We start from the raw sequence: 144,179 nt of genomic DNA, 5'->3' as shown, positions 1-144,179 counted from the left end.
ACTAGTGGCTTCTCTTGAGAAAAATAGCAAATGGTGGGTAAACAGATTACTATTGGGCAATTGATAGAACTTCAAATAATTATGACGATATCCAAGCAATGATCATTACATAGGCATCACGTCCAAGATTAGTAGACCGACTCTTGCCTGCATCTACTACTATTACTCCACACATCGACCGCTATCCAGCATGCATCTAGTGTATTAAGTTCATGGAAAAACAGAGTAATGCAATAAGAACGATGACATGATGTAGACAAGATCTGTTTATCTATATGGCGGTAGATATAGATCTTGTCTTTTATCCTTAGTAGCAACGATACGTACGTGTTGTTTCCCTTTCTGTCACTGCGATCGAGCATCGTAAGATCGAACCCACTACCAGGCACCTCTTCCCATTGCAAGATAAATAGATCAAGTTGGACAAACAAAACCCAAATATCGGAGAAGAAATACAAGGCTATAAGATATCATGCATATAAGAGATCAAAGAAACTCAAATAACTTTTATGGATATAACAAGATATGACTGATCATAAACTCGAAGTTCATCAGATCCCAACAAACACACCGCAAAAGAGTTACATCATATGGATCTCCAATAGACCATTGTATTGAGAATTCAGTGAGAGAGAGAGAAAGCCATCTAGCTACTAACTACGGACCCGAAGGTCTACAAGGAACTAGTCACGCATCATCGGAGAGGCACCAATGGAAGTGGTGAACCCCTCCGTGATGGTGTCTAGATTGGATCTTGTTGTTCTGGACTCTACGGCAGCTAGATGAATATTTCGTTGACACTTTTAGGGTTTCTGAAATATTGTGGTATTTATAGAGCCAAGAGGCGGTCCGGGGGGCACCAGAGGTGGGCACAACTCACCAGGGCATGCTAGGGCCTCCTGGCGGGCCCTGGTGGGTTGTCCCCTCCTCGGGACTCCCCCCAGGTGCAACCGGGGCCCATTTGCTTCCTTTTGGCCCATAAAAATCATCGTGAAGTTTCATGGAATTTGGACTCCGTTTGATATTGATTTCCTGCGATGTAAAAAACATGGAAAAAACAGGAACTGGCACTTGGCACTATGTCAATAGATTAGTACCAAAAAATGACTATAAAATGATTATAAAACATCCAAGATTGATAATAAAATAGCATGGAACAATCAAACATTATAGATACGTTGGAGATGTATCAGCATCCCCAAGCTTAACTCCTACTCGTCCTCGAGTAGGTAAGTGATAAAAACAGAATTTTTGATGTGGAGTGTTGTTCATCAAGTCATATCATATTCTTTTCTTTATAGCATGGACATTTGGACTTTTATGTGATTCAAAGCAATAGTCTAGTTTTGACATAATAATTTAGATACTTAAGCATATCAACAAGCAACCATGTCTTTCAAAATATCAATGCTAAAACAAGTTATCCCTAGCCCATCATGCTCAAACATTGATCCATTCATGAAACACACTCGAATATTAACTACACCCAATACTTGAGCACGATCATATTGCCTCCTAGTTGGTGCTTTTTATGAGAAAATATGGAGGCTCAAATTTCAAAATAAAAATTGCATAAAGTAGAAGAAAGGCCCTTCGCAGAGGGAAGTAGGGATTTGTAGAGGTGCCACAGCTCAAAGCAAAAGATTAGAGATAAAAAAACATTTTGGGAGGTGTATCCATCCCACCAACGAAAATGACTTAGAGTTCCCAACACTTTCCATGCTAGATATGCCATAGGCAGTTCCCAAACAGAAAATAAAGTTTATTCCTTTTTCCACCATTCCTTCACTTTCCATATCTAGCTGTATCCATGGGTGCCCTCCATACCAACACTTTCCAAGGAATTTATTATTTGACAACATAAAGTAAATTCATTTGTTTTTGCATTTCGGGACTGGGCATCCCTAATACCTTTGCCTTACTCTCATGCAATGACAAGTGAGTAAATACTCATCTTGAGAATAACACATTAGCATGGAAAATATTAGCCACCCGTTATCATTCCGCGAGCGAAACAAACACACAAAAGAGAAGTTTATTTTGAAAATTAGAGATGGCACATGCAAATTTGCTTAGAACAGCAAAATAATACCGCATATAGATAGATATAGTGGACTCATGTGGCAAAACTGGTTTAAAGGATTTTGGATGCACAAGCAGAGATCATACTTGGTGCAAAATCAAGCCTAGCAAAAGATTGGGAAGTGAGCAACCAAGAAACGAATAATCTCATAAGCAAGCATTAAGCATAATTAACAACGAATAATGCACCATAAGTAGGATATAATTTTTATTGCATGATTATTGACTTTTGTGCATGCATAGGGAATCACAAACCTTAACAGCAATATTCCTACTAGAGCACAATTACTCATCAACATAACTAACATATCACATCATCATATCTCAAAACTATTACTAAGAATCAAGTTTATTTTGTCCAATAGTCTTCATGGCATTTTATTTTAGTTTATCCTTCTTGGATATCTATCACTTTGGGACTAATTTTCATGTGTTGCTTTTCCTAAGCTCAAACAAATATAAGTGAAGATCATGAGCATAACAAAGTTTCTTTCTCTTAAAATAATTTAAGTGAAGCAAGAGAGAATTTCTTCAAAATTTTACCTACTCTCAAATAAATTTAACTGAAGCACAAGAGCATTTATTCAAAAATAACAAAGCACACCGTGCTCAAAGAGATATAAGTGAAGCACTAGAGCAAGTCCTAGCTCATAAAAGATTTAAGTGAAGCATAGAGAGCAATTCTAACAAGTCATGATATAATTTTGGCTCTCTCAAATAGGTGTGTCCAGCAAGGATTGATGACTTAAAACACAAAATAAAACAAGCAAAGACACATATCATACAAGACGCTCCAAGCAAAACATATATCATATGACGAATAAAAATATAGTCTCGAGTAAAATACCGATAGTTGTTGGAAGAAAGCGGGGATGCCACTCGGGGGCATCCCCAAGCTTAGTTGGTTGCTCATTCTTGGATAATAGCTTGGGATGCCGGTGCATCCCCAAGATTAGGCTCTTACATCCTTCCTTCATCCATCGTAAGATAACCCAAACCTTGAAAACTTCAATCACACAAAACTCAACAATGCCTTCGTGAGATCCGTTAGTATAAGAATAATAAATCACTACTATAAGTGATGTATAAAACAAATTCATATTTTGTTTTTGTATTATATCTACTATATTCCAACTTTTCTATGGCAAAAACTCATCAAAGAAAACCATATATCCATCAAAATAAGCACACAACACACAGAAAACAGAATCTGTCAAAACAGAACAGTTTGTAGAATCTTCTGTAAATCAAAAAACTCTGAAAACTTAAGACGACCTGAGAAATTTGTATATTGATCTATTGCAATTGGAATGGTTATTTTATCGCTCTCTGGTAAAAAAATGAAACTAATTTTGCGAGCGTAGAAGTTTCTGTTTTTCAGCAAGATCAAACAACTATCACCCAAGAAGATCCTAAAGGCTTTACTTGGCACAAACACTAATTAAAACATAAAAAACATGATCATAACAGTAACATAATTGTGCTAACACTCAAGAACAGAAAGCAAAAGGCAAAGATAAATTTTATTCATTCGGTTGCCTCCCAACAAGCGCTATAGTTTCACGCCCCTAGCTAGGCATAAGATTTCAACGATGCTCACACAAAAGATAATGGAACATTTACATTTATGCCCCTAATTTGCGCCCACTCTCATATTTTCCCCTAATTTCAAAGCCTGCTCAAATTTGCCCCTTCGTCGTTAGGTGCACTTACACAAATGCCATTCTGTGCCGTTACCGTCCGGCCAAAGCCGGTCAAAGGGCTTTGACCGTCCTAAAAAAATAGCAAAAAATTCTAAAATATCTGAAAATTTGTGGGATCAAAGATACTAAGGTTCGCAAGGTGCATGCAATTTTTCGTGCTGTTTGGACATTCCAGGAGCTCGTGTTAAAGGAAAAATAATAAATATGTTAGTATGTGAACAGTAAATTCAAAAAAACAACAAGAAAATTCAAAACAAATATGAATTTTGTTGGCATCAAAGAGGCTCGGGTCTGCAAGCTGCGCTGCGTGCAAATTTTTGTTGTGTTTGGACATTGGAGGGGCTTGTGGAGAAAAAAATAAAATTTGGCCCGGGGAAAAACTTGGAAAAAAATTACTATTTTCTTTTTTCCTGCTAGAGCTCCTAGCATGTCATTTGATCACAAAAACTTGCAAGCACCTTGTGCTCCAAGCCTCTTTGATGCCAAAAAATTTCATATTTTTTTAATGTTCTTGCTATTTTATTTCAAATTTACTGATCACAAGTGTGCAGATTAACTGTTTTTCCTCACCACGAGCTCCTAGAATGTCCAAATAGCATGAAAATTTGCACACACCTTGCACACATGAGTATCTTCGATCTCACAAAATTTTAGATTTTTTGGATTTTTTTGCTAATTTTTAGCTCGGTCAAAGTTGTTTGACCGGACGGTAATGACATAGAAGGGCATTTCTGTAAGGGCACCTAACGGCGGAGGGGCAAATTTGAGCAGGCTTTCAAATTAGGGGTATATCTGATTACATGGTTCGAGTTAGGGACAGAAATGCAAATGGCCCAAAGATAATAATTGAAACACAAAGAGAGTATCATGAAACATGTGACAAACACACTTAAGTCTAACATACTTCCTATGCAAAGGAATTTTATAGGAAAACAAATTTTCAAGACAACAAATATCTAGCATATGCAAAGGAGAGGAATAAAACATTGAAAATCTCAACATAACGAGAGGTAATTTAGTAACATGAAAATTTCCACAACCATATTTTCCTATCTCATAATAATTATGTGTAGGATCATAATCAAATTCAAAAATATAATTATCAAATAAACTTTCTCTTCTTGATCCACATGCATGCAAAGTTGACGCTCTTCCAAAATAGTGGGATCATCATAAAATAAAGTCATGACCTCTCCAAGCCCACTTTTATCAAAAATATCATAAGATTGAACACTATCCAAATATATGGGATTATTTTTACTTAAAGTTGACGCTCTTCCAAACCCACTTTCAATAATATTGCAAACATATTCATCATGAGGCTTAAATAAACTTTCAAGATCATAAGAATCATTATCACCCCAATCATGATCATTGCAACAAGTAGTGGAGATAGCAAAATTAGCATCCCCAAGCTTGGGGTTTTGCATATTAATTGCACAATTGACATTAATAGAATTTATAGTACAATCATTGCAATCATGCTTTTCATTCAAGGAGCTACCATGAATCACTTCATAAATTTCTTCATCACAATTTTCAGATTCACGAATCTCAAGCAAAACGTCATAAAGATAATCTAGTGCACTCAGCTCACTAGCAATTGGTTCATCATGATTGAATCTTTTAAAAGGATTATAAAGTGGATGAGGATCCATATCAAGAGATTTTTAGCAAGAGAAGATGCAAGCAAATAGAAGACACATGGCACACAAGCAAAGAAGAAATCTGATGAGAAAACAGCAAACGAAAAAGAGGGCGAATAAAACGACAAATTTTTGTGAAGTGGGGGAGAGGAAAACCAGAGGCAAATGAAAATAATGTAAATTGTGAGGAGATGAGATGATTGTGTTTTTATGTTTTATTAGTGTTGTACCAAGTAAAGCCTTTAGGATCTTCTTGGGTGATAGTTGTTTGATCTTGCTGAAAAAACAGAAACTTTTACGCTCATGAAATTAATTTTCATCTTTTACGAGAGAGAGATAAAATATCCATTATACTTTAAGTAGATCAATATACAAATTTCTCAGGTCATCCTAATTTTTCAAAAAATTTGGAGTTACATAAGTATTTGAAATAGTCAGATTGCTACAGACTGTTCTGTTTTGACAGATTCTGTTTTCTTTGTGTTGTGTGCTTATTTTGATGGCTCTATGGTTTTCTTTGATGAGTTTTTGCCATAGAAAAGCTGGAATACAGTAGATATAATACTAAAACAAAATATGAGTTTGTTTTATACAACATTTATAGTAGTGGTTTATTATTCTTATACTAACGGATCTCATGAAGGTTTTGTTGAGTTTTGTGTGATTGAAGTTTTCAAGTTTTGGGTTATCTTACGATGGATGAAGGAAGGATGGAAGAGCCTAAGCTTGGGGATGCCCCGGCATCCCAAGCTATTATCGAAAAATGAGCAACCAACTAAGCTTAGGAATGCCCCCGGGTGGCATCCCTGCTTTCTTCCAACAATTATCGGTATTTTACTCAAGACTATATTTTTATTCGTCACATGATATGTGTTTTACTTGGAGCATCTTGTATGATATGATTCTTTGCTTGTTTTATTTTGTGTTTTAAGTCATCAATCCTTGCTGGAGACACCTATTTGAGAGAGCCAAAATTATGTCATGACTTGCTAGAATTGCTCTCTATGCTTCACTTAAATCTTTTATGAGCAATGGACTTTCTCTAGTGCTTCACGTATATCTTTTTGAGCATGGTGTGCTTAGTATGTTTGAAGAAATGTTCTCCTGATTCACTTATATTTATTTGAGTGTTAGTAAAATTTTGAAGAAATTCTCTCTTGCTTTACTTAGATTATTTTGAGAGAAGGAAATCTTGTGCTCATGATCTTCACTTATATTTGTTGGAGCTTGTCAAAAGTAACACATGAAAATTAGTCCCAAAGTGATAGATATCCAATAAGGATAAAGAAAAGAAAATTTCATGAAGATCATTGGACAAAATAAACTTGATTCTTAGTAATAGTTTTGAGATATGATGATGTGATATGTGAGTTATGTTGATGAGTAATTATGCTCTAGTAGGAATATTGGTGTTAAGGTTTGTGATTCCCGAAGCATGCACGTGTAGTCTCTCATTATGCTATGATGTTGGAGCATGATTTATTTTTGATTGTCTTCCTTATGAGTGGCGGTCGGGGATGAGCTGGTGTTTTCCTACCAATCTATCCCCCTAGAGGCATCCATAGTAGTACTTTGCTTCAAGGGCTAATAAACTTTTGCAATAAGTATATGAGTTCTTTATGACTAATGTGAGTCCATGGATTATATGCACTCTTACCTTTTCGCAATTTGCTAGCCTCTATGGTACCATGCATTGCCCTTTCTCACATTCGGACGTGGTTCGAACTTCGCAGGTGCATCCAAACCCCGTGATATGATACGCTCTATCACACATAAGCCTCATTATATCTTCCTCAAAATAGCCACCATACCTACCTATTATGGCTTTTCCATGGCCATTCCGAGATATATTGCCATGAAACTTCCATCGTTTTCGTTTGATGACTTGAGCATTTACTGTCATATTGCTTTGCATGATCATATAGCTAACATAGTGTTTGTGGCTCAGCCACCGTTCATCATTTTTCATACGTGTTACGCTAGATCATCGCCAAAGGAATTTATATAGAGTCATATTCTTTCATAGGTATCGAGTTGTAATTTTTATTTCTTTTGAGTTATAAGTAAAAAGAAGTGTTATGATCATCATTATTCATTTTTAGAGCAGTGCCCCAGTAAGGAAAGGATGATGGAGACTATGATTCCCCACAAGTCGGGATGAGACTCCGGACAATGAGAGAAAAAGAAAAAGGAAAAGAAAGGAAAAGAGAGAAAAAATAAAAAACAAAGAGATAAGGGGCATTTCTAGTATCCTTTACGACACTTGTGCTTCAAAGTAGCACCATGTTTTTCATATGGAGAGTCTCCTATGTTGTCACTTTCATATACTAGTGGGAATTTTTCATTATAGGATTAGATGCACACCCACGTAGTTTTCATATTTAGCTCTCATACACTTATAGCTCTTACTGCATTCGTTGCATGGCAATCCCTACTCCTCACGTTGATATCAATTGATGGGCATCTCCATAGCCCGTTCGTTAGCCGCATCGATGTGAGACTTTCTTACTTTTTTGTCTTCTCTATATTTACCCCTATCATCATACTCTATTCCACCCATAGTGCTATATCCATGGCTTGCACTCATGTATTGCGTAAGAGTTGAAAAGGCTAAAGCGCGTTCAAAAGTATGAACCAATTGCTCGGCTTGTCATCGGGGTTGTGCATGATAAATACTTTGTGTTAGGAAGACAGAGCATGACAAGACTATATGATTCTGTAGGGATAACTTATTTTAGCATTGATATTGTGAAAGACATGGTTGCTTGTTGATATGCTTGAGTATCTAAATTATTATGTCAACACTAGACTATTTCCTTGAATCACATAAAAGTCCAATTCTCCATGCTATAAAGAAAAGAATATGATATGACATGTTAAACAACACTCCACATCAAAAATTCTGTTTTTATCACTTACCTACTCGACGACGAGTAGGAGTTAAGCTTGGGGATGCTGATACGTCTCCAACGTATCTATAATTTTTTATTGTTTCATGCTGTTATATTATCAATCTTGGATGTTTTATAATCATTTTATAGTCATTTCATATCATTTTTTGGTACTAACCTATTGACATAGTGCCAAGTGCCAGTTCCTGTTTTTTCTGTGTTTTTTACATCACAGAAAATGAATATCAGACGGAGTCCAAATGCCATGAAACTATATGGAGATTTGTTATGGACTAGAAGGAACAAGTTGGGCCATGGTAGCACCCGAGGGGAGTCCCGAGGAGGGGCCAACCCACCAGGGCACGCCAGGAGACCCAGGCGCGCCCTGGTGGGTTGTGCCCACCTCGGGTGCCCCCCGGACCGCCTATTTGCTCTATAAATACCCAAATATTCCCAAAACCCTATGGGAGTCGATGAAATATACATCCAGCCACCGGCCGCCGCAGAGTCCAGAACCACCAGATCCAATCTAGACACCATCTCGGATGGGGTTCACCACCTCCATTGGTGCCTCTTCGATGATGCGTGAGTAGTTCTTTGTAGACCTTCGGGTCCGTAGTTAGTAGCTAGATGGCTTCATCTCTCTCTCTCTTGATTCTCAATACAATGGTCTCTTGGAGATCCATATGATGTAACTCTTTTTGCAGTGTGTTTGTTGGGATCTGATGAACTTTGAGTTTATGATCAGTCATATCTTTTTATATCCATGAAAGTTATTTGCGTTTCTTTGATCTCTTATATGCACGATCTCTTATAGCCTCGTATTTCTTCTATGATATTTGGGTTTTGTTTGGCCAACTTGATCTATTTATCTTGCAATGGGAAGAGGTGCCTGAGGGAGTCCTGGATTAGGGGGTCTCCGGACAGCCGGACTATCTCCATTGGCCGGACTGTTAGACTATGAAGATACAAGATTGAAGACTTCGTCTCGTGTCCGGATGGGACTCTACTTGGTGTGGAAGGCAAGCTAGGCAATACGTATATGGATATCTCCTCCTTTGTAACCGACCTTGTGTAACCCTAACCCTCTCCGGTGTCTCTATAAACCAAATGGTTTTAGTCCGTAGGACAACAATCACAACATACAATCATACCATAGGCTAGCTTCTAGGGTTTAGCCTCTTTGATCTCGTGGTAGATCTACTCTTGTAACACCCATATCTTCAATATTAATCAAGCGGGACATAGGGTTTTACCTCCATCAAGAGGGCCCGAACCTGGGTAAAACTTCGTGTCCCTTGCCTCCTGTTACAATCTGGCCTAGACGCACAGTTCGGGACCCCCTACCTGAGATCCACCGGTTTTGACACCGACATTGGTGCTTTCATTGAGAGTTCCTCTGTGTCATCGCCGTCAGGCTTGATGGCTCCTACTATCATCGATAGCGATGCGGTTCAGGGTGAGACTTTTCTCCCCGGACAGATCTTCGTATTCGGCGGCTTTGCACTACAGGCTAATTCGCTGGGCCATCTGGAGCAGATTGAAAGCTATGCCCCTGGCCATTAGGTCAGATTTGGAAGTTTGAATTACACGGCCAACATCCGTGGGGACTTGATCTTCGACGGATTCGAGCCACAGCCGGGTGCGCCGCACTGTCGCGATGGGTATGACCTAGCACTGCCACCGGACGGTACCCCAGAGGCCGCGCCCGCATCAGCTCCGACCCTTAGCTCGGAGCCAGCTACGCCAATCGAGGACGGGTGGCTAGACACCGCCTCAGGGGCTGCAGTCTCGACGGCGATCGAGCCAAACACCAGCATAATCCTCTATGCAGCCCGTGACTCCAAGGTGCCGGACTCTCTTCCGGACCCCGAACCATCCACTCCCCTGCCAATCGAATCCAATTGGGCGCCGATCATGGAATTCACCGCCGCGATATCTTTCAGCACTCGCCCTTCGGCGACATTCTGAATTCACTAAGGTCTCTCTCTTTGTCAGGAGAGCCCTGGCCGGATTATGGCCAACAGGATTGGGATGCGGACGACGAATAAATTCGACGCCCACCCACCACCCACTTTGTAGCCATTGTCGATGATTTAACCGACATGCTCGACTTCGACTCCGAAGACATCGACGGTATGGACGACGATGTAGGAGAAGAACATGAACCAACACCTATAGGGCACTGGAAAGCCACCTCGTCGTATGACATATACATGGTGGATACACCCAATGAAGGCAACGACGACGAGATAGCGGAGGATGACCACTCCAAGAAGCAACCCAAGCGCCAACGTCAGCGACGCTGCTCTAAGTCCCGCCAAAGCAAAAGTGGTGATACCGGCACAGGAGATAATAACACTCCGAATAGCGCCGAAGACAACAACAATCCCCTCCAGCAAGATTTAGAGCAGGAGGATGAAGGAGCCAACTCTCCTGAGAGAGCGGTTGGCGGAGAGGAGGAGGATGACAATTACATGCCCCCTCCGAAGATGAGGCAAGCCTCGGTGATGATGAATTCGCCGTATCAGAGGATCCCGTCGAACAAGAGCGCTTCAAGCGCGGGCTTATGGCCACGGCAAATAGCCTGAAGAAAAAGCAGCAGCAGCTTCAAGCTGATCAAGATCTGCTAGCTGACAAATGGACTGAAGTCCTCGCGGCCGAGGAATATAAACTCGAGCGTCCCTCCAAGAGTTACCCAAGGCGCGGGTTACTACCCCGACTGGAGGAAGAAGCGTATGATACGGCTGATCGGCCACCTCGTGGCCGCGATAGAGAGGCATTCCAGCCAAAAGCTCAGCCTCCACCCCAACGCCATCCAAATAAAAAGGCATGGTGAGATACGCCAGACTTGCGAGACATATTGGAGGACAAAGCAAAGCATTCAAGATCGATCTACAGATCACGAGGGCGCACCACTCTACAAGATGGTAAACATCACGCGGAATACAGTAAAAGCAAATCCGGCCGGGACGAACACAGCGGGCAAGACCCATACGAGTTGCGTCACGATATAGCCCAATACAGAGGCGCTGCACACCCCTTATGCTTCACAGACGAAGTAATGGAACATCAATTCCCAGAAGGTTTCAAACCTGTAAATATTGAATCATACGACGGCACAATAGATCCCGCAGTATGGATTGAGGACTTCCTCCTCCACATCCACATGGCCCGCGGTGATGACTTACATGCCATCAAGTACCTCCCACTAAAACTCAAAGGACCAGCGCGGCATTGGCTTAATAGCTTGCCAGCGGACTCCATTAGCTGTTGGGAAGATCTGGAAGCCGCATTCCCCGACAACTTTCAGGGCACTTATGTGCGACCACCAGATGCCGATGACTTGAGCCACATAATTCAGCAGCCAGAAGAGTTGGCCAGGCAATTCTGGACTCGGTTCCTCACAAAGAAAAATCAAATCGTCGACTGTTCGGATGCGGAGGCCTTAGCGGCTTTCAAGCACAACATCCGAGACGAGTGGCTAGCCCGGCACCTTGGTCAGGAAAAGCCGAAATCTATGGCAGCTCTCACGACGCTCATGACCCTCTTTTGTGCGGGAGAAGATAGTTGGTTGGCTCGCAGTAATAACATATCAAAGAACCATGGTACCTCAGATACCAAGGACGGCAATAGCAGGTCACATCGCAACAAGCATAAGCGCCGCATTAACAGCAAAAGTACTGAGGATACGGCAGTCAACTCCGGATTCAAAGGCTCTAAACCCAGTCAGCGGACAAAGCCATTCAAACAAAGTACGCCGGGTCTGTCCAGCTTGGACCGTATACTCGATCGCTCGTGTCAAATACACGGCACCCCAGACAAGCCATCCAATCACACCAATAGGGATTGTTGGGTGTTCAAGCAGGCCGGCAAGTTAATTGCCGAAAACAAGGACAAGGGGCTGCATAGCGATGACGAGGAAGAACCCCGACAGCCGCACACTAGAGGACAGAAGAGGTTTCCCCCGCAAGTGCGGACGGTGAACATGATATACGCAACCCACATCCCCAAGAGGGAGCGGAAGCGTGCGCTCAGGGACGTATATGCGTTGGAGCCAGTCGCCCCAAAGTTCAACCCTTGGTCCTCCTATCCGATCACCTTCAATCGCAGGAACCACCCCACTAGTATCCATCAGGGCGGATTCGCCGCACTAGTCCTAGAACCCAATCATCGACGGATTTCACCTCACTCGAGTCCTCATGGATGGCGGCAGCAGCCTGAACCTGCTTTATCAGGACACAGTGCGCAAAATGGGTATAGACCCCTCAAGGATCAAACCCACAAAAACGACCTTTAAAGGCGTCATTCCAGGCGTAGAGGCCCACTGCACAAGCTCAATTACACTGGAAGTGGTCTTCGGATCCCCGGATAACTTCCAAAGCGAAGAGTTAATCTTCGATATAGTCCCGTTCCGCAGTGGTTATCACGCGCTGCTCGGACAAACCGCATTCGCTAGATTCAATGTGGTACCACATTATGCATACCTCAAGCTCAAGATGCCAGGACCTCACGGAGTTATTACAGTCAATGGAAACACAGAGCGCTCTCTCCGAACAGAGGAGCACACCGCAGCCCTTGCAGCAGAAGCGCAAAGCAGCCTCTCAAGGCAATCTACCAGTTCGGCGTTTCAAAGCCCGGACACCTTCAAGCGTGCTCGGGGCAATCGGCAGAGAGACCACCTGGCGCGATCTGAGCTCGTGTAGCAATACGGCGGCCACCCCAATCCCAGCCCAATGGCGTTATTCGTGTCGCGCGTACATAATTACGCATTAAAAATACCATGGGCACAGGTGGGGAGGGGGGCACAACTGCGGCACACCCAAAACGCGACCTAAACCGCACTAGGGGCTTCCCGTTTGGTTATTTTTCTTTTTCTTTCAGGACTTTAATCTCTGGAAACACTATCCGGCAGCTCTATTGTCGAACACATGATACAGCAACCAAGGAGGCAGACAACTATGTTATACAACGGAATTCCCAGGTTGATTACAGATTTCATATCATTCCTCAGCTCGCCCTTGGAAGGGACATAGTCCTACTCTTTTTCTTATTGCACTATCTGTATCACTCTGCTTTAATGCAATTTTTTAATATATAATGCATGACATTACGACTATTATTGCATTATATATATATATATATATCTACGTGTTCATTAATGACGCCTTGCAACAGTACACTCTGGTACGGCCAATGCACCAGGGGCTCACGTACCCACAATATGGTGTGAAAAGTCCGAACACTTTCACAAGTGCGGCACCCCAAACTTATAGCATTATATGCATCAGCTCCGAATCATGTCTTTGGTCAAATGTTGGGTTTGCCCGGCTCCTGTGTTTTGGTACCTTACGTTCTCCTCTATCGGCTAAGGTAGCGCTAGGAGAACTACTGCGATTGTGCCCCGGTTCTGCCGGGCCAAGCACCTCAGTAGAGAAAGCTAAAACTGACTTTCATGATAAGGCGAGAGACTGGTCGCTGTTCGGCGAGGTTTTTCGAGTCCCTAAAGACTTATGCCGCTTAGGGCGAGGGGCCGGCTCCGTCCGGCTTACAAGCGTGTATCGCGCCCCGAATTCGGCCTTCCGAATACCAGGGGCTTCGCCGAAATTTGAAATTATAGAATTCTATGGCTAAGTGAGAGTGATAAAGCATTATTAGTCCGGTTGCCTTGTTCGTTGTGCTGAGCACCTCCCTCGAAGGACCCAAACATGGGAACAAGAGTGCCCAGGTTTATCCTGAACTCCCTAGCACTAGTGGCATGGGGGCAGAAGCCGATGATTAGCCATCTCTCAGATTGGATAAACAGCCAAACAGAAGGTAATATTTTAAATTCTAACAAGCGTTGCATAGCGAACATAATACAAGTTTTCATACATACAGGACAACACGAGCAAGTCTCATTCAAATATTACATTTTGCAAACACTCATCCGCGATAAGACGGGAACCCGGTAGAACACCCTCGTAGTACATCTTGGGGTGGCGGTGCTCCTTGCCCTCCGGTGGCCCCTCCTTGATCAGCTTCACGGCGTCTAGCTTGACCCACTGCATTTTTACACGGGCGAAAGCCCGACGTGCACCTTCTATGCAGACGGATCGCTTGACGACCTCTAGCCGAGGGCAGGCATCCACAAGCCGCCTCACCAGGCTGAAGAAGCTATTCGTAAGGGCGTCACCAGGCCACAACTAGACTATGAAGCCCTTCATGGCCTAATCGGCCGCCTTATGTAGCTCGGCCATCTGCTTCAGCTGGTCGCTCATTGGCACCGGATGTTCGGCCTCAGCATACTGAGACCAGAACAGCTTCTCCGTTGAGCTTCCGTCCTCGGCCTGGTAGAATAGTGCGGCATCGGACACACTGCGGGGCAAATCTGTGAATGCTCCTGAAGAGCTCCGGATTCGGGTAAGTAATCGGTAATTCACCTTTACATGCTTGCTTTGCATATAGAAAGCCTTACCCGCCGCTATCTTCTTCATCGCGTCGATCTCCTGAAGGGCCTTCTGGGCCTCGGCCTTGGCACTCTTCGCGCTCTCACGGGCCGCGGCAAGCTCAGACTCTCGCGTCTTCAAGTCAAGCTCCAACGCCTCGTGCTTCGTCATGAGAGCCTGGAGCTCTTGCTGCACCTCGCCCACCCGAGCCTCGTGCCTCTCTCGCTTGGTGCGCTCCTTGGCCGATGTATCTTCGGCCTTGGTCAGCGCTTGCTTCAGGGTCGCCACCTCGGTCGTGGCCCTGGCAAAACATACAATAATCCTATCATTTTGCAATCGTGTCCTTTTTTATATACATATATCTATAGACGGGGTATTACTTACCTTCGTTCTCCTCGAGCTGCCTCTTGACAAGGCCGAGCTCTTTTTTGGACCCATCGAGGTCCTGCTTCAGTACGGCGACCTCCGCAGTTAGTGCGGCGGACGCCAGCAGAGAAGCCTACATATGCATATTGACATACTTATATTAGACTCATGCGATATTATTTGATCCTCTGTTCGGCTTTTCTTTGCGAACACCGAACAAAGCATCAGGGGCTACTGTCTATGTGGTAATACTTCTACTACATTTTAAAACACTTACCTCAAAGCCTGTTAGAAGGCTAGTACAGGCTTCAGTCAATACGCTCTTGATGGACTGAACCTTCTGGATCACCGCACTCATGATAGTGCGGTGCTCCTCCTCGATGGAAGCGCTGCGAAGTGCTTCCAACATATTGTCCGGCGCCTCTGGATGGACAGAGGTCACCGGCACAGGTGTCTCACCCCTCTTAGAAGGAGACAGCCTGCCCGAGCCCGGAACCGCTGGAGGTTTCGGCGCGGTGTTCGGCTGAGGGCCGAACTCGGAGCTCTCAGGGGCCCCGTCCCCTATGCTCCCGGAGTCTGGAAGGTTGCCCTGAGGCGCCTCCGGGACTGTCTCTCCTCGATCCGGTGCCTCTTGAGACAACACCTCGGCGGCGTCGGCAGGATGAGGGGAGGTGGCAGTCGAGACTGGATCGCTATCCATGTCCGACGAACCCAGGGAGCCGTCCGATGATACCTCGATGTTGGCTCATGGCGGCCTGCGTAATTATGTTTGGCGATTAGGGAAAGCAATGCAACAAAGGAATCCTATGGGTTACTTTGGTATCCGAATACTTACGATCTCCCCTGGGGCTTGGCCCTGGGCAACCACTCGTCTTCACTTTCATCGACGGCGGTGGAGCTGTCCAGAAGGAGAGTCCTTCCCTTCTTGGACCCTCCGGCCTCCCCAGTTGGGGCGGCCTTCCTTTTCTTGTCTCCCCCAGTCGGTGGGGGAGCCTCTTCTTCCCTTCCTCGTCTTCGGGGGCAGAGTGCGCCGCAGAGTCATCGGATGGTGAGTCCGACAACGCCTGGCGTCGGTAACTCTTTCGAGCTCCCTTGGCCTTCTTGGTCTTCTCCAGCACCTTATAAGGGGTCGGAGTCAACATCTTCGCCAGAAGGGCGTCTGCAGGGCCTTCGGGCAAGGGAGCTGGACAGTCGATTTGTCCGGCCATCTTCTTTCAGTCCTGTTAACGACATGGGAGATTAGATCCCTCATAGAGTCAATCTATATAGAAAACAAGTATCCTGTAAAAGGCAAAACAGCTTACCGCACTAGCTTGGCGCTTTGCGCTGAATCCGCGATCCTCGGTAATGGGGGGAGGGACCGTGGCGCCCTTGAACAGCACCCTCTAGGCATCTTCATGAGTCGTGTCGAAGAGCCTGTTCAGAGTTCGATGCTGCGCCGGGTTGAACTCCCACAAGGTGAACTCCCGTTGTTGGCACGGGAGTATCCTGCGGATGAGCATAACCTGGACTATGTTGACGAGCTTGAGCTTCTTGTCCACCATGTTTTGAATACATGTCTGGAGTCCGGTCAGCTCTTTTGAATTACCCCAGGACAGGCCCTTCTCTTTCCAAGAGGTGAGCCGCATGGGGATGCCAGATCGGAACTCGGGGGCCGCTACCCATGTGGGGTCGCGTGGCTCGGTGATATAGAACCACCCCGATTGCCACCCCTTTATGGTATCCACGAAGGAGCCCTCGAGCCATGTGATGTTGGGCATCTTGCCCACCATGGCGCCTCCGCACTCCGCCTAGCGGCCGCTCACTACCTTCGGCTTGACATTGAAGGTCTTCAGCCATAAGCCGAAGTGGGGCTTGATGCGGAGGAAGGCCTCGCACACGACGATAAACGCCGAGATGTTGAGGATGAAGTTCGGGGCCAGATCGTGGAAATCTAGGCCGTAATAAAACATGAGCCCCCGGACGAAGGGATGGAGAGGGAATCCCAGTCCGCGGAGGAAATGGGTGAGGAATACCACCCTCTCATGGGGCTTGGGGTGGGGATGAGCTGTCCCTCATCTGGGAGCCGGTGCGTGATGTCGTCGGGCAGGTATCTGGCTCTCCTCAGTTTCTTGACGTCTCCCTCCATGATGGAGGAGACCATCCACTTGCCTCCCGCTCCGGACATGTTGGAGAAGGTTGAGATGGAAGTGAGAGCTTGGACGTTCGAGCTCGAGTGTGCGGGAGCGGATGAGCAGAGGAGGAAGAAGGCGTGGATAGAAAGGTGAATCCTTATCCCTTTATATGGGCGGACAAAATTAAGTGTCCCCACTTGCCTGGTAAAACTCGCTTATCCCCCAAGCGCCGCAATTGATGGCGCGGTTGGGTTACCCACGCCCATATTGATGAGAATCCTGTAATAAGGGGACACGATCTCTGCTTTGGCAAGACGTGTCGAAAAACTGCCTCGCGTTATGTGCGGGGCTGGTTAAAAGAAACGGTTCGAATAATCACCGGGCCATGACGTAACATCATGTTGCCGAAACAAGCTAGCAAATTAGATCTGCGAAAACATTATTCTCTCTACGGTGGAATGTGGAACTTATTTTGCAGGGTCGGACACTATCCTCGTATTCAAATTCTTCTGTGACGTATTCGGAGAAGGAACCCGCCTTGCAATGCCGAAGACAACTGCGCGCCGGACTTATCGTCATTGAAGCCTAGTTCAGGGGCTACTGAGGGAGTCCTGGATTAGGGGGTCTCCGGACAGCCGGACTATCTCCATTGGCCGGACTATTAGACTATGACGATACAAGATTGAAGACTTCGTCTCGTGTCCGAATGGGACTCTACTTGGCGTGGAAGGCAAGCTAGGCAATACGTATATGGATATCTCCTCCTTTGTAACCGACCTTGTGTAACCCTAACCCTCTCCGGTGTCTATATAAACCGAAGGGTTTTATTCCGTAGGACAACAATCACAACATACAATCATACCATAGGCTAGCTTCTAGGGTTTAGCCTCTCTGATCTCGTGGTAGATCTACTCTTGTAACACCCATATCTTCAATATTAATCAAGCAGGACGTAGGGTTTTACCTCCATCAAGAGGGCCCGAACCTGGGTAAAAATTCGTGTCCCTTGCCTCATGTTACCATCCGGCCTAGACGCACAGTTTGGGACCCCCTACCCGAGATCCGCCGGTTTTGATACCGACAGTGCCCGGTAGTGGGTTCGATCTTATGGTGCTTGATCCCAGTGACAGAAAAGGGAACCGACACGTATGTATCATTGCTACTGAGGATAAAAAGACGGGATCTATATCTATGCAATAGATAAACGGATCTAGTCTACATCATGTCATCGTTTTTATTTCATTACTCCATTTTTCCATGAACTTAATACACTTGATGCATTCTGGATAGCGGTCGATGTGTGGAGTAATAGTAGTAGATGCAGGCAAGAGTCGGTCTACTAATCTTGGACGTGATGCATATGTAATGATCATTGCCTGGACGTGATGCCTAGGCAATTTTTATTTTGAAATATGAGCCTCCATCTTTTCTCATAAAAAGCACCAACTAGGAGGCAATATGATCGTGCTCAAGTATTGGGTGTAGTTAATATTCGAGTGTGTTTCATGAATGGATCAATGTTTGTGCATGATGGGCTAGGGATAACTTGTTCTAGCATTGATATTTTGAAAGACATGGTTGCTTGTTGATATGCTTGAGTATCTAAATTATTATGTCAAAAGTAGACTATTGCTTTGAATCACATAAAAGTCCAAATGTCCATGCTATGAAGGAAAGAATATGATATGACTTGATGAACAACACTCCACATCAAAAATTCTATTTTTATCACGTACCTACTCGAGGACAAGTAGGAGATAAGCTTAGGGATGCTGATACATCTCCAACGTATCTATAATGTTTGATTGTTTCATGCTGTTTTATTATCAATCTAGGATGTTTTATAATCATTTTATAGTCATTTTATATCATTTTTTGGTACTAATCTATTGACATAGTGCCAAGTGCCAGTTCCTATTTTTTCATGTTTTTTACATCGCAGGAAATCAATATCAAATGGAGTCCAAATTCCATGAAACTTCACGATGATTTTTTATGGGCCAAAAGGAAGTAGATGGGCCCCGGTTGCACCTGGGGGGAGTCCCGAGGAGGGGACAACCCACCAGGGCGCGCCAGGAGGCCCTAGCGCGCCCTAGTGGGTTGTGCCCACCTCGGGTGCTGATACGTCTCCGTCGTATCTATAATTTTTGATTGTTCCATGCCAATATTCTACAACTTTCATATACTTTTGGCAACTTTTTATACTATTTTTGGGACTAACATATTGATGCAGTGCCTAGTGCCAGTTCCTGTTTGTTGCATGTTTTTTGTTTCGCAGAATATCCATATCAAATGGAGTCCAAATGGGATAAAAACTGACGGAGATTTTTTTGGAATATATATGATTTTCGGGAAGAAAAATCCACGCGAGACGATGCCCGAGGGGGCCATGAGGAAGGGGGCGCGCCCCTGACCCTTGTGGCCACCCCGTAAGGCGGTTGATGCCCTTCTTTCACCGCAAGAAAGCTAATATCCGGATAGAGACCATGTTAAAATTTCATCCCAATCGGAGTTAGGGATCTCCGAGAATATAAGAAACGGTGAAAGGGCAGAATCTGAGAACACAGAAACAGAGAGAGACAGAGAGACAAATCCAATCTCGGAGGGGCTCTCGCCCCTCAAACGCCATGGAGGCCAAGGACCAGAGGGGAAACCCTTCTCCCATCTAGGGAGGAGGTCAAGGAAGAAGAATACGAAGGGGCCCCCTCTCCCCTTCTCTTCCGGTGGCACCGGAACGCCGTCGTGGCCATCATCATCACCGCAATCTTCACCAACAACTTCACCGCCATCATCACCAACTCTTCCCCCCTCTATGCAGCGGTGTAACCTCTCTCTTACCCACTGTAATCTCTACTTAAACATGGTGCTCAATGCTATATATTATTTCCCAATGATGTATGGCTATCCTATGATGTTTGAGTAGATCCGTTTTGTCCTATGGGCTATTTGATGATCAAGATTGCTTGAGTTGCATGTTTTATTATTGGTGTTGTCCTATGGTGCTCTCCGTGTCGCGCAAGCGTGAGGGATCCCCGCTGTAGGGTGTTGCAATACGTTCATGATTCGCTTATAGTGGGTTGCGTGAGTGACTGAAACACAAAATCGAGTAAGGGGGTTGTTGTGTATGGGATAAAGAGGACTTGAAGCTTTAATGCTATGGTTGGGTTTTACCTTAATGATCTTTAGTAGTTGCAGATGCTTGCTAGAGTTCCAATCATAAGTGCATATGATCCAAGTAGAGAAAGTATGTTAGCTTATGCCTCTCCCTCATATAAAATTGCAATAATGATTACCGGTCTAGTTATCGATTGCCTAGGGACAAATAACTTTCTCGTAACAACAATCTCTCTACTGAAAATAACTTAGTTGTGTCTTTATCTAAACAACCCCTACTTTTTATTTACGCTCTCTTTATTATCTTGCAAACCTATCCAACAACACCTACAAAGTACTACTAGTTTCATACCTGTTCTAGGTAAAGCGAACGTAAAGCGTGCGTAGAGTCGTATCGGTGGTTGATAGAACTTGAGGGAATATTTGTTCTACCTTTAGCTCCTCGTTGGGTTCGACACTCCTACTTATCGAAAACTGTTGCGATCCCCTATACTTGTGGGTTTTCAAGACCATTTTCTGGCGCCGTTGCCGGGGAGCAATAGCGTGGGGTGAATATTCTCGTGTGTGCTTGTTTGCTTTATCACTAAGTAATTTTTATTTGCTGTTCTTAGTTGTTCTTTATCTTTAGTTATGGATATAGAACACGAAATAGCAAAAAAATAGGTGTACTTTCTGCTCATGGAGATGGGGAACCTCCTAAAACCCTTGATGTTGGTTATGTGAAAGATATTATGTACTACTTTAATAATCCTAAGAAAACCCCCTTCAATTATGTAATGGGAGTAACATTGGATCAACGTGAATACTTTAGGGATTACCGCTTGACACAAAAGGGAAACTATTATGGGATCAAATTCACATATTGAATTGGTATGCTAGGAAACTATGCTTGAGATATGATTATACTTGTTGCTCTAGGATGAAGGCTCCACACCTTCCCTTTTTATGCGAATTTAATGATAATAAAACCTTATCTTCTTATGCTAATGGTATACGTGATTACTATGATGTGGAACAAATAGAATAATTTGTTGCTTTTATGGGTGCTTATGAAATTGAATCTATGTTTAAAGAGTTTGAAGATTTTGATGATTCGGTTTATAGACCTGAAAATTTAGCTATCCTGAAATATTGTTATGAGAATTATGAATACAATTACGAAATTAATGCGCTTATTAAGAAAGTCTCCGTTGTCCAAGAAGAGACTAATATTTTGCAGGAATCTATGGAAGAAGAATTTGATGAAACTGTGAGCTCATTGGATGAAAAAGATGAGGAAGAGAGTGAAGAACAAAAGGAGGAAGAGCGGATTGATCACCCGTGCCCACCTTCTAATGAGAGTAACTCTTCAACTCATACATTGTTTAATTCCCCTTCATGCTTACCGAAGGATGAATGCTATGATAATTACTATGATCCCGTTGGTTATTTTGAAATGTCCCTTTTTGATGATGCTTGATATGCTTATGGCCAAGATGCCAATATGAATTATGCTGATGGAGATGAACTTGCTATAGTTCCTTATGTTAAACATGAAATTTTTGCTATTGCACCCACGCATGATAGTCCTATTATCTTTTTGAATTCTCCCAATTACACTATATCGGAGAAGTTTACCCTTATTAAGGATTATATTGATGGGTTGCGTTTTACTATTACACATGATGATTTTGATAGATATAATATTCATGTGCTTGCTTCTCCTACTTGCAATTATTATGAGAGAGGAACTATATCTCCACCTCTCTATGTTTCTAATACAACAAAATTGCAAGAAACTGTTTATACGATACATTGGCCTTTACTATGTGTGCATGAATTGTTCTTTTATGACATGCCGATGCATAGGAAGAGAGTTAGACTTCGTTGTTACATGATATATGTTACTTTGTGCTCACTACTAAATGCCAAATCATTATTAATTAAAATTGGCTTTGATATACCTTGGGATCCGGGTGGATTCACTACTTGAGCACTATATGCCTAGCTTAATGGCTTTAAAGAAAGCGCTGCCAGGGAGACAACCCGGAAGTTTTAGAGAGTCATTTATTTCTGTTGAGTGCTTTCATATAGTTTAAAAACAACAAAAATAAAGAGGGGAACCCAAAACTTTTTCAAAAAGGAAAGTGAAATTGAGAAAGACAAGCATTGTTGAAGTGGGAGAGCTCCTTGAACTTTGTTCATGCTCACTGAAACTTTGTGAATATTTATTACAGAAACTTTTCAAAAAAAAAAATTATCCCCTTGTAAAATTCCTTTGTATTATAAAAATAATGTGCCAAGGTTTGCCTTTAGGATGTTTACTTTGCTTGTTGGTTTGTACGGTGCAGGACAGAAACTTTGGCTGTAGTGCGCGATTTTACATTTTTAGATGGAACGTCAAATGGTTCTGATTCTTTCTGCACTGTATTTATATGCAAATTTTTTATTTTTACTAATTTTTGCAGAATTTTTCAAGTATCATAAGTATGGTGAATGTTCAGATTATTACAGACTGTTCTGTTTTAGACAGATTCTGTTTTTGATGCATAATTTGCTTGTTTTGATGAAACTAACAATTTATGTCAGTGGATTAAGCCATGAAAAAGTTATACTACAGTAGACATAATGAAAAAACAAAATATGAATTGGTTTGCAACAGTACTTAGAGTAGTGATTTGCTTTATTATACTAACGGATCTTACCGAGTTTTCTGTTGAAGTTTTGTGTGGACGAAGTGTTCGATGATCGAGAAGGTCTCGATGTGAGAAGAAGGAAGAGAGGCAAGAGCTCAAGCTTGGGGATGTCCGAGAAACCCCAAGTAAATATTCAAGGAGACTCAAGCGTCTAATCTTGGGGATTCCCCGGAAGGCATCCCCTCTTTCTTCAACAAATATCAGTATGTTTTCAGATTCGTTTCATTCATGCGATATGTGCAATCTTGGAGCGTCTTTTGCATTTAGTTTTCATTTTTCTTTTATGCACCATGCTGGTATGAGATTCCTGGTTGATTTATAGAATGCTCTATGCACTTCACTTATATCTTTTGAGTATGGCTTTATAGAATGCTTCATGTGCTTCACTTATATCATTTGAAGTTTGGATTGCCTGTTTCTCTTTACATAGACAACCGCCATTTGTAGAATGCTCTTTTGCTTAACTTATATTTGTTAGAGCGTGGGCATATCTTTTGTAGAAAGAATTAAACTCTCTTGCTTCACTTATATCTATTTAGAGAGATGACAGGAACTGGTCATTCACATGGTTAGTCATAAAATCCTACATAAAACTTGTAGATCACTGAATATGATATGTTTGATTCCTTGCAATAGTTTTGCGATATAAAGATGGTGATATTAGAGTCATGATAGTGGGTAGTTGTGGATTAGTAGAAATACTTGTGTTGAGGTTTGTGATTCCCGTAGCATGCACGTATGGTGAACCGTTATGTAACGAAGTCGGAGCATGAGGTATTTATTGATTGTCTTCCTTATGAGTGGCAGTCGGGGACGAGCGATGGTCTTTTCCTACCAATCTATCCCCCTAGGAGCATGCTTGTAGTACTTTGTTTCGATAGCTAATAGACTTTTGCAATAAGTATGTGAGTTCTTTATGACTAATGTTGAGTCCATGGATTATACACACTCTCACCCTTCCACCATTGCTAGCCTCTCTAGTATCGTGCAACTTTCGCCGGTACCTTAAACCCACCATATACCTTCCTCAAAACAGCAACCATACCTACCTATCATGGCATTTCCATAGCCATTCCGAGATATATTGCCATGCAACTTCCATCATCATCATATACATGACTTGAGCTTTCATTGTCATATTGCTTTGCATGATCGTAAGATAGCTAGCATGATGTTTTCATGGCTTGTCCGTTTTTTGATGTCATTGCTACGCTAGATCATTGCACATCCCGGTACACCGCCGGAGGCATTCATATAGAGTCATATCTTTGTTCTAGTATCGAGTTGTAATATTGAGTTGTAAGTAAATAAAAGTGTGATGATCATCATTATTAGAGCATTGCCCCAGTGAGGAAAGGATGATGGAGACTATGATTCCCCCACAAGTCGGGATGAGACTCCGGACGAAAAAAAAGAGAAAGTCCAAAAAAAAGAGAAGGCCCCCAAAAAGAGAAAATAAAAAAATGAGAGAAAAAGAGAGAAGGGGCAATGTTACTATCCTTTTACCACACTTGTGCTTCAGAGTAGCACCATGTTCTTCATATAGAGAGTATCTTGAGTTATCACTTTCATATACTAGTGGGAATTTTCATTATAGAACTTGGCTTGTATATTTCGATGATGGGCTTCCTCAAATGCCTGAGGTCTTCATGAGCAAGCAAGTTGGATGCACACCCACTTAGTTTCCAGTTTGAGCTTTCATACACTTATAGCTCTAGTGCATCCGTTGCATGGCAATCCCTACTCACTCACATTGATATCTATTGATGGGCATCTCCATAGCCCGTTGATACGCCTAGTTGATGTGATACTATCTTCTCCTTTTTGTCTTCTCCACCATCATATTCTATTCCACCTATAGTGCTATGTCCATGGCTCATGCTCATGTATTGCCTGAAAGTTGAAAAGGTTTGAGAACGTCAAAAGTATGAAACAATTGCTTGGCTTGTCATCGGGGTTGTGCATGATGTGAATATTTTGTGTGGTGACAATGGAGCATAGCCAGACTATATGATTTTGTAGGATAACTTTCTTTGGCCATGTTATTTTGAAAAGACATGATTGCTTTATTAGTGGTCTTGAAGTGTTATTGTTTTTATGTCAAATGATAGACTATTGCTTTGAATCACTCGTGTCTTAATATTCATGCCATGATTAGATATGTGATAAAGATTATGCTAGGTAGCATTCCACATCAAAAATTATCTTTTTTATCATTTACCTACTAGGACGAGCAGGAATTAAGCTTGGGGATGCTAATACATCTCCGTCGTATCTATAATTTTTGATTGTCCCATGCCAATATTCTACAACTTTCATATACTTTTGGCAACTTTTTATACTCTTTTTGGGACTAACATATTAATCCAGTGCCTAGTGCCAGTTCCTGTTTGTTGCATGTTTTTTGTTTCGCAGAATATCCATATCAAATGGAGTCCAAATGGGATAAAAACTGACAGAGATTTTTTTTGGAATATATGATTTTTGGGAAGAAAAATCCATGCGAGACGATGCCCGAGGGGGGCCACGAGGCAGGGGGGCGCGCCCTTGACCCTCGTGGCCACCTCGTAAGGCGGTTGATGCCCTTCTTTCGCTTCAAGAAATCTAATATCCGGATAGAGATCGTGTTAAAATTTCAGCCCAATCGAAGTTACAGATCTCCGGGAATATAAGAAATGGTGAAAGCGCAGAATATGAGAACGCAGAAACAGAGAGAGACAGAGAGATAGATCCAATCTCGGAGGGGCTCTCGCCCCTCCCACGCCATGGAGGCCAAGGACCAGAGGGGAAACCCTTCTCCCATCTAGGGAGGAGGTCAAGGAAGAAGAAGAAGATGAAGGGTCCCCCTCTCCCCTTCTCTTCCGGTGGCACCGGAACGCCGCCGTGGCCATCATCATCACCGCAATCTTCACCAACAACTTCACCGCCATGATCACCAACTCTTCCCCCCTCTATGCAGCGGTGTAACCTCTCTATTACCCGTTGTAATCTCTACTTAAACATGGTGCTCAATGCTATATATTATTTCCCAATGATGTATGGCTATCCTATGATGTTTGAGTAGATCCGTTTTGTCCTATGGGCTATTTGATGATCAAGATTGTTTGAGTTTCATGTTTTATTATTGGTGTTGTCCTATGGTGCTCTCTGTGTCGCGCAAGCGTGAGGGATCCCCGCTGTGGGGTGTTGCAATATGTTCATGATTCGCTTATAGTGGGTTGCGTGGGTGACTGAAACACAAACCTGAGTAAGGGGTTGTTGCGTATGGGATAAAGAGGACTTGATGCTTTAATGCTATGGTTGGGTTTTACCTTAATGATCTTTAGTAGTTGCGGATGCTTGCTAGAGTTCCAATCATAAGTGCATATGATCCAAGTAGAGAAAGTATGTTAGCTTATGCCTCTCCCTCATATAAAATTGCAATAATAATTACTAGTCTACTTATCGATTGCCTGGGGACAAATAACTTTCTCGTAATAACAATCTCTCTACTAAAACTAACTTAGTTGTGTCTTTATCTAAACAGCCCCTACTTTTTATTTACGCTCTCTTTATTATCTTGCAAACCTATCCAACAACACCTACAGAGTACTACTAGTTTCATACTTGTTCTAGGTAAAGCGAACGTCAAGCGTGCGTAGAGTTCTATCGGTGGTCGATAGAACTTGAGGGAATATTTGTTCTACTTTTAGCTCCTCATTGGGTTCGACACTCCTACTTATCGAAAACTGTTGCAATCCCCTGTACTTGTGGGTTATCAGGTGCCCCTTGGACCGCCTCTTTTCTCTATAAATACCACAATATTCTAGAAACCCTAAAAGCATTGACGAAATATTCATCCAGCCACCGCAGAGTCCAGAACCACAAGATCCAATCTAGACACCATCATGGAGGGGTTCACCACTTCCATTGGTGCCTCTCCGATGATGCATGAGTAGTTCCTTGTAGACCTTTGGGTCCGTAGTTAGTAGCTAGATGGCTTTCTCTCTCTCTCTCGCTGAATTATCAATACAATGGTCTCTTGGAGATCCATATGATGTAACTCTTTTACGGTGTGTTTGTTGGGATCTGATGAACTTTGAGTTTATGATTAGTCATATATTTTTATATCCATAAAAGTTATTTGAGTTTCTTTGATATCTTATATGCATGATATCTTATAGCCTTGTATTTCTTCTCCGATATTTGGGTTTTGTTTGGCCAACTTGATCTATTTATCTTGCAATGGGAAGAGGTGCCCGGTAGTGGGTTCGATCTTACAATGCTCGATCCCAGTGACAGAAAGGGAAACGACACGTACGTATCGTTGCTACTAAGGATAAAATACAAGATCTATATCTACCGCCATATAGATAAACGGATCTTGTCTACATCATGTCATCGTTCTTATTGCATTACTCCGTTTTTCCATGAACTTAATACACTAGATGCATGCTGGATAGCGGCTGATGTGTGGAGTAATAGTAGTAGATGCAGGCAGGAGTTGGTCTACTAATCTTGGACGTGATGCCTATGTAATGATCATTGCCTGGATATCATCTTAATTATTTGAGGTTCTATCAATTGCCCAACAGTAATTTGTTTACCCACCGTTTGCTATCTTTTCTCGAGAGAAGCCACTTGTGAAACCTACGGCCGCCGGGTCTTCTTCCTCATATATTTGCTTGCGATCCACTTTTCCTTTGCATTTTCATTCAGATCTATTAAACCAAAATTACAAAAATACTTTGCTGCAATTTATTTTATTTGCGATCTATTATTTCAATCTACTACAATTTTCTGGCATCATTACCTGAAAGGGATTGACACCTCCTTTAACACGTCTGGTTGCGAGGTGTTGTTATTTGTGTGTAGGTGCTGTTTACATTGTGTTGCTTGGTTCTCCTACTGGTTCGATAACCTTGGTTTCTTCACTAAAGGAAATACCTACCGTCGCTGTGCTGCATCATCCCTTCCTCTTTGGGGAAATACCGACATAGTCCTAGTAGACAGGAGCTTTTCTGGCGCTATAACCAGAGAGCAATCAAATACATACTCAAAATGTAGGGATGATGCGACACAACGACGGTAGGTATTTCCCTTAGTGATGAGATCAAGGTTATCGAACCAGTAGGAGAGAACCAAGCAACACAACGTAAACAACACCTGCACACAAATAACAAATACTCGTAACCCGACGTGTTAAAGGGGTTGTCAATCCCTTTCGTGTAACGGCGCCAAAAATTGGCAAAAGGACGGGATAAAGTTGTAATAGATTGGATAAATAGATCGCAAATAAAATAAAGTGCAGCATGTTATTTTTGTATTTTTGGTTTAATAGATCTGAAAATAAACGCAAATAAAAGTAGATCACAAAGGCAAATATAATAAAGAAGAGACCCGGGGGCCGTAGATTTCACTAGTGGCTTCTCTCGAGAAAAATAGCAAATGGTGGGTAAACGAATTACTGTTGGGCAATTGATAAAACTTCAAATAATCATGATGATATCCAGGCAATGATCATTATATAGGCATCACATCCAAGATTAGTAGACCGACTCCTGCCTGCATCTACTACTATTACTCCACACATCGACCGATATCCAGCATGCAACTAGTGTATTAAGTTCATGGAGAAACAGAGTAATGCAATAAAAAACGATGACATGATGTAGACAAGATCTATTTATGTAGAAATAGACCCCATCTTGTTATTAGTGACCCGATCCCAATGGATCGAATTCTATGTGCTTAAGTGTCATCCCTGGATCGCTATGCTGACGCACACAGTACTCAAGGATTTATAACGGAGTTCAATCACACAGTTATTACATCGAGGTCCTCATAAAGAGTATTTATCACATAAATACGGCTGAAGGCCAACTAAATAAAATAACTGCGGAAGCTTCGAAGATAAATGAGTCCATCCAACTCCACGGCAAAACTGAGTGCATGATAATGACCTATCGCACCTTAATCCTCGTCTGAAAATTCTGCAACATGAGACGTTGCAGCCGTGTAGGTCAGCACATGGAGTATGCTGGCAATATCACACTATAGAGCAATGATGTATAATAACTATCACTACATGCATATTTGGCTGGTGGAGGCTCTAAGTTTAATTTTGCATAAAGCTAATTTTTCCCTACAGCAAAGGAATGCATTTTATTTACTACCAAGTTTATGCCATTATTGAGAAGGTTCCTCCAACTCAATCCCAAATTACCAAGTATAAATATTAGCCCAACAATTTCATTAGACAGAATGATGAGATCAACAAATAATTCACTTCTAGATACTCAAGTTGTCCATAACCGGGCACACGGTTAATCATGATTAGTTTGTACAGTCTAAAGAGGTTTGCGCACTTTTCCCCACAAGACTCGACCACCTCCATGATCGGAAGATCGAGACACAGTCTTTCTGAAGCATTAACTCTTTACTCTGGGTAGACCGGCACACCTACTTTCCCCTACATCTGCTAGTCTACCACTGAAAGAGGTCACACAACTTACTCAACTATGCCAGAGCCCATAATGGCTTGTGGCTGCACACGGAAGTTTCTAGGCATGAATAGTTATATGATCCCTTTGAACCTGGGTGGCATTCCATAGGATGATCACACGGGTACTCCGGGATCTCCTAGGACAACATTGGATTCTCCAGGTGCCCGCAACCACTCCACCCAGATGTGTATTAAAGTTGGCACCTTAAGGTACCCTTAATTATTATCTCTCACAACTTGCATGATTCTCACATACCAATCCCCGTCTACGAGCATGGCTAAGCAATATGAGCATAATGTATATTCCCGGGGTCATCAAAGGTAATAGGTTCCTACCTCATGAATTACATAGCAATAACCACATGTTCCCAATCCTACTCATGCAATCTTTGAGGGTGAAACTAATGCATAATAAAACTGGGTTTAATAGAGTATGATCAAAGTGTAACTTGCCTTGCTGACGATCGGTAAACCCTAGATACTCGTAGTAGCAAGCTTCGCACTCCAGAAAATCTATCGTAGACAGACAATAGCATACATAAGCACTCAAGCATGAAGATGCAAAGAAAACCGAAGAAAAAGATTCGGAAAACTCAAAAATAAGCGAATAACACTTTTAAACAGAAAACAATTTCTAATAGTACCTAAACTATGTGGATTATGTCTTAACAGAAGGTTTAGGTAAAGAGCTTCGATTTGCAAAAACAATCAACCAAATCGGAATTACGAAACTCAAGTTATGATCAAAAGAAGTTCAAATTCAAATCTGTTTGAATTCAATTTTAAACTGTCAAAAATACTATTAAGTTGGTTATCAGAATTTGGCGTTGGTCTCATTGAATTTGTACAAACAAGTAAAAAGTTGTGATAGATTGAAAAGTAGGGACTAATATGTAAGAAAAGTAATTGCATCTAGGTCCGTGGTTATGAAACAGAAACTAATCGGACGAATGTTCGCTATAGAAACTAAACGATGAAAACCATTCGCTCCAGAGGCTTAAACAACGAATGTTCTCTAAATAACTAAAAAACAAATCGGGTTTTAAAAGAAAAACAAAAAACCCGAAAGAAAACCGGGCAGTTCAGCGGTGGTTTTTACCGACGGCTTTCGGCGGTTCGACGTCGGCGGGCGGATCTCCCGCGGCGGCGAGGCAGGGCGAGGCGACTCCGGCGGCGGAGGTTCGAGCGAGAGGCGACTCCGGTCATCGGCGGTGGCGGCAGCTACGCGGGGCAGCGGCGACGGTTGCGGCTCGAGGCGGCAGCGGCTAAAGCGGCGGCGATGTGCGGCGGCGGCTGCTTCGGCTACTACTGCTGCTGCTGGCTTTGGGGAGGAGAGAGGGGTCGGGGGCGACAAGATTTAAGGAGGGGAGAGACAGCCTCGGGTGGCGTGGAGGGGGCGGGGCGAGGCGGCGGCGGGGGGGTGGCTGACTCGGGCATGGCGGCGATGACGTGCTCGCTCGGGACAGAGTCACGAGCTCGGGGACGAGCGGCGGTGCGCTGGGCTGGGCCATGGCCTAGCTGTCTAGCTGGGCCAGCCCAGTTCGGCGAAGGAAGTTTTATTTAAAAAACATTTTCCAGAAATAAGAAAAACACGAAAACTATAATAAATAGAATTTTAAAAATTCCAGAAAAATTCAAATAATTCCCTCTAAATATATGGGCTTAGGTGAACATTTTTCTGGACCTAAATGCAAAATTTTGAAAACAATTTTTGTTACTAATAAACTCTGTAATAAAAATAAATAATCCCCTCTTTCTTCCAACGATCATCGGTATTTTACTCGAAGCTATATTTTTATTCGTCACATACTATGTGTTTTGCTTGGAGCGTCTTGCATGATATGAGTCTTTGCTTGTTTTATTTTGTGTTCTAAGTCTTGATTTCTTGCTGTACACATCTATTTCAGAGAGCCAAAATTATGTCATGACTTGTTAGAATTGCTCTCTATGCTTCACTTAAATTTTTTATGAGCTATGGACTTGCTCTAGTGCTTCACTTATATCTTTTTGAGCACGGTGTGCTTTAGTGTTTTTGAAGAAATGCTCTCTTGCTTCACTTAGATTTATTTGGGAGTTAGTAAAATTTTCAAGAAATTCTCTCTTGCTTCACTTAAATTAATTTGAGAGAAAGAAAAATTATGCTCATGATCTTCACATATATTTGTTTGAGCTTTTCAAAAGCAACACATGGAAATTAGTCCCAAAGTGATAGATATCTAAGAAGGATATAATAAAAACTTTCATGAAGATCATTGGAAAAAATAAACTTGATTCCTAGTAATAGTTTTGAGATATGATGATGTGATATGTGAGTTATGTTGATGAGTAATTATGCTTCAGTAAGAATATTGGTGTTATGGTTTCTGATTCCCTATGTAAGCATGAAAGTCAATAATTATGCAATGAAATTATATCCTACTTGTGGTGCATTATCCGGTGTTAATTATGCTTAATGCTCGCTTATGAGATTATTCATTTCTTGGTTGGTTGCTTCTCAAGCTTTTGCTAGCCTTCATTTTGCACTAAGTATGATCTCTACTTGTGCATCCAAAAACTTTAAACCACTTTTGCCACATGAGTCCACTATATCTACCTATATGCGGTATTCTTTTGCCGTTCTAAGCAAATTTGTATTTGCCATCTCTAATTTTCAAAATAAACTTCTCTTTTGTGTGTTTGTTTCGCTCGCGGAGCAGTGAGGGGTGGCTAATATTTTCCATGCTAGATGTATTATTCTCATGATGAGTGTTTATTCACTTGTCATTGCACAATAGTAAGGCAAAGGTATTAGGGATGCCTACTCCCGAAATGAAAAATGAATTTACTTTATGTTGTCAAATAATAAATTCCTTGGGAAGTGTTGGTATGGAGGGCAATCGTGGATACGACTAGCCATGGAAAGTGAAAGTATGGTTGAAAAAGGAATAAACTTTATTTTCTGTTTGGGAACCGTCTATGATATATCTAGCATGGAAAGTGTTGGAAACTCTAAGTTGTTTTCGTTGGTGGGAAGGATACACCTCCTAAAATGTTTTTATCTCTAAGTTTTTCGCTTTGAGCTCTGGCACCTCTACAAATCCCTACTTACCTGTGCGAATGACCTTCTTTTACTTTGTGCAATTTTTATTTTTGAATTTGAGTCTCCATCTTCTCTTACAAAAAGCACCAACTAGGAGGCAATATGATCATACTTGAGTATTGGGTGTAGTTAATATGCGAGTGTGTTTCATGAATGAATCAATAATTGAGCATGATGGTCTAGGGATAGCTTATTTTAGCGTTGATATGTTGAAAGACATGGTTGCTTGTTGATATGCTTGAGTATTTAAGTTATTATGTCAAAACTAGACTATTTCTTTGAACAATATAAAAGTCCAAATGTCCATGCTATAAAGAAAAGAATATGATATGACATGTTAGGCAGCATCCACATCAAAAATTCTATTTTTATCACTTACCTACTCAAGGATGAGTAGGAGTTAATCTTGGGGATGTCGATACGTCTCCAACGTATCTATAATTTTTGATTGTTCCATGCTGTTATATTATCAATCTTGGATGTTTTATAATCATTTTATATCATTTTTTGGTACTAACCTATTGACATAGTGCCAAGTGCCAGTTGCTGTTTTGGGCATGTTTTTTACATCATAGAAATCAATACCAAACGGAGTACAAATGACGCGAAACTTTATGGAGATTTTTTATGGACCAGAAGACATCTAATGGGCCAAGACTGCGCCTGGGGGTGCTCCGAGGAGAGCACAACCCACCAGGGCGCGCCAGGTGACCCAGGCGCGCCCTGGTGGGTTGTGCCCACCCCGGGTGCCCCTGGACCGCCTCTTTGCTCCACAAATACCCCAATATTCCAGAAAACCCAGGGGAGTCGACGAAAATCAATTCCAGCCGCCACAGAGTCCAGAACCACCAGATCCAATCAAGACACCATCACAGATGGGGTTCACCACCTCCATTGGTGCCTCTCCGATGATGCGTTAGTAATTCTTTGTAGACCTTCGGGTCCGTAGTTAGTAGCTAGATGGCTTCCTCTCTCTCGTTTGATTCTCAGTACAATGGTCTCTTGGAGGTCCATATGATGTAACTCTTTTTGCGGTGTGTTTGGTGGGATCGGATGAACTTTGAGTTTATGATCAGATCTATCTTTTTATATCCATGAAAATATTTGAGTTTCTTTGATCGCTTTTATGCATGATTTCTTATAGCCTCGTATTTCTTCTCCGATATTTGTGTTTTGTTTGGCGAACTTGATATATTTATCTTGCAATGGGAAGAGGTGCTTTGTAGTGGGTTCGATCTTACGGTGCTTGATCCCAGTGAAAGAAGGGGTACCGACACGTATGTATCATTGATACTGAGGATAAAAATACGGGATCTATATAGATCTTGTCTACATCATGTCATCGTTCTTATTGCATTACTCCGTTCTCCATGAACTTAATACACTAGATGCATGCTGGATAGTGGTCGATGTGTGGAGTAATAGTAGTAGATGCAGGCAAGAGTCGGTCTACTAATCTTGGACGTGATGCCTATGTAATGATCATTGTCTAGATATCGTCACGAGTATTTAAAGTTCTATCAATTGCCCAATAGTAATTTGTTTACCCACCGTGTGCTATTTTTCTCGAGAGAAGCCACTAGTGAAACCTACGGCCCTCGGGTCTCTTTCTCTTATTATTTGCCTTTGCGATCTATTTTCCTTTGCTTTTATTTTCAGATCTACTAAACCAAAAATACAAAAATACCTTCCCACAATTTATTTTATTTAGCATTTGATCTATCAATATTTACAACTCTCTCACGTCCGTTTGCCCATCTTGGGGCGCCGCTACCCGAAAGGGGTTGATAACCCCTTTTACACGTCGGGTTGCGAGTAGTTGTTATTTGTGTGCAGGTGTTGTTTATGTTGTGTTGCTTGGTTCTCCTACTGGTTCGATAACCTTGGTTTCATATCTGAGGGAAATACCTACCGCCACTATGCTACATCATCCCTTCCTCTTTGGGGAAATACCGACGTAGGTTCAAGCGACATCACACTACTCCCCCGAAATCAATACAATCAAAGCAGAACGTAGGGTATTATCTATTCAAGAGAGCCCGAACCTGGGTAAATGCTCGTGTCTCTATTACCATTGCACCAGGGCTACTTGTTCGGGACCCTCCACCTGAGATCTACTGGATTTGACTCCATCATTGGTGGCCAATACACGTCCCTCTGAGTAGTCATAGTAGTTTGATGGCTCTTCCGATAGATGGCCAGGTCAGATCCGGCATGAATATACTGCCAGGACAACTCTTTGTCTGCGACAGCATCACCCTCTTCATTGGTTCGACTGGACACCTCAACCAGATCGAAAACTACACTCCAGGATGAATTGTCAGATTCGATAACCTGGAATATGCTTTAGATTACCACGGTGAACTTGTCTATTCGAACTGGGTGTCAGACCAGGTCGAGGAGCATGACAGCAAGTCTGTCCAAAGTCCAAACCCTGGAGTCAGTCCTAGTGCTGGAAAATGGCGAAACCCATGTGGTAAATAATAGAATGGATTTTCTTTGTAGTTCTCAGTAAACAAATATGACCAATGTGTCTTGGAAGAGAAGAAAACATTGTACTCAAACATTTCATTAACACCCACAAGTACCTCCAGGTCATGAATCTCAAATACTTCTCTCGACCATTATTCTTTGGAACTTCAATCTTTGGTGACAGGGTTATGCCAAAATTTTCTAGGTGCAATGGGGTTCCGTTGTGGCTTAATTTTTTGCACCATGGATCAAAATAGTTGTCTCTTTTGAGCTCAGCGATCAATATTCTCATTTACCACATACACACCTCTTTGGAGAAGGTCGATCATTTACCACTCAATATCCAAATTGATGATGGAGTCTCATTTATGAGAATTATCTCAACATATAGCAACATGACATGAAATCAACGAGAAGCTAGGGCTCCATGATTTGGCATAACCTCAATCACTTCAAATATTCGTTCCTCCAAATAACTCTATCAATCAGTATCATCAAGACAATCAAATTATATACTATGGAGTTGAAGAGCTTGAGTGCTAGTTCTCTTCAAAAATTCTGAGCTCCTAAGTTTCTTTTTAGAGGGTTTTTATTCCTTTTCAGAGCAAAATCACGCTTCACAACAAGGCCTACATCTAGACAAGATATGAAGTAAATGTATGCATGGGTACATGATATCACACGACAATATTAGCAAGTTCCAACATACCAAGTTCAGACCTTAGTTGGCAGAACCGTGCTTCGTCCAATGGCTTGGTGAAAATGTCAGCAAGTTGCATATCTGTTCCAAAATGAGTTATCTCAATATCCCTTTTTTTGCACATGATCCTGAATGAAGTGATGATGAATGTCAATGTGCTTGGTGCGAGGGTGTTGAGCGGGGTTGTTCGTGATCTTGATTTCACTTTCATTGTCACATAGAAGAGGCTCCTTCTTATATGTAATTCCATAGTCCTTCAAGGTTTGCCTACCCATAGCAATTGTGTTGCACAACTTTTGGAGGCAATGTATTCAGCTTCGACGGTCGAGAGGGAGACACAATTTTGCCTCTTTGAAGACCAACTTACCAAGGACCATCCAAGAAATTGACAAGGACCAGAGGTTGACTTCTGATCCACCTTGTCTCCGACCCAATCTGCATGCAAGTACCCAACGAGATCAAACTTGGCATCCTTAGGGTACCATAGACCCAACGTTGGGGTTGTGAACAAGGCACCGAAGTGTATGCTTAACCACCAAATGATGACTTTCCTTAGGGGAAGCTCGATATCCTGCACATATGCCTACACTTAACATGATATTCAATCTACATGCACAAACATAAAGCAAAGAACCAATCATAGAGCGGTAATATGTGTCAAAGGGTGAACCATTTCCGAAGGCATTAATAAAAACTTTGGTTTCCATGTGTGTCTTGCAAGGCTTGGCATTGGTCATTCCAAACTTCTCAAGAATGTCCTTGGTGTACTTGGCTTGAGATAGGAAAATCCCTCTTGACATTGTTGAATTTGAAATCCGTGGAAGAACTTCGAATTCGCATTGAGTGACATCTCAAAATTCTTGGTCATGGAGGCTGCAGACTTCTTTGCAAATTGTTGTCCTGCAAGTGCATGGGGCTGTTGTAGCACTTTCGTGAAAGTAAAGTGTCGAACCCGCATGGAGCAGATAGGAAGGCACCACAAACCTCGCAACTATGTTGTCACTTCATGCAGCAAGGTACGCACCCAAATCGGAGTTTGGAAATACTCTACTCTATAATTTGTTAGGGAAACTGGATAAAAAGGTAATAATCTAAACTACTAACAAGAAGGTAAAAGTAGGAATTAAGTGACATTAAGTTAGTAGGGACGACACTTGAGCAGTAAGGCGTTCTCGAGGTGTCCTAGTGTGAGGAATTAGTTGTGAGGCCAACGCATCTATGTGGTAGCTTGAGAGGGGTTGAGCGGAATCGAGAGACGCAACGCAAGACAAGGGTTTAGACAGCTTCGGGCCCCGGGAAACATCATCCGGTAATAACCCTACGTGCTGTTTGAGGCTATCTCTCATTATGATCATGAGGAAGTCGCCGTAAACCGGCTCTCCCAGTTAACCCTAACCCTTTAAGATTGTTTTTTCTTACTTGTCCCTCTTTTGGGAGCCCTGCCCCTCCTTATATATGTTGAAGGGGCAGGTTACATGTAGAGTCCAACTCGGACTTAAGACTTAACTATTATGACTTCTCTTCTTAGGCTTCTTAATATCTTGGGCTTCATAACGTCTCCGGCTTCATAACTCCTGGCAACCCAGTTACCACTGCCTGCCGGGAGTTAACTGGTGCCGGTTTAAGATGGTCTACCGGGAGTTAACTGGTGCCGGTTTAAGATGGTCTGCCGGTTTAAGAATGTTTGCTGAGTTATCATCTGACTTAACTCCTGTCTTAATTGTCAGCCGTTTTAACAACCTGCCGGTTTACCGTCTGACTTAACATCAACTGGTTTACCACCTGCCTTAACACCTGCCGGTTTACCACCTGCTTTAACACCCACCGGTTTACTAAGTCCCAACCGGGTTATAACTCCGACCGGATCATACCGCGGGGTATATCCCCGACATTAGCCCCCAGTTTAATTTGGATTTATCCATGTTAAACTGATCCTGATCATCCTTAAGTCCTTGTCACTTCCTTCTTCTAGAAGATCCGGGTCAATAGGCCAGCTTCATAATCATTTTGCTGACATTGGTTTGTCACGGATACATATTGTGAAGAATAACTCCTTTGACTCATCTCCCAATGCTTAACAAAAATATTGGTCTTTGAAATACTCATCTGATCTTCAACCAGTTTAAGAATGTAGAACTTTGCCGGTTTAAGACTTAAACTTGCTGGTTTATCATTGCCGATTTACAACTTAAACTTGCCGGTTTATCATTGGCGGTTTACAAATATTGATGGCACCGGGTCATAATTGTAGTTAACATCAAGCTTGAAAATATACCTCTTATATGCCTATCACTTGTAGCCCCCAAGTCTTAAGAAGGTAGCATAGCAACAGCTTAAGACTTGCTTCAATATGAATGTCACAAGCTTGAAGAAATCCAGGTTGTTCATCTCAATCACCAGTCAGAACTGAGTATTCCACGTATGTATCCCCCAAGTGCCGGGTTGTCATGCTTGCAGCAACCTGGGACTTGAAATTGCCTTATGCTTATAAAAACTTCAACCAGTGTAGCCCCCAAGGGTCGGGTCATTGTGCAATAATGAGCAGGGACTTTATAGATATGATCATGTAGACTTGAACAACAACGTGTAGCCCCCAAGGGCCGGCTCAGTAAGATAATATTGAGCTGGGACTTTATATATACTTCATTAAGAATAACATTATACGATGTAACCCCCATCATGGGGCTTGAACCCATGTCCACAAGGTTGAGAGCTTTGTGTTTTACCAACTGAACAGCGGATCCTTCAATAACAGATGAAAATTTGTGTACCTTGAATTGTTGACAGGAGCAATTGGTAGCCCCCAAGGGCCGGCTCATTACGATGTGATGAGTCGGGTCTTCAATAAGTGAGCAAACAATGACTTTGCATTAGCCCCCAAGTGTCATGGTGCATGCTTGCAGCGACATGAGACTTGTGTATTTGATGTAATCCCAACTTGAATAATGTAGCCCCCAAGTGACGGGTCGTAAGCCTGCAGCGATTCGGGAGTATTCCTTCAATTGTAGAATAAATCATATCCATTGATAATATAATAGACATTGCGCTAAAGCGACTTTGAAAAACTTAATCATAATACTGGTTATTGATAACCATAATAAAATCGAGCCGCGTTGGCTATTAAAGATTTTGAATAATATAACCTTGTTTTGACAACCGATTCCTGCCAGATAAACCGGTATATCCGTGCTCATATGATACATGTTATGATGATGTAATGATGATGCAATGTATGATGCAATATATGATGATGTATGTGTATGATCAAGAGGGTTTAAGCTATGGTTTGAATACGACCAAAGCCCCCAAGTACTCATAATTGTGGCATTGCGCCGATCAAAAGGTGTAGCTATGGTTCGAATACGACCAAGCCCCCAAGGTATTTCCCTAGTGCCCTTATGCCTATCAAGAGGTGCAGCTATGGTTCGAACCCATAGCCCCCAAGTGATTTCCCTGGTGGCCTTATGCCTATTAAGAGGTGTAGCTATGGTTCGGATACGACCAATCCCCCAAGTGATTTCCCTAGTGCCCTTATGCTGATCAAGAGGGTATAAGCTATGGTTCGGATACGACCAGAGCCCCCACGCGATTTCCCTGGTGGCTTTAAGCCTATCAAGAGACGTGACTATGATTTGAACATAGCCCCCAAGTGATATTGTGAGCTGCGCTCATGGGATACCCATGTTTGAGCTGTGCTGTGCAGCAGACTCTCTTTGGCCCCTTATGATAATATTGGCTTGATAGCCGGATTATCGAAGTAACCAGAGCTGTGCTCTTATGATAATATTGGCTTGATAGCCGGATCAAGAGGGTAGTAACACTATGTTCTCTTTGGTGAATACACCTATGTTTGAACAGGAAGCCCCCAAATGATATTGTGAGCTGTGCTTAAGGGGTACCTATGTTTGAGCTGTGCTTTTGCAACAGACTCTCTTTGGTCCCTTTAATTTTTCCTGAAAACTCGAACTTGCGAGATATTATTCTTTTTGAACCGGAAATTCTTAAACCAGATACTGAGAGCTTCAAAGCTTTGTGGGAGATAGCTTTCCCTTGAACCAGATTTAAAACCGGAATCCTTCTTTTTAAGCCGGAAATTTTTTGACAGCCTTTAAATTTGCACCAATATGGCGGTTTAGGGTCCTGCATTAGATAACCTTGCAAGCCGGAGTAATTGCTCTTTTAAAGAAAGCAATATATAATATAAAAATATACTGGATGGATTTCACCTGATATATTAGGTCAGAAATTATCCACCGCGGGGTTGATCATCACCACGGTGAAGCTGAAATCAATCACGGGCGGGTCGACCGTGGGAGAAGACAGATGCATCGGCCGCAATATTATAAACCGGTGCGGACGGGCGAGTCAATCGCATTCACAATCCCAGCGAGTTGATGTAGATTAAGCTGCATGGGCGGCGGTTTGTGCACACTTGTTCAACGGCAAGCTGGTGCGGTCACCGATGCATGATGGTGCTAACACATACTCCATAAGCACGGCATGGACAAACGCTAGTGCAAAATTAATGCTGACGCACGCCCTTTTTGCGACACCTTTGTAAGGAATAATGGTCCTGTGAAAAGAAAATATCATAGACCAGAGTAATTGTTCTCAAACAATTTAATATATATTGATAAAATATATAGAAAAGACAGTACCTAGTGATTTGTCAGACAAACGCGGGCACCGACATTGGATGATATAATCGAACGAAAAGAGTTCTCAGATATACTGTTAATTTTGTCCAATCTTTTAAATCGCCGGACACGTCTGACAACCTCATAGAATAGTATTCTGCACCATGGTCTTCCTGTAGTCAAAATACAGACTAGCAGTTAGAGTACTAGTACTGCCTCTGATCTTTTTCTTGGCGTTTATGCTTATCCCGCATACCACAACAAAAATCAGATTGCCTTATTCCTCTTTGCATGCACACAGGTTTCTCTATCCCGTCCCTCTCTCTGTGGATGTGCATGCACCTGCATGCGTTTCTCCTTCTCTCTCTCCCTCTTTTTTTGTGCACACCCGTACAAGTTTTGTCTGAGCAAGCAGCTTGAGAGCCTTTTGTTTTGTTGGGTAGCTTTAGGTGCGTACTTGCTTCTTCATTATTTTAATATTGCATGCTCCTCCTTTGTTCCGATTGCACCAAGTCGCTACTTATGGAATCCTTCTTAGTCTTTGGCTTCTGAAGCTCACAATGGTATCCAGCAGCTGCAGTCGTTGTAATGGAAATGAGGGAGGCTCGCTATGACCCGGGCGGGGCCGCGGGCGGCGAGGCCAGCGCAGCGGTGGCTCGGAAGCAGAGCGACGAAAGCAGGACCACAGGCAGCAAGGCGAGTGCAGCTGCGGCTTGGTATGGAAACGACATCTTGAGGCGGCACAACCGGTTTGAGGGTGGAATTGCGGCTGCAAAAAACGCTCCAGCGAGGTGAAACTGCGGCCATTGGAAGCAAGGTTGAGCTCGGACGACGACAGCTGTAGCAGGCAAACCAGCGGGCGGCTCACGACCGAAGATGAGGCGAGGCCCAAGGCTGTGGCTGAAGCAGACTGCAGCGTTGGTCTTGATCCGGCAAGGCGGTTTGGGGCGAGCGGCGACTCGTGTGATTTGCATCTTGCAACAGACCCAGGCCGGCCTGGCGCAGCGATGGTGGTGATTTGAGGCGGCCAAGGGTCGCGGCGGTTTGAAGACGGCGACTCAAGACCACGGTACGGGTCACGCAGGACGAAGTGAGGCCCCGGCGACGGCTCGGAGATGGGCTGCTCGAGGCCACTCCGGCAGGGGCAGTTCGCGGCAACAGGGAGGTTCACAGCGGCAACTTGAAATCGACCGACAGGGCGACTCTCCGCGGACGGGCGAGGCCATGCGCTTCCAGACCGCGGGCGCTCGCGACAGACACAAGGCGACTTGTAAACGGACGGCCGCTCGAGGCGTGGTGACAAGTGGAACTCGGTGTTGAAAACAGGGCGACCCGGCGGCCACGCGCCACGGCAGCTCGACGTGAGGTGAGGTTTCAACAGAGGAGCGAGTGCCGCGGGGTCAAAGCTGAGGCGGCTTGAAGCGGAGGCCTGCGAGGCAGGGCCGACTTGCGGCCGGGTTAACCCAGCGCGGCGGCTCGCGGTGAGTCTGCGGACGCGACTCAGAGGCATTGAGGCGGCTCGGCGGTTTGAAAGTGATTCGAAGACGAGAGACACGGCAGGAGCAGCGTGTCGAGGCAATTTACAGCAACAGCGGAGATGGCTCTCGTGGCGAGGCGCAACGGCTTCGTGATGGTCGCGAAGGCAAGCCTGCAGTAAAGACCGGTGGGCGGTCCAACGACGGCCGCGGGGCTGCCTACTGGCGATTTGTAGAGGAGGCCCGAGGCCGCGGTGTTGAGGGCGCAGATGTAGAACCGGTGCGGGCGCGCCAAGACGCGCCGAGACCGGCCGGTTCAACAATCAAGCATGTCGGTTTGATGGAGGCAGAAGGTGATCCGGCGGCATGGCGGTTCAAAAATGCAGCGGCGGCAACGTCAGGACCCAGGCCGGCAATCGAAAGCACGGCGGCTCGGATGCAGCCTCGGGCGTGACAGCAGTGACCCGGCGTGACGAGACGATGGAGGTGGAAGCCGCAGAGGTCCGGGGCGGCCCGGCACCGGTCCGATGGCGGCTTTGAAGTGGAAGAAAAGGCGCAAGGCCGGCTTGAGGATGAAGAAGCAGCCCGCGGCAACAGAGGTTGAGGGGCAGGACTCGGCGGTTAATAGCTCAACACGGTGGCCGACGTTCCGGCGAACGTGTAGTGAGGACAGGCCACGAGCAGGCGGAGGCGAAACAGCTGGTCTTTGATGGACGAGTCCGGGTCGTGGCCTCGAGGCGCGGACGGCGGTGGAGTCTGGATCGTTTACCTTATCTGTTTCCGGGTCGTGGCCTCCGGGCGTCCTTTTCTTATACGCTGAGTAACCCGGCTTAGACCAGTTTATTCTGCTATGTATAGCAACCCTTTGCCACCAGTAATACACCTCGTGGCATCTGATGGTAAAAAACAAAAGGCCGGATTAATACTCTGTACTAATGCCTCCATACGTCATACTGGATGATTTGTTTTTGGTCTCCCCGGAAAGAAATCAATGACGGTCAAATCTGGAGTTGTTGCCGAAGAATCAAACAGCAGCATTACAGTTGACGTTTCCCCACGTGTTCCAGTTTGGAATTGAAGCAGCTACAGTGCCGGTACACAGGACGACACGTATGTGCCCACGCCGATATAGTAACACCTGACCTCAGTTGATATCCTTGCGATCTTGTAGGGCGCGCCGCTCCCCTGTACCGCCTTAGATTTGGACGGCTGTATGTTTAGCAGCACCGACAAACCGGATTAACTCGGATTTAGACTCCACATGCCGTACCCCTAACGATTTTGGCGATTTTTTGGGGCGGCGGCTGCACGCGATGCAACCCTAATCTCATTGACTTAAACCTCATACTGCTCACTCCATCACAATTTTGATCAGAAGCAACGAATTTGCCAGTCTCTCCCAAAGTTATCCAATGCCGGTTTATCCCGCGGGATTGTTTGGTCTTGGCTTTTCTTCATCCGACCAAATTGCGAGCTTCTCAATCCCTGAAAGAGATCCCTCCAAGAACTCAACACCACCGCGTGCGAGCCCCACGGTGGGCGCCAACTGTTGTAGAATTGTCACGACAGATGTCCTAGTGTGAGAACTTAGTCGTGAGGCCAACGCATCTATGTGGTAGCTTGAGAGGGGTTGAGTGGAATCGAGAGACGCAATGCAAGACAAGGGTTTAGACAGCTTCAGGCCCCGCGAAACATCATCCGGTAACAACCCTACGTGCCGTTTGAGGCTATCTTTCATTATGATCATGAGGAAGTCGCCGTAAACCGGCTCTCCCAGTTAACCCTAACCCTTTAAGATTGTTTATTCTTACTTGTCCCTCTTTGGGGAGCCCTGCCCCTCCTTATATATGTTGAAGGGGCGGGTTACATGTAGAATCCAACTCGGACTTAAGACTTAACTATTATGACTTCTCTTCTTGGGCTTCTTAACATCTTGGGCTTCATAACGTCTCGGGCTTCATAACTCCTGGCAACCCAGTTACCACTGCCTGCTGGGAGTTAACTGGTGCCGGTTTAAGATGGTCTGCCGGGAGTTAACTGGTGCCGGTTTAAGATGGTCTGCCGGTTTAAGAATGTCTGCTGAGTTATCATCTGACTTAACTCCTGTCTTAACTGTCAGCCGGTTTAACAACCTGCCGGTTTACCGTCTGACTTAATATCAACCGGTTTACCACCTGCCTTAACACCTGCTGGTTTACCACCTGCTTTAACACCCACCGGTTTACTAAGTCCCAACCGGGTTATAACTCCGGCCGGATCATACCGCGGGGTATATCCCTGACACGAGGGTTCCGGGATCACTACCACATATATGAACTATCGTATCCTCTAGTCACCGGTCAAATGCATAAGTGGGCGGAGCCGGGTACATAACACGCTCTATTTGAGGTAGACTTTGTGCCACACACACCACCATTACGGTTGCAACTCATGATAATTTAGGGTTTACCCCATGGACGCGACCTCTCTAAGGGTTCTCTGTAACTCCCCTATCAATTGTGATGGTCAGGAATTAAGGCTTTTTACTGTCACCTTGAATTGCCCCAACGCCACAACCCTTCACAACGACAGTAATATACATACGACAACAAGGCACCAATGTGAGTGAGCACTCCTCTCAACATTCATGAAGGCTACTAACTCGAATCATGAATATGTAATGTTGGATCATACTAAGAATCATATAGGGTTCAACCATATCCCCAAGAAATAGTGCAATTACTTAGGTTAATGGTACAGATAGACGTGAGGGTCAAGTTACAAGCCGACAACAAGCCAATGAAGGGAGGAGGCATGGTGGTGATGATGGTGATGGCGGCGCTGACGATCACTACTGCAGGATGGTCCAAACGCGATAGTACAATCAGAGACCCTTCGACGAAACTATGTGTGATGCATTAATCACAAACGGTGATGTAAGAAACCATAAAAAAGATACAAAATGTTTGCGATGGTGGAGACATCAAACACGATTCAGATTATAGTTGCATGTGTGATGCGTGACATATGGTTGATCCATACGAACTGTTTGCTATGAGCCAGAACAACATAAATGGGCAGCCATATCAAGGTGTGTGCGATATACGACACACAATTCACTCGGATGAACTGTTTGCGATGATCGAGATGAATACAAACGATTCGGCATAACAAGATGTGTGTGATACCCGATAAACAGGTCGGTAATCGGAATTGTGTGCGATCATTATAGACAACGCATACAATTTTTTTTAATTGTGTGCTCGACAGGGCAGACAATTCAAGAAACCAACCTGTGGGCGATAATGTAAAATATCTCTGTTGAATATGTATAGCTATTCGTCTGTGATTATATTGACAAGGGAAATAGAGATAACGAATTAATATGAGTGAACGACAACAGAGATATATACAATCTGCTTAATTTAGTCCTTGTTGTTGTTGTTGTTGGATGGCCCCGCGACATCGTCTTGGCGAGGACGCTTCTTGCCACTGACCATTGGCTTTTCATCGCCGCCACTGTCGTCATTTTCATTGCTGTCGTCATCCTCCTCCTCCTCCTCGTTCGACCATTCCTCATCCTCATCATCATCGTCCTCTTCTTCGTCTGCCGATGGCTGCTCGTCTGTCTGGTTGTCATCTGACGACTCAGGAGGCAGCATCCCTTCCATGATCCGGATAAAATTGAGGTCTAGGCTCGACACCGGACTCATGGAAGACGAGCGGGATGATTCCGATGTTGACCTATCATCGAGCGCCAGACTGCTGGTGGAACTATCGTCCTCACTGTCGCTCGACATGGCTGCGGTACGTATACAAACCGCGAGAAAGCGAGATTGCAGAGTGTGTGCAAGTGTGTAGCGCGGACGGCCGGGACGATGAAGATGGTGGACATTGAAGCGGGGTATACAGAGAAGAGGAATGTCAATTGAAGCGGGGGATTGATGGATTATCTAACCGCCTTGGCAGGCTGTTAGAATACAGATATAATCAACCGCAATTATTAGTACCAAGTCGCTCCAAATTCCCAAAGTTGCGCAGTCCTCAATGTGATAATTACGCACACGCGTTGGAGCGTCCAAATTGTTGGGGAACGTTGCATGGAAAGCAAAAAAAAATCTACGCACACGCAAGATCTATCCATGGAGATGCATAGCAATGAGAGGGGAGAGTATGTCTATGTACCCTCATAGACCATTTAGCAGAAGCGTTTATTAACACGGTTGATGTAGTCAAACACCTTCGCGATCCAACCGATTAGGTACCGAACGTACGACACCTCCACGTTCAGCACACGTTCATCTCGATGACGTCCTCGCCTTCTTGATCCAGAAAGATGGGCGAAGTAGTAGATGAGTTCCGGCAGCACGACGGTGTGGTGATGGTGATGGTGAACTTGTTCCCGCAGGGCTCCGCCGTGCACTGCGGAAAAACTGGACGAAGGACGAAACTGTGGAGAGGGGCGCCACACACGGCTAAGAGATTGTCTTGGTCTTGTGTGGTGCCCCCTCCCTCATATATATAGGTGGGGGAGGGGAGGCAGCTAGGAGGCTCCCCAAGGGTGGCCGGTCGGCCCCCTTGGGCTCCTTCCCTCTAGCGCCCCCTTCCTTGTTTGCCTGCGGGGGGAAGGCAGGAGGAGGTGGCACCCCTTTCCTTCCTCCTAGGTGAAGGGAAGGAAAGAGGGGCTAGCCCTCCCCCTTTCCATCCCTAGGGCTGACGGCCAAGGGAAGGGGCGCATCATCCCCTTGTGGGCTGGTGTGTTCCCCCCTCTTGGCCCATAAGGCCCACTAACCTCCCGGGGCTTCCCGGAACCCCTTTCAGTGATCCGATGACTACTTGATACATCCCGAAACCTTTCCAGTGACCAAATAGCATCATCCTATATATCAATCTTTACCTTGAAAAATATGAAGGATGTCCTAAAGCAATTTAACTTGAATCGAGGACACTTCTACCAATTCTAGAACTTGTTCCTTTCTGAACCAAGCATCAACCACGTATAGTAGTGAAGCAACAGTCCCCATTTCTCTGAAAATCCAATCATGGTGCCACTCACACAAAACACACTAAATCAAAAAATCATGTTAAATTTAAACCAGAACACACGACAAACCTGATTGGGGAGGGGAAGAAGGATTCGGGCAGGTCACCTAAGCAAGGAGGGTCACGAGCGCCAAAATCCCACATGACGTAGTGTGGTGGAGAACAACCTCATCGGGAAATTCGTGGATACCAAACAATTTAGAAATGATGCCTGAAATGGAAACGTTGCACAAGGCACCCAAGAATCTAAAGCACTTTCAAATTTGAAACAATGTAATATAGATAACATGAAGATGAGTATGTACACATGGTGCTCACTTGAACTGCCGATGCTAATTCTTAAATTTATAAACTAGGAACATTGACTGGGAGCCTTCACATCACTTGAAAACAATTGCTTGAACTACCTAAATAGGAAATTTAAGACGAGAACACAAAAGAGTTGCTAGTAGATGCATATGCAAAAAAAACTTTGTACTAATTCTATGCGCCTATGTTTGACTGATCATATGTGCCTATGTGGTACCGTGATGACAACATAGTTGCCACTTCTGACTCTAGAGATCATTAAAGATGGGTTGAAGCAATATTTCAACTAAAATATTTCATACTAAATGCGGCAACCATAGCCAATATAACTCTTTTTGTGGCAGTCAATTTTCCTATGCAGTTCCTATATTTACCAATCATCATGCTGAAGGAAATATGCCCTAGAGGCAATAATAAAGTTGTTATTTTATATTTCCTTATTCATGTTAAACGTTTATTATTCATGCTATAATTGTAATGATTGGAAACTTAAATACATGTGTGAATACACAAACAAATATCATGTACCTAGTAAGCCTCTACTAGACTAGCTCGTTGAACAAAGATGGTTAAGGTTTCCTAACCATAGACATGTGTTGTCATTTGATAATGGGATTACATCATTAGGAGAATGATGTGATGGACAAGACTCATCCGTTAGCTTAGCATATTGATTGTTCAGTTTATTGCTATTGCTTTCTTGATGTCAAATACATATTCCTTCGACTATGAGATTATGCAACTCCTGGATACCGGAGGAATACCCTGTGTGCTATCAAACATCACAACGTAACTGGGTGATCATAAAGATGCTCTACAGGTATCTCCCAAGGTGTTTGTTGAGTTGGCATAGATCGAGATTAGGATTTGTCACTCCGAGTATCGGAGAGGTATCTCTAGGCCCTCTCGGTAATACGCATCATGAGAAGCCTTGCAAGCAAAATGACTAAGGAGTTAGTTACAGGATGATGTATTACGTAACGAGTAAAGAGACTTACTGGTAACGAGATTGAACTAGGTTTGAAGATACCGACGATCGAATCTCGGGCAAGTAACATATCGATGGACAAAGGGAATTACGTATGTTGTCATAAGGTTCAACCTTTAAAGATCTTCGTAGAATATTGAGGAACCAATGTGGGCATCCAGGTTCTGCTATTGTTTATTGATCGGAGAGGTGTCTCGTTCATGTCTACATAGTTCTCGAGCCCGTAGGGTCCGCACGCTTAACGTTTGTTGACGATATAGTGTTATATGAGTTATATGGATTTGGTGACTGAACGTTGTTCAGAGTCCCGGATGAGATCATGGACATGATGAGGAGCTTCGGAATGGTCCGGAGGTAAAGATTGATATATAGGACGATGATATTGATGCGGCTTGAACTACGTTGGTATTTCCCCAAAGAGGAAGGGATGATGCAGCACAGCTACGGTAGGTATTTCCCTTAGTGATGATACCAAGGTTATCGAATCAGTAGGAGAACCAAGCAACACTATGTAAATGGTACCTACACACAAAGAACAAATACTTGCAACCCAACGCATAAGAGGGGTTGTCAATCCCTCCCGGGTAAAAAGATAGATAAATTTGTAGTAGATTGGCTAAATAGATCTCAGGGAAACGCTAAACAATATAAATAGTAAGAAATTGCAGCAAGGTATTTTTCATTTTTTGGATTAATGGATCTGAAAATAAAAGCAAATAAAATAGATATCGAAGGCAAATATGATAAAGAAGAGACCCGGGGGCCGTAGATTTCACTAGTGGCTTCTCTCGAGAAAAATAGCATACGGTGGGCGAACAAATTACTGTTGGGAATTGATAGAGCTTCAAATAAATATGAAGATATCCAGGCAATTATCATTATGTAGGCATCACGTCCAAGATTGGTAGACCGACCCCTGCCTGCATCTACTACTATTACTCCACACATCGACCGCTATCCAGCATGCATCTAGTGTATTAAGTTCATGGAGAAACAGAGTAATGCAATAAGAACAATGAAATGATGTAGACAAGATCTATTCATGTAGGAATAGACCCCATCTTGTTATCCTTAATAGCAACGACACATACGTGTCATTTCCCCTTCTGTCACTGGGATTGAGCACCGTAAGACCGAATCCATCACAAAGCACCTCTTCCCATGGCAAGAAAAATCGATCTAGTCGGCCTAACTAAACCAAAGATTTGAAGAAGAAATACGAGGCTATAAATAATCATGCATATAAGAGATCAAACTTAAATAACTTTCATGGATAAAATAGATCTGATCATAAACTCAAAGTTCATCAGACCCCAACAAACACACTGCAAAAATAATTACATCAAATAGATCTCCAAGAGACCATTGTATTGAGAATCAAAAGAGAGAGAGGAAGCCATCTAGCTACTAACTACGGACCCGCAGGTCTACAATGAACTACTCACGCATTATCGGAGAGGCACCAATGAGGATGATGAACCCCTCCGTGATGGTGTCTAGATTGGATCTGTGGTTTCTGGAACTTGCAGCGGCTAGAATTGTGTTTCGTCAACTCCCCTAGAGTTTTTGGATTTTCGGGGTATTTATAGAGTAAAGAGGCGGTGCGGGAGGCGACCAAGGTGGGCACAACCCACCAGGGTGCGCTTGGGCCCCCAGGCGCGCCCAGGTGGGTTGTGCTCCCCTCGGAGCCCCCCTCTGGTACTTCCTTGGCCCAACTTGTGTCTTTTGATCCAAAAAAATCTCCAAAAAGTTTCGGCGCGTTTGGACTCTGTTTGGTATTGATTTCCTGCGAAGTAAAAAACAAGTAAAAAACAGCAACTGGCACTAGGCACTATGTCAATAGGTTAGTCCCAAAAAATGATATAAAGTTGCTATAAAATGATTGTAAAACATCCAAGAATGATAATATAACAACATGGAACAATAAAAAATTATAGATACAATGGAGACGTATCAGCATCCCCAAGCTTAATTCATGCTCGTCCTCGAGTAGGTAAATGATAAAAACAGATTTTTTGATGTGGAATGCTGCCTATCATGTTCATCACATATTCTATTCCTCTGTAGCATGGAAATTTGGACTTTTATATGATTCAAAGCAATAGTCTATTTTTGACATGAAGATTTCAATACTCAAGCATATCAAAAAGCAACCATATCTTTCAAAATATCAACACTAAAGCAAGTTGTCCCTAGCCCATTATGCTCAATCATTGATCCATTCGTGAAACACACTCGCATATTAGCTACATCCAATGCTCAAGTACACTCATAGTGCCCCTTAGTTGGTGCTTTATAAGAGAGGATGGGGACTCAAATAAAAAATGCATAAAGTAAATAGAAAGGCCCTTCACAGAGGGAAGTATGGATTTGTAGAGGTGCCAGAGCTCAAAAGCGAAAGAATAGATATAAAACATTTTGGGTGGCATGCCTTTCCTGTCAACGAAAACGATCGAGTAGTTCCCAGTACTTTCCATGCTAGATATATCATAGGCGGTTCCCAAGTAGAAAATAAAGTTTATTCCTTTTTCCACCATACTTTCACATTCCACGGCTAACCGAATCCATGGGTACCGACCATACCAACACTTTCCAAGGAATTTATTATTTGACAACACAAAGTAAATTCATTTTTCATTTTGGGACTGGGCATCCCTAATACCTTTGCCGTACTCACGTGCAATGACAAGTGAATAAACACTCATCTTGAGAATAACACTTCTAGCATGGAAAAATATCAGGCACCCCCTACCATATCAGGCACACAAAAATGAAATTAATTTCGAAGATTAGAGATGGCACATACAAATTTGCTTAGAACGACAAAAGAATACGGCATATAGGTAGGTATAGTGGACTCATATGGCAAAACTAGTTTAAGGATTTTGGATGCAGAAGTAGTAATCCCACTAAGTACAAGTGAAGGCTAGCAAAAGATTGAGAAGCATCCAACCAAGAAACGAAAAAACTCATAAGCGGGCATTAAGCATAACTAACACCGAATAATGCACCACAAGTAGGATGTAATTTCATTGCATAACCATTGACTTTTTTGCTTGCATAGGGAATCACAAACCTTAACATCAACATTCTTACTAAACCATAATTACTCACCAACATGACTCACATATCACCGTCATCATATCACAAAACTATTACAAAGAATCGAGTTTATTTTGTCCAATGATCTTCATGAAAGTTTTTATTATATCCCTCTTGAATATATATCACTTTGGGACTAATTTCATATGTTGCTTTTGATAGCTCAAACAAATCTAAGTGAAGAACATGAGCATAAAAAAATTCTTCTCTCAAAATAATATAAGTGATGCATGAGAGAATTTCTTAAAAATTTACTAACTCTCAAATAAATCTAAGTGAAGCATGACGACATTTCTTCAAAAATAATAAAGCACTCCATGCTCAAAAAGATATAAGTGAAGCACTAGAGCAATTCCATAGGTCAAAAAGATTTAAGTGAAGCGCATAGAGCAATTCTAGAAAATCATAGCATAATTTTGGCTCTCTCAAATAGGTGTGTTAAGCAAGGATACTTGACTTAAACTAAAAATCAAAACAAGCAAAGACTCATATAATACAAGATGTGATGTCTACTACGCAACTTTATTCTTGTAGACACGTGTTGGGCCTCCAAGCGCAGAGTTTTGTAGGATAGTAGCAATTTTCCCTCAAGTAGATGACCTAAGGTTTATCAATCCATGAGAGGTGTAGGATGAAGATTCTATCTCTCAAGCGACCCTGCAACCAAATACAAGAAATCTCTTGTGTCCCCAACACACCCAATACAATGGCAAATTGTATAGGTGCACTAGTTCGGCGAAGAGATGGTGATAAAAGTGTAATATGGATGGTAGAAATATATTTTTATAATCTGAATAAATAAAAATAGTAAGGTAGCAAATAGTAAACGGGCACAAAAACGGTGTTTCAATGCTTAAAAACAAGGCCTAGGGTCCGTACTTTCACTAGTGCAATCTCCCAACAGTGCTAACATAGTTGGATCATATGATTATCCCTCAAAGTGCAACAAAGAATCACTCCCGAGTTCCTAATAGCGGAGAACAAAGATAGAAATTGTTTTTAGGGTACTAAACCACCTCAAAGCTATTCTTTCCGTTCGATCTATTCAAGAGTTCATACTAAAATAACACAAAGCTATTGTTTCCGTTCGATCTATCCTAGAGTTCGTACTAGAATAACACCAAAGCAAATTCATATTCATAATACTCAATCCACACAAAGAACTATAAAGAGACCCCAAAGTTTCCGTCGGAGAAAAGATAATAAAAACATGCGTCAACCCCTATGCATAGATTACCCCAATATCACCGCAGGAATCCGCGAGTTGAATGACATAACATATATCAAGTGAATCAATAAGATACCCCAATTGTCACCTCAAGTATTCATACTGCAAGACATATATCATGTGTTCTCATCTCTGAATATTCAATCCGACAAGACAAAACTTCAAAGGGTAAAGATTCAATTCATCACAACAAAAGTATAGAGGGGAGAAACATCATATGATCCGACTATATCAACAAAGCCCATGATATAGATCATGAGAGAGAGAGATTAATCACATAGCTACTGGTACAAACCCTCATCCCCGAGGGTGTACTACTCCTCCTCATCGTGGTGGCTGCCGGGATGATGAAGATGGCCGCCGGAGATGATTCCCCCCTCTGGCAGGGTGCCGGAACGGGTCTAGTTTGGTTTTCGGTGGCTACGGAGCCCTGCAGCGGTGGAACTTCTGATCTAGGTTAACCCCAAAGGGTTTTGGAATATTGCGAATTTATAGTGCAAAGAAGGGGTACGGGAGGCCACCGAGGTGGGCACAACCCACCTGGGCGCGCGAGGGGCCCCTGGCGTGCCCTGGTGGGTTGTGCCCCCTCGGGGCACCCCCAGGTGCAGCTCTGTCCCACTGGGGTTCCTTTTGGACCAAAAAAATCTCCGTAAAGTTTTGCGGTGTTTGGACTCCGTTTGATATTGATTTCCTGCGATGTAAAAACAAGCAAAAAACTGCAACTAGCACTGGGCACTGGGTCAATAGGTTAGTCACAAAAATGATATAAAGTTGCTATAAAATGATTGTAAAATACCCAAGAATGATAATATAATAGCATGAGTACTTGATAAATTATAGATACATTGGAGACGTATCAGCATCCCCAAGATTCCTACTCGTCCTCGAGTAGGTAAATGATAAAAGAAATAATTTGTGAAGTGTGAATGCTAGCAAAGTGCATAAGTTTGATCAATGATCATTTCAATCACTTTTTCTAGCATCATAACAACAATTCTTTCTTATGAAACTTCTCATGTTATAGTAGCAACCAATTCACATGTTAAGGTTCAAACAATGAATTCTCTTGAAACTCAACAACCTTTGTTCTTAGTCACCAAGCAATTGCAATTCAACTTATTCAATGGAGTTTAAGTAAGAGCTCCACATACTCAACCATCATATAGTCTTCTATTATTGCTAACACTCACCTTGTACACATGAGCAAAACGTTTCAACCGGACACATAGAAAGATATGGGCTTATAATTTCGCCTCCCATCATATTCACCTCAAGGGTGATGTCAACAATAATAACTACTTCTACCCATATTCAACTGGACATATGTGCCTAGATCTTTCCTCACCACATGATGCAAGCCAAAAGAGAAAAACAAAAATGAATAGATAGAACAACTTTGCTCTTTGCATAAAAGTAAATACTGAAAAGTAAAAGATAGGCCCTTCGCAAAGGGAAGTAGGGATTTTGTAGAGGTGCCAGAGCTCAAAGCGAAAATTGAGAGATAAAAACATTTTGAGAGGCATACTTTTCCCACCAACAAAAAAGACTTAGAGCTCCCAACACTTTCCATGCTAGATATATCATATGCGGTTCCCAAACAGAAAATAAAGTTTATTCCTTTTTCCACCATACTTTCACTTTCCATGGCTAACTGTATCCACGGGTGCCCTCCATACCAACACCTTCCAAGGAATTTATTATTTGACAACATAAAGTAAATTCATTTTTCATTTCAGGACTGGGCATCCCTAATACATTTGCCTTAATCTTGTGCAATGACAAGTGAATAAACACTCATCATGAGAATAACACATCTAGCATGGAAAATATTGGCCACCCCTCACCGTTTCACGAGCGGTACGAGCACACCAAAGAGAAATTTATTTTGAAAATTAGAGATGGCACATAAAAATTTGCTTAGAACGACAAAAGAATACCGCATATAGGTAGGTATGGTGGATTCTTGAAAATAAGATTTGGGTTTAAGGGTTTTTGGATGCACAAGTAGTATCTCTACTTGGTGCGGAATTTTTGGCTAGCAAAGATGGGGGGCAAGCACCACATGTTGAAGGATCTATGACAATATAACTTCTATGTGAATATGAACAAACATAAATCATTACGTTTCCTTCCTTGTCCAAGGTCAACAATTTTGGCATATAATATTTTTACGGGGGCTCACAATCACAAAAGATTTCCATGATAGTGTATTTGCATGTGAAAGTTCTCTTCCTTATACTAATTATTGTGAATTGCTTGTATGACCAATATTGTGATTGTCAAGCCTCAAAAGATTTCACTTTCTAAACCCAATGTGAAGTTACCACTAGGCATGATATGATTTCAACTTCATGACATTCAATTTATTCAACAATTTACTCGTAGGATATAAGTGAAGCACAAGAGTAAATGACATAGAAAAGAGCTTCGTTGACGGGATGTGAATGCCGCTTACTTAGCCTCTCTGGCAACTATTTGAGGACTCTATTTTATTTAAAAACTTTCAGATCTAAGTACTTTATTAAAACATCAAGCAAAACGAAATAAAATGACATTCCAACAATAGCACAACTCATGTGAAGAAGCAAAAACTTAGGCTCAACCGATACTAACCGATAATTGTTGAAGAAGAAAGGTGGGATGCCTACCGGGGCATCCCCAAGCTTAGATGCTTGAGATTTCTTTAAATATTATATTGGGGTGCCTTGGTCCTCCCCAAGATTGAGATTTTGTGTCTCCTTAATTCCTCTCATATCGTGGTTTTCCTAAATCTCAAAAACTTCATCCACACAAAACTCAACAAGAACTCGTGAGATAAGTTAGTATAAACCAATGCAAAAACCTTATCATCCTCTAATGTAGAAAATCACTAAAATTATCATTCAAAATTTCATACTAAATTCCTCTGCATATTTAATACTCCTATCCTCAAATAGGATCATTAAAGAAGCAAACATATGCAAACAATGCAACCATAACAGCAATCTGCCAAAACAGTACATTCTGTAAACAATACAAGAGAATCAATACTTTCCTAACTCCAAATGTTATGAAACTTTAACACACTGAAGAAAATTTATCAGAGATCATTTTGCAAAAAGTTTCAACATTTTATCACATTCTGACTTTTCTAGGGAATTTTTGTAACAGCGGTAAACTTTCTGTTTTCAAACAGCAACATGTAGACTTGTAAAATAAGCATGGCAAAGGCTATCATTGCCAATTTTATTGAAATAAAAGATGAAAAACATTATTACAAATAACAGCAAGAAAATCCTAACAAAATAATATGATGCTCCAAGCAAAACACACATCATGTGACGAATGAAAACGTAGCTCCAAGTGAGGTTACCAATAATGTTGGAGACGAAAGAGGGGATGCCTTCCGGGGCATCCCCAAGCTTCTAGTTCATGGTGAGTGGGAACCTACTATTAAAATTAATATTAAATATTATGAATGATATGCTTTATGTGATTTGGTGCTAGTGTTTCCACGATTCCAAAAACTTTGTGTGATGTGCTAGGTTTCCGTGAATTTGGTGATTGTTCTTTAAATTTGCATCTTGCGGATTCCAACATTAAGAAACCTATGGGAAGGATTAATGATGTTCTTATTATTGCAAATAGGAATTATGTGCCCATAGGTTTCATTGTTCTTGATATAGATTGCAATCCTACATGTCCTATTATTCTTGGTATACCTTTCCTTAGAACGATTGGTGCAATTATTGATATGAAAGAAGGAATATTATATTCCAATTTCTATTAAGGAAAGGCATGGAACACTTTCCTAGGAAGAAAATTAAATTGCCTTATGAATCTATTATGATATCCACTTATAGATTGCATACCAAAGATGGCAATACTTAGATCTATTCTTGTTTTTATGCCTAGCTAGGGGCGTTAAACGATTGCGCTTGTTGGGAGGCAACTCAATTTTATTTTTGTTCTTTGCTTTTTGCTCCTGTTTAGCAATAAATAATTTATCTAGCCTCTGATATGATTGTGTTTTTTATGTTTTAATTACTGTTTGTGCCAAGTAAAGCTTTTAGGATCTTCTTGGGTGATTATTGTTTGATCTTGCTGATAAAAATAGAAAGTATGCGCTCACGAAAATAATTTTCATTTTTTACTAGAGAGCGATAAAATAGCAATTCCAACTTAAGTAGATCATTATACAAATTGTCCTGGTCGTCCTAATTTTACAGAATTTTTGGAGTTACAGAAGTATTCGAAACATCCAGATTTCTATAGACTATTCTGTTTTTGATAGATTCTGTTTTTCGTGTGTTGTTTGCTTATTTTGATGAATCTATGAGTAGTATCGTGGGGTATGCACCATAGAGAAGTTGGAATACAATAGGTTTAACGCCAATATAAATAAATAATGAGTTCATTACAGTACCTTAAAGTGGTGGTTTATTTTCTTATACTAACGGAGCTCATGAGATTTTCTGTTGAAGTTTTTTGTTGTGAAGTTTTCAAATTTTTGGGTAAAGATTTGATGAATTTTGGAATAAGGAGTGGCAATAGCCTAAGCTTGGGGATGCCCAAGGCACCCCAAGGTAAAAATTCAAGGACAACCAAAAGCCTAAGCTTGGGGATGCCCCGGAAGGCATCCCCTCTTTCGTCTTCGTCTATCGTAACTTTACTTGAGGCTATATTTTTATTCACCACAAGATATGTGTTTTGCTTGGAGCGTCTTGTATGATTTGAGTCTTTGCTTTTTATTTTACCACAATCATCCTTGCTGTACACTCCTTTTGGTAGAGACATGCATGAATCAAAATTTATTAGAATACTCTATATGCTTCACTTATATCTTTTGAGCTATACAATTTTGCTCTAGTGCTTCACTTATATCTTTTTAGAGCACGGTGGTGGTTTTATTTTATAGAAATTATTGATCTCTAATGCTTCACTTATATTATTTTGAGAGTCTTTTAGAACAGCATGGTAATTTGCTTTGTCTATAAAACTAGTCCTAATATGATGGGTATCCAAGATGGGTATAATAAAAACTTTCATATAAAGTGCGTTGAATACTATGAGAAGTTTGATGCTTGATGATTGTTTTGAGACATTAGGATGGTGATATTAGAGTCATGCTAGTAAATTAATTGTGAATTTTAGAAATACTTGTGTTGAGGTTTGCAAGTCCCATAGCATGCACGTATGATAACCGTTGTGTAACAAATTTGAAGCATGATGTATTTCTTTGATTGTCTACCTTATGAGTGGTGGTCGGGGACGAGCGCTGGTCTTTTCCTACCAATTTATCCCCCTAGGAGCATGCGCGCAGTGCTTGGTTTTTGATGACTTGTATATTTTTGCAATAAGTATGTGAGTTCTTTATGACTACTGTCGAGTCCATGGATTATACTCACTCTCACCCTTCCACCGTTGCTAGCCTCTCTAGTACCGCGCAACTTTCGTCGGTACCATAAACCCACCATTTACCTTCCTCAAAACAGCCACCATACCTACCTATTATGGAATTTCCATAGCCATTCCGAGATATATTGCCATGCAACCTTCCACCGTTCCGTTTATTATAACACGCTCCATCATTGTCATATTGCCTTGCATGATCATGTAGTTGACATCGTATTTGTGGCAAAGCCACCATTCATAATTTTTTCATACATGTCACTCTTGATTCATTGCACATCACGGTACACCGCCGGAGGCACGCATATAAAGTCATATTTTTTTCTAAGTATCGAGTTGTAATATTTGAGTTGTGAATAAATATAAGTGTGATGATCATCATTATTGGAGCATTGTCCCATGTGAGGAAACAAAAAAAAAGAGAAAAAGAGGCCAAAGAAGCCAAACAAAAAAGAGAAAAATAGAGAAGGGGCAATGCTACTATCCTTTTTTACACACTTGTGCTTCAAAGTAGCACCTTGATCTTTATGATACAGAGTCTCTTATTTTGTCACTTTCATATACTAGTGGGAAATTTTCATTATAGAACTTGGCTTGTATATACCAACGATGGGCTTCCTCAAATGCCCTAGGTCCTTGCTACGTCTCGAGCTAGCGTTGGTTTTCCCCGAAGAGGAGGGGGTGATGCAGCACAGTAGCGTAAGTATTTCCCTCAGTTTTTGAGAACCAAGGTATCAATCCAGTAGGAGGTCACGCGCAAGTCCCTCGTACCTGCACAAAACGGTAGCAACTCGCAACCAACGCTTAGGGGTTGTCAATCCCTTCACGGTCACTTACGAGAGTGAGATCTGATAGAGATAATATTTTTGGTATTTTTGGTATAAAGATGCAAAGTGAAAAGTAAAAGCAAAACAAGTAAAATAAAGTAATGGAGATTGATATGATGAGAATAGACCCGGGGGCCATAGGTTTCACTAGTGGCTTCTCTCAAGAGCATAGATATTATACGATGGGTGAACAAATTACTATTGAGCAATTGATAGAATTGAGCATAGTTATGAGGTTATCTAGGTATGATCATGTATATAGGCATCACGTCCATGACAAGTAGACCGACTCCTGCCTGCATCTACTACTATTACTCCACTCATCGACCGCTATCCAGCATGCATCTAGAGTATTAAGTTAAAAACAGAGTAACGCCTTAAGCAAGATGACATGATGTAGAGGAATAAATTCATGCAATATGATAAATACCCCATCTTGTTATCCTCGATGGAAACAATACAATACGTGCCTTGTAACTCTTTCTGTCACTGAGTAAGGACACCACAAGATTGAACCCAAAGCTAAGCACTTCTCCCATTGCAAGAACTACCAATCTAGTTGGCCAAACCAAACGGATAATTCGAAGAGACTTGCAAAGATAACTCAATCATACATAAAAGAATTCAGAGAAGATTCAAATATTATTCATAGATAAGTTGGATCATAAACCCACAATTCATTGGTCTCAACAAACACACCGCAAAAAGAAGATTACATCGAATAGATCTCCACGAGAGAGGGGAGAACATTGTATTGAGATCCAAAAAGAGAGAAGAAGCCATCTAGCTACTAGCTATGGACCCGAAGGTCTGAAGTAAACTACTCACACTTCATCGGAAGGGCTATGGTGTTGATGTAGAAGCCCTCCGTGATGGATGCCCTCTCCGGCGGAGCTCCGGAACAGGCCCTAAGATGGGATCTCGTGGATACAGGAAGTTGCGGCGGTGGAATTAGGTTTTTGGCTCTGTCTTTGGTCTATTGGGGGTACGTAGGTATATATAGGAGGAAGGAGCACGTCGGTGGAGCTCCGAGGGGCCCACGAGGCAGGGGGGCGCGCCCAGGGGGGGCGCCCTCCACCCTCGTGACCTCCCCGGAAACTTCTTGGAGTAGGGTCCAAGTCTCTTGGATCACATTCGGTGAGAAGATCACGTTCCCGAAGGTTTCATTCCGTTTGGACTCCGTTTTATATTCTATTTCCTCGAAATACTGAAATAGGCAAAAAAACAGCAATTCTGGGTTGGGCCTCCGGTTAATAGGTTAGTCCCAAAAATAATATAAAAGTGGAAAATAAAGCCCAATATAGTCCAAAACGGTAGATAAAGTAGCATGGAGCAATCAAAAATTATAGATACGTTGGAGACGTATCAGGCATCCCCAAGCTTAATTCCTGCTCGTCCTCGAGTAGGTAAATGATAAAAAGAGAATTTTTGATGCGGAGTGATACTTTGGCATAATTTCAATGTAAATCTTCTTAATCATGGTATGAATATTCAGATCCGAAAGGTTCAAGACAAAAGTTCATATTGACATAAAAATGATAATACTTCAAGCATACTAATCAAACAATTATGTCATCTCAAAATAACATGGCCAAAGGAAGTTCATCCCTAAAAAATCATATAGTTAGGCTATGCTTCATTTTCGTCACACAAAGATGTTCCCAACTTCTATACCCCCGATGACAAGCCAAGCAATTGTTTCATACTCAAATAATCTCAAACTTTTTCAACCTTCACGCAATACATGAGCGCGAGCCATGGACATAGCACTATGGGTGGTATAGAATATGATGATGGGGATTGTGTGGAGAAGACAAAAAAAGGAGAAAGTCTCACATCAACGAGGCTAATCAATGAGCTATGGAGATGCCCATCAATTGATGTTAATGCAAGGAGTAGGGATTGCCATGCAACGGATGCACTAGAGCTAAGAATGCTCAACAAAAGAAAACTAGTGGGTGTGCATCCAACTTGCTTGCTCATGAAGACCTAGGGCATTTTGAGGAAGCCCATGGTTGGAATATACAAGCCAAGTTCTATAATGAAAAATTCCCACTAGTATGAACAAGACAACTTATGAGACTCACTATATGAAATCATGGTGCTACTTTGAAGCACAATATATGAGACTCACTACATGAAGAACAAGGTGCTACTTTGAAGCACAAGTGTGGAAAAAGAGATAGTAGCATTGCCCTTTTTATTTTCTCTCTTTTTTTGGGGCCTTTCTTTTTTCTTTTTGGCCTTTCTCTCTTTTTTTTTTCTTTTTTTGATTGGGCAATGCTCTAACAATGATGATCATCACACTTCTATTGATTACAACATAATGATTACAACTCGATACTAGAACAAGATATGACTCTATATGAATGCCTCCGGCGGTGTACCGGGATGGTGCAATGAATCAAGAGTGACATGTATGAAAAATAATGCATGGTGGCTTTGCCACAAATACGATGTCAACTACAAGATCATGCAATGGCAATATGACAAAAGTAAAGCATGTCATGATGATGATGATGATGATGATGATGATGGAAGTTGCATGGCAATATATCTCCGAATGGCTATGGAAATGCCATGATAGGTAGGTATGGTGGCTGTTTTGAGGAAGATATAGAGAGGTTTATGTGTGAAAGAGAGTTTCATATCACGGGGTTTGGATGCACCGGCGAAGTTTGCACCAACTCTCAATGTGAGAAAGGGCAATGCACGGTACCGAAGAAGCTAGCAAATGGCGGAAAGGTAAAAGTGCGTATAATCCATGGACTCAAATTAGTCAAAAGAACTCATATACTTATTGCAAAAATTTAGAATTCATCAAAAATCAAGTACTACGCGCATGCTCCTAGGGGGATAGATTGGTAGGAAAAGACCATCGCTCGTCCCCGACCGCCACTCATAAGGATGCACAAGCCAGGTACACTTCATGCTTCAAATTTGTTACACAACTTTAACCATACGTGCATGCTACGGGACTTGCTAACTTCAACACAAGTATTTCTCAAATTCACAACTACTCAACTAGCACGACTATGATATTATCACCTCCATATCTCAAAACAATTATCAAGCATCAAACTTATCTTAGTATTCAACCCACTAAAAAGAAAGTTTCACATATCTTGAATACCAAGTATATTAACATTAAGCAAATTACCATGCTATTAACGACTCTCAAAATAATCTAAGTGAAGCATGAGAGATCAAGTTTCTTTAAAACAAACCACCACCGTGCTCTAAAAGATCTAAGTGAAGCACTAGAGCAAAAATTATCACGCTCAAAAAGATATAAGTGAAGCACATAGAGTAAACTATCAAGCTCAAAAGATATAAGTGAAGCACATAGAGTATTCTAACAAATTTCAATTCATACATGGCTCTCTCAAAAGGTGTGTATAGAAAGGATGATTTTGGTAGACTAACAAGCAAAGACACAAATAATACAAGACGCTCCAAGCAAAACACATATCATGTGGTGAATAAAAATATAGCTCCAAGTAAATTACCGATGGAAGTGGACAAAAGAGGGGATGCCTTCCGGGGCATCCCCAAGCGTTGACTTTTTTGTGTCCTTGGATTATCTTGGGGGTGCCATGGGCATCCCCAAGCTTAGGCTCTTGCCACTCCTTGTTCCATAATCCATCAAAAGAATTCACCCAAAACTTGAAAACTTCACAACACAAAACTCAATAGAAATCTCGTGAGCTCCGTTAGAGAAAGAAAACAAAAGACTACTTTAAGGTACTGTAGTGAACTTGTTCTTTATTTGTATTGGTGTTGAACCTACTGTATTCCAACTTCTCTATGGCTTATAAACTATTTTACTAGCCATAGATTCATCAAAATAAGCAAACAACACACGCAAAACAGAATCTGTCAAAAACAGAACAGTCTGTAGTAATCTGTTACTAACGCAAACTTCTAGAACCCAAAAAATTCTACCAAAATTAGAAGACCTGGGAAATTTGTTAATTGATCAGAAGCAATTGGAATCACTATTTTATCACGTTATGGTGATTTTTGACAATTCGGGCACTAAGCGCAAAGATTCTGGAAATTACAGCAAGATCAAATAACTATCTTCCAAGAAGATCTAATAGGTTTAACTTGGCACAAAGACTAATTAAAAGATAGAACCACATCTAAACAGAATCTAGATGGATTATTTATTCCTAAACAGAACCAAAACAAAAAACACAAAATAAAATTGGGTTGCCTCCCAACAAGCGCTATCGTTTAACGCCCCTAGCTAGGCATAAAAGCAAGGATGGATCTAGGTATTGCCATCTTTGGTAGGCAATTCTTCAATGAGGCATCCACCTCCTTTAGAATTTTCTTTCTTTCTAGTGATTATCAAACTTTTAGGCATAATATCGAAAAATTCATTCGTGGCAAATGGTTCCTTAATGATTGTAAAAAGATCGGGGTGAATACTTATAGATTTAATATCCGCATTTTCCTTACTAGATGATTCACCCTTATTTTTAGGAACATACATAAACTTGGAAATTTTAGTGGGAGGACTAGGAGTACTTTTTACGGAAGAAAAAGCAGTTCCCAAGTTGGTAATGATACCCTCAAGTTTATCGATTCGAGTAGAGTCTAGATTTATTTTTTCATTAACCATGGGTTCCTTCTCCTTAATATTTTTCAAAGTCATTCCTACCTTAGATCCATATTGAGTAATATGATTATGAATCTTTTTATCTAGATTTTCAATGGATTCAATGGTAGCAACTTTGTTTTCAATAATTTCAAGCCTTTGCATAACATGCTTCAAGGTTAACACAGTTCCATTAACCAAAAGGGGAGGTGAGCCAAATAAATCTATTAAAACATTATAGGAATCAAAAGTATGGCTACCCAAAAAATTCCCTCCGGTAATGGTATCAAGGATATATCTATACCAAGGATTAGCACCTACATAAAAATTGCGAAGAAGGACTGAAGTAGATTGCTTCCTGGTAGATCTATTTTGAGCATTGCAAATTCTATACCAAGCATCTTTTAGATTTTCTCCCTCCCTTTGTTTAAAATTTAGCACTTCATTCTCGGGAGATAACGGAGAAGATAAGGAATTTGACATAGTGACAGGTAAGCAAACTAACACACGAGCAAACAAAAGGCAAAGGGAAAAAGAGGAGGAGATTGGGAAAGAGAGGGCGAATAAAACGGCAAGGGTGAAGTGGGGGAGAGGAAAACGAGAGGCAAATGGCAAATAATGTAATGCGAGAGATAGAGATTGTGATGGGTACTTGGTATGTTGACTTTTGCATAGGCTTCCCCGGCAACGGCGCCAGAAATGGCTCGTTGACAGGAGAGTAAATCTTGACTTGACTTGGCGTAGGCCTCCCCGGCAACGGCGCCAGAAATGGCTCGTTGATGGGAGAGTAAATCTTGACTTGACTTGGCGTAGGCCTCCCCGGCAACGGCGCCAGAAATGGCTCGTTGACGGGAGAGTAAATCTTGACTTGACTTGGCGTAGGCCTCCCCGGCAACGGCGCCAGAAATCCTTCTTGCTACGTCTCGAGCTAGCGTTGGTTTTCCTCGAAGAGGAGGGGGTGATGCAGCACAGTAGTGTAAGTATTTCCCTCAGTTTTTGAGAACCAAGGTATCAATCCAGTAGGAGGTCACACGCAAGTCCCTCGTACCTGCACAAAACGGTAGCAACTCGCAACCAACGCTTAGGGGTTGTCAATCCCTTCACGGTCACTTACGAGAGTGAGATCTGATAGAGATAATATTTTTGGTATTTTTGGTATAAAGATGCAAAGTGAAAAGTAAAAGCAAAACAAGTAAAATAAAGTAATGGAGATTGATATGATGAGAATAGACCCGGGGGCCATAGGTTTCACTAGTGGTTTCTCTCAAGAGCATAGATATTCTACGGTGGGTGAACAAATTACTGTTGAGCAATTGATAGAATTGAGCATAGTTATGAGGTTATCTAGGTATGATCATGTATATAGGCATCACGTCCGTGACAAGTAGACCGACTCCTGCCTGCATCTACTACTATTACTCCACTCATCGACCGCTATCCATCATGCATCTAGAGTATTAAGTTAAAAACAGAGTAACGCCTTAAGCAAGATGACATGATGTAGAGGAATAAATTCATGCAATATGATAAATACCCCATCTTGTTATCCTCGATGGCAACAATACAATACGTGCCTTGCAACTCTTTCTGTCACTGAGTAAGGACACCACAAGATTGAACCCAAAGCTAAGCACTTCACCCATTGCAAGAACTACCAATCTAGTTGGCCAAACCAAACGGATAATTCGAAGAGACTTGCAAAGATAACTCAATCATACATAAAAGAATTCAGAGAAGATTCAAATATTATTCATAGATAAGTTGGATCATAAACCCACAATTCATCGGTCTCAACAAACACACCGCAAAAAGAAGATTACATCGAATAGATCTCCACGAGAGAGGGGAGAACATTGTATTGAGATCCAAAAAGAGAGAACAAGCCATCTAGCTACTAGCTATGGACCCAAAGGTCTGAAGTAAACTACTCACACTTCATCGGAAGGGCTATGGTGTTGATGTAGAAGCCCTCCATGATGGATGCCCTCTCCGGCGGAGCTCTGGAACAGGCCCCAAGATGGGATCTCGTGGATACAGGAAGTTGCGGCGGTGGAATTAGGTTTTTGGCTCCGTCTTTGGTCTATTGGGGGTACGTAGGTATATATAGGAGGAAGGAGCACGTCGGTGGAGCTTCGAGGGGCCCACGAGGCAGGGGGGCGCGCCCAGGGGGGGCGCCCTCCACCCTCGTGACCTCCCCGGAAACTTCTTGGAGTAGGGTCCAAGTCTCCTGGATCACGTTCGGTGAGAAGATCACGTTCCCGAAGGTTTCATTACGTTTGGACTCCGTTTGATATTCTGTTTCCTCGAAATACTGAAATAGGCAAAAAACAGCAATTCTGGGCTGGGCCTCCGGTTAATAGGTTAGTCCCAAAAATAATATAAAAGTGGAAAATAAAGCCCAATATAGTCCAAAACAGTAGATAAAGTAGCATGGAGCAATCAAAAATTATAGATACATTGGAGACATATCAGTCCTCGTGAGCAAGCAAGTTGGATGCACACCCACTTAGTTTCTTTTCTTGAGCTTTCATACATTTATAGCTCTAGTGCATCCGATGGCAATCCCTACTCACTCAGATTGATATCTATTGATGGGCATCTCCATAGCCCATTTATACACCTAGTTGATGTGAGACCATCTTCCTCCTTTTTGTCTTCTCCACAACCACCACTCAATTCCACCTATAGTGCTATGTCCATGGCTCACGCTCATGTATTGCATGAAAGTTGAAAAAGTTTAAGAATAGCGAAGTATGAAACAATTGCTTGGCTTGTCATCGGGGTTGTGCATGATTTGAATATTTTGTGTGACGAAGATGGAGCATAACCAAACTATATGATTTTGTAGGGATGAACTTTCTTTGGCCATGTTATTTTGAGAAGACATAATTACTTTGTTAGTATGCTTGAAGTATTATTATTTTTATGTCAACATTAAACTTTTGTCTTGAATCTTTCGGATCTGAACATTCATGCCACAATAAATAAAATTACATTGATAAATATGTTAGGTAGCATTCCACATCAAAAATTCTGTTTTTTATCATTTACCTACTCAAGGACGAGCAGGAATTAAGCTTGGGGATGCTTGATACGTCTCCAACGTATCTATAATTTTTTATTGTTCCATGCTATTATATTATCTGTTTTGGATGTTTAATGGGCTTTAATATGCTCTTTGATATTACTTTTGGGACTAACCTATTAATTGAAGGCCCAGTGCCAGTTTCTGTTTTTTTTGCCTATTTTAGGGTTTCCCAGAAAAGGAATACCAAACGGAATCCAAACGGAATGAAACCTTCGCGATGATCTTTCTTGGACCAAAAGCAAACCAGGAGACTTGGAGTGGATGTTTGGAACTCCGTGAGCCAGCCACGTGGCAGGAGGGCGCGCCTAGGGGGGTAGGCGCGCCCCCACCCTCGTGGGCCCCATGTAGCTCCACCGACGTACTTCTTTCGCCTATATATACTCTTATACCCTAGATCGATCGCGGGGAGCCACGAAACCACTTTTCCACCGCCGCAACCTTCTGTACCTATGAGATCCCATCTTGGGGCCTTTTCCGGCGATCTGCCTGAGGGGGAATCGATCTCGGAGGGCTTCTACATCAACACCATAGCCTCTCCGATGAAGCGTGAGTAGTTTACCACAGACCCATCGGGTCCATAGTTATTAGCTAGATGGCTTCTTCTCTCTCTTTGATTCTCAATACAAAGTTCTCCTCCATGTTCTTGGAGATCTATTTGATGTAATACTCTTTTGCGGTGTGTTTGTCGAGATCTGGTGAATTGTGGGTTTATGAACAAGATTATCTATGAATATTATTTGGTTCTTCTTCGAATTCGTATATGCATGATTTGATATCTTTGCAAGTCTCCTCGAATTATCGGTTTAGTTTGGCCTACTAGATTGATCTTTCTTGCAATGGGAGAAGTGCTTAGCTTTGGGTTCAATCTTGCAGTGTCCTTTCCTAGTGACAGTAGGGGCAGCAAGGCACGTATTGTATTGTTGCCATCGAGGATACAAAGATGGGGTTTATATCATATTGTTTGAGTTTATCCCTCTACATCATGTCATCTTGCTTAAAGCGTCACTCTGTTCTTATGAACTTAATACTCTAGATGCATGCTGGATAGCGGTCGATGTGTGGAGTAATAGTAGTAGATGCAGAATCGTTTCGATCTACTTGACATGGACATGATGCCTATATTCATAATCATTGCCTAGATATTCTCATAACTATGCGCTTTTCTATCAATTGCTCGGCAGTAATTTGTTCACCCACTGTAATACATGCTATCTTGAGAGAAGTGATGACCCACAAGTATAGGGGATCTATCGTAGCCTTTTCGATTAGTAAGAGTGTCGAACCCAATGAGGAGCAGAAGGAAATGATAAGCAGTTTTCAGTAAGGTATTCTCTGCAAGCACTGAAATTATCGGTAACAGATAGTTTTGTGATAAGGTAATTTGTAACGAGTAGCAAGTAGTAAAAGTAAATAAGGTGCAACAAGATGGCCCAATCCTTTTTGTAGAAAAGGGCAAGCCTGGACAAACTCTTATATGAAGGAAAGCGCTCCCGGGGATACATGGGAGTTATCATCAAGCTAGTTTTCATAATGTTCATGTGATTTGCGTTCGGTACTTTGATAATTTGATATGTGGGTGGACCGGTGCTTGGGTACTGTCCTTACTTGGATAAGCATCCCACTTATGATTAACCCCCATTGCAAGCATCCGCAACTACAATAGAAGTATTAAGGTAAACCTAACCATAGCATGAAACATATGGATCCAAATCAGCCCCTTACGAAGCAACACATAAACTAGGGTTTAAGCTTCTGTCACTCTAGCAACCCATCATCTACTTATTACTTCCCAATGCCTCCCTCTAGGCCCAAACAATGGTGAAGTGTCATGTAGTCGACGTTCACATGACATCACTAGAGAGATGAGAACATACATCTCATCAAAATATCGAACGAATACCAAATTCACATGACTACTTATAGCAAGACTTCTCCCATGTCCTCAGGAACAAACGTAACTACTCACAAAGCATATTCATGTTCATAATCAGAGGGGTATTAATGTGCATAATGGATCTGAACATATGATCTTCCACCAAGTAAACCAACTAGCATCAACTACAAGGAGTAATCAACACTACTAGCAACCCACATGTACCAATCTAAGGTTTGGATACAAAGATTGGATACAATAGATGAACTAGGGTTTGAGATGAGATGGTGCTGGTGAAGATGTTGATGGAGATTGACCCCCTCCCGGTGAGAGGACCGTTGGTGATGACGATGGTGATGATTTCCCCTTTCGGAGGGAAGTTTCCCCGGCAGAACAGCTCTGCCGGAGCCTTAGATTGGTTCCGCCAAGGTTCCGCCTTGTGGCGGCGGAGTTTCATCCTGTGAGCTTGATTATGAGTTTTTCTCGGACGAAAGACCTCATATAGCAGAAGATGGGCATCAGAGGGCCACCAGGGGGCCCACGAGGCAGGGGGGCGCGCCTAGGGGGGTAGGGCGTGCCCCCACCCTCGTGGACGGTGGGTGGCCCCCCTCTGGTACTTCTTTCGCCCAATATATTTTTATATATTCTGAAACGTGTTTCAGTGAAGTTTCAGGACTTTTGTAGATGTGCAGATTAGGTCTCTAATATTTTCTCCTTTTCCAACCCAGAATTCCAGCTGCCGGCATTCTCCCTCTTCATGTAAACCTTGTAAAATAAGAGAGAATAGGCATAAGTATTGTGACATAATGTGTAATAACAGCCCATAATGCAATAAATATCGATATAAAAGCATGATGCAAAATGGACGTATCAACTCCCCCAAGCTTAGACCTCGCTTGTCCTCAAGCGAAAGCCGAAATCAAAAAATATGTCCACATGTTTGGAGATAGAGGTGTAGATAAAAATAAAATAAGGACATGAGGGCATCATGATCATTCTTAGAACAACAATATATATATATATATATTGGCATGTGATCTCTTATGCTAAAGTAACAATTCAATCATAATTTCAAGTATGGATCATAAACTTCATTGAGAACCAACAAACTGTAATCTCAATCATTGAGGCAATTGCAATTTATCATAACATAGGAAAGAGTCAATATAAGAGCTTTTCAGCAAGTCCACATATTGTAAGGGCATATTTATCCCTAAGGTGTTTTGGTGATTGATGACAATGCATTTGCGGACTAATCATGTGTCTCGAGTATTTCAGATATTTCATGACTAGGCACGAGACGTTTAGGAGCCCCTCGAAGATTATTGAAGACGGCGTTTTTCTATGTTCCTTTTTCGGTGGATTTGAGTCGTAGGAAAGCCGTACTATTAAGAGGGGGTCTGCTTTGGAAAGGTTTGGGTGGAATCGTCACGTACACGTTTATTCCTCTTTGCACCGCCTTTCCTTTAGCACCTTGGAGCATCCTTCGTTTCTTCTTCTTTGTGCAAAAAGAAGTCTTCCTATCTATTGTTGTTCTGAGGCTTGTGGTAGTTCTGCTCTTCGGAGCGGTAGTACCGCAGGCCACTGCGGTAGTACCACATGCCTTTGCGGTAGTACCGCAGGTGGTCACGGTAGTACCACTCCTCGGGAGCCGTAGTACCGTGAACCCTGGTCCGTCACAGCACCATTAGCGGAAGTAGGAGCGGATGTAATTTTTTTACATCCGCTCCCCACGCGGTAGTACCACGTGCCTTCAGCGGTAGTACCATGTCAGACTTTTTGCACTATTTGGTATTCAGTGGAACTAGCCACAGACGATTTTCTGTCCATGGTCTTCCCAGGCTGGTCCAACCCTGCCTTGCGGTAGTACCGCAAGGGTGTGTGGTAGTACCGCTTGGCAGGCGCGGTAGTACCGCTTATCGCGGGCTGGTTAAGTGGATAACGGTTGGATTTCTCTCTCCACTATATAAGGGGTGTCTTCTTCTCCGTGTTGACCACCTCTTCCAACCCTAAGCTCCATTGTTGCTTCAAGCTCCATTTTCGCCCGATCTCTCTCCCTAGCCAATCAAAGTTGTTGATTTTCTAGGGATTGGTTGAGAAGGCCTCGATCTACACTTCCACCAAGAGAAATTCGATTCCCCCCACTAATCCCTTGAGGATCTTGTTACTCTTGGGTGTTTGAGCACCCTAGATGGTTGAGGTCAACGCGGAGCGATATTCCATTGTGGTGAAGCTTTGTGGTGTTGTTGGGAGCCTCCGATTAAGTTGTGGAGTTTGCCCCAACCTTGTTTTTAAAGGTCCGGTCGCCGCCTCCAAGGGCACCAATAGTGGAATCATGGCATCTCGCATTGTGTGAGGGCGTGAGGAGAATACGGTGGCCCTAGTGGCTTCTTGGGGAGCATTGTGCTTCCACACCGCTCCAATAGAGACGTACTTCCCCTCAAAGGAAGGAACTTTGGTAACACATCCTCGTCTCCACCGGCTCCACTCTTGGTTATCTCGTACCTTTACTTGTGCAAGCTTATTTGTGTTATTTCCCTTGCTTGCTTGTGTGCTTGTCGTTGTTACATCATATAGGTTGCTCACATAGTTGCATGTCTAGACAACCTACTTTGATGCAAAGTTTAATTTGGTAAAGAAAAGTTAAAAATTGTTAGTTGCCTATTCACCCCCTCTAGTCAACTATATCGATCCTTTCAATTGGTATCAGAGCCTCGTCTCTTTACTAAGGACTTTGCCGTCCAAAGAGTATGGTTGACACCGTAGACGGTGTGGAGGAGCACTCCGCTGTGAATCCTATCTCGTCTACGGGCAATGGGGAAACCTCGGTCTCTCGTGAGGAATTCAATGTAGCCTTGGAGACATTGAAAACCTCCATGATGACCGAGGTTGAAAGCATGTTTACTAAATTCATTGAAGGGCTTAAACTATCCACCGCACCGTTTCAAGTGGGTGATCCCACTGACAAGGTGACGGATGCTAACTCCGACAAGGGGGAAGCTAGTAGTGAAAAGCCTCCTTCTTCTAATGGTAAAAATGGCACGACATCTTTGACCATGTGGAACCACCACTTGTTTATGGTGGACCAATTCCTTCCACTCATTTGAATCATGGCGGCCCTCCCCCTAAGATTGTGAAAAACGAGGACTTTGATTCTTGGGTCTATCGGTTTAAGCGTCATTTAAATCATGTGAATACTAATCTTTGGAGAATCATTGAAGAAGGTTTCTATCCACATGACCGAAGCAACTTCACTCCAAGAGAAGCCACGGATAATCAATTCAATGAGAATGCTCTCTTCATCATCCAAGATGCAATTCCACCCGAAGATCTTCCTCACCTCCGGCCCTACGCCATAGCCAAAGATGCATGACACCAAGTTGTTTCTCTCTACCGAGGAAGCGCAAGCATTCAATGCTCCAACTATGAAGTGGTGCAAGATGAAGCCGATGAGTTTGCTATGAAGGAAGATGAAGAACCTCGTGAGCTTTATCGAAGAGTAACCAAGCTCGCGGTTTCACTCCGAGATCATGGGAGCAAGGACACGGATGACAATTGGATCAAGCACAAATTCCTCAAGGCAATGATGCATTACCACAAGGCTATGTCCTTCGTCATTCGTCAAAGGCCGGACTTCCACACCTTGTCCTCAAGTGAAGTGTTGGATGAGTTTGTGGCTATGAGCATCTTGGACAAGACCGCCGACAATGCGGTGCTTCGCTCTCAAAGGGCAAAGAAGCCCAACCTTGCATTGAAGGCCAAGGTTTGTGTTGAAGAAGAAGAAGAGGAAGAAGAGGAAAGCAACCCCGAAGATACAAAGTATGCCTATCATGAACACATGGCACTTGCTTCAAGGAAATTTTGGAGCAAGAAAAACTCAAGGCCAAACTTCAACAAGAACATCTCAAGTGGCACGAAGAGCAAGCAACGTGTGAGGACTTGCTATAATTGTGGCAATGTGAGCCATTTTGTTGCGGAGTGTCCGTATGAGAAGAGGGAAGACAATGGTGGCAAGCTCATCCGAAAGGACAAAGCCAAGTCTTTCCCAAACAAGAGCAACTTCACCAAGAAGACCCCTGACAAGGCGTTGGTGGTTCAAGAAAAGTACCATGAGGATGATGATGATGATGATGGTGGTGAGTCCGTTGCCATGGCCTCCGTTGCCATTGCAACAACTCCACAAGTGTCTCTCTTCTACTCACCCAATGAGAACATCACCACCAAGTGCCTCATGGCTAAAGCCACCAACAAGGTAACCCCCAAAATCAAAACTACCATTATTAATAATCCTTCCTTGACGGATTGCATTGATGAATATGAGGGATCTAGTGTGGAGGAAAATGAGTTTGAGTCCTTTATGGGTAAACTCAAGGGTAAATCCAAGAAGCATTTCGTTGCTCTCTTGGAACAACTTGGTGAAGCCAATGACATGATCGAGGCTCACGAAGATACTATCTCCAAGATGGAGGGGGATAGTCGTGACTATGCCTATGAGATTTTGGATCTTTCCAATGCTCTTGAGGAAGAGCGTGGTCTTCGCTTGGCTCTTGAGGAGTCACACAATGTTGATCACGCTAAATTAAAGAAAGATTTTGATCATGCTCTTCTTGTTTCCCGTGTGCTAAACTCCGAGAAGGCCAAGCTTGGGGTTTGCTAGACTCAAAGAGGAGTTTGACCTACTTGACAAGGCTCACAAGGTCTTGAAGGGTGCCCATGCTAGCCTCAAAGAGTCTCATGATCAACTTCAAGTAAAGCTAACCAAGGAGAGAGCCACTTTTCCTTGTATGATGTTAATTGATAATGCAAATGCTACTAACCCATGTTGTGAGCATGTGCATCTTGTTGAGGAGAAAGCTAAGTTAAAGGAGCAACTTGACAAAGGTCTTGTGTCTTGCATACAAGGCGAGAAGAACCTCAACGACCTTTGACCAACCAAAAGGGAGTTGTGGCCAAGGAAGGGATTGGGTACGTGCCCAAGTCCAAGAACAAGAAGAAGAATGACAAGGCCAAACGACCTCCTCCTCTCAAGCAAACCTTTGTGAAGGATGGATAGGGTGCTACTAAGGAGAAGGAGAAGAACACCGTGAGGGGTAGTGATGCAAAGAAGGGCAACGCTTCCCTTCCTAACAAAGCCGACGACTTTAACCCTTCTTATGTGTTGTGCCATGCTAGAGATGGGCATGTTTATGCCAAATTTGTTGGTTCTCCTTATGAGTGCATTGAATGGTCTATTTGGGTTCCTAAGACCCTTGTTACTAACATCAAAGGACCCATTACAAAATGGGTAACTAAAAGCAAGCATTGATCTCTTGTAGGTGTTTGCTTATGGTGGGGGCTCATGGTTGCTCGATAGTGGAGCTACTAATCATATGACCAGAAGCAAGGACTTGGTGGTGGACGCGCAAAAGATTCCATCCATGCCCACCAACGTCGAGTGGGGTGATGCCTCATCCTCTAAGGTATTGGGACTCGGCAAGGTTGTAATTTCTCATGATCTTACGATCGAGAAGGTCATGCTTGTTGAGTCCCTTGCATACAATTTACTTTCCGTTCATCAACTAGCACTCATGGGTTTTGCCACCTTCTTTGATGTTGATACCATGGCCATCTTGTGGCGCAAGACTCTTAAAGTAGCCTTTGTTGGGCATGTCGAAAACGGTCTCTATGTGATCATCTTTTCGGAGCGACTCACTAAGACCGCGACATGCCTAATGGCTAAACTTGACGTGGGATGGCTTTGGCATCGCCGTATGGCCCATGTCAATATGAGATCTTTGCAAAGTCTTATCAAGGGGGACCATGTCCGTGGACTAACAAATGTTAGTTTTGTCGATCATGCTTGCAGTGCTTGTATCGAAGGAAAGCTACATGAAAAGGCTCACCCTCCCACGACTATCATTTTCTCGAAGAGGCCTTTGGAGCTACTTCACATGGATCTCTTTTGGCCTCCATCTTTTGATAGTATTGGGGGTAGGAAGTATTGCTTGGTGATTGTGGATGATTATTCAAGATACACTTGGGTATATTTCTTCAAGAGGAAGAGTGAGACCCAACAAACTGTCATCGACTTTGCAAATGAGGCTCAACGTCAACACAATGCAAAGATCTTGACAATAAGAAGTGACAATGACACCGAGTTCAAGAACTACACCTTGGATGAGTTTCTTAGTGATGAGGGATCAAGCATCAATATTCCACACCATACACCCCTCAACAAAATGGTGTAGCGGAGAGGAAGAACCGGGCGTTGATGGATGCGGCAAGGACCATGATGGCGGAGTTCAAGTCTCCATACAACTTTTGGGACGAAGCCATCAACACCGCGTGTCATGCATCAAATCGGCTCTACCTCCGCAAAGGCTTGAACAACACTCCATATGAGATACTCACCGGGAACAAGCCCAACCTCAAGTACTTCCGGGTGTTCGGGTGTAAGTGTTTCATTCTCAAGAAAGGTGTCCGTTTGTCTAAATTTGAGGCTATCGCTCATGAGGGCATATTTGTTGGTTATGCTACAAACTCCCATGCTTACCGTGTCCTCAATAAGTCCACGGGACTTATTGAGGAGACATGTAACGTGGAGTTTGATGAGAATAACGGCTCCCAAGTGGAGCAAAGTGGCACTTGTGATGTAGGTGATGAAATTCATCCCCAAGCCATAAGAAGAATGGGTGTTGGTTTTATCCTACCCATTGAGGAACCCCTTGTGGCCGAAGGAGAAGGACAATGCTCCACTCTTGTGGAGCCATCAGCAACCCAAGGCCCACATGCTTCTGAAGAACAAAGTGAAGGCCCTCAACCTCAAGAACAAGACCAAGGGCAAGGTCAATCTCAAGATGGTGTTGTAACATCAAGTGATGCCCAAGGTCAAGTTCTCTCCTCCGAGCAAGTTCAAGATCAAGAGCTTCTTAGAGATCAAGAACAAGCTCAAGACGGCACTCAAGATGATCAAGTGACCACTCCTCGTCTCACCCCCGAGGAGGAATTGGAGCATCGTGCCACCAAGATTGCTTCCAAGCTCTCCACCAATGATCATCTCATGATAAATGTGCTTGGAAGGTTAAGAAAGGGGGTAAGCACTCGTAGACAATTAGCAAACTATTGTGAACATCACACGTTTGTCTCTTGTGTTGAACCCCAAAAGGTCTATGAGGCGCTCGAAGATCCGGATTGGCTCAATGCCATGCATGAAGAACTCAACAACTTCGAGCGCAGCAAGGTGTGGAGATTGGTGCCAAGGCCAACGGGGAACCACAATGTCATAGGAACCAAGTGGATATTCAAGAACAAGCAAGATGCTCATGGGATTATCATTCACAACAAGGCTCGGCTGGTAGCACAAGGCTACTCCCAAGTCGAGGGTATCGACTACAGTGAAACCTTTGCCCCCGTTGCTCGTATTGAATCCATTCGCATGTTGATTGCATATGCTTCTCATCATAACTTTAAGTTACAACAAATGGATGTGAAGAGTGCTTTTCTTAATGGTCCCATTAATGAGTTGGTTTATGTCAAGCAACCCCCCCCCGGGTTCGAGGATCCCTACTTTCCCGATCATGTGTATCAACTCGATAAGGCGCTCTATGGCCTTAAACAAGCCCCACGTGCGTGGTATGACCACCTTACCGAGTTGTTACAAGACTGTGGTTTTGAAGTTGGGCTAATCGACCCCACTCTTTTTACTAAGAAGGTCAAAGGGGAGTTGTTTGTGTGCCAATTATATGTTGATGATATTATCTTTGGTTCCCCTAACAAAGCTTTCAATGAGGAATTTGCCGCTCTCATGACCTCAAAGTTCAAGATGTCTTCCATGGGAGAGTTGAAGTTCTTTCTCGGGTTCGAAGTGAAGCAAAGAAGAGAAGGAACCTTCATCAACCAAGCCAAATACACTCAATACATGCTCAAGAGATTCAAGCTAAGTGATGTCAAGCCGGCGTCCACTCCTATGCCCGTCAAATGCCAACTTGACATAGATCCCAATGGTAAAGCGGTGGATCAAAAGGTATATCGCTCCATGATTGGCTCTTTGCTTTACCTTTGTGCATCTAGACCGGATATCATGTTGAGTGTGGGAATTTGTGCATGTTTTCAAGCCGCACCTAAGGAAAGTCACTTCGTGGCGGTCAAGCGAATCTTTCGATATTTGGCTCATACCCCAAACTTTGTCCTATGGTACCCAAGAGGAGCAAACTTCAAGCTTGTAGGTTATTCGGACTCGGATTGGGCGGGAGACAAATTGGATAGGAAGTCCACTTCCGGAGGGTGCCAATTTCTCGGTTGCTCTTTGGTGAGTTGGCCTTCCAAGAAACAAAGTTGTGTGTCTCTCTCGTCCACCGAAGCGGAGTATGTGGCGGCCGGTAGTTGTTGTGCACAACTCTTATGGATGAGGCAAACTTTAAAGGATTACGGTGTCATTTGTGACAAAGTGCCTCTTTGGTGTGACAATGAAAGTGCAATCAAGCTTTCTCTCAACCCGGTGCAACACTTCAAGATGAAGCATATTGAGATCCGGTATCACTTCATCCGGGATCATTAGGCGAGGAGAGATCGAGCTCAACTATGTCAACACTCTTGATAACCTTGCAGACATCTTCACGAAGCCCTTGGATGAAGCAAGATTTCGCGAGTTAAGGCATGAGCTAAATATCATTGATTCGAGCAATGTTGCTTGAACCCGTGCACACCCCACCATACTCAACTTGTTATCTTGTTTAGGTGTAAGCATGGACATAGGGGGAGTGTTGTTATCTCAATGAACTCTCCCTCCCCCATTATGCATAGATTGATAAACTCTTTCACATTAGCCATTTTGATGGCACTTGTGCTTCAAAGACGAGTTTTGGTCATGGGCCCAAGGATAATTCTTTGCGGTGCCATACCAATTGACTCAAACATAGGTGGCTCCGTCCACCACCCTCTCCTTGGAGAGGTTCTCATGGTTGGTCCTTGTTGTCTCTTGCCTTTCTTTCTTTCTCCATGCTGAGCGTGTTCTTGCGGGTTCTCGTTCGCTTGTCATTTTTCTCTCATTGCCCCTTTCTTTTTGTTTGAAACTTTCATCGTTTTGAGCTCATGGTACTACCGCGGCCTGCTATGGTACTACCGCTTGTGGAGTGCGCGGTACTTCCGCACCCAGCGCGGCAGTAATTTTTTAGTGCCGCCTGGGGAGCGGTACTACCGCTTTGGTGCGGCTCTTCCGCCCGAGCGGTACTACTGCGATGAGATGCGGTACTGCCACGCTGCCGAGGGCGCGTGGGGTTAAGACCCGGGCGGGGGGAGTTCCACCTCCCCCATACCCATTCGTCTTTCTCTTCCCCACCGCCCCTCTCTCTCCTGCTCAAGGACGGCGCCGGAGAGCCTCGCCGAATCTCCGTCCCCGGCTGCTCTCCTCGGATTCCGACCGGTGGGATCGTTCCCCACCAGTTCCTCTTGCCATGGATCAAGATCTCTCCCCAAATCCCTCTCTCTATTGTTCGTGCTTTCACTTTTAGGTTTTGGGGAGATGCATGTTGATTCTTGAGATTTTAGGCCAAATCTTTGCAAGAGTAGGTTGTAGGAGAGTAGTGATGCATAGAAAGTGTACTTGATATGTTGTCCCGTGGTAGTTTTGATCAACTGTAGTACCGCCTCGTTATTTCGGTTGTTCTCAGATTCATCTGTTCAGATCTGATGCCGTGCGGTACTACCGCCTAGCAGGTGCGGTACTACCGCTCGTACGGTACTACCGCTCCTCAAGCACGGTACTACCGCACGGGCCGCGGTACTAAAGCTCTACTGCCTCTCCGAGCCCCGGTACTACCGTGCCACCGCGCGGTACTACCGTGACTAGGAGCGGCACTAATTATTTAGTACCGCGCGACCAGGCCGTACTACCGCTGCTGCCAAACCTTCTTCATGGCAATTACCATATGCATTCTCTACTGGTTTCTTGTGCTTTGCTGTGGTCTTTGTTTTGACCCATCTCGCTTCTCGTGGGTGTTTGTGTTTTGTGTGTGTCTCAGGTGGTGGCTCCGGTGTCCCTGCTCATCGTTCCAATCCAAGCCGAGACACGGGCTCCAAGCGTCCGTGCAACCAAGAGGATGTTCCAGAGGGCTCCAATGCCCCCAAGCGCAATGTCAAGACCACTGCTAGCAAGGTCAAGGAGCCAACAAGGGACATGGATGAGATACCTCTTGTTGAGTTTGTCTCTCTCAGGAAGATCAACCCCTATGCGCATCCTCATGCAAACTTCAGACGGAATGAACTGTTTTGGCCCAAGTAGCAGAATCTCATTTACTTGGATGTGATCAAGGCCAAGCAGAATCTGTATGTGGATGTGCATTGGATCGACGTGCATCACATGAGGGAGGATAAGCATCGTCACTACTTTGGTGAGGCCTTGGACCTTATTGAGCAGTTTTCCATTAAGGATGTGATCTCTTTTCATCTGGACTATGATCCCGAGCTGGTGGCCCAGTTCTTTGCCTCGGTCCACTTCCACTCTGGGGAGGATCGGAGGATGACCTGGATGACCAATGAACACCAGTTGACTGCTACTTGGAAGGAGTTCATGGATTTTCTCAGAGTGCCTGATGAGGGGCTCCACACACCTGTTGGTGTTCGCCCTCATGCCAACTCCGAGTCAGCAAGCAAGGACAAGCTTATGCCATTCTACGTTGAGAAGAAGCTGGCCAGTGGGAAGTCGACGTGGGTGCTCAACTCGTTTCTTGACATCATGCACCGGATCTTCCGCCACTCCCTCTTTCCTCGCATTGGGGACAAGGACAAGGTGCATGCCTTTCTTGTGGACATGTTGCTCATTTGTGAGGAGGCCTGAGTTTCTCAGACTCAACCACTTGATGTCTCACATATCATGTGGTGTGAGCTTCGGTTCGCGGTATTCACCCGCAAGGTACCCATTTATGGTCCATATTTGTTCCTCCTGATCTCGAAGACTTGGGAGAAGATCTATCCCATTGAGGAGTTTCTGGCCCCTTACTCGATCCGTCATGACTCCATCAGACTCCGCATCAAGCCCCAGTGGGCTAACACTACTACTCGTGCCGAGGCTGAGGCTGCTAAGAGGGCAGCTGATGAGGAGGATATTGAGGAGGAGAGTGCGGCTGAGGACAACTCTGCGGGATATGCACCTCCTTCCACTGAGCCCTCATGGGCGAAGAAGCTGAAGGCCAATATGAAGGCCTTGTTCTGCATGCAGGCCAAGGGGCAGTATCGGACTCATGTGGCCTCCAAGGAGAGTCGTCGCCGCGACAAGAAGATCATGAGGGTGTTTGGAGAGGATGTTTCTGGCGGCTCTAAGGAGCACATCACTCCAGAGGCTGAATGGATGGCAAAACAAGGCTACAGGTGGACTGATTCTGAGGAGGAGCACATTCCCGCTGCCGAGTCTGACGAGGAGCGTGCGAGTGACTACTCCGCTTGAGCCACCACTTGTGTTGTAGGTGTCCTCTCTGTCTTTTTGGCGTCTTGATGCCAAAGGGGGAGAGAGTGTAGGGATTTGCCGTGTCGTGTCATGTTTGCTTCGTTTGTGTTTTGTTGAACCGTGTTTGCTTTGGTTTGGTTTGAGTTTATTTGAGCGTGTGAGACTTATCTATCATATGGTGTAAGACATATGCACTCTATCTATCATGCTACTTAGTTCTTGCTTATGATATATTGTGCTACTTAGTTCTTGCTCTTATGTACTATCATGCTTAGTGTTAGCATTGTTATTGGAAGATATGCCATGTCTATAAAATATAGGGGGAGTGTTGATCCTAGTATGTGTGCCGTGCAGTCCAAAGCACTCATCTAACTAGCACACATCTAGGGGGAGCCCGTCTATATTTTAGAGATGTATGGTTTGCTCATGTTCTATTCTTTCTCCCTTGTGCAAATCCCGTATTGTCATCAATCCACCAAAAAGGGGGAGATTGTAAGGGCATATTTATCCCTAAGGTGTTTTGGTGATTGACGACAATGCATTTGCGGACTAATCGTGTGTCTCGAGTATTTTAGATATTTTAGGACTAGGCACGAGACGGTTAGGAGCCCCTCAAAGATTATTGAAGGCGGTGTTTTTCTACATTCCTTTTTCGGTGGATTTGAGTCGTAGGAAAGCCGTACTATTAAGAGGGGGTCCGCTTTGGAAAGGTTTGGGTGGAATCGTCACGTACACGTTTACTCCTCTTTGCACCGCCTTTCCTTTAGCACCTTGGAGCATCCTTCATTTCTTCTTGTTTGTGCAAAAAGAAGTCTTCCTATTTGTTGTTGTTCTGAGGCTTGCAGTTGTACTGCTCTTCAGCGCGGTAGTACCGCAGGCCACTGCGGTAGTACCGCATGCCTTTGCGGTAGTACCGCTCCTCGGGAGCCGTAGTACCATGAGCCCTGGTCCGGCACAGCACCAGTAGCGGAAGCAGAAGCGGATGTAATTTTTTACATCCGCTCCCCACGCGGTAGTACCACGTGCCTTCAGCGGTAGTACCGTCTAGGACTTTTGCACTATTTGGTATTCAGCGGAACTAGCCACGGACGTTTTTCTATCCACGGCCTTCCCAGGCTGGTCCAACCCTGCCTTGCGGTAGTACCCCAAGGGTGTGCGGTAGTACCGTAAGGCCTTGCGGTAGTACCGCTTGGCAGGCGCGGTAGTACCGCTTATCGCGGGCTGGTTAAGTGGATAATGGTTGGATTTCTCTCTCCACTATATAAGGGGTGTCTTCTTCTCCGTGTTGATCACCTCTTCCAACCCTAAGCTCCATTGTTGCTCCAAGCTCCATTTTCGCCCGATCTCTCTCCCTAGCCAATCAAACTTGTTGATTTTCTAGGGATTGGTTGAGAAGGCCTCGATCTACACTTCCACCAAGAGAAATTCGATTCGCCCACTAATCCCTTGCGGATCTTGTTACTCTTGGGTGTTTGAGCACCCTAGACAGTTGAGGTCACCGCGGAGCCATATTCCATTGTGGTGAAGCTTCGTGGTGTTGTTGGGAGCCTCCGATTAAGTTGTGGGGTTTGCCCCAACCTTGTTTGTAAAGGTCCGGTCGCCGCCTCCAAGGGCACCATTAGTGGAATCACGGCATCTTGCATTGTGTGAGGGCGTGAGGATAATACGGTGGCCCTAGTGGCTTCTTGGGGAGCATTGTGCCTCCACACCGCTCCAACGGAGACGTACTTCCCCTCAAAGGAAGGAACTTCGGTAACACATCCTCGTCTCCACCGGCTCCACTCTTGGTTATCTCGTACCTTTACTTGTGCAAGCTTATTTGTGTTATTTCCCTTGCTTGCTTGTGTGCTTGTCGTTGTTACATCATATAGGTTGCTCACATAGTTGCATGTCTAGACAACCTACTTTGATGCAAAGTTTAATTTGGTAAAGAAAAGTTAAAAATTGTTAGTTGCCTATTCACCCCCCTCTAGTCAACTATATAGATCCTTTCACATACTCAACCATCTTTTAGTCTTTCGTAATTGCTAACACTCACGCGATATTTATGGTTATGAAGTTTTAATCATACACAGAGAAAGATAGGGGCTTATAGTTTTTCCTCCCAACTTTTTACCTCAAGGGTAATGTCAACAATAATAGTTCATGAAAACTAACATCCAATTGCTATATGTATCTGGATCTTTCCAACACTTTGTGCTTGCCAAAGGATAAAATGTAAAAAGGAAAGGTGAATATCACCATGACTCTTTGCATGAAGTATAAGACAAGAAAGAAGATAGGCCCTTCGCAGAGGGAAGCAAAGGTTGCCATGCACTTTTATGGTTGGATGCACGAAATCTTAATGCAAAAGAACGTCACTTTATATTGCCACTTGTGATGTGGACCTTTATTATGTAGTCCGTCGCTTTTATTTCTTCCACATCACAAGATCGTATAAAGCTTATTTTCTCCACACTAATAAGTCATACATATTTAGAGGGCAATTTTTATTGCTTGCACCGATGACAACTTACTTGAAGGATCTTACTCAATCCATAGGTAGGTATGGTGGACTCTCATGGCAAAAACAGGTTTAGGGATATTTGGATGCACAAGTAGTATCTCTACTTGGTGCAAAGAAATTGGCTAGCATGAGAGGGAAAGGCAAGTTCAACATGTTGGATGATCCATGACAATATAATTTATCTCAGATGTAAGAAAACATAACCCATTACGTTGTCTTCCTTGTCCAACATCAACTCTTTAGCATATCATACTTTAATGAGTGCTCACAATTATAAAAGATGTCCAAGATAGTATATTTATATGTAAACCTCTCTTTCTTTATTACTCCCTATTAATTGCAACGATGACCAAAACTGTGTTTGTCAACTCTCAATAATTTTTATTCATCATACTCTTTATATGTGAGCTCATTACTCTCCATAAGATCCATATGATCTCTTTATTTCTTTTTATTTCTTCTCTTTTATTTTATCCCCTCAAGATCATAGCAAAATAATCAAGCCCTTGACTCAACACTAATCTTTATTATATATAGCTCACGGACTCGATTACATAGCAAGATCATAAAGCAAAACTCACAACTAGATCATACTAAAACTTTATTCTACTAGATCAAGATATTACCAAAAGGATCGAACTAAGAAAAATGGTAAAGATAAAAGTGATGGTGATACGATACCGGGGCACTCCCCCAAGGTTGGCAGTTGCCAAGGGGAGTGCCCATACCCGATGCTCAGTTCTTCTTTGTTGGTGAAGAAGGTGATGGTGTTGTTGTTGGCGTAGGCTTCTTCCTTAATTTGCGCTCGAGGATAGAATTTTGATCCCTCAGGTCATCGATCTCCTGCTCCAGGCTTAGTATCTTTTTGCATAATTCCTGTTTGTTTTCTTGCAAGAGGCGAAAAGGGATAAACTCGATCTTAGGTTTCTTTACTCTATGCGAGAGGCTTGACTTTTTGAACTCCACATGCATGTCCCCAGGTTGAGGTAATGGGACTTCATCTTCATCTGAGCTCATCTCCTCCTTTCCCTTAGGTTCATAGTCCTCTTCCTCTTCTTCCGTAGTCCAACCACAATGCTCCACATCCCCATAGACCTTAGGATCTGCAAGGTAATCAGCCACATAGCTTTCTCCTTCCGAATCCTGGGATGACATGTTGCTCAAATCTGTAGCAGGACAGCTCGAAACAAAGCTAAGAGATATTTGCGCGATACAGTGGTCAAAACCTTCGGGAGATTATATAATGATTTTTTACCGACTAAAAGAAGTATTGTGCAAGAAAACGGAGTCCGAAGAGCACACGAGGTGCCCACGAGACAGGGGGCACGCCCAGGAGGGTAGGGCGCGCCCTCCACCCTCGTGGAAGCCTCGTGTCCTTTCCGGTCTACTTCTTATTTTCCCATTTTCTTAAATATTTCAAAACGGAGAAAAATTGCCATTAGAACTGTTTTGGAGTCGGTTTACTTACCGTACCACGTACCTATTCCTTTTCGGATTCTGAAACGTTCTGGAAAGTGTCCCTTATGTATTCCTCCAGGGTTACAGTTTCAATAATATTAGTTCCAACATTTATGGGATTACCTGAGATATAATGTTTGATTCTTTGACCGTTCACCACCATCGGATTTGTGCCTTCGAAGTTGTTGATTTTTATGGCATTGGAACGGTACACCTCCTCGATAACGTAAGGACCTTCCCATTTAGAGAGAAGTTTGCCTGCAAAAAATCCTAAACGAGAGTTGTATAATAATACATAATCACCTACATTAAACTCACGTTTTTGTATCCTTTTATCATGCCATCTTTTAAATTTTTCTTTAAATAGTTTGGCATTGTCATAAGCCTGGGTTCCCCATTCATCAAGTGAGCTAATGTCAAAAAGCCTCTTCTCACCGGCAAGTTTGAAATCATTATTGAGCTCTTTAATGGCCCAATATGCCTTATGTTCTAATTCGAGAGGTAAGTGACATGCTTTTCCATAAACCATTTTATACGGAGACATGCCCATAGGATTTTTGTATGCAGTTCTATAAGCCCATAATGCATCATCAAGTTTCTTGGACCAATTCTTTCTAGATCTATTAATAGTATTTTGCAAAATTAATTTAAGCTCTCTATTGCTAAGTTCTACTTGACCACTAGACTGTGGGTGATAAGGAGATGCAATTCTATGATTAACATCATACTTAGCAAGCATTTTACGGAAGACACCATGAATAAAATGTGAACCACCATCAGTCATTAAGTATCTAGGGACTCCAAACCTCGGAAAAATAACTTCTTTAAGCATCTTAATAGAGGTGTTATGATCGGCACTACTAGTTGGAATAGCTTCTACCCACTTAGTAACGTAATCAACAGCAACTAAAATATGTGTATACCCATTAGAGGAAGGGAAAAGTCCCATATAATCAAAGCCCCAGACATCAAATGGTTCAATAACAAGTGAATAATTCACAGGCATTTCTTGACGTCTACTAATATTACCAATTATTTGACATTCATCACAAGATAAGACAAACTTACGGGCATCCTTGAAGAGAGTAGGCCAATAAAAACCGGATTGCAATACCTTATGTGTAGTTCTATCTCCAACATGGTGTCCTCCATAAGCTTCGGAGTGACACTTGCGTAGGATTTGTTCCTGTTCATGCTCAGGTACACAACGTCTAATAACACCATCTACTCCTTCTTTATAAAGGTGTGGGTCATCCCAGAAGTAATGTCTTAAATCATAGAAAAACTTTTTCTTTTGCTGGTATGTGAAACTAGGTGGTATAAATTTAGCAACAATGTAATTAGCATAATCAACATACCATGCAACAGTACGAGAAGCATTTATGACAGCTAATTGTTCATTAGGAAAGCTATCATCAATAGGTAGTGGGTCATCAGGAACATTCTCTAACCTAGACAAGTTGTCTGCAACGGGATTCTCAGCTCCCTTTCTATCAATAATATGCAAATCAAATTCTTGTAGCAGGAGAACCCATCTAATAAGTCTAGGTTTAGCATCTTTCTTTTCCATAAGATATTTAATAGAAGCATGATCAGTGTGAATAGTTACTTTAGAATCAACAATATAAGGTCTGAACTTATCACAAGCAAATACAACTGCTAAGAATTCTTTTTCAGTAGTAGCATAATTTCTTTGGGCATTGTCTAGAGTTTTACTAGCATATTTGAATAACATTCAATTTTTTGATCAACTCTTTGTCCTAGAACAGCCCCTACAACATAATCACTAACATCACACATAATTTCAAAGGGTAAATTCCAATCAGGTGGCTGAACAATAGGTGCACAAATCAGGGCTTTCTTAAGTATTTCAAATGCTTCTACACAATCATCATCAAAGACAAAAGGAATATCTTTTTGTAATAGGTTAGTCAGAGGCCGAGAAATTTTTGACAAGTCCTTAATGAACCTCCTATAAAAACCGGCATGACCAAGGAAACTTCTTATACCTTTGTTGTCCTTGGGACACGACATCTTTTCAATAGAATCCACTTTAGCTTTGTCAACTTCAATACCTCGTTCAGAAATTTTATGCCCCAAGACAATACCTTCATTAACCATAAAGTGGCACTTCTCCCAATTCAAGACAAGGTTAGTTTCTTCACATCTCTTCAAAACTCGATCAAGGTTTCTCAAGCAATCATCAAAAGAGGATCCATAAATAGAGAAATCATCCATGAAAACTTCACAAATCCTTTCACAAAAGTTAGAGAATATAGTCATCACGCATCTTTGAAAGGTAGCAGGTGCATTACATAAACCAAAAGGCATACGTCTATCAGCAAAGGTATCGAAAGGGCAAGTAAAAGTAGTCTTTTCTTGATCATTAGCTGACACAGGTATTTGAGAGAAACCAGAGTATCCATCTAGAAAGCAAAAATGTGTGTGTTTGGATAATCTTTCTAGCATTTGATCAATGAAAGGCAAAGGGTAATGATCTTTTTTAGTAGCTTTATTTAATTTGCGGAAATCAATTACCATCCTATAACCTGTAATAATTCTTTGCGGAATCAATTCATCTTTATCATTAGGAACGACAGTAATACCTCCTTTCTTAGGGACACAATGGACATGACTTACCCATTGACTATCAGCAATGGGATAAATTATACCTGCTTCAAGGATCTTTAATATTTCCTTTCTTACCACTTCTTTCATCTTAGGATTTAGCCGTCGTTGGTGACCAATAACTGGTTTGGTGTCTTTCTCCAAATTTATTTTGTGTTGACATAGAGTGGGACTAATGCCCTTAAGATCATCAAGAATATATCCAATAGCAGCACGGTGCTTCTTCAGAGTTCTCAATAATCTCTCTTTTTCATGCTCTGAAAGGTTAGCACTAATAATAACATGATATATCTTCTTTTCATCAAGATAAACATATTTAAGAGTATCATGCAATGGTTTAAGCTCAAACATGGGATCACCCTTTGGTGGAGGAAGATCCCCTAGGATTTCAATAGGCAATTTGTGTTTCAAAATAGGTCCTTGTTTAAAGAATAATTCATCTATTTCCCTTCTTTCATTCATAAACATATCATTTTCATGGTCTAGCAAATATTGTTCTAAAGGATCAGTAGGAGGCACGACAATAGAAGCAAGACTAATAATTTCATCTTTACTAGGCAATTCTTTATCATGGGGTTATCTACTAAATTTAGCAAAATTAAACTCATGAAACATATCCCCTAAACCAACAGAAACAATATCCTAGTTGCAGTCTATCCTAGCATTAACAGTATTCAAGAAGGGTCTACCAAATATAATGGGACAAAAGTCATCTTGTGGGGAACCAAGAACAAGAAAATCAGCAGGATATTTAACTTTCCCACACAAGACTTCAACATCTCTAACAATCCCAACTGGTGAAATAGTATCTCTATTGGCAAGCTTAATTGTAACATCAATCTCTTCTATCTCAGCAGGTGCAATATCATGCATAATTTCTTTGTATAAGGAATGCGGTATTGCGCTTGCACTAGAACCCATATCACATAAGCCATGATAACAATGATATCCTATTTTAACGGAAATAATAGGCATGCCTACAACAGGTCTATGTTTATTTTTAACATCAGGTCTAGCAATTCTAGTAGCTTCATCGCAGAAGTAAATAACATGCCCATCAATATTATCGGCCAAGAGATATTTAACCATAGCAATTTTAGGTTCAACTTTAATCTGCTCAGGGGGTTTAGGTGTCTTAATATTACTTTTGTTAACCACAGTTGAAGCTTTAGCATGATCCTTTATTCTAACAGTGAAAGGTGGTTTCTCAATATAAGCAGTAGGAACAACAGGATCATCATAAGTGATAGTCTTTTCTTCAACTTTAATAGGAGCAACGACTTTTACTTCAATGGGAGGATTATATTTAAACCACTTCTCCTTAGGGAGATCAACATGAGTAGCAAAGGATTCACAGAAAGAAGCTACTATCTCAGAGTCAAGTCCATATTTAGTGCTAAATTCACGGAAAGCATCGGTATCCATAAAAGATTTAACACAATCAAACTTAGGTGTTATACCCGACTCCTTAGCTTCATCGAGGTCCCAATCTTCAGAGTTTCATTAATTTCTTTCCAATAAATCACATTTGAATTCAATAGTCTTCATCATAAAAGATCCAGTACAAGAAGTATCGAGCATGGAGTGATTACTGAGAGAAAGCCGAGCATAATTTTTTTGAATAATCATTTCTCTTGAGAGCTCATGATTGCGGCATGAATATAACATTGACTTAAGCCTCCCCCAATCTTGAGTGATGCTTTCTCCTTCGTGAGGCCAAAAATTATATATATAATTACGATCACGATGAACAAGATGCATAGGATGAAACTTCTGATGAAATTCCAATTTCAATCGCTTATAGTCCCATGATCCCATATCATCACATAGCCCATACCATGTCAATGCCTCTCCCTTCAAAGATAAAGGGAATACCTTCTTCTTGATAACATCCTCGGGCATACCCGCAAGCTTAAATAATCCACAAACTTCATCCACATAGATTAAGTGTAAATCGGGATGCAATGTTCCATCTCCTGCAAAAGGATTAGCTAGCAGCTTCTGTCGTGGAGTTGACACGGCAGATGTCCTAGAGCAAGGACTTAGTCGTAGGGCCATCGCACTAGGAAGCTTAAAGGGGTTGATCGGGACAAAGGACACACGAGAGAGTTTTTATACTAGTTCGGCCCCTTACGATGAAGGTAAAAGCCTACGTCTAGTTGGGATTGATATTGCTGAGGTTTCGATCTCCAAGAGGCTCAAATCGCTGGCTTGGTTATCGACTTGGTTGTTTCTTGCCCTAAACCGCCACCGGGTCGTCCCCTTATATACACGGGTTGATGCCTGGTGGCCTACAGAGTCCCGGTGGCTCATAATCGTGTCTGGCTCGGTGACCTTCTTTACATGCCTTTCTGTACAAGTATTTCCTTACATACAGTGGTTTATTGTATCAGGCCTTAAACCGACCCCAGGCCTTTGGGCCTTCTATAAGACTTAATAAACTACAATCTTTGAATGTTTACTGGGCTTCTTGCGTAACCCGCCATTGAAGCTGACCCGACCCCTCCTGGGCAGGTCTCAACTGATAGTAATATCCCCAACATTAGGCCCCAGGTTGACTTTGAACTTTGTTCTTTGTCAATCTTCCATACTTAGCCAAAAAATCAATCTTCTGAAATTTCCTTGTAACCCGCCATGACATCATCTCTGGATTTTTTGGAAAACCACCACCATGTCATCTTTTAACGGATCTTTATCTTTAATGCCTTTCCGAAAATCGAGGTGCCTAGGTAGCTGGATAACCATGTTTTGGTCTCCTCGTTTCTCGTGCCCACCTATCGGTCTTTTCCTTATAAATAGTCATGACCTAGGTCTTTTCTATTCTCCCCCTTCGGTCGTCTTCTTCCTCTCGCTGCTTCTCTATCGCTCGAGCTCTGCCGTCGCCGCCGCAGATCTTGTCTTCATCGACTCAGGCCACCGCAACCTGATTCGACCTGAAGAAAACACAACGAACCTCCGCTGCAACTCTGCATCTGTAAGTATCTTTCTTCCTCGACATCAGATCCGCATTAGGACCTTCAAGTTCCTTGGTGTTCTTCACTGTTCGTCATGAACTCTTCATAGATTTCATCACCATCGCCATTTCTTGATATTTGGATAGTATAAAACCGATGCGGTAGTTATTTCGCACCCACTTCAAATGCAAATAAATTCCTTTTCTTGTTCAGAGGCTTTGTTTAGAACTAACGAACTCGCCTGTATTAGATATTTAGGTCTAGAATATTTTTCTTGTCACAACAACCATTTGATCCAAAATAATAATGATAGCTTGGTGAAACTTGTTTATGCTAACACTTAGCTGTGGTTGCTCTCTGAGAAAGTCCATAGTCATGGCGGCTTATCTCTTCGGCTTCCTTTTCCTTATATGTTATTAGCCCTTAGTTAAGCCGCCATTGCTTGTTTTACATCTTCCACTTTTGACTGTTAACCTGACCGTAAACTGAATCGGCACGTTATTTCTTTTTCAGTTCCTTGCACGTCATGCCGTCAAAGACACCCACTGTCTATAACTGGGTCCCCTCATCCATAACTGAGGAACGGTTAAAAGAGTTCTTCATCATTGGGTTTCTGCCTTCAAAAAATGTCATGTCTTATCGTGCTCCTGACCCGGAGGAAGAACGCCCCAACCCAAAAGACAGAGAAGTGATTGTTTTCACTGACCATATGAACCGTGGTTTCTCACCGCCCGGTTCAAAATTCTTCAGAGAGGTTCTTCATTTTTTCAAACTCCATCCTCAGGACGTCAGACCCAATTCTATTTCCAACATTTGTAACTTCCAAGTACTCTGTGAGGTGTATCTTCAGCAAGAGCCGACCGTAGAGCTGTTTAGAGAGTATTTTTATCTGAACCGGCAAAATGAATGCACCAACGGTCCCAGCTTAGAACTCGGAGGCATCTCGATTCAGCGCCGTCAGGGTGTTGTCTTCCCTCTCATCGTCTTACCAAGTCATCCAAAGGACTGGAACCAAACTTGGTTTTATTGTCAGGATATCTCTCTAGCAAATGAGAAACCGCTGCCGGGTTACCGCCCCGGTCGTCTTGACTCCAAGTTCTCCCTTCTGGATAAACTCACCGTAGCTGAACGCAAGAGGCTGCTTCTATCCATCAGAAGATCAATGCCTTGTTGGGGAACGGTTTAACTGGAGTAGATCTGACCCGCTGCTGGATCTCATGGCGGGTTATTCCATTAAGCCGTTGATCAAAACTGATGTATGAATATGGTGGAGGCCCGGACGACTCTCTTCGTCACAGCCCAGTTGAACTCACCGAAGAAGGCATTGTTTCAATGTCAAACCTTTTGGTGAACAGGAAATATGAAGACCGCAACATTGTTGGGTTAAACCCCTTCTGCAAGCTTAACTCGGTACCAGAAGTAAGCATATTCTGATCTCTTTTCCTTTGTATTTTTCCCAGATATACTGCTTTAGCACTGATCTTTCTTCTTGTCTTTGCAGGCCAATTCTGACTTTTGGAAGGTGAAATATGACCATGAGGCTGCCAAGAAGGCGAAAGCCGCCGCTATGAACACCAAGAAGACAACCCGGAAATTGAAGAAGAAGAAGAAGAAGAAAACCACGGTTGAAGATTTAATGAAGCTTGATGACTCATCTGACTCGGAGGTAGCCCTTGATTCCCTTGGCCAATTTTTTAACAATCTTATTGACACTGATCCTTACCAGGATGACACTGGGGCCAGTCAGGCTGGGGAAGCAGAGGTAACTATCATTTCCTCCGACTCAGAGCCCTTACCAAGACACAAAGTTTGATGAGTGATCCGTAAAGTAAGGTTTTCTAACCCCTTAGCTCACTTGGATCCCAACTTTCATTTGAAAAAGCAGCAACATGAAAACCGCCGTGAAGCTGAGATTGAAGATGAACCGGCTGTCGACCTTCAACAGACCCCTCGGAAATGCCCGAACGAGGTTTACTTTTACTGTCCTTAACTTGTTTTAATGAATCCTGCTCATTGTATTCCGTTTAACTCCTCTTTTACCTTTTCAGGAGGTGTCTCGTTCTTCAGGAGACTCATCACAAACACAATTCCCGGCTTTCAAGACTGCCCCTGGGTAAACTGAAATCCTCTTTTCTTCCGGGTTGATCAATTGTATCTTGATGCTGACTGTCCTGTAATATATATTTTTTCTTTAGCGGCCAGGCTAGATCCAAGAAGGCGAAGGTAACAAAGCCGGCGGAAGACCCGCCAGTACTAACATCTGAACCGGCTAGGCCGCCTTCTCCATTAACTGCCGCCCAGAAGACCCGCCTATTATCCATGAAGCAAATCCTTCGGAGCCGTCTCTTGACAAAGCCACTATGAATCCTTCCACAGTTGGACCGTCAAGCTCAACTGACCCGCCGTCTCCACGTGTTCAAGATGTTCAAATTACTGGGAGCCATTTTGTTGAGCCGGGGAACCCAATGGTGTTGGCTCGGTGCACAGCTAAGCAAGAAGCATTGGAGAGGCAGAAGGTTCGCTTTGAAGTTGCCAACTACGACCGTCTTAATGCTAGTGACATCTTATCCGGCTATCTCAGTCATGTACACTCTAGTCGTGAGTCTGAGATCGAGATGGTCAAGCAGCTTTAGTTGAAATATGAGGTACATTGTTTCCGGTTTACCAATAGTCCCCAAGGACCGGTTTATTTTGATCATTAATGAATCGGTACTTCAGAATTTAAAACCATCTGCAAAGTACTTAACATTCCGGTTTACCCTTGATAAACTTGCTGAACTGCGTACATTAGCCCCAAAGTGCCAAGTGATGTTACTTTGTAAAGGACTTGGGACTTCAAACATGTTGGTAGAGTCATAAAAATTTGATTTGGCATACATTAGCCCCCAAGTGCCAGGTGCTGTTACTTTGTAAAGTACTTGGGACTTGAATCTTGAATTTGGATACTGGAATTTAAAACCAAGTCTTGACTTATCTAAATGTTTCACAGAATGCATTGTCTGAACTAAACTCTCAACTGACTGACGCAAAAACCCGGCTAGCGAGTTAGGAGTCAGAAATCAAGGCTTCCACCTCCAAACTGCACATAAGCCTTTCTGAAACGGAGAATTTGAAGACTAGCTTTGCTGCCAAAGAGAAAACTTGGGAAAATGAGAAAACACTTCTAACCCGGCGTGCTGAAACAGCCGAAACAACTCTGAAAGAAATATCAACCGAGCTGAACGGTTTGAAGGGCCGGGTGTCTCAAATGGTCGCTGCTATCTTTGGTAAGCTGCCTTGTTTGGACCTTTCGTGTATTTTATGCCAAACCGGAGTATAATCCGCCCACTGACTCTGTTAAATATATGCAGGTCCGTGAAGCAAAAATTTGAGCCAAGACCCGTTGATTAAACTGAAAGTCGTGTACACCTTGGTTGAACAATTGTACATTGGTGCACAACAGGCTCTGGCCGCTATCTCTCCTGCAAACCAAGGACCCAACCGGCTTAGCGATGTCCTGAAGAAGCTGTCCATCCTTCCGGCGAGATTCCAAGAAGTAAAACGCTCCTGCATGTGAGCCGGAGCTTTGACCCGGCGGAGGTGGCAAGAGGTTACCCTACTGTGAAGGAGGACGGGTCTCTGTTTGATCAGGATGATTTCATAGTGTGTGTATGCGAAGTCCAGCCTCAAGCAACTAGTCTTGGAGAGGACACCAATGTGGACAAGTACCAGCCGGGTTTGGATAATGAAAATAAGAAGATGGCCACTCCTTCATATAAAGTAGCATATCTGATCCCACCTGTGAGAGAAGATACCTTTGCTCCGGAGATTGACCCGGTCGGCCTGATTGACGACGAGGCCGAATTTGTCGCCATGAACGACTTTGATTGGTCAAAATCCAACTTCCAGCAAACAGAAGGTGGTGAACCGGCGAGGGAGGGACATTGATCATATTCCTAGGCTTATAAAGCCTTGTAATAACTTTAGTTAAAACACTGCATGTCTGCTTATGCCATCATGCATAAAGGATCTCTTATGTGAATCTATGTTTCAGATGTCAATGTATGCATCGTTTAATGTTTGTCTCCGCAATGGTTGAACTCTGTTCCTGTGAACACAAGGAAAAGACTGGCAAGGCGGTTTAGAACCAACTAGGCTTAAACACCTAATGTACCACCCATAAATTTACCTCAATAAGGAAAAGAGAAACAAATGCAAATAAAGGATAAGGTTTAATACTAACTCTTGAGTTAACGCAGCAGGTAAGCGCGTATAAGTAAAAAACCATACCTTGTCCTTGTTGATCCTTAGATCGCCGGTTTTAAATAACCCGGGTGATGAATTGATAATTCAATATGTATGAAAAGTTAATACTCCTTGAATACTCAGTGATCATCATATCTTGGTAGTTCGTACCTTTGCATCTTTGAACCACTGGCTTGAATAACCCGGGCGGTTGTGTTGTCCAATAATTGAGCCGGCGAAGAAAACCAGGCTATCTTATTTGTAATATTGAAACAACAAAAAGCTCAAAGGCAAGCAACAGATAATAAACATAATTTTAACTATGTATCCAAAAATTTGGGGGTTTATGATTCGAATACGATCAGTAAACCGGACCAAAGGGGTTAAGCTAAGGTTCGAATACGACCATATAGCCCCCAGTGGCTTTGGCGTTGCGCCGATCAAGAGGGTACCGACATCTATGTTCTCTTTGGTTCGAATACGACCTATGTTTGAAGAGGAAGCCCCCAAATGACCTTGAGAGGTTTTTAACGACCCTGATTCGAATACGTTCCAAGTCGGACTCAAAAGGGGTTAAGCTATGATTCAGATACAATCAAGAAGCCCCCAGGTGAGTTTGGCCTTGAGCCGATCAAAAGGGTTACGACAGCTATGTTCTCTTTGGTTCGAATACGACCTATGTTTGAACAGGAAGCCCCCAAGTGACCATAAGATTTACAGCTAGATTCGGATACGATCATGAGCTGGACTAAAAAGGTTAAACTTGATTCAAATATGATCAGCTCCTTAATAGTCATTTGTGAATAAAAAATAATAAAGATTCATAGTCTTTGAAAAGAAAAAGAGACCGATGGTCTTACTTTATTGCTTATCATTGTATATACAATGTGAACGTATGTACATGATGAGAGCCGGTAGCTCAGGTGTAGTATGGCCGAAGTTGAGCGATGTTCCACAGCCGGCGGGTCTCTTCCTCCGACTTACGTGAGTCTTTGTGCTCTCGAACGTCAATGAGGTAATATGACCCGTTGTTTAAGTTCTTACTGACCACAAAGGGCCCTTCCCAAGGTGGGGATAACTTGTGTGCGTCTGACAGATCCTGGACGAGCCGGAGCACCAAGTCGCCTTCCTGAAAAGTCCTGGACTTAACCCGGCAGCTGTGATAATGACGCAGGTCCTGTTGATAAATTGCTGACCGCGCCGCCGCTAAGTCTCTTTCTTCGTCTAATAAGTCAAGCGCATCATGTCTTGCTTTTTCATTGTTAGCTTCAACCTAAGCCGCCACACGGGGCGAGTCATGACGGATGTCACTAGGCAACACTGCTTCTTCTCCATAAACCATGAAGAAGGGTGTGTAACCCGTAGACCTGTTGGGCATAGTGTTGATGCTCCATAACACTGAGGGTAACTCCTCTACCCAACAACCCGGCGTTCGCTGTAAAGGAACCATAAGCCGGGGTTTTAAGCCCTTCAGAATTTCCTGATTGGCTCTCTCCGCTTGACCATTGGATTGAGGATGAGCTACAGAAGAAACATCAAGCCGGATGTGCTCTCGCTGACAAAATTCTTCCATAGCCCCTTGGGATAGATTTGTGTCATTGTCTGTGATAATACTGTGTGGAAAACCGAAACGGAAGATTACTTTTTTCATGAACTGAACCGTCGTGGTTGCATCACACTTACTCATAGGCTCCGCCTCAACCCATTTGGTGAACTTATCAACAGCCACCAAGAGATGCGTCTTTTTATCCTTAGACCTTTTGAAAGGTCCCACCATGTCAAGGCCCCAGACTGCAAACGACCAAGTGATTGGAATCATCCGGAGCTCTTGAGCCAGCACATGCGCTCGTCATGCAAATTTCTGACATCCATCACATCTACTGACCAGATCTTCTGCATCAGCGTGAGCCGTTAACCAGTAAAAACCATGACGAAACGCCTTGGCCACTAAAGATTTTGACCCGACGTGATGACCACAATCGCCTTCATGGATTTCACAAAGGATTTCTTGACCTTCTTCAGGGGAAACACACCGCTGAAACGCTCCGGAAACACTGCGATGGAATAACTCTCCATCCGAAATCGTCATGGACTTAGACCACCGGGTTATCTGTCGAGCCAGGGTCTCATCCGCTGGCAACTCTCCCCGGGTCATGTAAGCCAAGAATGGCACCGTCCAACCTGGGATGACGTGAAGAGCCGCCACCAACTGCGCCTCCGGGTCAGGAACAGCTAAATCTTCTTCTGTGGGAAACTTGACAGAGGGGTTATGCAAAACATCTAAAAAGGTGTTGGGTGGTACCGGCTTACGTTGAGACCCCAGCCAGCTCAAAGCATCAGCTGCTTCATTTTTCCGACGGTCAATGTGTTCCACCTGATAACCCTTAAAATATCCTGCAACAACATCGACCTCTCGGTGATAAGCCGCCATGAGAGGGTCTTTGGAATCCCACTTGCTAGACACCTATTGAGCCACTAGATCTGAATCACCAAGACATCTGACCCGACTCAAGCTCATCTCCTTTGCCACTCGAAGACCATGGAGCAACGCCTCATACTCTGCTGCGTTGGTAGTGCATGGAAACATCAACCGCAACACATAACAAAATTTATCACCTCGTGGGGAAGTTAATACAACTCCAGCCCCTGAGCCTTCCAATTTCCTGGACCCATCAAAATGAATAGTCCAATATGTGTTGTCCGGCTTTTCTTCTGGCATCTGCATCTCTATCCAGTCATTGATGAAGTCAACCAGGGCTTGAGACTTAATCGCAGTACGTGGAACATACTTTAGCCCATGAGACCCAAGCTCAATTGCCCACTTGGCAACTCGCCCTGTAGCTTCTCTGTTTTGAATAATGTCTCCCAAAGGAGCAGAGCTAACCACAGTGATTGGATGTCCCTGAAAGTAATGCTTAAGTGTCACACCCTAGCTGGTTCATGCATTAGAGTGTTGCATCATGTCTAGTTTTACAGAAACTTGAAATGGGGATGACAGAACCCCCAGCACCCCCCTGGAAACAACTAGGGTTTACTAAAATTATTTTCAATGAACCCAAAATGCCCTTCACAAAATGTTCATCATTTCTGGATTGGGTTAAAACCCCTGGCAAAAATGGTGCACTCTTTTCCAGGACATTCTGGATTTTTTGAATTAAATCATAAGTATTTGAATTTGGGCATTTAAATGCTATAAAATATTTTAAATGCCCAAATAATTCTGGATTTAAGTGAGGGCTGTCAGGAATAATCCCAACAGAGCCCACAATTATTTTCAGGATTTTAGTAAGTGCCTAAGTATTTTTAATAAAGCCCTAAAGTTACAGAAAAATAGAAAAAGAAAACAAAACAGAAATAAAAGAGGAGCAGGAAACTTACCTGGCCGCAGCCCACCTGGCCGGCCCAGCACTGTGCTGGCCCGTGCCAGCCAGCTGCTTCTCCCTCGCCAGGCAGGCATAGAGGTGACGCCGGCGAGCACGAGCTCGCCACGGCATCAACTGCTTGCCGCACGCGAGGCCAAGACACCTGGGCGAGCCTGTGGACATCTCGTTCGCCCCCTGCCTCTCTCCCTCGCTCCCCCGAAGCCATGGCCGATGCAGCCGCCGTCGTCTTGCCGCCGTAGCCGCAGCCACCGTCGTCCCCGTGTCACCCCACCGTGCCCACGAGCTCCGCAACATCTCCCTCGACCTCCTCAGCGAGCCACGAGGTCTCGGACACGCTGCAACGCCGCCACCGCTGCCGTTCCCCTCGTCGGTCACCGGAGATCGTCGCTGACGATTCGCCGCCTCCCAAGCATCCCCGAGCCCGCATCGACGCCCGCTGCACTCGCCATGAGCTTCTCTCTCTTCTCCCCCTAGCCACGTCGCTCGAGCTGCCCTCTAACCCCGTTGGCCATCACGGCCGAGAGCTCGGCTCCGCCGGCCATGTCGTCGACGTGGCCACAGGCACATAAGCTCGATTCCGAGCGCGTCACCACACTCACCACGTTCCCATGAGCCTAACGCACCACTCCCCACGCCTCGCCGTGCCCCGTAGCTTCGGGTTCATCCTCGCCCGAACTCCGGCGATCGCCAAGGTCGTCGCCGGTGTCGTTCCCGGCCTCCCCGAGCTCCACTTTCTCCACCAAACGACGCGGCTCGCTCCCCGCATCACGCAGCTGCTCTCTGCCGTCAATTTGGTCGCCGGAGACACAAACCCGAGCCCCTCCGTCGCGTCTGTCGTCGCCGGCGTCAAGCCGCCAGCGAGTTGACCACGTCTGACCCGTGTGGGCCCAAGTTGACTCCCCCTGAGCCTATGACAGGTGGGGCCGGCCTGCTAATTAGTTTAGGATTAGTGCTAACTAATTTTAGTTAGTTTAGGTCACTGACATGTGGGCCCAGGCCCCACTTACAGTTAGTTAGTATTAACTTAATCTTGTTAGTTAGCTGAGACACTGACAGACAGGGCCCACCAGTCAGGTTTGACTGGCCGTGGCGCCTTTGACTCGCTGACGTTACAGTGACGCAGTGCTAACGCAATTATTCATTTTCTGGATTTATTTTTATATAGGAAATTCCAGAAAATAGCCAAAACTTCTAAAAATCATAGAAAATCAACCATAGCTCCAAATCAAACAAATTATATATGAAAATGATCAGAAAAATTCAATCTATCCATCTGTAATGGTTACATGCATGACAAACCACTTTAACCTTGTTGTTTAGGTGAAACAAGCTAATACACTTATTATGCATAAGAACTTTAACCTTCATTTGAATCTTTGATTCAAATGGACCCATTTCAACTTGTTTCACATTGCATTAGGCAGGACACATCATTTTGCCATGTCATAGCATGCATCATATTGTTGCATATTGTCATGTGTTGATTATGTGTTGTGTGTCCTTCGTGGTAGGTTCTGCCTCCGAGGATATCTCCGAGTATCCAACTGAAGGGCAGTACCCTACTACCACTCCATCAGGCAAGCAACCCCATTGATCATATCGATACAATCCCATGTTCTCGCCTCTGCTATCATTTACTGCATTAAGACAACAACGTTTCAAACTGTTGTGTGCTGCGGTAGTTGAACCCTTATCCTCTGCACGACCTGTCATTGCCACAGTAACTAGATTAAACCCACTAGCATGTGTAGGAGTTGATTGAGCCATGTTTGTGTTTCCTACCTTGCTATGCCTGCTATGCTTAGAGTTGTGTCAGGTCTAGTTCATCTGGGTGATGGGCTAGAGTGAAATGATTCTGACGGTAATGTGAGTGGTGCGTTGAACATGATTTGGTAAAGGTATCGATGAGAGGCCATGTAGGAGTACATGGTGGGTTGTTTCATTGAGGCCGTTCATAAGAACTGAGATCTGTATGCGTGATTTAAGATTCAGCTACTACCACACATTGGGCCCTGAAATATGACCCCGCTCGACTTACTAACCCCTCTCGTCCTCTGTCCAGGAGTTGCAACTAGTTTCTGGTGTTTGTAGGTTATGTGTTGGCGGCCGTGGGTAGCGTTGACCCTAGGGGTGGGCTATGATGCGGTAGATACACCGTGGCACGGTGTACCGAGTCGCCCGTTTGGTGTCTCAGGAACCCTGCACACATCGTTTGGGGCCCTTGAGGACACCCCGACCGGATCTCCTTGCGGATGGAACCTGAATAGGCGATAAACCTGGACTAGAGACTTGTGCGGTTAGTCAGGTCGTGGTCTACACCCACGTCGGCTTTCGCTTGAAGTCTGCCGAGCACATGTCGTGTGCAGACGCTAAGTGGTGGAAACATGTGTGATGAAGTACACCCATGCAGGGTATAAAACTATTCGAATAGCCACGTCCGCGGTAAAGGACTACTTGGTTGCCTGTACAGTTCATAGACAAGTTAATGGTTACTACTAAAAGAATCAAGATAAGTGTGAGTACCGAGGATGGCTCTCTCGTAGGATGACGAGGGAGGATCCCCGGTGGAGTATTGTGTTGGTGATTAGTGGACTCGTGTGCGAAAACTATTTTACTAGTGGTGTCCCGTAGGATAGCTTAGCCAAGAGTCAAAGCTGGCTTGCTGCAATAACTCCACCACCTTCTTGAGAATGAGCATGTATAGTAGGTTCTGATGTAAGACTTGCTGAGTACCTTTGTACTCATGTTTGCTTAATTACTGTTTTCAGACGACAACACCGCCCCCTCCGATGGGTTTTATGTAGATCTCGACGTCGATGAGTGACTTGCCACCCGGGTGGTGATCCTGGCCATGGAGGGCCCTATGTAGATAGACAGGCTTCGAGAAGCCTTCTTTCTTTCTAGTGTCTATACTCAGACTATTTGCTTCCGCATGTGCTTGTATGCTTGTATGACTTGAGTGTCGGGTCATGTGACCCCTACCTGTATGAACATGTTATGTATGGCTCTGTGGAGCCTTTAAATAAAGTACTTGAGTTGTAGAGTTTTGTTGTGTTGCCATGTTGTATTTGCACATATCGGGCATATTGTGTGTATGATTGAAATGCTTGGTATGTGTGGGATCCGACAATCTAGTTGTTTATCCTTGGCAGACTCCCTTATGGGGAAATGTAGTCTAGTGCTCCTTGAGCCATAGTAGTCCGCTACAGCCCGGTTCACCGGAGTCCTGCTAGCCCAGCACTACTGCTCAGGACACTTGACTGGCTGGCATGTGATTCACTTTGTTCCTATGTCTGTCCCTTCGGGGAAATGTCACGCGGTGACTTCCGGAGTCCTGCCTAGCCTGCTACAGCCTGGGTTCCCCGGAGTCCTGTTAGCCCAGTGCTACAGCCCGGATTCACTCGCTGATGACCGACATGCTTGATGTGATTCATGTATGCATGTCTCCATAGGTCTGTGCCGCTTTGGGTTCACGACTAGCCATGTCGGCCCGGGTTCTCTGTCATATGGATGCTAGCGACACTATCATATACGTGAGCCAAAAGGCGCAAACGGTCCCGGGCCATGGTAAGGCGACACCCGTGGGGACACCGTGCATGAGGCCGCAATGTGATATGAGGTGTTACTGGCTAGATCGATGTGACTTGGAATCGGGGTCCTGACATTAAGCTTTCGGCTTGCCATGAATACCCCATAAACAAGCTTCTGCCAATGTGGATATTGTTGCTTAGACTCAATTAGCACTTCACTAACATAATAAACCGGCCGCTGAACCAGATGCTCTCTGCTAGCCTCCTTGCGCTCTACCACCATAGCCACACTAACAGCCCATGAGTTGGCAGCCACGTGTAACAATAGCGGCTCTTTCTCAATTGGAGCAGCTAGGACCGGCGGCTCAGCTAGTTGTGCCTTCAGATCCTCAAAAGCGGCATTCGCAGCATCACTCCAAACAAAAACATTCGTTTTCTTCATCAATTGATACAGAGGCATAGCCTTTTCCCCTAACCGGCTTATGAACCGGCTCAAAGCAGCCACACGACCCGCCAGTCGTTGAACATCATTGACGCAGGTTGGTTTGGCTAGAGATGTGATTGCCTTGATTTTCTCCGGGTTAGCTTCAATTCCTCGGTTAGACACCAAGAAACCCAAGAGTTTGCCGGCTGGCACTCCAAAAACACACTTGGCCGGGTTAAGCATCATCTTGTAAACCCGAAGATTATCAAAAGTCTCTTTCAAGTCTGTGACCAAGGTTTCCTCTTCCCTGGATTTCACCACTATATCATCCACATAGGCATGAACATTGCACCCAATTTGATTGTGAAGACAATTCTGCACACACCGCTGGTAAGTCGCCTGGGCACTCTTAAGCCGAAAAGGCATAGACACATAGCAGAAAGCCCCAAAAGGAGTTATAAACACTGTCTTCTCTTGATCCTTGACTGCCATCTTAATCTGATGATAACCGGAGTAAGCATCTAAGAAACTCAACCATGCGCAACCCGCCGTAGCATCAATGATCTGATCAATGCGGGGAAGAGCAAACGGATCAGCCGGACAAGCTTTGTTCAAATCTGTGTAATCCACACACATACGCCAGGTGCCATTCTTTTTGAGTACAAGCACCGGGTTAGCTAACCATTCTGGGTGAAAGACCTCCACAATGAACCCGGCTGCCAAGAGCCGGGCCACCTCTTCTCCGATGGCCTTGCGCCTTTCTTCATTGAACCGCCGGAGAAACTGTCTAATAGGTTTAAACTTTGGATCGATATTAAGAGTGTGCTCAGTGAGTTCCCTCGGGACACCCGGCATGTCTGAAGGTTTCCATGCAAAGATGTCCCGGTTCTCACGGATGAACTCGATGAGCGCGCTTTCCTATTTCGGATCCAAATTTGCGCTGATGATGAACTGTTTGGATGAATTGCCAGGCACAAAGTCAACCATCTTAGTGTCATCAGCTGACTTGAACTTTAACTCCGGCTCATGCTCTGTTGTTGGTTTCTTTAATGATGTCATATCCGCTGGGTCAACATGATCCTTGTAGAATTTCAACTCCTTTATTGCACAAACAGATTCAGCATAGGCAATGTCCCCCTCTTCACATTCCAAGGCTATCTTTCGGCTCCCATGGACTGTAATGGTGCCCTTGTGACCCGGCATCTTGAGCTGCAAATACACGTAACACGGCCGAGCCATGAACTTGGCATAAGCCAGCCACCAAAACAGAGCATGATATGGGCTTTTGATCTTAACCGCTTCAAAGGTTAATTTTTCTGCTCTGGAGTCATACTCATCCCCAAGGCTACCTCCAGCTCGATCTTACCAACTGGGTATGCCGACTTACCGGGTACCACACCATGAAAAACAGTGTTGGATTGTTTAAGATTTTTATCCATCAATCCCATCCGGCGGAACGTCTCACAGTAAAGGATGTTGATGCTGCTGCCTCCATCCATGAGTACTTTAGTAAACTTGTACCCACCAACTTGAGGTGCCACTACCAAAGCCAAGTGACCCGGATTATCAACCCGGGGCGGGTGATTCTCTCTGCTCCACACAATAGGCTTCTCCGACCAACGTAAATAATGTGGGATTGCCAGCTCAACGGCATTAACGGCCCTCTTGTGGAGCTTCTGGTCCCTCTTACATAAACTGGTAGTAAAGACATGATACTATCCACTACTCAACTGCTTCGGGTTGCTCTGATAGCCGGATTGTTGTTGCTGCTGATTTCCTTGGCCGTGCTACTGATTATATCCTCCTTGGTGACCAGGGTAACCCTGACCGTGAAAACCTCCTCTGCTTGAACCGGCGCCCGGGCCCTGAAAGCCGCCTCCACCTGAGCCGCCACCTGGGCCGTGACCCCCATCAAATGCGTTTGAATTTTTAAACTCTTTCATGATCGTGCAATCCTTCCACAAGTGGGTGGCTGCTTTCTCCCGGGTGCCGTGTTTTGGACAAGGTTCATTCAACAACTGCTCAAGGGTGGGGCTTGACCCGCCCGATCGAGGGGGCTGTCTGCCCTTGCGCCGCTGATTACGGCCCTGCGCATTGGTATTGGCAACAAACTCATCAGCCTTACGTTTATTACCTCCTTGATTCACCGGGTTATGCTGGTGACCCTTGCCATTGCCGTTCTTCTTTCCCTTCGTTGCCTTTTCTTTGTCAGACACCGGGTCTTTAGTGGTGTCAGAATCAGCGTACTTGACAAGAGCCGCCATCAACGTTCCCATGTCATTATAGTCAGGTTTAAGCCGCCCCAACTTCTGCTTCAAAGGTTCAAAACGGAAATTTTTCTCCAACATCAAAACTGCTGAGCCGGCATCCATCTTGTCAGATGAACGTATTATCTCCTTGACCCGGCGCACCCAATGGGTTGTAGATTCTCCATCCTCTTTCTTGCAATTGGTCAGGTCCACAATCGACATTGGCTGCTTACATGTATCCTTAAAGTTTTGGATGAACCGCGCCTTTAACTCTGCCCATGAGCTGATAGAATTTGGTGGTAATCCTTTCAACCAGGTCCGAGCCGTTCCATCCAACATCATGGTAAAATACTTGGCCATGGCAGCATCGCTAACCTCCAACAGCTCCATAGCCATCTCATAACTCTCAATCCAAGCTCCCGGCTGTAAGTCAGCCGTGTAATTAGGCACCTTACGAGGCCCCTTGAAATCCTTGGGCAACCGCTCATTGCGTATGGCTGGGACCAGGCAAGGTACGCCTCCAGTTCTTGTGGCCACTCCTGCCTCAATCGAGGTTGCTAGATAAGCCAGAAAGGTTTGGTGAGCCGCCCGTTCCGCCTCTTGATGAACCCTCTCCTGATCCGCCAAGTTAAGGGCTCCAGCCCGCACCGGCTTATGCCTATATGGCCGGTTATGGCGTTGAGAATTACTTGACATCTCTGCAGACTCCATGTGCCTACTGTAACTCGGGCTCCGGCTTGGGTGAGGAGTTGAATGGATCCGGTCTTGACTGTAGGAGTATGCATCCTGCTGGGCCAAAGCTGTCTGAAGTAGTTCTCCTACCCTCCGGGTTTCAATTGCCGCCGGTGAGTCGCCTTCCATTGGGAGAGCCGCCAAACGAGCCGACACTGCGATGAGATTTTCCATAGGATTAGAGAAGTGACCCGGAGGTGTTGATACATAACGAGGAGGAGCTGGGTTCATGTGAGGCGGCTCCATGGTGCGTGGCTGAACTGGTGCACCGGGCGTTGTGACCCGATTTGCCTCCGGCGGGTTGCTTCCCCCAGCTCCGGGTGTATGGAATAGGTTCCTCGGATCCAGCGTTAGAGGCAGATGCGACTGAGTTTTCTGATGCCTCCTTCTCATGACCTCGTTTGATGCATTAAGATCCACCGAGAGCCAGAAGGTTTCTGCTTGAAGCTGCAGAGCACGAGCATCCAAAGCTGCTCGTTCTGCTGCCATCCGGGTTTCCTCCGCGGCTAGATTTTCCTTAGCTTGCACCATCTCCTCCCGTACGCGTGCCACTTCTGCGTCATGCTGGGCTTTATCCGCCGGTTCTACCGTAGCGGTTGACAGAGTCGTTAGTCTATCCATGAGGTCCATTAGAACCTGAGCCGGGGGGCGCGCGGGGTCTCCTGACCCGGCAGCTGCTGACCCGGTGGCCACCGCTGTCGCTGCGGTGGAGTTCTGCCCGGGCTGTGTCCCTGCCATGAAGACTCCGGCCCAATTCGGCGGCTCAAGGGGGTCCAGAATACTGCTGCCATCGGAACAACCCCGAGCATGCCGTCTTGCAGTTGGTACAACGAGTCCGTCTCACCTGTTGATGATGCAGTATCAGAGCAGATGGCCGTCTCCCTGCCTTCCATCGATCCTTCGGAGTATTCACGGCCATGGACGCAGCCTACGAAAGCATGCTTCACAACAGATTGAACACGGGCGGACCCGGCGCGCTGAGCCGTTTCGATGAGGTTGGTGTGGACGTCCGGCTCAGGGCCTAACTCGCTGATCCGGCCGATGAAGACGTGAATTCCGCCGAAGGGGACCCGGTACCCGTACTCGATTGAGCCAGCCTCGGGGCCCCAGCCTTCGTCGTCGATGTAGAGTTTGCCGCGACGACTCTTGGTCATCCGGCCCACAGCGTATCCCTTGAGCCCTTCGAAGTTGCCCTTCAAGAACTCAAATCCACCGTGTGCTGGCCCCACGGTGGGCGCCAACTGTCGTGGAGTTGACACGACAGATGTCCTAGAGCAAGGACTTAGTCATAGGGCCATCGCACTAGGAAGCTTAAAGGGGTTGATCGGGACAAAGGACACACGAGAGAGTTTTTAGACTAGTTCAGCCCCTTACGATGAAGGTAAAAGCCTACGTCTAGTTGGGATTGATATTGCTGAGGTTTCGATCTCCAAGAGGCTCAACTCGCTGGCTTGGTTATCGACTTGGTTGTTTCTTGCCCTAAACTGCCACCGGGTCGTCCCCTTATATACACGGGTTGACGCCTGGTGGCCTACAGAGTCCCGGCGGCTCATAATCATGTCCGGCTCGGTGACCTTCTTTACATGCCTTTCTGTACAAGTATTTCCTTACATATGGCGGTTTATTGTATTAGACCTTAAACCGACCCCAGGCCTTTGGGCCTTCTATAAGACTTAATAAACTACAATCTTTGAATGTTTACTGGGCTTCTTGCGTAACCCGCCATTGAAGCTGACCCGGCCCCTCCTGGGCGGGTCTCAACTGATAGTAATATCCCCAACAGTTTCTCTATCACACCCGAAGGAATTTCAAAGTAAACATTTTCAGTAGGTTCAGTAGGTTGAGGAGGAACTCTTTGCTCTACTGATCGGGGCGAAGATACCCCGAACAAGCCCCTCAAAGGATTATGTTCCATAGTAACAAGTGACAGTAAATTTCAGCACACTATATAAATTTTTCCTTACTAAATTCCACCTACCAAAGGCGTTTCTCTCCCCAGCAACGGAGCCAGAAAAGTTTCTTGATGACCCACAAGTATAGGGGATCTATCGTAGCCTTTTCGATAAGTAAGAGTGTCGAACCCAACGAGGAGCAGAAGGAAATGATAAGCAGTTTTCAGTAAGGTATTCTCTGCAAGCACTGAAATTATCGGTAATAGGTAGTTTTGTGATAAGGTAATTTGTAACGAGTAGCAAGTAGTAAAAGTAAATAAGGTGCAGCAAGATGGCCCAATCCTTTTCATAGCAAAGGACAAGCCTGGAAAAACTCTTATATGAAGGAAAGCTCTCCCGAGGACACATGGGAATTATCGTCAAGCTAGTTTTCATCACGTTCATATGATTTGCGTTCAGTACTTTGATAATTTGATATGTGGGTGGACTGGTGCTTGGGTACTATCCTTACTTGGACAAGCATCCCACTTATGATTTGTTGACACCAGATTTTGGCACGGCGAAGAACTGAATTAAGATGGCCTCAAATGGAGAAGTGCTCAAAGTGATAAAGTTTCGTATCGTCAAAAGGAAAAACTTTGATATTTGTGCCATAGTCATCTGGTCTCATCTCTAAGGCTGAAGTTGTGTTCGAAGTACTTAGATTTTGTATTTAGAACACTATTTGGCTGATTACGCCCCCAAGACTGCCCCATATTGAAAACTGATCTACATGAATTGTCTTCGTCTCGTCGAAACGATCGATTTTGATATAAGATCGTCTCACTCCAAGGTCATATGCAAAAGTTAGAGCCCGCACAACGCGACCCTCCAGTGAGCAAAAATATGACGCCCGGAACCAGACACATATGTGGGTATGTCTGATGTGCTGCGTGAATAATTAGCTGTCTTGCACGAGCGATTTGACCCTCGAGATGACCTCTGATGAAAAAACGTTCAACATGAAAGTTGTTCGTCTCATCGAAACGGTCAAGATTGCTTTTGGGCTCGTTTCCATCCGAGGTCGTTAGTCACCACAAAAAGGACACTCAAAGTACATCCAGTTTAAACCTAACAGTTTTGGAAAGTTCGGATAAAACCAGTCCAAATTTGACTAGGGTTTTGGACGTGAATTGATGTAATTTTCTTGTAAGGAAAGCCTAGATAAATCCTTTGCTTGTACGGGAAGTCCAGCCGCCTCTTATATATGTTGGGGGTGATGGCCGATTGAAAAACACACAATCGAACAAATCTATCTACATCTGTTACCTTTACTTTTCCTTTTCCCTTGTTCTTCTTCTTCCTCGTTCTTCGTTCGTTCTTATTCATTGCAGGTCGGCGAACCTCGAGGCTCTAGGGGCGGTCAGGCCAACCTAGGGCAGCCCATAGCTGCCACGCGTCCAGATGGGGTCCCTCCCGGGCGCGTGGGGTTTCGGGTCTACAAAAGCGCCCGCAGGATTGCTTGCGTACCGCGCTTCCGGCGGGTCTCCTTCAACGTGAGCTGCGGTGCATCACCCCCGGCGTTGGAGGTACACGGTGACGTGTTCATGTGCGAACATGATTAACCCCCATTGCAAGCATCCGCAACTACAACGGAAGTATTAAGGTAAACCTAACCATAGCATGAAACATATGGATCCAAATCAGCCCCTTACGAAGCAACGCATAAACTAGGGTTTAAGCTTCTGTCACTCTAGCAACCCATCATCTACTTATTACTTCCCAATGCCTCCCTCTAGGCCCAAACAATGGTGAAGTGTCATGTAGTCGACGTTCACATGACACCACTAGAGGGATGAGAACATACATCTCATCAAAATATCGAACGAATACCAAATTCACATGACTACTTATAGCAAGACTTCTCCCATGTCCTCAGGAACAAACGTAACTACTCACAAAACATATTCATGTTCATAATCAGAGGGGTATTAATGTGCATAATGGATTTGAACATATGATCTTCCACCAAGTAAACCAACTATCATCAACTACAAGGAGTAATCAACACTACTAGCAACCCACAGGTGCCAATCTGAGATTTGGATACAAAGATTGAATACAAGAGATGAACTAGGGTTTGAGATGAGATGGTGCTGGTGAAGATGTTGATGGAGATTGACCCCCTCCCGATGAGAGGATCGTTGGTGATGACGATGGTGATGATTTCCCCCTCCTAGAGGGAAGTTTCCCCGGCAGAACAGCTCTGCCGGGGCCCTAGATTGGTTCCGCCTCGTGGCGGCGGAGTTTCGTCCCGTGAGCTTGCTTATGATTTTTTCTCAAACGAAAGACCTCATATAGCAGAAGATGGGCATCAGAGGGCCACCAGGGGGCCCACGAGGCAGGGGTGGTGCGCCCAGGGGGTAGGGCGCGCCGCCACCCTCGTGGACGGTGGGTGGGCCCCCTCTGGTACTTCTTTCGCCCAATATTTTTTATATATTCTGAAACATGCTCCCGTGAAGTTTCAGGACTTTTGGAGATGTGCAGAATAGGTCTCTAATATTTGCTCCTTTTCCAGCCCAGAATTCCAGCTGCCGGCATTCTCCCTCTTCATCTAAACCTTGTAAAATAAGAGAGAATAGGCATAAGTATTGTGACATAATGTGTAATAACATCCCATAATAATAAATATCGATATAAAAGCATGATGCAAAATGGACGTATCAAGAAGCCACTAGTGAAACCTATGGCCCTCGGGTCTCTTTCTTATTATATTGCATCACTTTTATTTACATCGCATCTCGTTTACTATTTTGAAATCTTTACGTTCCAATCTATATAACAAAAATACCAAAAATATTTACTTTACTATCTTTATCAGATCTCACTTTTGCGAGTGACCGTGAAGGGATTGACAACCCCTTTATCGCATTGGTTGCAAGTTTCTTGATTGTTTGTGCAGGTACTGGGTGACTTGTGCGTTGTCTCCTGCTGGATTGATACCTTGGTTCTCAAAAACTAAGGGAAATACTTACGCTACTTTGCTGCATCACCCTTTCCTCTTCAAGGGAAAACCAACGCCATGCTTAAGAGGTAGCAATTACTGAGAGGGCCCAGAGACACCTCTCCGATACACGGAGTGACAAATCCTAATGTCGATCTATGCCAACTCAACAAACACCATCAGAGACACCTGCAGAGCATCTTTATAATCACCCAGTTACGTTGTGACGTTTGATAGCACACAAGGTGTTCCTCCGGTATTCGGGAGTTGCATAATCTCATAGTCAGAGGAACATGTATAAGTCATGAAGAAAGCAATAGCAATAAAACTGAACGATCATAATGCTAAGCTAACGAATGGGTCTTGTCCATCACGTCATTCTCTAATGATGTGATCCCGTTCATCAAATGACAACACATGTCTATGGTTAGGAACTTAACCATCTTTGATTAACGAGCTAATCAAGTAGAGGCATACTAGGGACACTCAGTTTTGTCTATGTATTCACACATGTACTAAGTTTCTGGTTAATACAATTCTAGCATGAATAATAAACATTTATCATGATATAAGGAAATATAAATAACAACTTTATTATTGCCTATAGGGCATATTTCCTTCATTAAGTTCATGGAGAAACGGAATAATGCATTAAGAACGATGACATGATGTAGACAAGATCTATTCATGTAGGAATAGACCCCATCTTGTTATCCTTAATAGCAAAGATACATACGTGTCATTTCTTGTCACTGGGATTGAGCACCATAAGACCGAACCCATCACAAAGCACCTCTTCCCATGGCAAGAAAAAGCGATCTAGTTGGCCTAAATAAACCAAAGATTCAAAGAAGGAATACGAGGCTATAAGTAATCATGCATATAAGAGATAAAAACTCAAATAACTTTCATGGATAAAATAGATCTGATCATAAACTCAAAGTTCATCGGATCCCAAAAAACACACCGCAAAAAGAATTACATCAAATAGATCTCCAAGAGACCATTGCATTGAGAATCAAGAGAGAGAGGAAGCCATCTAGCTACTAACTACGGACTCGTAGGTCTAGAATGAACTACTCACGCATCATCGGAGAGGCACCAATGAGGATGATGCACCCCTCCGTGATGGTGTCTAGGTTGGATCTGTGGTTTCTGGAACTTGCGGCGGCTAGAATTATGTTTCGTCGACTCCCCTAGGGTTTTTTGGATTTTCGGCGTATTTATAGAGCAAAGAGGCAGTGTGGGAGGCCACCGAGGTGGGCACAACCCACCAGGGCGCGCCCAAGTCGGTTGTGCGCCCCTCGGAGCCCCACTCTGGTACTTCCTTGGCCTAACTTTGTGTCTCCTGGTCTAGAAAAAATCTCCAAAAAGTTTCACTGTGTTCGGACTCCGTTTGGTATTGATTTTCTAGGAAGTAAAAATCAAGCAAAAAATAGCAACTGGCACTATAAAATAGGTTAGTCCCAAAAAATGATATAAAGTTGCTATAAAATGATTGTAAAACATCCAAGAATGATAATATAACAGCATGTAACAATAAAAAAATAGATACGTTGGAGACGTATTAGATATTCAGACACCGGAAGAGTTTTGGAGTGCACCGGGAAGTCATCGGATCGCCAGAAGGGGTTCCAGACACCCCCGGTAGGTGTATGGGCCTAATGGGCCAGGGGGGATAGATCAACCCACAAGGGGGCTGGCGGGTCCCTCTCCCTGGCTACCAGCCCTAGGGAAGTGCTACCTATTGAGGATTGTGTTGGTTTTCCCTTGAAGAGGAAAGGGTGATGCAGTAAAGTAGCATAAGTATTTCCCTCAGTTTTTGAGAACCAATGTATCAATCCAGTAGGAGACTACACGCAAGTCGCCTCGTGCCTACACAAACAAATAAGAACCTTGCAACCAACGCGATAAAGGGGTTGTCAATCCCTTCATGGCCACTTGCAAAAGTGAGATCTGATAGAGATAATAAATATTTTTGGTATTTTTATGATATAGATTGAAAGTAAAGATTGCAAAGTAAAAATAGATTGGAAACTTATATGATAAAAGATAGAACCGGGGGCCATAGGTTTTACTAGTGGCTTCTCTCAAGATAGCATAAGTATTATGGTGGGTGAACAAATTACTGTCGAGCAATTGATAGAAAAGTGCATAATTATGAGAATATCTAGGCATGATCATGTATATAGGCATCACGTCCGCAACAAGTAGACCAAAACGATTCTGCATCTACTACTATTACTCCACACATTGACCGCTATCCAACATGCATCTTGAGTACTAAGTTCATAAGAACAGAGTAACGCATTAAGCAAGATGACATGATGTAGAGGGATAAACTCAAGCAATATGATATAAACCCCATCTTTTTATCATCGATGGCAACAATACAATACGTGCCTTGCTGCCCCTGCTGTCACTGGGAAAGGACACCGCAAGATTGAACCCAAAGCTAAGCACTTCTCCCATTGCAATAAAGATCAATTTAGTAGGCCAAACCAAACTGATAATTCGAAGAGACTTGCAAAGATAATTAAATCATACATATAAGAATTCAGAGAAGAACCAAATATTGTTCATAGATAATCTTGATCATAAACCCACAATTCATCGGATCTCGACAAACACACCACAAAAAGAGTTACATCGAATAGATCTCCAAGAAGATCGAAGAGAACTTTGTATTGAGATCCAAAGAGAGAGAGAAGAAGCCATCTAGCTAATAACTATGGACCCGAAGGTCTGAGGTAAACTACTCACACATCATCGGAGAGGTGTTGATGTAGAAGCCCTCCGTGATCGATTCCCCCTCCAACATAGCTCTGGAAAAGGCCCCAAGATGTGATCTCTTGGGTACAGAAGGTTGCGGCAGTGGAAATAGGGTTTCGTGGTGCTCCTGGATGTTTTCGGGGTATATGGATATATATAGGAGGAAGAAGTAGGTCGGTGGAGCTACGAGGGGTCCACGAGGGTGGAGGGCGCGCCCAGGGGGTAGGCGCACCCCCTGCCTCATGGCCGCCTCGTCTGTTTCTTGACGTCCACTCCAGGTCCCCTGGGTCACGTTTGTTCTTCTCTCATTTTCTCTCATTTTTTCATTTTTTTCATTTGGGACTTTTTTAATGCCTCTTTTTTTCTTCTTTTCGTCCGGAGTCTCATCCCGACTTGTGGGGGAATCATAGTCTCCATCATCCTTTCCTCACTTGGGACAATGCTCTAATAATGATGATCATCACACTTTTATTTACTTACAACTCAAAGATTACAACTCAATACTTAGAACAAAATACGACTCTATGTGAATGCCTCCGGTGGTGTACCGGGATATGCAATGAATCAAGAGTGACATGTATGAAAAATTATGAACGGTAGCTTTGCCACAAATACGATGTCCACTACATGATCATGCAAGGCAACATGACAATGATGGAACGTGTCATAATAAATGGAACAATGGAAAGTTGCATGGCAATATATCTCGGAATGGCTATGGAAATGCCATAATAGGATGGTATGGTGGCTGTTTTGAGGAAGGTATATGGTGGGTTTAAGGTACCGGCGAAAGTTGCGCGGTACTAGAGAGGCTAGCAATGGTGGAAGGGTGAGAGTGCGTATAATCCATGGACTCAACATTATTCATAAAGAACTCACATACTTATTGCAAAAATGTATTAGTTATCGAAACAAAGTACTACGAGCATGCTCCTAGGGGGATAGATTGGTAGGAAAAGACCATCGCTCGTCCCCGACCGCCACTCATAAGGAAGACAATCAATAAATAAATCATGCTCCGACTTCATCACATAACGGTTCGCCATACGTGCATGCTATGGGAATCACAAACTTTAGAACAAGTATTTCTCAACTTCAAAACTACTCAACTAGCATGACTCTAATATCACCATCTTCATATCTCAAAACAATCATCAAGTATCAAACTTCTCATAGTATTCAATGCACTTTTTATGATAGTTTTTATTATACCCATCTTGGATGCCTATCATATTAGGACTAATTCTTAACCAAAGCAAACTACCATGCTGTTCTAAATTACTCTCAAAATAATATAAGTGAAGCATGAGACATCAATAATTTATATAAAATAAAACCACCACCGTGCTCTAAAAGATATAAGTGAAGCACTAGAGCAAAATTATCTAGCTCAAAAGATATAAGTGAAGCACATAGAGTATTCTAATAAATTCCAATTCATGTGTGTCTCTCCGGGAAGGTGTGTACAGCAAGGATGATTGTGGTAAACTAAAAATCAAAGACTCATATCAATCAAGACGCTCCAAGCAAAACACATATCATGTGGTGAATAAAAATATAGCCTCAAGTAAAGTTATCGATAGAAGAAGACGAAAAAGGGGATGCCTTCCGGGGCATCCCCAAGCTTAGGCTTTTGGTTGTCTTTGAATTTTACCTTGGGGTGCCTTGGGCATCCCCAAGCTTAGGCTCTTGCCACTCCTTATTCCATAATCCATCAAATCTTTATCCAAAACTTGAAAACTTCACAACACAAAACTTAAACAGAAAATCTCATGAGCTCCGTTAGTATAAGAAAACAAACCACCACTTAAGGCACTATAATGAACTCATTCTTTATTTATTTTGGTGTTAAACCTACTGTATTACAACTTCTCTATAGTTCAAAACCTCCGATACTAGCCATAGATCCATCAAAATAAGCAAACAACACGCGAAAAACAGAATCTGTCAAAAACAGAACAATCTGTAGTAATCTGTAGGTTTCGAATACTTCTGTAACCCCCAAAAATTCTAAAATAAATTTCTGGACATGGAGAATTTATCTATTAATCATATTAAGAAAGAATCAACCTAATATCACTCTCCAGTAAAAAATGGCAGCAAATCTCGTGAGCACTAAAGTTTCTGTTTTTTACAGCAAGATCACAAAGACTTTCCCCAAGTCTTCCCAAAGGTTCTACTTCGCACAAACACTAATTAAAAGCATAAAACCACATCTAAATAGAGACTAGATGAATTATTTATTACTAAACAGAACCAAAAAGCAAGAAACAAAAATAAAATTGGGTTGCCTCCCAACAAGCGCTATCGTTTAACGCCCCTAGCTAGGCATAAAAAGCAAGAATAGATCTAGGCATTATCATCTTTGGTATGCAATCCATAAGTGGCTCTCATAATAGATTCGTAAGGTAATTTAATTTTATTTTTAGGAAAGTGTTCCATGCCTTTCCTTAACGGAAATTGGAATCTAATATTCCCTTCTTTCATATCAATAATCGCACCAATCGTTCTAAGGAAAGGTCTACCAAGAATAATAGGACATGTAGGATTGCAATCTATATCAAGAAGAATGAAATCTAAGGGCACATAATTCCTATTTGCAACAATAAGAACATCATTAATCCTTCCCATAGGTTTATAGTGGAATCCGCGAGGCGCAAATTTAAAGAACAATCATCAAATTCACAGAAACCTAACACATCACACAAAGTTTTTGGAATCATGGAAACACTAGCACCAAAATCACATAAAGCATAGCATTCATGATATTTAATTTTAATTTTAATAGAAGGTTGCCACTCATCATGAAGTTTTCTAGGGATGGAAACTTCCAATTCAAGCTTTTCTTCATAAGATTGCATTAAAGCATCAACGATATGTTTGGTAAAGGCTTTATTTTGATTATAGGCATGCGGAGAATTCAGCACGGATTTCAAAAAGGAAATACAATCTATCAAAGAGCAATTATCATAATTAAATTCCTTGAAATCCAAAATAGTGAGTTCATTGCTATGTAAAGTTTTGACCTCATCAATCCCACTTTAGCAATTTTAGCATTAAGATCTAAAAACTCCGAATCATTGGGACGCCTTTTAACTAAAGTTGACTCATCTCCAGTACCATAATTATCCAGACTCATATTGAAAAACAAAGATCTAATAGGAGACACATCAATCACTTTTAGATCTTCATCCTTACTGTCATCAAAACTAGAAGACCACAATTTTATAAAGCAATCTTTTTTAGCACGCATCCTAGCGGTTCTTTCTTTGCACTCATCAATGGAAATTCTCATGGCTTTGAGAGACTCATTGATATCATGCTTAGGTGGAATAGATCTAAGTTTCAAAGAATCAACATCAAGAGAAATTCTATCCACGTTCCTTGCCAACTCATCAATCTTAGACAATTTTTCTTCAATCAAAGCATTGAAACTCTTTTGCGAACTAATAAATTCTTTAATACTAGATTCAAAATCAGAGGGCATATTATTGTACTTTCCATAAGAATTGTTGTAGGAATTACCATAATTATTAGAGGAAGTACTAGGAAAAGGCCTAGGATTAAAGTTTCCTTTATACGCGTTGTTACCAAAATTGTTCCTACCAACAAAATTCACATCCATAGATTCATTATTATTCTCAATAAAAGTAGACAAAGGCATATCATTAGGATCAGAAGAAACACTGTTATTAGCAAACAATTTCATAAGTTCATTCATCTTTCCACTCAAAACATTAATTTCTTCTATAGCATGAACCTTTTTACTGGTAGATCTTTCGGTCTGCCATTGAGAATAATTAACCATAATATTATCTAGGAGTTTGGTAGCTTCTCCTAAAGTGATTTCCATAAAAGTGCCTCCCGCGGCCGAATCTAAAAGATTTCTAGAAGCAAAATTCAATCCAGCATAATTTTTTTGTATGATCATCCATAAATTCAAACCATGAGAAGGGCAATTATGAATCATTAATTTCATCATTTCCCAAGATTGTGCAACATGCTCATGATCTAGTTTCTTAAAGTTCATAATATTGTTTCTAAGAGAGATGATCTTAGCGGGAGGAAAATACTTAGAGATAAAAGCATCTTTGCACTTATTCCATGAATCAGTACTATTTTTAGGCAAAGACGAAAACCAAGTTTTAGCATGATCTCTAAGTGAAAATGGAAATAGCTTCAATTTAGCAATATCATTATCCACATCTTTCTTCTTTTGCATATCACACAAATCAACAAAGCTATTCAGATGGGTAGCGACATCTTCACTAGGAAGGCCGGAAAACGGATCTTTCATGACAAGATTCAGCAAAGCAATATTAATCTCACAAGATTCAGCATCGGTAAGGGGAGCAATCGGAGTGCTAATAAAATCATTATTGTTGGTATTGGAAAAATCACACAATTTAGTATTATCTTGAGCCATTGTGACAAAAAATCCAACACACAAGCACACAAGAAGCAAGTGAAAAGGAGGCGAACAAAAAAGAGGCGAGCGGAAAAGAGGGCAAATAAAATGGCAAGGGTGAAGTGGGGGAGAGGCAAATGGCAAATAATGTAATGCGAGAGATAAGAGTTTGTGATGGGTACTTGGTATGTCTTGACTTGTGCGTAGATCTCCCCGGCAACGGCGCCAGAAATCCTTCTTGCTACCTCTGAGCACTGCTTTGGTTTTCCCTTGAAGAGGAAAGGGTGATGCAGTAAAGTAGCGTAAGTATTTCCCTTAGTTTTTGAGAACCAAGGTATCAATCTAGTAGGAGACTACATGCAAGTCGCCTCGTACCTACACAAACAAATAAGAACCTTGCAACCAACGCGGTAAAGGGGTTGTCAATCCCATCCCGGCCACTTGCAAAAGTGAGATCTGATAGAGATAATAAATATTTTTGGTATTTCTATGATATAGATTGAAAGTAAAGATTGCAAAGTAAAAAAATATTGGAAACTTATATGATAAAAGATAGACCCGGGGGCCATAGGTTTCACTAGTGGCTTCTCTCAAGATAGCATAAGTATTACGGTGGGTGAACAAATTACTGTCGAGCAACTGATAGAAATATGCATAATTATGATAATATCTAGGCATGATCATGTATATAGGCATCACGTTCGCAACAAGTAGACCAAAACAATTCTGCATCTACTACTATTACTCCACACATCGACCGCTATCCAGCATGCATCTAGAGTATTAAGTTCATAAGAACAGAGTAACGCATTAAGCAAGATGACATTATGTAGAGGGATAAACTCAAGAAATATGATATAAACCCCATCTTTTTATCCTCGATGGCAACAATACAATACGAGCCTTGCTACCCCTGCTGTCACTAGGAAAGGACACCACAAGATTGAACCCAAAGCTAAGCACTTCTCCCATTGCAAAAAAGATCAATCTAGTAGGCCAAACCAAACTGATAATTCGAAGAGACTTGCAAAGATAATTAAATCATACATATAAGAATTCAGAGAAGAACGAAATATTGTTCATAGATAATCTTGATCATAAACCCATAATTCATCGGATATCGACAAACACACTGCAAAAAGAGTTACATCGAATATATCTCCAAGAAGATCGAGGAGAACTTTGTATTGAGATCCAAAGAGAGGGAAGAAGCCATGTAGCTAATAACTATGGACCCGAAGGTCTGAGGTAAACTACTCACACATTATCTGAGAGGCTATGGTGTTGATGTAGAAGCCCTCTGTGATCGATTCCTCCTCAGGCGGAGCTCCGGAAAAGACCCCAAGATGGGATCTCTTGGGTACAGAAGGTTGCGGCGGTGGAAATAGGGTTTCTTGGTGCTCCTGGGTGTTTTCGGGGTATATGGGTATATATAGGAGGAAGAAGTAGGTCGGTGGAGCTACGAGGGGCCCACGAGGGTGGAGGGCGCGCCCAGGGGGGTAGGTGCACCGCCTGCCTCGTGGCCTCCTCGTTTGCTTCTTGACGTCCACTCCAAGTCCCCTGGGTCACGTTTGTTCCAAAAATAACTCTCCCGAAGGTTTCATTCTGTTTGGATTCCGTTTGATATTCCTTTTCTACGAAACACTAAAATAGGCAAAAGACAACAATTTGCACTAGGCCTTGGTTAGTAGGTTAGTCCCAAAAATAATGTAAAAGTGCTTAGTAAACCCCATTAAACATCCAAAACAGATAATATAATAGCATGGAACAATTAAAAATTATAGATACATTGGAGATGTATCAGGAAGGAAAGGGGGGAGGGCTAGTCCCTCCTGCCTTCCCCTGCTCATGGTAGAAAGGAAAAGGGGGGCGCCACCCTCCCCTGTCTTTCCCCGCTCACCTAATAAGGAAGGGGGGCACTGAAAGTGCGTTATATCGACTAGAGGGGGTGAATAGGCGATTTTTATGAAATTCTTCACTGAGGAATTTGCCGGTGAGGAAATTCCTTAGCGAAGAACTACTAGCAGCGGAATAAGTACTCAAAGGTAAACATAACAGAATACAAGCATAGTCATCATGATGAAATGAAGACAGACACAGAGTACAGGAAGCGTAATCACAGGATAACACAGGATGAAGACAAACAGACTGAAGAAATTGAACTAAGGAAATTGAGAAAGTCTTCAGTCAAAGTCTTCAAACACAGATATGAACAAACATACAGCACAGTTATGAGGAAATGAAAGAGTTGAGGAAATAGAACCAGTAAGCTCGGTGAAGACAATGATTTGGTAGACCAGTTCCAACTGCTATCTCAGTTGTACGTCTGATTGGAGCGGCTGAGTATTTAAACTCGAGGACACACAGTCCCGGACACCCAGTCAAGGACACTTAGTCCAAGACACCCAGTCCTCACCGTATTCTCCTTGAACTAAGGTCACAAAGACCTTGTCCAATCACTCGTGGTAAGTCTTCAGGCGACTTCCAAACCTTCACAAACTTGGTCACCCGGTGATCCACAATTCCTCTTAGATGCTCTAGACCATGACGCCTAACCGTCTGGAAGAAGCACAGTCTTCAAAGGTAACAAGCGTCGGATCCACTCAGGATCAATCTCTTCAGTGATGCTCAATCACTTGGGGTTTTTAGGTGTTTGGGTTTTTGTTTTTTCCTCACTTGATGATTTTTGCTCAAAGTCCTCGGAGGATGGGTTGCTCTCAAATGACAAGTGTCGGTTTCTCTCGGAGCAGCCTCTCCCAGCTAGTGGTTGTAGGGGGCGGCTATTTATAGCCTAGGGAGCAGCCCGACATGATAAGACATAAATGCCCTTCAATGATATGACCGTTAGGTGGATAGATATTTTGGAACAGCTGGCGCATAGCACAGCAACGGTCGGAATTTTGAGTACCAAAATCCTCAGGGCTATCATGTTCCTCACTGTGTAGGCAATCCGCACTGGCGAATTCCTAACTCCTCAGTCAGGACAAATTCCTCAGAGACCAGAAGAACTTCGTCTCTGTCACTGAAGAAATTGACTGAACTGTATGAGATTTCCAATGGCTTCACTCGAAGGGATTGGTAGGTGTAGGATTTTGAGTTGAGCATCACATGGAAAATTTTCCTTAGTATTTCCTCGACCCCCTTTAACAGTACGGTGTTTCCTATGACTCAAGAAAGAGAAAAACAAAACTATGAAAAGGAAAGTCTTCAAGCTTCATATTCCTCGCATGAATATCAAGTCTTCACGGACACACCAATTTCTTCACTTTCAAAGTCTTCATGAAAGTCTTCAGAAATACCAAAATCTTCAGTCGAAGATATTCATTTTTAGGGGTCGAATTTTCCTGTAAATATCAAACTCCTCATAGACTTATAGACCTGTGTACACTCACACACGCATTATTCCCTTAACCTATAAGTCTTCAATACACCAAAATCACTAAGGGGCACTAGATGCACTTACAATCTCCCCCTTTTTGGCGATTGATGACAATATAGGTTAAGTTTTCAACGGGGATAAACATATGAAGTGTAAATACTGATATTGAGGAATTTGATCGCAAGATATAGAAGAACTCCCCCTGAAGATGTGCATAGTGAGGAATTTGCTTTTGAAGCAATGCACACTTGAAGAGTTGAATCATGGAGATCTCCCCCTATATCTTGTAATTCATACACGCATTTAACATATAATATGAAGAATTTGAAATGCATGATGAAATATGGTGTCTGATGAAATTCAGCATGCGTGCAATAATATTAACGAGGAATAAGCATGCAGAAAAGAGTATCAGAGCATAGTGCATCAAAAGTATGAGAGCACCATCGGATTTAAGATTACAACTCGATCCAATAAAGTTTCAGAAGAACGAGAGTTGTAACTTAGCAAAAAACGTTGTATATGGGCGATAAAATAGACCCACTTGAAGACTAACTCAAATTTCTCCCCCTTTGTCATCAAATGACCAAAAGGATCGAAACTGAGGACTAACGCCCCTGAAGATAATCAAGTTGATGAAGGAGCGCCAGCGTTGTTGGGGTCGTTGGTTGATGTAGGGCCTGCCACAGTGTCGTCTAAATCTTCATGTTCATCAGTGTCGCGCGATGAAGAATATGAGCTGGCCACCAGAGAAGGAACCTTGACCTTCTTGAATTTCTTTGGTGGAGGTGCAGACCAGTCAAAATCTTCATTAAGACCCATGTTCTTCAGATCTTCTTCACCATACAGATGTGACAGGATTGCCCAGGTGCGACCGAAGACTTGATGGAGGTAGTAGTGGTTTTTCTTCACTGCATTGTGTGTGGCAGTCATGTTGTGAAGAAGTGAACCAAACTGACGCTTAACCCATTTGTGATTTCGATCCACCTTCTGGTGAAGACTAAGCAGAAGTTCACGGTCTGTCATCACGCGCGGAGCAGTGGCTTGAGGAGTGGACTTGGGAGCATTGGCAGAGTCATGTGTGGCAGAGTCATCATTGGTGGAATAAGATGCAGCTTTGTGAAACTGACCATCCAATGGACAAATGCCTTCATCAATTACAACTGGTGCCTTGCCCTTTCCATCAACTGAGGAATATGTCTGCTTGAGGACTTCAATTGGGGGCAAGTAGCTGAAATGATTCTGGAAATCAGCTTTGTAGTTGAGTGAAGACCTTGTCCTGAGGAATCTCATGATCCAAGGTGCATAAGGCTTCAGCTCAAACGGAGACAGTGCAACATTGGCCATAGTCCTCATGAAGAAATCATGATAGTTGACAGGAATGCCATGAACGATGTTGAATACCAGATTCTTCATGATGCCAACAATTTCCTCATCAGATGAGTCGTGGCCTTTGATAGGACTTATTGTCCTTGTAAGAATACGATAGACAGTTCTGGGCACGTACAGCAATTCCTTCATGAGGAATTTTGTTCGTGGTGCCTGACCTGGTTTCAAAGGCTTCATCAGCACTTGCATGTAATGATGTGTGAGCTCAGGTTCACTGTAGATGCAGTGAGCTTCTTCAAGGGGAGGACTAAGTGGTAGAGCACGAAGCAATTCAAAGGCTGGTGCAGTGTAGTGAGTGTTTTCAGACATCCAGTCCAGCACCCATGAATTCACATCTTCAGCATTTCCGGTGATGTGCAGCGTTGCATAGAATTGAAGAATCAGTTCTTCATTCCAATCGCAGATGTCAGAGCAAAAATTGAGCAGTCCAACGTCATGAAGAACACTGAGGACTGGTGTGAAGCATGGCAGAGATTCAATATCCACGTGAGGTATATGCTCATGGTAGAAAATCTTCTCCTTGTTGAACAGCACTGAGGAATAGAAATTGGCTTGACTAGCAGTCCAGAAACGCCTCTTCCTAATGCGAGCAGAGTCATATGGGTTATAATCTTCGAAGAATACGTGCTCGCCGAAGAAATCATCAGCCTTGAACTTTTGCTTGCGTGAGAATGGATCCTTTGGATTTGGCAGAGGAGTGTCAGTGAGTTGCATCACGACCTTAGGAATCTCAATCGCAGGTTCTTCAGGCTGAGGAATTTCTAGTTCTTCCTCAGTGGCAGTCTGCGTAGTTGGTTGTTCAGCAGCAGCAGTTTCTTCAGCGCTAGTGGCTGGAATTTCCTCATGGACAGATGCACTGGGATGAGTTTCTTCAGAGCCCATGTGAACAGTTTGTGTGGGGGACTGAGGAATTTGTTGTAGAGGGGTGAACATTGGAGAGTTTGGATGCTGACTTTCTCAGAATTCATCACTGATTACGGGTGTGGAGCAGCCAATGTCCACATCTTCATCTTCCATTTCTTCAACGCCAACCTCTTCAACTGTGAACTGAGGCATAGGCGAGGAGATGATAGGTGTTGAAGGGATTGCATCCACTTCAATTTCTTCAGCCAACAGTTCAGACGAAGCAGCAGAAGGAGTTTCTTCATCAGATCCGCTAGGGATCACATATTCTTCATCAAAAGGAACAAGGTCCTTTGATGGCCTGGTTGAGATGGGAACAACATCAATAGGATGTGCAAATGAGCTTGTCATAGGCTTCATTTTCTTCGGAGCTGAAGAATCTGAAGCAGTTGATGCTTTCCTTTTCTTCACTGCAGCATGCTCTGCAACCTTGGTCTTCTTCACATCTGATGCAGATGGAAGGATTGGAGTTGAAGTTGGTGCAGGAGCAGCTGAGGAATCTGGTTGATTTTCTTCAGGCACAACTGATGCAGTTGTCCTGAGTTCTTCAGTTTCTTCAGGCACACCACTAGTGGGTGCCCTGGCAATTTCTTCAGTGGCTGGAATGCAGTCATCAGCCCTGGAACTCACATTTTCTTCAGCAGCCTAATTGTCATCAGTGATGCTGGCATGTTCTTCAGTCGGCTGAGCAGATGCTTCAGCCTGAGGAATTTCCCGTTGCGTTGGGGTAGCAACATTTGAAGTGAACTGTTCAGTTATCTTTACAAATCTAATTTTGGCTCATTGCCAATCAGCATAGTAGGCTTGGAAGTCATCGCTGAGGGTTTTGATTTCAGATTAGATTTTTACAAGTTCATCAGTTGTCATAGTGACAACGTTGTTCTTCAGATATTTCTCCTTTCTGTACTGGGCCTTCTTGATCTGCCTGGCCTGATCATATTTCCATTTCTCCTCTTGGATGAAATGAGTCAGCATGTGATTTTGAGCAGGCGTCAGCTTGAAGTCAGGCATAGGAGTATTTGGGTCCTTATGCCAGAGATCAATGTAGTCGAGGATCAGCTTGGGATCCAAAAGCAGTGGCACAGGTGTGCCTTTGGCTCTAGTGGCCCTAACTTGTCTGTCTCTAATGATTTCTGCAAGTTCATCATCATCAGCTTCATCTTCTTCAGGTGGCACTTGGAAAGCGACTTGCTTCTTTTGAGGACTTGGCCGAGGACCTCGTCCAGCAGTTGCCTTGGTCTTCATCAGAGTGGGGCCAGATGAAGAATTTGGTGCAGCTGAGGAGCTTGCTGAGACACCAGAGGCAATGGAGATGACTGTAGTCCTTTGGCACGAGGCCAGATGCGCAGGTGCTGAGGACTTTATCGGAACAGCTGAGGACTTTGGAGGAGGTGCTGAGGATTTTGAAGGAGCAGCTCGAGGGATTGGCCGTGAGGACCTTGAAGAGTCTGGTCGTGAGGGCGCAGCTGAGGAACTTGGCTATGAGGGCACTGTTAGTGAAGCACTTGTCTTACGAGCAGGCTTCTTAGGCATGGATTTCCTTGGCTTGACAGAGGCCTCAGCAGAGGCAGCAGCAGCCACAGCAGAGTCTTCATTGAATTTCCTCACTGCTTCTCTGGCTTGCTTGGCCAACTTTCCTTGGCGCTTGGCCCATTCATCAGGATAGTCCTCACCGCGCTTGAGGCTGGTGGGATTTGCTACTTGGCCAGGTGACAATGGAGCTCTTGGGCATGGAGGATTGAGTGCGAATTTCTTCATGTACTTAGGAGTGACATATCTGTACTCCCTCCATTCTCTTGCCCATCTCCTCTCTATCCTCTGTTTGCGCACTTTGCGCTCATTCTTGGTTTCCTCAGTAGGTGTGCAGTACCCAGCATATATGTCATCAGGGATCTCAAACGTTGTATTTACCTCAGGCCTCTTTCCTCCCTTCTGTGGCCTTTTACCATCAGCCATTTTCTTCAGTTGAGGAATTTGAACAATCGAATTCTCTGAAGAAGTATGCAACTTTTCTTCAAGGAACGCTGCAAATGAGTTAAGTTGATGAGAACCTAGTGATTCAGCAGCTGACATGTGTACCTGTGAACAGAGTATAGTTGCGAGGAATTTGGAGAGGTCATATGCGTTCTCAGAAGGTTTTTCAAAAAGAACAAGTTTGAGGAATTTGACCAAATGAGTCTTGAAGATTTTCACTAAGCGTTCTTTGTTTTAGGTTCCAGAGTTGTATAGATCAAAGATCCACACAATTGAGGAATCTTGAAGAAAAATGATGCTTAGAGAAATGAATCAAGAACAGATGACATGTGAGGTGTTTAGTGTGTGAAGATTTGAAGAATAAAACACCTTTGAAGATTTTATAGAGAAACTTCGAATCAAGGAGGGCAGTAAAAGTAACTTTTAATTACCCTAAAGAACACGACGAACAGTGAGGTGAAACAGTGGAGTTCATCAGTGTAGATCTTCCATGCCCTAACTTGGCGGAGGAAGACGTCTACGACAGCGGCGGAGGTGAAGATTTCCGCGGTCGGCGCGAGTACGACGACGATGAGGTTGAGGCAGTGAAGCTCTTCCTCACCGGCGACGATGGAGTAGCGGCGACGCTAGGGTTTGGGAAGCTCGAGTGGGAGAAAGAGATCGAGCGGAGTAAAGGAAGTGAGGAAGGGATGAGGGGGTATTTATAATAGCAATGAAAAACTGTTCGCCCGAAGATTTTGGACGAACGTGCCCCTGACCCTTCTCCTTCGCACGACATGTGTCACCCACATACTGTGTAGTGGAGATCGTGTAAGATCATGGGTGAATTAAAAATTTATCGTGGGATGCAGAACGATTTGAGCGGCAAAACCGAAAATTTGAATAAGATTAGTTTTAAAGTCTCGTTCTCAATTTCTTCAGCTGACAAGGACACAGTGAAGATTTTGAACGAGTTTCAAATAGAACGCACATGAAGAATTTGTGAACAGATTGGGTTGAGTATAGCATAGAGGGGAAGGGTCCGATCACATTCACTTAGCAGAAAAACAACTTGAAGAAATAGCAATAAGTGAATGCTGTAGAGGACATAAACTCATATATATATAGCCAATGAAGAAAAACAACGGAACCAGTGAAGACTATGCAAACTTGAAGAATATGAATAGTTTGAGGAATTTCAACTTTTGGTGGTGGCGTGACCCACCGCATAAGAATGATGATTTCAGACACCGCATACAATTATTGTAGGGTTCTGAGAATCAAATTCTTCATTAATTTCTTCACACTAAGAGTGTTATTCTTCATTGATTGAAGTAAAACGTTTCTTCATGTGTTGCACATCTAAGTCATCAATTTTGCATAAGTGTTAGGATGAGTGTCCTTTTCAAAGAACATTCGAAGATTCTAGGATATTTAGCTCACACCGCAACTTGTTAAATCTCTTCTTATCCAAGGGATTTGTGAAGATATCGCCTAGCTGTTCTTCAGTCTTCACATGCTCAATAGAAATGTCGCCCTTCAACACATGATCACAAAGAAAATGACGACGAATCTGAATGTGCTTTGTCTTCGAGTGCTGAACTGGGTTGTGAGCAATCTTGATGGCACTCTCATTGTCATAGAAGAGAGGTACATTCTTCATGTTGACGCCATAGTCCTTGAGAGTTCGCTTCATCCATAGCAATTGGGCACAGCAAGAACCAGCGGCAATGTACTCAGCTTCAGCAGTAGATAGTGATACACAGTTCTGTTTCTTCGAGGACCAACAGACCAAAGATCGTCCGAGGAAATGACATGTACCAGATGTTGACTTGCGATCCACACGATCACCAGCATAGTCAGAGTCAGAATATCCAACAAGATCGAAAGCCGAGCCCTTGGGGTACCATAATCCAAGTGTTGGTGTGTGAGCTAGATATTGAAGAATATGCTTCACAGCCTTATGGTGTGATTCCTTCGGTGCAGCTTGAAATTGGGCACACATGCAAACACTAAGCATTATATCTGGCCTAGATGCACATAAGTATAATAAGGAACCTATCATGGAGCGGTATACCTTATGATCGAAGTCAATACCATTTTCATTAGTGCACAAATGGCCATTTGTGGGCATAGGAATTTTGACGCCTTTGCAATCTTGCATGCCGAACTTCCTCAATACATCCTTGAGGTATTTCTCCTGAGATATGAATATGCCATTGTGTTGTTGACGAATTTGAAGACCTAAGAAGAATTTCAACTCTCCCATACTAGACATTTGATATTCTTCACTCATCATATAGGCAAATTCATCACTATAACGTTGGTCAGTACAGCCAAAGATAATATCATCAACAAATACTTGGCACACAAACAATTCACCATCATAAGATTTAGTGAAAAGAGTAGGGTCGAGTGAAGCGGGTTTGAAGCCTTTCTTCATGAAGAGTTCCTTCAAAGTATCATACCAAGCCCGTGGGGCCTGCTTGAGGCCATAGAGGGCCTTGTTGAGTCTGAAGACTTTGTCAGGATTCTTTGGATCTTCAAAACCTGGGGGTTGAGCAACATATACTTCTTCCTCAAGCTTACCATTGAGGAATGCACTTTTCACATCCATTTGATATAGAGTGATATCATGATGGTTAGCATAAGCAAGTAATATGCGAATAGCCTCAAGTCTAGCAATAGGTGCAAAAGTTTCATCGAAATCAATTCCTTCAACCTGTGTGTAGCCTTGAGCTACAAGCCGTGCCTTATTCCTCACCACAAGGCCATTTTCATCTTGCTTGTTGCGGTAGATCCACTTTGTGCCGATGATATTGTGCTTGCGAGGATCTGGACGTTTGACCAGTTCCCAGACATTGTTGAGCTCGAACTGATGTAATTCTTCTTGCATGGCCTGAATCCACTCAGGCTCCAGAAATGCTTCATCTACCTTAGTGGGCTCTGTAATAGAGACAAAAGCATACTGCCCACAAAAGTTAGACAAATGTGAAGCTTTTGAGCGTGTGAGAGGACCTGGCGCTTTGATGTCATTGATGATCTTTTCAACTTGCACTTCTTTTGCAATGCGAGGATGAGCTGGTTATCGTTGAAGAGTTTGATCAGCGTTTTCTTCAGCATCATTTTCTTCAGGTGCATTAGCTCGATGTTCTTCATGTTCTGGAATGAATTCTTCAGTAGATTCTTTGGTAGGAATGACATCCTCAGTAGCCTTGAACTTGATAGTTTCCTCAGGTGCCGGTTCATCTATCACAGTAGGTAGGTGCTCTCTTTGCGAGCCATTAGTTTCATCGAACCGCACATCTACAGTTTCAACAACTTTGTGAAGAACGTTGTTGAAGACTATGTAGGTGTGCGATTCCTTTCCGTAACTAAGCATAAAACCTTCATGTGCTTTCGGTGCAAATTTTGAGTTGTGATGAGGATCTCTAATCCAACATTTAGCACCGAAGACTTTGAAATAACATACATTGGGTTCCTTATCAGTGAGGAGTTCATAGGCAGTCTTTTTGAAGAATTTGTGAAGATATACTCTGTTGATGATGTGGCACGCAGTAACAATTGCCTCAGTCCAGAAACGACGAGGCATTTTGTATTCATCAAGCATAGTGCGAGCCATCTCAGCAAGAGTCATGTTCTTGCGCTCCACGACGCCGTTCTGCTGAGGAGTGTAAGGAGCAGATAACTCATGAGTAATACCAAGTTCATCAAGATAGTCATCGAGACCAGAATTCTTGAACTCAGTGCCATTGTCACTTCTGATGTGCTTGATCTTCACACCAAAGTTGGTTGAAGCCCTCGAGGAAAATCGTTTGAAGACTTCCTACACTTCATGTTTGTAAGTAACAAGGTGTACCCATGTGTAACGAGAATAATCATCAACAATAACAAAGCCATATTGAGATGCTTCATTTGAGATAGCAGAACAATGATTAGGACTAAAGAGATCCATGTGAAGCAATTAAAATGGGCGAGTGGTGGTCATGATAGTCTTCGCTGGATGCTTGGCCTTGGTCATCTTCCCAGCTTCATAGGCTCCGCATAGGTGATCCTTGAGGAATTTGACATTCTCGATGCCAATGGCATGCTTCTTCTTCGCAAGCATGTGCAAATTCCTCATGCCTGCATGACCAAGTCGTCGATGCCAGAGCCAGCCTTCTGAAGCTTTTGCAAGTAAGCACACGGCTGGTTGTGGTCCTGTAGAGAAATCAACAATATACAGGTCTCCTCTCCTAAAGCCTTCGAAGACTTTGGAATTGTCAGCTTTCATAACCACAACACAACGGTACTTGCCGAAGACAACAACCATATCAAGATCACAAAGCATCGAGACAGACATAAGGTTGTATCCTAAGGACTCAACAAGCATGACTTTGTCCATGTGTCGATCCTTTGTAATCGCAACCTTACCTAGACCCAATACCTGACTTTTGCCTTTGTCAGCAAAGATGATATGTTTCCGATGCGACAGTGATAATGGAGCATCCATCAATAGATTCTTGTCACCAGTCATGTGGTTTGTACATCCACTATCGAGGACCCACTCAGTGGCTTTGGGTTGATCATCCTGCAGATGAATTAGTGCAGCTTACAAACTCATATACTTCATAAGTGAAGAATATGACATCAATTCATCAGATCAATTTCATCAAGTAAAAGAACTGATAAAGAAATATGAGGACGTGAGAAATGAAAGTTCATTTCTTCATGATTAGTCTGCGTCCTTTCAGGCATGCTCAGGTCTCCAGCAAATTCTTCAGACGATTATGTGCATCTGGAGACCTGACACTGCAGAAGAGATTAGTTCTTTTTCTTCACCACCCACATCTGAAGGGGTGGCAAAGAGTTCATCATTCTGTGAGCTCCATACGAGAAGGATGGCATAGAAGCCAGTCCATTTCGTTTCACATAAGAGGGGTTAGAGTAAGCAGAGAAATTCTTCGAGGACTTATGGACATAATGATTTGAAGAATAATGCACATATCCATAATCCTTAGATCTTCCCTGCGAAACAGACGGGTTAGCACGATGATGTTCATATGAGGACTTTGATCCATATGAAGAATTTGGTCCATATGAAGAATTTGATCTAGGGTTCCTATTCTTCACAGGTGGCGTCATGATGACATTCACCTGAAGATTTTCAAGGCATCTTTTGGGAACCCAGATTTTCTTCACAGGGGAGCCGTTCCTGCAGTTAGTGCCAACATATCTAGCAAATACTTCACCATTCTAATTTTTGAATAGCTTATAGTTGGAGTCAATTGACTCATCATCAGAATGAGGAGATTCACATGCAAATCCAGATAAGTTAGATGGATCAACTGGAGGTCCCTTTGCGGCAACCCATGTAGTTTTGGGGTACTGCTTAGGCTTCCAATATGTACCATCAGCATTGAGTTTCCTCTCAAAGGCGATACCCTCTTTCCTAGGGTTCCTATTAAGGATTTGCTTTTTAAGCACATCACAAAGAGCCTGATGCCCTTTGAGGCTTTTGTACATGCCTGTCGTGTACAATTCCTTCAGCCCTGCATCATCAGTGATACAAGCAATGTCCTCAGATGAGGAATTAGTGATAGCAGAGGCATGTGAAGAATTTGAAACATTAGCAGCATTTGAACATTCAGGTGAAGAATTAGCAGATTCACGTTCAGTGCACTTCAAGCATGGAGGAACAAATTCTTCCTGAGATGCGCTGATTTGTTGAGCAAGTAATGAATCGCGCTCCTTCTGAAGATCTTCATAACTCACTCTTAGCTTCTCAAGGTCTTGCTTTCTTTGAAGAAATTCATAAGAAAGCTTATCATGATCCGATAAGAGAGTGTTATGATGACTTTGAAGTTTGTCAAGCTTGGACTGAAGTCTCTGAAGATTTTCAGTCGAACTTTCAGTGCGATCCATTTCTTCACCCAACATATCATCACTTTTATTTAGCATGTTTTGAACCTTTTCTAAACCCCTTTGTTGTTTTATAGCAATCTTAGCAAGTTTAGAATAGCTGGGCTTAAGGTTTTCATCAGATTCATTCTCACTTGATTCAGAGGAGGTATATTTGAGTACCTTGGCACCCTTTGCCATGAAGCAATAGGTGGGAGCGTAGTCATCATCCCCTTCATCAGCCTTGTTGGTGAGGTCATTTTCCTCAATGTTGAAGATAGACTTGTTGAGGAATGCAGTAGTGAGAGCAAGGCTCACCACTCCGGATTCAGACTCCTCAGATGACTCCTCTTCCTCATTTTCTTCAGATTCAGCCTCAGAGTCCAATTCCTTGCCAATGAATGCCCTGGCCTTCTTGGAGCTGCTCTTCTTGTGACATGAAGGCTTTGAGGATTTTGATGATGAGGATTTTGTGGATTTCTTCTTTTTCTTTGCATCATCAGAACTGTAATCCTTGGATTTCTTCTTCTTTGATTCCTTTTCCCACTGAGGACAATCTTGAATGAAATGTCCAGGTTTCTTGCACTTGTGACAGAGCCTCTTCTTGTAGTAACTGGATGAGGAATCATCGCTCCTTGAGGATCTTCCAAGGCGACCACGTCTTGAGAACTTTTGGAACTTCTTCACGAGCAGAGCCAAATCATGGCTCAGTTCTTCAGGATCACCAAGGCTGCTACTAGAGTCTTCATCTTCGGACTCAGATACTGCCTTGGCCTTCAGTGCACGTGTTCTGCCATAGCTTAAACCATAGAGATCTCTCTTTTCAGCAAGTTGGAACTCATGAGTATTTAGCCTCTTGAGAATATCAGCGGGATCAAGTGACTTGTAATCAGCACATTCTTGTATCATCAATGCCAGAGTGTCAAATGAAGAATCAAGCGATCCCAGCAATTTCTTCACCACCTCATGGTCGGTGATGTCAGTGGCACCAAGTGCTTGAAGCTCATTTGAGATGTCAGTGAGGCGATCGAAGGTTTGTTGAACATTTTCATTGTCGAGTCTTTTGAAGCGGTTGAAGAGATTGCGAAGAACATCAACTCAAGAGTCACGCTGAGTTGAGACTCCTTCATTCACTTTGGACAACCTATCCCAGATAAGCTTTGTTTCCAAAGCACTCACTCTGCCATACTGTCCTTTGCTCAGATGGCCACATATGATATTATTCGCTTGAGAGTCGATTTGCTTGAATCTCTTCACATCGGCAGCATTCAGAGAAGGTGTGACTGAGGGAACACCATTTTCCACAACATACCAAAGATCGTTATCAATTGCTTCAAGATGCATTCGCATCTTATTCTTCCAGTAGGGGTAGTCCGTCCCATCGAAGGTAGGACACCCAGTAGAGACCTTGATCATACCTGCGGTCGACATAACTAAAACTCCAGGCGGTTAAACCAAAATCACACAGAACAAGGGAGTACCTTGCTCTGATACCAATTGAAAGTGCGTTATATCGACTAGAGGGGGGGTGAATAGGCGATTTTTATGAAATTCTTCACTAAGGAATTTGCCGGTGAGGAAATTCCTTAGTGAAGAACTACTAGCAGCGGAATAAGTACTCAAAGGTAAACATAACAGAATACAAGCATAGTCATCATGATGAAATGAAGACAGACACAGAGTACAGGAAGCGTAATCACAGGATAATACAGGATGAAGACAAACAGACTGAAGAAATTGAACTGAGGAAATTGAGAAAGTCTTCAGTCAAAGTCTTCAAACACAGATATGAACAAACATACAGCACAGTTATGAGGAAATGAAAGACTTGAGGAAATAGAACCAGTAAGCTCGGTGAAGACAATGATTTGGTAGACCAGTTCCAACTGCTGTCTCAGTTGTACGTCTAGTTGGAGCGGCTGAGTATTTAAACTTGAGGACACACAGTCCTGGACACCCAGTCAAGGACACTTAGTCCAAGACACCCAGTCCTCACCGTATTCTCCTTGAACTAAGGTCACAAAGACCTTGTCCAATCACTCGTGGTAAGTCTTCAGGCGACTTCCAAACCTTCACAAACTTGGTCACCCGGCGATCCACAATTCCTCTTAGATGCTCTAGACCATGATGCCTAACCGTCTGGAAGAAGCACAGTCTTCAAAGGTAACAAGCGTCGGATCCACTCAGGATCAATCTCTTCAGTGATGCTCAATCACTTGGGGTTTGTAGGTGTTTGGGTTTTTGGTTTTTCCTCACTTGATGATTTTTGCTCAAAGTCCTCGGAGGATGGGTTGCTCTCAAATGACAAGTGTCGGTTTCTCTCGGAGCAGCCTCTCCCAGCTAGTGGTTGTAGGGGGCGGCTATTTATAGCCTAGGGAGCAGCCCGACATGATAAGACATAAATGCCCTTCAATGATATGACCGTTAGGTGGATAGATATTTTGGAACAGCTGGCGCATAGCACAGCAACGGTCGGAATTTTGAGTACCAAAATCCTCAGGGCTATCATGTTCCTCACTATGTAGGAAATCCGCACTGGCGAATTCCTAACTCCTCAGTCAGGACAAATTCCTCAGAGACCAGAAGAACTTCGTCTCTGTCACTGAAGAAATTGACTGAACTGTATGAGATTTCCAATGGCTTCACTCGAAGGAATTGGTAGGTGTAGGATTTTGAGTTGAGCATCACATGGAAAATTTTCCTTAGTATTTCCTCGACCCCCTTTAACAGTACGGTGTTTCCTATGACTCAAGAAAGAGAAAAACAAAACTATGAAAACGAAAGTCTTCAAGCTTCATATTCCTCACATGAATATCAAGTCTTCACGGACACACCAATTTCTTCACTTTCAAAGTCTTCATGAAAGTCTTCAGAAATACCAAAATCTTCAGTCGAAGATATTCATTTTTAGGGGTCGACTTTTCCTGTAAATATCAAACTCCTCATAGACTTATAGACCTGTGTACACTCACACACGCATTAGTCCCTTAACCTATAAGTCTTCAATACACCAAAATCACTAAGGGGCACTAGATGCACTTACAGGCACAGCTTGGGGAGGATCCCAAGTAGGATTTGGCCTACTTGGGGCGCCTCCTGATAGCCTCCCCTCCCCCACCTATATATATGTGGGAGGGGGGCGCCACACATAACCACAACAATCTCTTAGCCGTGTGTGGCGCCCCCCTTCATAGCTTTGTCCCTCAGACATATTTTCATAGTGCTTAAGCGAAGCCCTGCAGAGATAGCATCACCATCACCGTCACCACGCCGTCGTGCTGCCGGAACTCATCCGCTACTTCGCCATCTTGCTGGATCAAGAAGGCGAGGACGCCACCGAGCTGAACGTGTGCTGAACGCGGAGGTGTCGTACGTTCGGTACTCGACCGATTGGATCGTGAAGAAGTTTGACTACATCAATCGTGTTAACAAACACTTCGCTTATGGTCTATGAGGGTACGTAGACACACTCTCCCCTCTCATTGCTATGCATCTCCATGGATAGATCTTGCGTGTGCATAGAGTTTTTTTGTTTTCCATGCAACATTCCCCAACAGTGGTATCAGAGCCAGGTTTATGCGTAGATATATGCATGAGTAGAACACAAAGAGTCATGGGCGGTGATAGTCATACTGCTTACCACCAACATCTTATTTTGATCTGGTGGTATTGTGGGATGAGGCGGCCCGGACCAACCTTACATGTCCACGCACATGAGACCGGTTCCACCGACTGACATGCAACTTGTTTTGCATAAAAGGTGGCTGGCGGGTGTTTGTTTCTCCTACTTTAGTTGAATTGAATTTGACTGTGGCCGGTCCTTGAAGAAGGTTAAAACAGCAAACTTGATAAATCACCGTTCTGGTTTTTGCGTAGTTAAGAATAGTTCTTACTAGAAGCTCGTAGCAACCACGTAAAACTTGCAACAACAAAGTAGAGGACGTCTAACTTGTTTTTGCAGGGCATGTTGTGATGTGATATGGTCAAGACGTGATGTGATATACTTTATTGTATGAGATGATCATGTTTTGTAATATCGACAACCGGCAGGAGCCTTAGGGTTGTCTCTTAATTATTGTATGAAATGCAAGAGTCATGTAATTGCTTTACTTTATCGCTATGTGTTAGCAATAGTTGTAGAAGCAATAGTTGGCGAGATGACCCCGACGCAACAATGGAGATCAAGGTGTCATGTCGGTGACGATGGAGATCATCACGATGCTTTGGAGATGAAGATCAAAAGCACAAGATGATGATGGCCATACCATGTCACATATTTTGATTACATGTGATGTTTATCCTCTATGCATCTTATTTTGCTTGGAACGGCGATAGCATTATAAGATGATCCCTTCACTAAATTTCAAGATAAAAGTGTTCTCCCTGAGTATGCACCATTGCCAAATTTCGTTGTTTCGAAGAACCTCGTGATGATCGGGTGTGATAGACTCTATGTTCACATACAACAGGTGTAAGACAGTTTTGCACATGCAAAATACTTGGGTTAAACTTGACGAGCCTAGCATGTACGGACATGGTCTCGGAACACTGGAGACCGAAAGGTCGAACATGAGTCATATAGTAGATATGATCAACATAAATATATTCACCATTGATGACTACCCCATCTCACATGATGATCGGACATGGGTTAGTTGATTTGGATCATGTATCACTTAGATAACTTGAGGGATGTTTATTTAAGTGGGAGTTCATTTGTAATTTAATTAAGTGAACTTAAATTTATCATGAACTTAGTCTTAATAGTTTTGCATATCTATGTTGTAGACCAATGGCCCATGCCACCGTTCCCTTGAATTTTAATGCGTTTCGAGAGAAAGTGAAGTTGAAAAATGATGGTAGCAACTACACAGACTGGGTCCGTAACTTGGGGATTATCCTCATTGCTACACATAATAATTATGTCCTTGATGCACCGCTGGGTGATAGACCTGCTGCAGGAGCTACTACAGATGTTATGGACGTCTGGCGGGCTCGATCTGATGACTACTCAATAGTTCAGTGTGCCATACTTTACGGCTTAGAACCGGGACTTCAAAGACATTTTGAACGTCATGGAGCATATGATATGTTCCAATAATTGAAGTTAATATTTCAAGCAAATGCCCAGGTTGAGAGATATGAAGTCTCCAACAAGTTCTATAGCTGCAAGATGGAGGAGAACAGTTCTGTCAGTGAACACATACTCAAAATGTAGGGATGATGCAGCACAACAACGGTAGGTATTTCCCTCAATGATGAGAGCAAGGTTATCGAACCAGTAGGAGAGAACCAAGCAACACTACGTAAACAGCAACTGCACACAAGTAACAAATACTCGCAACCCGACATGTTAAAGGGGTTGTCAATCCCTTTCGGGTAACGGTGCCAAAAATTGGCAAAACGACAGGATAAAGTTGTAATAGATTGGATAAATAGATCGAAAATAAAATAAAGTGCAGCATGTTATTATTTTATTTTTGGTTTAATAGATCTGAAAATAAAAGCAAATAAAAGTAGACCGCAAAGGCAAATATAATAAATAAGAGACCCCGGGGTCGTAGATTTCACTAGTGGCTTCTCTCGAGAAAAATAGCAAACAATGGGTAAATGAATTACTGTTGGGCAATTGATAAAACTTCAAATAATCATGACGATATCCAGGCAATGGTCATTATATAGGCATCATGCCCAAGATTAGTAGACCGACTTCTGCCTGCATCTACTACTATTACTCCACACATCGGCCGCTATCCAGCATGCATCTAGTGTATTAAGTTCATGGAGAAACAGAGTAATGCAATAAGAACGATGACATGATGTAGACAAGATCTATTTATGTAGAAATAGACCCCATCTTGTTATCCTTTGTAATGACCCGGTCCCAATGGATCGAAGTCTCTGTGCTTAAGCGTCATCCCTGGATCGATATGCTGACACACAGTACTCGAGGCTTTATAACAGCGTTCAATCACACACTTATTACATCGAGGTCCTCATAAAGAGTATTTATTACATAAATATGGCTGAAGGCCAACTAAATAAAATAACTGTGGAAGCTTCGAAGATAAATGAGTCCATCCAACTCCACGGCAAAACCTAGTGCACGACAACGACCTATCGCACCTTAATCCTCGTCTGAAAATTCTGCAACATGAGACGTTGCACCCGTGTAGGTCAGCACATGGAATATGCCGGCAAGATCACACTATAGAGCAATGATGAATAATAACTATCCCTACATGCATATTTGGCTGGTGGAGGCTCTAAGTTTAATTTTTCATAAAGCTAATTTCCCTACAATAAAGGAATAAATTTTATTTACAATCAAGTTTATGCCATTATTGAGAAGGTTCCTCCAATTCAATCCCAAATTAACAAGTATAAATATTAACCCAACAATTTCATTAGACAGAATGATGAGATCAACAAATAATTCACTTCTAGATACTCAAGTTGTCCATAACCGAGGACACGTCTAATCATGATTAGTTTTTACACTCTGCAGAGGTTTGCACACTTTTCCCCACAAGACTCGACCACCTCCATGGTCGGAAGATCGAGACACAGTCTCTCTGAAGCATTAACTCTTTGCTCTGGGTAGACCGGTACACCTACTTTCCCCTACATCTGCTAGTTTACCACTAAAAGAGGTCACACAACTTACTCAACTATGCCAGAGCCCATAATGGCTTGTGGCTGCACACGGAAGTTTCTAGGCATGAATAGTTATATGATCCCTTTGAGCCTGGGTGGCATTCCATAGGATGATCACACGGGTACTTTCGGATCTCCTAGGACAACACTGGATTCTCCTGGTGCCCGCAACCACTCCACCCAGATGTGTATTAAAGTTGCCACTTTAAGGTACCCTTAATTATTATCTCTCACAACTTGCATGATTCTCACATACCAATCCCCGTCTACGAGCATGGCTAAGCAATATGAGCATAACGTATATTCCCAGGGTGATCAAAGGTAATATGTTCCTACCTCATGAATTACGTAGCAATAACCACATGTTCCCAATCCTACTCACGCAATCTTCGAGGGTGAAACTAATGCATGATAAAACTGGGTATAATAGAGTATGATCAAAGTGTAACTTGCCTTTCTCACGATCGGTAAACCCTAGAGACTCGTAGTAGCAAGCTTCGCACTCCGGAAAATCTACCATAGACAAACAACAGCATGCATAAGCTCTCAAGCATGAAGATGCAAAGAAAACCGAAGAAAAAGATTCAGAAAACTAAAAAATAAGCGAATAACACTTTCAAACAGAAAACAATTTCTAACAGTACCTAAAGTATGTGCATTATGTCTTAACAGAAGGTTTAGGTAAAGAGATTCGATTTGCAAAAAGAATCAACCTAATCGGAATTACAAAACTCAAGTTATGATCAAAAGAAGTTCAAATTTAAATCCGTTTGAATTCAAATTTTGAACTTTCAAAAATGCTGTTAAGTTGGTTATCTGGATAGAGGGGATCATGATGAAGAATTTGGCATTGGTTTCATCGAATTTGGACAAACGAGTAAAAAGTTGCGATAGATTGGAAAGTAGGGACTAATCTATAAGAAAAGTAATTGCATCTAGGTCCCTAGCTATGAAACATAAACTAATCAGACGAACGTTTGCTACAGAGCCTAAACGATGAAAACCATTCACTCTAGAGGCTTAAACAACGAACATTCTCTAAATAACTAAAAATCAAATTGGGTTTTAAAAGAAAAATCGAAAGAAAACCGGGCGGTTCAGCGGTGGTTTTTACTGGCAGTTTTCGGCGGTTCGACGTTGGTGGGCGGATCTCCGGTGGCGGTGGGGCGAGGCGACTTCGGCGACGGCGGTTCGGGCGAGAGGCGGCTTCGGTCGTCGGCGGCGGTGGCTTCGGTGGCGGCGACGACTGCGGCTCGAGGCGGCGGCTGCTTCGGCTACTGCTGGCTTTGGGGAGGAGAGAGGGGTCGGGGGCGGTGGTATTTAAGGAGGGGAGGTACGACCTCGGGTGGCGTGGAGGAGGGGCAAGGCGAGGCGGCGGCGGGGTGGCAGACTTGGGCACGGCGGCGATGTCCGTCCCGAGCTCAGGGACGAGCGGTGGTGCGCTAGGCTGGGCCGTGGCCTGGCTGGCTAGCTGTGCCGGCCCAGTTTGGCGAAGGAAGTTTTTTAAAACATTTTCCATAAATAAGAAAAAACACAAAAACTACTATAAATAGAATTTTAAAAATTCCAGAAAAATTCACATAATTCCCTCTAAATATATGGGCTTAGGTGAACATTTTTCTGGACCTAAATGCAAAATTTTGAAAACAATTTTTATTACTAATAAACTCTGTAATAAAAAGAAATAATCTTGCAAATAGAATCAATAAAATATTCCAAAAATTCAAAATTAAATTTCCAATATTTCTTTGCTGTTTTTGAAGAAGTCGTGTTATCTTCCCTCATTATTTTATTTATTTTAAAAATACTGGAAAATAATTTTGAATAAATCAATTTGATATAATTTTCCAAATTTTGAAAATTTAAAATTGGATTTTTGGGAAACCTCCAACTCTCTCAATTGGTCCTTGAGTTGCTTAAGGTTTTTTAGGACCAAATTCAAATAAAACAAATGGGCAAAAATGCATAATAATGGATGCATATGAATGATATAAATAATAACATCCAAATTGAAAATTGGGATGTTACAAACCTACCCCCCTTAAGATGAATCTCGCCCTCGAGATTCGGGTTGGCTAGCAAAAAGGTGTGGGTGGTCCTTCCGGAGGTCTCCTTCTCGTTCCCAGGTGGCTTCCTCCTCGGTATGGTGACTCCACATAACTTTGCAAAACTTGATGACCTTGCTGCGAGTAACTCGGTTGGCGAACTCAAGAATCTTGACGGGTTTCTCCTCATAAGTCACGTCACTCTCCAACTGAATTACTTCCAGGGGCACTGTATCTCTATGAGGAATATCGGCCATCTCTGCATGGCACTTCTTCATCCGGGATACGTGAAACACATCATGAACTCCTGACAAACCTTTGGTTAATTCCAACTTGTAGGCAACTTCACCCATATGTTCCAAGACTCTATATGGTCCCACAAACAGTGGTGCTAACTTTCCTTTGACTCCAAATCGTTTAACTCCTTGAAGTGGTGACACACGAAGATATGCTCTGTCTCCGACTTCATAGGTTACCTCCTTGCGTTTAGTATCGGCATAACTCTTCTGTCTGGACTAGGCTATCTTGAGCCTATCATGGATCAACTTGACCTTCTCCTCAGAATCTTTGATTAAATCTGGTCCGAAAAATTGTCGATCTCCAACTTCATCCCACATCAGTGGTGTCCTGCACCTCCTTCTGTACAAGGCTTCAAAAGGGGCCATCTTCAAACTAGCTTGATAGCTGTTGTTATATGAGAACTCTGCGTAGGGTAAATTATCATCCCAACAAGATCCATAATCTAGCGCACAAGCTCTCAACATGTCCTCCAGAATCTGGTTAACTCTCTCGGTCTGCCCATCTGTCCGCGGATGAAAGGCTGTATTGAACTCTAGCCTGGTACCCAAAGTTTGGTGTAACTGATCCCAAAACTTCGAACTAAACCGTGTCCCTCTATCTGATACGATGGTCCTCGGAACTCCATGCAGACATACGATCCTAGTCATGTATATCTTGGTCGACTTAGCGCTCGTATACATGGTGTTCACGGGAATGAAGTGAGCCACCTTGGTCAAGCGATCAACTACAACCCAAATGGAGTCATATCTTGAATGAGTCCTGGGAAATCCGGTGATGAAATCCATGCCAAGCTTATCCCATTTCCATTCGGGTATCGGCAAAGGCTAAAGTAATCCTGCTGGTTTCTGATGCTCTGCCTTGACTCTCTGACATACATCGCACACTGCTACATACTCAGCGATATCCTTCTTCATACCTGTAACACCCACAATGCAGCTATATCTCCCACGTGTCGAGGCACGACTTAGAGGCATAGCCGCATGGTAGTTTTGTCGCAAGAGGGGTAATCTCCATACAATCCCATGTACTGAATAAGAAAGGGATAAATAGTTGGCTTACAATCGCCACTTCACACAATACATAAATAAATCATACATCATCCAAAGTACAAACAAAGGTCCGACTACGGAACCAAAATAAAGGAAGACAACCCCAAATGCTAGATCCCCGATCGTCCCAACTGGGCTCCACTACTGATCATCCGGAAAAGACACATAACAACGACCAAGATCTTCATCGAGCTCCCACTCGAGCTCGATTGCGTCACCTGCAGTGGTATCCTAGGCACCTGTAACTGTTTGGAAGTATCTGTGAGTCACGAGGACTCATCAATCTCACACCCGCAAGATCAAGACTATTTAAGCTTATGGGTAGGGTAAGGTAATGAGGTGGAGCTGCAGCAAGCACTAAGCATATATGGTGGCTAACATACGCAAATAAGAGCAAGAAGAGAAGCAACGCAATGATCGAGAAGCTAGAAGTGATCAAGAAGTGATCCTGAAACTACTTACGTTCAAGCATAACACAAGACCGTGTTCACTTCCCGGACTCCGCCGGAAAGAGACCATCACGGCTACACACGCAGTTGATTCATTTTAATTAAGTTAAGTGTCAAGTTCTCTACAACCGGATATTAACAAATTCCCATCTGCCACATAACCGCGGGCACGGCTCTCGAAAGTTTATACCCTACAGGGGTGTCCCAACTTAGCCCATCACAAGCTCTCACGGTCAACGAAGGATATTCCTTCTCCCGAAAAGACCCGATCAGTCTCGGAATCCCGGCTACAAGACATTTCGACAATGGTAAAACAAGACCAGCAAGACCACCCGACTGTGCCGACAAATCCCGATAGGAGCTGCACATATCTCGTTCTCAGGGCACACCGGATAAGCTAAGCGTACAGGTACCAACATACCCAAGTTGCCAAGGGACGGTCCCGCACGGTGCTCTAGTTTGGACCAACACTCAGAGGAGCATTGGCCCGGGGCTTTAAAATAAAGATGACCCTTGAGTCTGCAGAACCCAAGGGAAAAGGCTTAGGTGGCAAATGTTAAAACCAAGGTTGGCCCTTGTTGGAGGAGTTTTATTCAAGGCGAACTATCAAGGGGTTCCCATAACACCCAACCGCGTAAGGAACGCAAAATCAGGGAACATAACACCGGTATGATGGAAACTAGGGCGGCAAGAGTGGAACAAAACACCAGGCATAAGGCCGAGCCTTCCACCCTTTACCAAGTATATAGATGCATTAAAGTAAATAAGATATAATAATGTTATCCCGACAATATCCATGTTCCAACATGGACCAAACTTCAACTTCACCTGCAACTAGCAACAGTATAAGAGGGGCTGAGCAAAAGCGGTAACATAGTCAAACAATGGTTTGCTAGGAAAGGTGGATTAGAGGCTTGACACGGCAATATGGGAGGCATGATATATCAAGTGGTAGGTAGCGTGACATAGTGATAGAACGAAAGATAGAAGTGATTTTGAGGGTATGGTCATCTTGCCTGCAAAGTTCTCAGAGTTGTCGAAAGCTTGATCCTCGTAAGCATACTCAATAGGTTCCTCATTCACGTACTCGTCTCCCAGCTCTACCCAAGGCAAGAACACAGCAATGGAACAACAATCAATCACGGTGCAATGCACAAGCAACATGATGCAATACATGGCATGATATGCAAGACATGATATGCAATGCATATGCGTGCTCTGGAAGGGAAAGAATGATCAAGGCATCAACTTGGCAAACCAAGTATGCCGCTGGAAAGATGAGGTGATTTTGGTCCAAAACGATATAAGGATCACCGGAAACGGATGCACGGTTTGCAAATGGCAAGCAAAACAAGAATGACGCAAACCTGCGATTTATAGCATGATGCCACTTAGAATGCAACAAGAAACTAAGCTACTGCACTCCAATATAGCAAAAAAACATATGGCAGTGATGTACAAGAGATGCTTGACAAAATATGAACACTAAGCTATGGCTAAAACACACTAGAATAGGTTCAAACAAGCATGGCAAAAGTGCAAAAGATACCAGCTTCAGAGACTTGGTGAAAATACTAACATGGCATACACAACATCAGGAAGCAATGTTTAGAGCAAGCAAACAACATGCTACAGGAACATATCATGGCAAACAAGAGCATGGCATGCTAGTACTAGACGCACTTAACAAAACCGCCTCACTGAACATGATCCAGAAACCTATGGATAAGATGATAGCATCAATGCAAAATGACAAGTTATATAAGCAGTTTCAGACTTAGTGGAATAGCATGACATGGCAGAAAATAGATTTATGATAGCATGTTTGCAAGCTTGTGGCACTCATCACAGTGCACTTCATGGCATGTAATAAAATCTAGCATGAAGTAGACATGAAAGTGAAGCTATACGTGTGCAAAACTATCACATAGCATGTTTGAATTTGAAGACACAAAAATGACAAAACAACAATATGACGTAAAAATGACATGTGTGCAAACTTGCTCAAATGAAGAAATGGATGCCACCAATGGATTCTTTGGATTTTTATAGCCCAAAAACATATATAATATGCATACGTTTATGTATGAAAAATGCACACAAATGCAATAAGTTAAATACTGCCTATAATGGAATTAGCCAGATTTGGCAATATCTTACAGATAGGATGTCCAGATCTGGACCTGCCCGATTTAGAAAGATGCCATTTCCAGAAATGGGCTGCACTGGAATAGATAAAAAAAGATAATGAAGGAGGGGTTGTGTGTGCGTGTGTAAGACGGTGGGGCCCTATTGTCAGTGGCACAAAGAAATTAAAAGGCCAAGACAAAATATATGCAAACCCTGGGATTTGATCTCTAGCCTCCTAAGTAGAACATAGAGGCACTAACCACTGCGCTAGAGGAGTCTTTGTGATGAATATGCGGAGCGACCTTAATAAAGCAGCTAGGCGCTGTGACCAGGATCAAGAAACGGAAGAGTGCGGGAGTCGGGAACTCGCCGGCGACGACATCAAGCCAGCATGGCAGCGCTAGCCACTGCAGAAGTTGCGGCGGGGTTGCGGAAAAGGGATAGGCCTCTCATGCGGGACGCGTAGGTGTGTGCGTGGGGTGAGGAGACCACGGCGAGGTTATGCATCAGAGATCAGACCGTCCATGGTTACGTCCATGGCGGCCGGCTGGACGGAAGACGTTGTGTGCGGGTGTGCGGCGAGGCGCGGCGTTCGCATGGTGTGCAGACAGAAGCAGTGTCTGGTGGGGTGTGCTAGTGCAGTAAGGTGTGCAGATGTGCGGCAAACAAGGCATCAACTTGGCTCAAAACAGCCATGGCGATAGCACGGCAACAGCGGCTCAGACACGACGGGATCGGTGGCTACATGCATGCAAAGAAGCGGTAAAAGAGGGGATTCGATGCGGCTCACCGAGGGAGGTGCGGAAGGTGAGCTCGGACGGGCGCGAGGAGTCCAACCTGAGGCGTGGCGAGGAGCTGATCGGGTGATGGTGCTCGGACCATGAAGCAGGGGAAGCAGGGGAGGCGGCCGGGCGCTGGACTTGGCGATCCGGCTCGGAGATGTCGTGCGAGGGGTCACTCCAGAGGAAGAAGAAGGCCGCCGGTGACGTGGACGACGCCGGGCTCGAGGTCGGCTTGGCTCGACTGACCATGGCGACGACGATGGCAGGGAGGCGCGTTGGGGAGGTCCCGCCCAACTAACTCCGTGGATCGGTCGAGGAGGGTGACGGGGTGCAGGACGACATTCCGGAGAGGGTCCTGGCGCAGTCCAAACATGAGGACGACGACGGACATCGGCGGTTTTCTTCTCTCGGGTGCTCTTTTCTTGAGGAAGAAGAACAACCAGAGAAGGAGACGAGTTGTGGCGGCGTTGAAGGGAAGAGGAGAAGCTAGGGTAGGGCACATACGTCGAGGGGTGGTATATAGGGCGTTAGGGAGCTGTACGGCAGCCCATCGAGCGGTGCCATGGCGATCTGATGGCTACTGTTTGGTCATACAGTGGTGACGTAGGTAGAAGAAGGAGCAGAGGTGGGCTTGGGCTGGATGGCTATGGAGATGGACTGCTGGTGCTGGTGTTGGGCTACATTGCTGCCGCTGGAGCTGGGCTCTCCCTCCCCCTCTTATTCCTTCTTTTCTCAATTTCCTCAAACAGAAAGTAAGTGGGAAAAGCTCAGAGATAAAGGGAAGGCGTGAGAGAGATATGAGAATGTATCTGGAGTCCTTGCATTATGCACAATTTGAATAAATGGACTTGGCAATTTTTATAGATAGAAAAATAATTCAAGTTTGAATTAAATTCAAACTTGAGCCATTTTTGAACCCTACCAAAACAAGCCCAAAGGATCTGAAATTTGGCAGAGTGGGTGTAGGAATGGTTTAAGATTAATAGGGAAAGAATGAACATTTATGGAGGAAGAAAAAATGTCACTTACAAAAATGAAAGAAAGAAGGAAGGAGGAGATGTTGGTGCATGGGCACAACTTGAGATATAGCAAGGGGGTGAAGCGCACACACACATCAAATATCAGAGTGCAATGCACATGATGAACTTGGAAACATCATGAATGACACAATGCTATAATATGATGCATCAGGCAAAGGATGGCATAATGCAAAATGACAAGAGGCCCACTGCAACAAATGAAATGTCACAATGCAATATAATAAAAGATGAACATGATGCAAGAAGAGAAAATATGGCAAGGCACTCAACATGGTCATGATAACAAACAACTGAAACACACAACAACAATATAAATAAATGAAGGCAACTGGAGCATCGGACTCGGGGCATTACAATACCT

Source organism: Triticum urartu, chromosome 4A (genome assembly GCF_056163025.1).
Source record: "Triticum urartu cultivar PI428250 chromosome 4A, HENAU_Tu73, whole genome shotgun sequence".
In the NCBI taxonomy this organism is placed as follows: domain Eukaryota; kingdom Viridiplantae; phylum Streptophyta; class Magnoliopsida; order Poales; family Poaceae; genus Triticum; species Triticum urartu.
Note: the sequence above shows the minus strand (reverse complement) of the source record.